This window comes from Polyodon spathula, chromosome 2, assembly GCF_017654505.1.
Source record: "Polyodon spathula isolate WHYD16114869_AA chromosome 2, ASM1765450v1, whole genome shotgun sequence".
Lineage (NCBI taxonomy): Eukaryota > Metazoa > Chordata > Actinopteri > Acipenseriformes > Polyodontidae > Polyodon > Polyodon spathula.
The window spans coordinates 56,849,391-56,993,569 of record NC_054535.1 but is presented as its reverse complement, the minus strand read 5'-3'; the positions used below and the strand labels follow the sequence as shown (position 1 = coordinate 56,993,569).

Genomic DNA, 144,179 nt, shown 5'->3' with positions numbered 1-144,179 from the left:
GTCTGCGAACAAGGCAGAAAATGTTCAGGTAGCGATGGACAGTGGATTTGTGGACTCCAAATACATTCCCGACAACTCTGTACTCTGCGGCCGACGCAAGTTTGTACAGAGCAATACCCACTCGCTTCTGCAGCGGCACAGGTATAAAGACACATATTGGTGATGGGTCCACGTCCACCCTTACAAGTTCCACCAGTTGGTCAAATGCAGCTCGGATTAGCCAAAACATTTCAATTCATTGTTCGTCAGAGAAAGACTCATGAAGCACAACCTCCTCCCACCAAAAAGTTATTTGCTTATAACTAATTAGCAAATACACACAAGTTATGTATTTAGTATATTAACTGCATTTGTGTAAGTTTCCACATTTTCTGCATAATTAATTTTAATATTTCAATAAAGTACCTGTTTGAAACCAACACATCATGAGTTATTTTTAATATATTTGTTCTACTGTTTAATTGATACATTAATGCATATTTGCAATTATTGAACACATAATCCTTTTGTTTATCACAGGTGAGGGGAACCCATGTTTCTGGAGGGCCGGTGTCCCTCCTGGTTTTTGTTCCAACTGTGCCCTTAATACCTAATTAGACCAATAATTGGTTAATAATCGGTCCAATTAAGTAATTTAGGGCACAGTTGGAACAAAAAGCAGGAGTCACACCGGCCCTCCAGGACTAGAGTTCCCAACTCCTGGTTTAGCACATTGACAGTTACGCAGTTGGCTAAGACTAATATATATGGGTGTGTGAAAGGTTATCAGTAGCCTAAGAAGCATAAGAAAAGCAGTAATGGGAATTAGTGAGTGCTGTAGGTATTTGCACACATGCTACTTCTACCATTTCTAGAACAACTAATTCTAAACAATAATAGTAATAAGTATTATTATTTTCTTCTTCTTGGCAGCATGAATCGTTTCAACTGCAAATGCTTTGCATTCTAGACAGATGGGGGTAACCTTCTCTTCTTCTTTGCCTAGCGCGTAAAACCTCATGTAAACCCCTATGCATTATTTGAACGATATCCTTTATTGCGTAGCATCTGTTTTCAGCATGTCTGGTGATATTTAAATAAACTCTCCCATTATTTTATTATTAATTAGGTTGTTTGCATTTGGATGACTAAATTCTCTCTCTAAAATAAACTCTCATGTAAACGTGGAAGCAGAACTGTCATGACCATAAAAGCGCAAGAGATCTGTTGTCACGCTTTTCAGTTTTTGTTTGTAAATTGCCCCACTGTATACCAATAGCAAAAGCTTACCTACACCTATCTACATTTCAACGTAACAGATGAAATGACTGACAGTGAAACTCCAGTAGCCTATTAAGGGACCACTGAGTTGACTGACAGCGACAGGGAATTCGATGTTTAACAAGCTTTACCGATTACAATTGAAAAGTAGCAAATCTAACTATAACTAAATGTTTTTTTTTGTTACTATTTTGTTATTGTTTTACATAATTTTTTAGTTATAGCAACTATTAAAGGATATGATTTATGTTTGTTAATAGACATTTTCGTTATCGTTACAGTTAACTAAAACACTGGTTCAAAGAGACTTTCACAAGCCATCTCCAATGTCTTCATCAACATGATTTCGTCGTAAAGATGCAGACTGCGTATTATCAAAATCTGAGGGATGAACTCCTTCAAGAAAATGAATTTCTACTTGTTGAAGATGAAGCACAATCACACCACTGGAACAACTCTCAGGTAACCATACATTCTTTTGTTTGCTATTGGCGAGACAAAGATGGGAATTCTCAGCACATATAATATGTTGCTGTGGCAGGCTGGCGAGTGGATAGAGGCCCAAAGACAGACTGCAGTTCAAAAAAATATACCTTTATTATAAATAGATACAAAAATAAAAGGGCACAAGGGCCAGAACAAAGGGATTGAAACACAAAAAGAAAGACAAAAAGCAAAATGTACAAAATAAAGGTTTCCAGGCTGGGCAATGCCTTCACTGGATTTAGAAAATTGAAAAATCACAATCAACAAAACACCAACCTGCTTCCTCAACTCCCTCCTCCCAAATGAGAAGCAGAGGCCTCCTTTTATGTCAGGTGGCTGGGCGCTGATTGATCGTTAATTAAGTTAATCATTTAATCAAATAATCAACCCCAGCCACCTGAACATAATAAACCCAGGCAGGTAGGGGAAATTAACCCCATCCCTGCCAATTTAAAAAAAGGGCAGAGCTTTGCTCTGCCACAGTTGCAGTATCGGAATGCATAACTCATGACACAGTCACTGTTTATCACTTTCAAAATTATTTTTTCAGGTTCTTGGAGAACAAATTTGGGAGGCGCCTGAGAAAAATCTGTTACTTCTTTGATGGGTGGGCAGGGCAATAGAAGAACTATAAAAATGTCCTCAACATTTGCCAGCACTTGGAAGATTTTGGCGTGGAACTTCTTTGCAACATCTCATGGCAAAGGACCCTTTGATGGTGTAGGAGGAACTATTAAACAAATGGCAACAAAATCCAGTTTGCAGCATCCATACCATGACCAGATCCAGACTCCACACCAATTGTACAGGTTTGCAAAAGACAACATTCCTGCTCTTGAAGTAAAATACTTCACGATTGCACAATGGCAAGTTGAGCAAGATTTTCTGGAACAATGTTTCCGCAAGGTAAGAACTGTGCCTGGCACACGGCATTACCACTTCTTTAAACCAGTTTCCAAAGCAAAAGTCCTACTATTAGAGTTCTCCCAGTCAACAAAACAAAGATAAGAATCAATTACAGTCAAAGAGGAGGTCCTTCCATTTGAACAAGTGAAAGGATATGTTACTGTTCAGTCTGACAGTCACTGGTGGTGTCTGCTGATCAGAACAAACGGGAGGCTGAAATTAACTTCCTGCATCCAAATGGACCAGCACGATCATTCTGTTTCCCACGCCACCCATATAAATTTATTGTAGACATGGGTGTCACAAAGACTGTTGTAGTGGGTGACGTCAGACCAGAAACAGGAACCAGGAAATAAACAACAGAGAGGTGGAGTTGGGTGAACAAAACAAAAAAAAACAAGACAAGACAAACAAAACACAGGACACGGCACTTTTGCCAAAATAAAGAGACAAACAAAGGACTATACAGACAAAACACGGTGAGCTTCTAATATTATCTATTACAATTACCTCCAATCCCATTCTCCACTCACCAAACACACAACCCCGAGTAAGTGAAAACATGCTGAAAATAGCCAGAATAAACAGCCAAACAAAACAGACTAACACTAAACAAAACACGGTGAGCAGATATTTTTCACTCCTATTATTATTACTACAATTATTATTATTACGTCTGTCTCCAATCTCGTTCTCCACTCACCGAACACACAACCCCGAGTGAGTGAAAATATGCAGCTTTTAAGCAGCTGTACCGAGACTCAATTGCTAATCAATCATTCAATTGGAGTCACGGTACAACTGCATGTGAATTAATAAAATGCAATTCTCCATGCTCATATATTACTTTTTACTTGCACGTGAAGTGCTGTGCAATCCTAGTGCCTAAATACAAATATACATTTAAAACACTTGTGTTACACAGACCCATTTATATCCTGTGTACCAATGACTATACACCAACATTAACACACAACATACAACACAAAATACACACAGGTGCGGGGCACTTTGCCACATATAATCCCCCCCCCCCCCCCCCCCCCCCCCCTTGTGCAAAGCACACATGGCTTCAATGCGGCAGGCAACCCCAGGCGGAGCGACAGGCAACCCCAGGTGATGCCAGGCAGGCATCCTTGGGCAAAGCGAGGCAGGGAGTCAGGACAAGCCGGGGTGCGGGTGTTGGCCCTCTTCTCGGCCACTGCGGCTGGGCGGTTCTTCCCTGTGCTTCCACAGCAGCCACTGCAAGGCCTGCTGAGGACCGCTAGCATCTATTCCTGGTCCTCCTGGTACAGGGAGAGGCAGCTCCTTCTTCTCTCCCCCTGATGGTGATGGAGGCAGAAGCAGCTCCAGCTCCTCTCCTCCTGATGGTGGGGGAAGTGTTACCAGCAGGCATCATCCTCTGCTGGTGGACGGGGACCCAGCAGGCATTCACCCTCTGCTAGTGAAGGTGGCGGAGGCAGAGGCAGCTCCTGCTGCTCTGCTCCTTCCGGTGGTGGTGACGGAGGCAGAGGCAGCTCCTGCTGCTCGGCTCCTGCTGATGGAGGTGGCGGAGGCATGTAGTCTCCTGGCGGCGGAGGTGGGAGCGGCCTGTAGTCTACCCTTATTACAGGGGACTGGTGCGGCTCTCCCTCACTTGCAGGGGGGACTGGTGCGGCTCTCCCTCACTTGCAGGAGACTGGTGCGGCTCTCCCTCCTGCTCTGGAGACATCGGTAGGACCTCTCCCTCTGGTGCTGGAGACAGCAGCCACGGCTCCTTTTCCTCTGGCGCTGGAGACAGCTCCTCTCCCTCTTGCTCCGGAGGCAAAACCAGCAGACATTCTTCCTCTGCTGGTGATGATGGGAGCTGCAAATCGTCTCCCTTTAGCCCAATGAGGATGCCGGTAGGCTTGGCTCCTCCCAGTTGTAATTTAACCTGCTGGGGCAGTCCCATATCGGCAGCCAAGTAATTGATCGTGTGGGTGAGCGGTTTGCTGATGTCAACGTTGTGAATAGAGCGCCCCTTGGTGGCGGTGGGGTTATGGTATGGGCAGGCATAAGCTATGGATAACAAACACAATTGCATTTTATCGATGGCAATTTGAATGCATAGAGATACCATGACGAGATCCTGAGTCCCATTGTCGTGCCATTCATCTGCCGCCATCACCTCATGTTTCAGCCTGATAATGCACGGCCCCATGTCGCAAGGATCTGTACACAATTCCTGGAAGCTGAAAATGTCCCAGTTCTTCCATGGCCTGCATACTCACCAGACATGTCACCCATTGAGCATGTTTGGGATGCTCTGGATTGACATGTACGACAGCATGTTCCAGTTCCTGCCAATATCCAGAAACTTCGCACAGCCATTGAAGAGGAGTGGGACAACATTCCACTGGCCACAATCAACAGCCTGATCAACTCTATGTGAAGGAGATGTGTTGCGCTGTATGAGGCAAATGGTGATCACACCAGATACTGACTAGTTTTCTGATCCACGCCCCTACCTTTTTTTTTAAGGTATCTGTGACAAACAGATGCATATCTGTATTCCCAGTCATGTGAAATCCATAGATTAGGGCCTAATGAATTTATTTCAATTGAATGATTTCCTTATATGAACTGTACCTCAGTAAAATCTTTGAAATTGTTGCATGTTGCGTTTGTATTTTTATTCAGTGTATTAAGTACAATAAAAATAATTGATATTTTTTGTTGGTTGCATGTTTATTTCACCCCAAATACAAAGAAAAGCACAAAAGTTTTCAAACTGAGAAACTTTTTTGCTGGGTCTCAGCAAGACACTCGATTGTAAATAAATATTTGTGTTTAATTGTATTAGATGTGTAATTGATTCACTTAGAAGATTCACCTGACACTCTGCGTTCAACTCTGCGCTGTGCCTCAACCAACGGCAGGCACAAAATGAAACTTGCAGGAAATGTAGATAAGGGTCTAGGCTACAATCTATCACAAACTGACAAAAATCCAAGGTTACGTGATTTGACCTGGGTGAGGTCAAAGGTCACAGATTCACACAACTTTTTATCTTGTTTATAATATATAATAAATAGATAGTCCTATTTGAGAGCTTTAAAATGACACCAACGCCAGCTTTCTATGTCAGTTATGGAGGAAGTTAGACGATGTAAAGGCAGGGAGGGTGTCTAAAATCAGGTCAAGCTTTGATGACCTTAATATCATGAATGGGAGGTCACTCAGGCCTACAATTCAGGTGCAATCATTTCTTCCAAAGACAATAACATGTGGAAAAGTTTATCAAAATCAGAGGAGATAAAGTGAAAAATGACCGTTTTTTGATTGATTTCATATGGAATGACCCAAAAGATAAATTATTTATGACTACATCTTGTGAACAGTTTGTTTTTTAATGTTTGCTGTCTGATAAAGTTATTTACAAGCTACCCGGTTCAATATACAATCATTTGAAGGCCAGTAGGTTCACTCTCCTAAAACTCAAACAAGTCTTATCTAACATAATTAATTATTGTTAGGCATTTTATTAAATTTCCAAACTCCAACATGCTATCACTTACAAAAAAACAAACAAAAAAAAAATGAAGTACAGATTAATAATTTATTTCTGGGGTCTCACTATCTATAAAATAGTTCTCCTTTTCTAGGCAATGCATCCCTCAGTTGCATATTGGAACCATTCACTATTTCAACAATGAAGTGTGCAGCTTTAATTACACTTGTAATTCTCACATCCTTTGCAGATTGCCATGATGTTTGGCGGCTAAAAAGAGATGCAGGTAAGAAAAGTTCCAAATATATATTTTAAACAAGAAAGAACTACTGGCTGCATTAGTACAGTACAGCAGCCTTCAACAAGTTGGCATTCCATTTAGTTACTGTATGGAATAATAGAGAAATTACTCCTACTGTACTACTTAAAGACCTTTTGGTAAAACAGCGATTCAGGGATGTGGTTATAAGACTTAATGATTTTAACATGTGTATCTGTTGTAGAGCATTTCAACAAAAAAGTAAACAGTGCAATTTTGACACTAGAGAGTTTCTATGAAGACTTTTACCTACTGTATAGCATGAATTATACTAAGACCAAGCATAATGGTTCAGCTCTTTATATGTACATTTATGCCTCCTCTAGTCTGTTTCAAAATATTTTTTCATATATATATATATATATACATATATATATATATAGATAGATAGATAGATAGATAGATAGATAGATAGATAGATAGATAGATAGATATGATATTTACTATTCATTTGTACATATATTCAGTGAGATACTAAACTGTATTTTTGTTTTCTTTATAGTACATAACCCCATATGCGACCATGTGACTGCTGTGACACCTGAAGGGTTTAAAGCCATGTAAGTGCACTGCAGTATAAATAGTGTTCTGCGTTTCCGGTTTATTCCGAATTTTACCGAGAAATTACAGGATTTTTTTTTTTTTTTTTTTTTTTTACAGGACGTCGGATTTTACTGATTTATTCCAGATTTTTGACTATTATTCAATATTTTCCTGGTACAATTTTGTAGGAAATAGCATTTTAATCAAAATATTGTGTGCTTTATTTTGACTCCGACATTGCAATAAACAGCTGTATATACTAGGATACTGCAGACGTTTAGGCATCAGATGATCAAATAACATTCAAACGTGGTTCTCAGTCACTTCACAAACACATTATCACCTGATTATGTCGGCCAATCAAAGTATGATTATTGTGGCAATTGCTGGGCGTAGTAACTACTAGCTTGATCAAAAACTATTGAAATACTTACACGAAAATATGATAATTTTACTGGATGAGGAATGGAGAGAAAACGTAAATTAGTGTATGAATATTCAAAAGAAAACAAATGTTTCGAATTATGCAAAAAGCAAAGATAGCAGAAGGCGTCAGATGACGCAGAGGACGCATATCGCTGCGAATACTGCAGGTACATGTTGGCGCTGACAAAATAACATACTGAAAAAAAGCGACACATTAAACTAAAACAAGAAAGTGAACTAATAGACAAGCAATCCATTTATCCTGCTTTTACATGCGCTTTAATAAAAAAGAAAGCATATAATGACAGTTAATGAGTTTGTCAGAGCGCTGTGCTTTGCTGAACAGCCACTGTTTATTGCAGAGAGGTATGTATTGGTGACTTCGTGCGACAGTACTGTGTGTAGTAAAAATATTTTACAGAAAATGGTGAGGCTTTAGTCATCAATTTTCTTTTTTCTTTTTTTTTTATGATTTCAAGGCTAATAAACCTGGCCTGTTTTGTGCTGATGTCATGTTCATACCTTCTGTAGATATTATTTCTGTCAACACAGCGATTGCCCAAACATTCGCACAGTTTAGCTAACTTGAGAAAAGGGAAAATGTGATTCACAGATTCTGCTTCATTCCAGGGACATTATTAATCAGAAACCAGTACTGTTATTCATCATATTCCACATTTTATGAGATTTTTTTCTCTCGATCTTTTATCGATGTTTCAATTAAAAACTATTTTTTACCGATTTTATCCCTATTCTAATATATGTAAAATAAACACTAGAAAATTCCCAAAAGATAAAAACCAAAAACGCCGAATACTAGGTATAAAGCATTTTTAGTAAGATGCTGCCAGTTTGATTATAAATTTATTAGTTAATAAATGACCTCAGTGTAAGCCTTTATGTAATAAAAAAGACTCGGTGTAAAGCTCAAGATTGTCACTACACATCAAACCCTGTACTATAGATTACTTACAGTGTATAAGAAATCAAATTATCAGTAACTATAAGCAAATAGCAGTAATGTAAGGTAAAGAAGCACACATAGTAAATAAAAAGGCAGACCAACAGATTTTGCATATTTGCATTGATGTGTTGTTTTGGTACTGTATTATGTTGTCATTTAGCACTGACAGTGTGTGACATTTACTTTATATACAGAAGGTAATTTGATAGAATTCAGTTATGTTTCCACATTTTCCTGGGGGGGATGTATCTCACAATATTAGAAGGTTTTTCCCCAGTTCTTTTGAATTTCTGCCTATAAATGTAAAATGCATTTCTGTTTCTACTCTAGGGTTTTGGTCGGATTGTCTCAAAACCTACCCAAAAGTACTTATGAAGAACTTCTTCCATTGGTTCGACAGATTGCAACTGCTGCAATTGCTTGTTGTGATGAGGGAGCAAGTGCTGATTGTTCAAAAGACGAGGTACATTAAAACCCCAATAAGAAAAATGGTTCCCAGCTTTATTAAATATCATCTAGAAACAATCTAGCAAAAAATAAATAAATGTGAAATTAACAAACTTGATGTATAACAGAACAGTACTGATGAACCAACTCTATTTCTCATTTTGGAACCCTTTTCAGCTGGTATATATTATTGTTGATTTTTTTTCTCTTTTATGATAAATATCAATTGGATTTAAACAGCATTTTAGGTAAAGTGATATTAACTATATCATGTTTGTTCTTTTACAAATAGTTAGACCTTTTCCAGAGTGCAATTTGTGCATCTGATGAAGTGACCCAGAAAAACCTTCTTGAGGATTGCTGTGTCAAGACTGGGGCTGACAGACATCACTGTTTCCTTGAACACAAAAAACATATTCCAATGGAAAGTACTGTTCACAATATTCCAGGAAAAGACACGTGCGAGGCTTATGAAAGAGACCGAGTAACAATTATGGGACAGTAAGAATTAAGTCTTATTTTCTTTTTTCATTTTTTATTAAGATTGTGTATTAACCACTGTATTAGTACATACTATTAGAGTTACACTGGTATCAATTTTCTTTGGCACATTTTTTTTTTTTAACATAACAATGGTATCAAAATGGTACAGTAACAGTACATTGGTACAGAAGTGAACACCCAACATTTAAGCCAAACTCAACATTGCACAAAAATATAGAAATAGTACAGAACAATGAAAACAAAAACAAATCTCTCTAACTAGTGTGGGCAAACCAGAGGTCTGGTGAGTCTGCCTATTGAGAGTTTTGCTCCTATGGAGAGTTCTGCTATGTGCTGCTCAAGAACCTTGCGGTTTTCAACTCATCATATAATTGTATACTAATCAGTGAAGCACAATCCTTCTGCATTTTTTTAGAACTATACATACTAATAATCATAATACTTTGATAATTTTAGTTTTATTTCCCTTTAAAAAATAGAAAATATCATCTGCAGCATTTTGAAAATGGTAAAAATGTTGTACAAATATGTGAAATCAAATGCAGTTATGACAGTGAAATGACAATCTGCTGTGGGTGCGTGGCACCATGTTTTAGTTGCTATACTTATTCAAGCTCCATATCCAGCTGTCTTTGTCTACTTTGATTCATGGCTGTATAATAAATGAAAAGTAGACAGTTCAGTCTTTCTGCTAATGTGGTCCTAGTATGCAGGACATGCAGAAAGATGAAAACAAAACAAAAAAAAAAGATTCCTTTCTTTACTCTGAACCTAAACCAATCAAGGCCGATGTACGATGTCCACTGTTTGCTGTTGAAGGTGTCTATAATGCATCATCATTAAACCAAGAGCCAACCATGCTTGGGTTTTTAGATATTTGGGCGGAAATATGGTGCCGATTTGCCAAGCATGCCATTTTACAGTGGTGCTGTAGGAGAGCGGAGTGAGCTTTACCTAGACTTTTATAATTGTATTTTGATATACAGTAAACAAAACCCTTGTTTTTTAAAAGTTACACATATGCATATATCTGTAGTACAGACTTGTGCACTGTCACAACTGCTGTGCTCATGACTAAAATCCAAGATGTCTGCCTGGTAGAAAAAGTTGCTGAATTTGGTTTGTTAAAACTAAATTTTACATGATTAAAACACCATTTTTGGGCATTGTGATTCCAGATATGTTGAAGTTAGAAACTAAATGTAATAATCTATTTTGTTTGTTTATCTAACATTTTGTGGGACTGTAACATATAAAAATCTCTAATTCTTAGTCAAAAGATTGTTCTTAGATACGCTAATATGTTCTGTCTTAGTGTTACAAAACATCTTGCAAAATCTACAAGAAAAACAATCTTCTACCTTTAAGCTGTTGTCCATACCATTTACTTTCATAGAAAAAGTAAGCTAGCACCACAGCGACAGTTTGTTGTTCTGTATTATAAATTGAAAATCCTGTTTTTCCTTTTCTCTAGTTTTATCTACCACTTTTCCAAAAAACATGTTTTGATGCAGCCTCAGGTGGTACTGGGGATTGCTAAGGGCTTTGAGGGCATACTTCAAAGTTGCTGCCATGATGATGATATAAACAAATGCTTTCTTGAAAAGGTATTCTCAGTAATTAACTATTCAAAGCAGTATAAAAATGTGTTTTTTGATATGCGTTTGATTCTGCTTGACTCTGTGTATACACAATATTTATTGTTCCTTTAAAGGGTTAAAGGTACAATTCCAAGGGAGTTTTTTCATAGTTGGTCACATAAAAACTATCAAAACACAAAAAATGCAAGCTAGTCTGTGTAAATAAGTGGACCAGTTTGTGATAATGTTCATGTTAATGAATTAGTGTGACTGGGCTACATCCTACATCCTACAACACAAGATCCTGCTCGAACAGTTACTGTATTCTGTCAAAGAGAATACCCAAGTTATTGTATCTGCATGATAATCCCTGGCTGGATATTCTTCAAACACCAGGGAATCTCCCTGTGCCTCAACCACTTATTTGTAGGGGTAACCAAGGCAATCCAGGGTGAAAAATGCTCTAAAAAATGGCTTGTCCCAATGTTTGCTCTAATCAACCAATAAACCCAGAATCCTGACTATAACAAATGTGTTTTGATGATGTGCTATTATTATCTTTTGGCATTGATAATAAACTGCAGTTTTAGTAATAGGGTTTGTCCATTGTTATTTTATTAATGTAGATGATCCAGTTAAATAGTTTTAGATTTTGTTTTTCATAACATTGAAAAATGCTGACAATTATGTTTATTTTTTTTCCACAGGGTACTGCTATGAAACATACTGTTGAAAATCGTATTTCCCAGTTGAGATCTATTTGCTTGGTTCATAACAAATATGGACTTAGGATTATAAAGGCCATGTAAGAATATATTTTAACTTTTTTTTTGTTATAGACTGCCTTTATTTGGATTGTCATACACCCATTTGGTTTTCCAAGCTATCTAAACCTGTATAAATAAATCAATAAAGCAATGTGTTTCTTGTAAACCCTTCCGGGTATTCTAATCTAATAAATCACCCAATGCATCCACGATATCGTGCCACACAGGAATTGTTGACATGAATAAGAAATGTCAGTGTTCAAATAAAGAATGTAAGTGATACATGAGCTCAAACATAGTTTGATATTCATTGTATTTATTTATTTAATATATTGATATATTTTGTTTCACATTTATGAATACATGTATGTGTTTATTCTTTTAAACTTTGGATTGAAGAGTTCGTAGTTCTACTTTAGTTCAAAACATAGTAAAAAACTGAGAACTAGCCTATCCTTCTTCACATGTTTACATTACTAACAATGTATGATGTTTTGGGTTCTGTTTTTCAGAAAAATTGTCAAGTATAGCCAGAAGTTACCACAAGCCACATTTGAAGAAGTTGCAAAAATGACAGAGCAAATTGCACATATGGTAACCACTTGCTGTAAGGGTGAAATGATCAAATGTATGAAAGAAAGGGTAGGTTCATTTTTCATGTGAAATATAACTTGCAGTGACATCACATAAATACAAGTACCCTTAAAGTATGAAGCTAACTCCGAGTAGGAGTAATGGCTTCTCTGCATAACACTACGTATGTGATTGTATATATATATATATATATATATATATATATATATATATATATATATATATATTATATATATATATAATATATATATATATATGTGTCTGTTTTTCTATGAATATGTTTATAGAAACCTGTTCAGACAGCTTAATGGCAATAACAGAAAGTATGAAGCAGTCTAACAGACTACACGAGGTAATACAGACATTCTACAAGGTTTCATTTACATTTTTTTACAGAAACAATTAGTGGATGATGTCTGCTCAAACGACGAAATCTTGTCTAGAACCAAGCACCTGGCAGATTGCTGCAAGCTTTCGATAATCGAGCGAGGGGATTGCATTGAAAAGATGGAGCCTGATGACAAACCCACGGATCTCTCAGCAAAAGCTGACAGTTTCATTAAAGACAAAGACATTTGTGAAAGATATGCCCAAAAAGGTGATCAGTTCCTGGCAAGGTAAGATTGCACACTGCTAGTAAAATGTGCACCTTATAAACATTATGCTATTAATAAACAATTACAAAGAATAACAATGTTTTAAATATTAATTATATTTCATGATTCAGTAACTATAACTTGTGATACTGTTTTCTAGTTGTTATATTTCTTATACTGTCTATAAGAAATCTAACATACATATCTATAGCATATACAGTATCATGTTCATCGCTGTTTAATATACTGTGAGTGTGAAGTTTTCTAAATTCCCCTTAAAGAATTTCAGATTTTACTATAATTACTGATGAATTTTTAAAGTTTACCACCATGTGAAAATTTTAAATATACTCTCTACTGCTTTAGTGTAGTATCTCTACTATGTGAAGTTCTGATAAGAGAAATGACAGTAAAAAACAAGGTAAAACTATTTCAATAATTTAAACGGAAGCAGTATTTTTGTTTGCCATTGTTAATATAATTAGACATTTGTGCTAATGTTATTATGGAAGTACTGTAACAGCATGGCTGCTTCTATAAAGGACCACATGTGGTCATTGTCATTTATCTTTTTGTGTTTATTATATACAAATGAAAATAACTCAGTATTTAATGAACAACTTCTACTGATCAAAAATACAGTATACTATCTAGTATGCTTGATTCAGTGCAACATAGGGTTAAGTGCAGTGGTGTTAAGTGCTGCTATTATAAGACATTATATTTATTGAGTAGCATGTGTCCCTCTCTGTCAAATAATCTAACAACTTGAATATGAAACAAAATTTTAGAACTTGAAGCTACTGCACTAACAAGTAACTATGATGTGATAGGTGTTACAGAAACTTGGTTGTCTGAGAGTGATGGGGACGAATATAATATTTGTGGGTATACACTGTATAGGAAAGACAGGCAGGACAGAAGAGGAGGAGGGGTAGCGCTATACATAAGAAACAGTCTTGAAGCCCAGGTGTTAAACCTGGACAAAGTAAATAAAGCCGAATCAATATGGGTCAGAATAACGGACAAAAATTCAAAGGGCATAATAATAGGAGCATGCTATAGACCGCCAGATTCAGACGGTGAGCAAAATAATCTGTTATACAATGACATTAGAAATGCGTGTAGCAAAGGAGAAGTCATACTAATGGGGGATTTCAACTTCCCCCATATAAAATGGGAAAACCCGGTGGGGAGCACAACGGATGAAATTGAAATGGTGGAAATGACAAGTGACTGCTTCCTAACACAATTTGTCAAGGCACCGACTAGAGGGGAGGCATGCCTTGATTTAGTCTTTTCAAATAACGAAGAACCACTAGCAAACTCAGACCACAACATGGTCTCATTTGAAGTGTTTTTTAAAACCCCAAAAGTAATGACTAAAGCTAAGGTTTACAATTTTAGAAAAGCAAACTATGAAGGTATGAAACAAAGACTAACAGAAGTAGATTGGAGTAAAATAGAGAAAACATCCACAGAAAAAGGATGGTTGTTCTTCAAAAATGTAGTACTAGAGGCGCAAAACAATTACATCCCTAAAGTAGACATATCTAAATGTAAAACTAAATTGCCAAAATGGTTTAATAGATCAATTAAAAAAAATATTCAGCGAAAAAAGACACTTTACAGAGCACTCAAAAGGGACCAAAAAGAAAGTACACAGAAAGAGTACACGGAACTGCAAACGCAAGTCAAAAAGGAAGTTAGAAAGGCCAAGAGAGAAATAGAAATGAACTTTGCTAAGGGAGCTAAAACCAATTCCAAAATGTTTTTCCAATATTACAACAGCAAGAGAACATTCAAAGAGGAGGGTAAATTTCTAAGAGATACAAATGGCAAAATCGTAGATGAAGAAAAAAAAATAGCAAATATATTAAAAGATTACTTTTCACAAGTTTTTACAAAGGAAGATACGGACAACATGCCCCACATGTCAACCAGTTCCTATCCAGTTTTAAATAATTTAGCATAACCGAGGCAGAAGTGTTAAAGGGACTAGGAGCTCTTAAAATAAACAAATCCCCTGGGCCGGATGAGATCCTGCCAATAGTACTCAAAGAAATGAAAGAAGTTATTTACAAACCGCTAACCAAGATCATGCAACAGTCTCTTGACACAGGGGTGGTACCGACAGACTGGAAAATTGCAAACGTAATACCGATCCACAAAAAGGGAAACAAAACTGAACCAGGTAACTACAGACCAGTAAGCCTGACTTCTATTATATGCAAACTTATGGAAACTATAATAAGATCCAAAATGGAAAATTACCTATATGGTAACAGGGTCCTGGGAGACAGTCAACATGGTTTTAGGAAAAGGAGATCGTGTCTAACTAACTTGCTTGATTTTTTTGAGGATGCAACATCAATAATGGATAATTGCAAAGCATATGACATGGCTTATTTAGATTTCCAGAACACTTTTGACAAAGTCCTGCACAAATGATTAATTCTCAAACTGAACGCGGTAGGGATTCAAGGAAACACATGTACATGGATTAGGGAGTGGTTAACATGTAGAAAACAGAAAGTACTGATTAGAGGAAAAACCTCAGAATGGAGTGTGGTAACCAGCGGTGTACCACAGGGATCAGTATTAGGTCCTCTGCTATTCCTAATCTACATTAATGATTTAGATTCTGGTATAGTAAGCAAACTTGTTAAATTTGCAGATGACACAAAAATAGGAGGAGTGGCAAACACTGTTGCAGCAGCAAAGGTCATTCAAAATGATCTAGACAAGACTCAGAACTGGGCAGACACATGGCAAATGACATTTAATAGAGAAAAGTGTAAGGTACTGCACGCAGGAAATAAAAATGTACATTATAAATATCATATGGGAAATACTGAAATTGGAGAAGGAATCTATGAAAAAGACCTAGGAGTTTTTGTTGACTCAGAAATGTCTTCATCTAGACAATGTGGGGAAGCTATAAAAAAGGCTAACAAGATGCTCAGATACATTGTGAAAAGTGTTGAATTTAAATCAAGGGAAATAATGTTAAAACTGTACAATGCATTAGTAAGACCTCATCTTGAATATTGTGTTCAGTTCTGGTCACCTCGCTATAAAAAAGATATTGCTGCTCTAGAAAGAGTGCAAAGAAGAGCGACCAGAATTATTCCAGGCTTAAAAGGCATGTCATATGCAGACAGGCTAAAAGAACTGAATCTGTTCAGTCTTGAACAAAGAAGACTACGCGGCGACCTAATTCAAGCATTCAAAATTCTAAAAGGTATTGACAATGTCGACCCAAGGGACTTTTTCAACCTGAAAAAAGAAACAAGGACCAGGGGTCACAAATGGAGATTAGACAAAGGGGCATTCAGAACAGAAAATAGGAGGCACTTTTTTACACAGAGAATCGTGAGGGTCTGGAATCAACTCCCCAGTAATGTTGTTGAAGCTGACACTCTGGGATCCTTCAAGAAGCTGCTTGATGAGATTCTGGGATCAATAAGCTACTAACAGCCAAACAAGCAAGATCTGCTGAATGGCCTCCTCTTGTTTGTAAACTTTCTTATGTTCTTATGTTCTTATGATTTGGTTTTTAGATTTATTTATGAGTATTCAAGAAGGCATCCAGAGTTGTCTGTTCAGGAGATTTTAAGGGTCGGCAAAGGATATGAAGCCATTCTGGACAAGTGCTGCAAAACTGAGAATCCCCCAGAATGCTACGGGGGCGTATGTCCTTAATATATATATATATATATATATATATATATATATATATATATATATATATATATATATATATCCTGTTATTATAAAGCAGTTAGATTGTAGTTACAAATCCACTGCTGCAAAGTATGAGGAATTGTGTTTCAGCCAATGAGTACAATGCATTAACATTGTACCTACAACAGCAACAACCAAGGGAGTCTTAAACTAAAAGCTGACTAAATAGAAGCAATGATATTAGATCCAACTAAGAGATTGCTTTTTAAAAAACCCTTTAACAGTTTTAAATGGGTTAATCTACCTGTAAACGCGAAGAGCCATATCTTGGATTTCAGTTTGCCATTTGATGGCTCAAGAGCCATCCCTTTGACAGCAAATATGTATCGTCGTTGAACAAAAGTATTAATTATTTATTGGTTTTGACCACCAGGAGGAGGAGCTGGCACTGACTATTAAGAAACACATTCTTCACTTTAAACAAATGTGTGCAGCCGAGAAGAAATTTGGAGAAGAAGGTTTTGAAAAGTTGTAAGTGTTATATATAAAGGTATTCTCAGCCTAATAAAATGAAAGAGATACTCCCTGTCATCTACAATTAACATGTACTTTCTTACCTGTTTAATAGCCTATATGTGTGTTTTGTAGAATTATCTCTTGTTATTTCTGCTTAGATCATCATTTGCTATGCGCAGAAACAAAAATCTCATAAGGGCTATCTGGGGTTGATAAATACATTTGGACCCAGCTCTTTGTCAACTAAATCTACAAATCCGTGCAAACAAATACACAAGAAACCAATTTTATGAACAACTATTACTGGCTGTAAAATTACCATTTCATATAATTGGCATCCAGCAGAGACATCTCTGCCATGTTGATCAGTGATAGCAAACTCCTTTTCCATACTCCTCGTGCATATGTTGAGTATGAAAACCTAGGTATAGGTAACATATATACACTCAGAAAGAGGGTGGGTGATGTTTGTTTTGATATTATTGTAATTCTGCATTTTACAGTAATTTGTTATGGTTTAACCCCTGTACCAATGTAAAAGTAAACCCAATGTGATATTTGAATCATATCCTAATTGTTTAATTATTTGTTATTTCAGAATGCTTATCCAGTATACAAAGATAATGCCCCAGGCACCTTATGAAGGGCTGATGAGAGTTGCACATAAGATTGCTAGAATTATTGACAGTTGCTGTAGTAGAGATGAAAGCCATTTAATGACATGTGCTGAAGAACTGGTAAGCATATCTCTCTCTCTCTCTCTCTCTCTCTCTCTCTCCTCTCTCTTTATATATATATATATATATAATCTGCTCTCTCGTAGATATATATATATATATATAGATAATATATATATATATATATATATATATATATATATATATATATTATATATTATTTATTTGAAACTCAAAGCTTTCTATTACTGAGTTATACATATTATCGGTCTTAAAATTAATTAAAGTCCTAAGTGTATAAAAGGGAGTTACACCCTACTGTCAAAAAGTAACAACCAGTCTTCCATGACAGTTGACCAACGCCATTGATGAGACCTGCTCAGAAACAAATCCCGCAGATATAAATGAACATATTGACCACTGCTGTAATGAATCATATTCGCAACGGAGGATCTGCATTCTTGAGATTCAGCCTGACACAACGTTTGTACCTCAACCATTCTCACCTGATATGTTCCATCTGGATCACCATATGTGTGACATGAAACCTAAAGAATTATTTGCAACCACGACTAGGTGAGAAAATTATGTTTCATCATCATACTTTTTGCTGCTAAGCTAAATGAACTCTCCTGCACCTCTTCCAACTGTGCCACAGTTGTATAATATTTGTATATTTAATTTCATAGATAGCTGCCAAATCCAATCACTTAAAGTATATGCCTAATAATGAATAAGAAAAAAATGATTTCTAAATTGTGTTGAATACATTTATACAAGTTATACTTACTCAATGGAGACTTAACAAAGACTTCTAGTCAAAATGTTTGTCACTGAATTTATCAAGCTTCTTTTAGTATTTCTATATCCCTTATCTTGGACAATCTTTGTTTTGACATTTTAATTTGTATTTCAGGCTTCTGTATGATTTGGTGAAACTGAAAACTACAATGACAAAGGAACAATTAATGGCAATCGTTGTTGAGTTCCAACTTGTGAAAGAATGTTGCGCAGATGTTGCTAAGGAACTATGCTTCAGAACTGAGGTATGCATTTAATGTCTGTGATTTTAAAATAATTAGGTTTTAAGTACTCCTGGGATTCCCTCCCCAGCCCCCCATTTCACATCATGTAGTTCAGATCATCTAATTTTTTTCTTTACTTTCAGGGAGCAAAATTGATTGAAAAAAGCAAAGGAATACTTGGCCTATAAATGGACTTAAGGTAAATAATCTAAACTCAGTTCTGCATGATTTTGTAATGTATATTTGTTTAGTGTTAGCCATAAGTATTTTTGCAAGCAGTTAGATACTTAATACCTCCACCCTTTTCAACAATGTGATTGAGGCATACATTAAGCAGCTAATGTAAGCAACACAGATGCCAAAATGAAGACAGCTGTTCCTTTATTTGAACTGTTTAAAAAAAGAAAAAAACAGCAACACACATTTACCTTTTGTTTTTCTACCAAATTTGAAATGCCCAATTTGAATGCCAACTCACTGCTGGGGACTTAATATCAATAGACAGCTTTGTTTACACTGTCAAGCCATTCGCCTCCTTTCACCCGCCAAATCTAAACAACGGATATTTTAAAGATACCGAATCTAGAACCCAGCCTGGTCAGTCTGCCTGATCAGTTGGAGTCATGATGAGGTAATGCCCAAACCCAATAATGCAATCCTTGTGGGTTTCCAACCGTGTGAGGCAACTCTGCACAACCAGGATTCAGACCTTGGAGCTCTCGGTCCCATGCCTTGACTTGCCATGCACTCCAGCACAGAAATTCATAGCAATTGAAAACATTTGAAAACATTACATCTTTATCTCAGGCTACTGAAGGACAAAGGCTACAGTAGAAAAGATAGGAGAGTGATTTTACAGTACAGTACTTGTTTTCTCCTAACCAAAGATTCAGTCTTGATATCATGTTATTTCTTTATTAGTTAATACATCTTCTTTTTTAGGTGCCACTGTTGATGACTAAAATGGAGCCAACTGTCCTGCATCTTCATTTATGTAATGGAATATATCTGTATTCAAAATCATAAGATGTAATTTACACACATTGCATTTCTGTATTGTCTCAAATGCTTTATCTTGTCATGTACTATTGTTATTGACACAGCTGTGCCGTCATGATGATCACCACCAATAATAAAAAGTAAATCAACATCAACTTTCTGTATTTGTCTCTTACTATGAAACTGTTCTACATATGGACCCAGACATTCAAAGTGATGCGCAATCCCCTTGCAAAATTTGTGCCTCGCAAAAATGTGTGCTTTTTCACAAACATTGATTGGAATACTACACGACAATGGACTGTTATTAATACCCTGCCAAGCAGCTGTCATAGGTGTACAGTACATACCAATATTCCTCAGACAAGTCTACACTTAAATGTAACCTGCACATGGAATGCAGAATCAAAGCTCAACACACATCGGTAGCATTAGTGTGACCACCCGTCCCTAATTGGCTAGGACAGTCCCGAAATGTAAAGATCAAGTCCCGGTCCCGAGCTTAATACCTCTGGGACGGCATTTGTCCTGAATTTGTAGACATAGTGCAATCTTACAGTTTAGAGCCACAGCCAAACCATAGCATATCTAATTATAGCGCATCATAGCACCACCCCTGCCGCATTATTTTGCAATGCCCAATACTCTCTCACTCACTAGTTAAAACAATAAAAATTAAAAAGTATGTATATATCCAGGCGCGCGACCAGAAATCTTTCACATGATACTGCATATCTGTTCTTTCCTGAGTTTCCCTTTTTAAAAATGAATAAATACAGCGCACTGCTATCAAGACAGAATATCAACTACAATGACAGCCAAATAGTCCACAACAACAATAAAAGATACAAGTAACCAAAAAAAAAAAAAAAAATGTAAATAGTGTCCCATTTTTGCATTGTGAAAAGGTGGTCACCCTACCCCTGAAGTTGCATGTCCATCCCTACAAATATTTAAATAAGCTACTAAATGGATAAATGAAACAATGGACTACAAGATGGTGTAGGCTATTTAATATATAACTTAAATAAAAGCGACTTGCTAACTGGATAAGTATCAACACAAAGGAGACAGACAAAATATCTCTGTAGCATCAATGTCCACTCTCTTTTACAAAAACGCGCTTTCAGCCGGTGTTCTGAGTGGCTCCGACCCGTGCTTCTTACACTATACATAAACATATTTACAGAAGTGTGGACTGTAAAACAAACCCACAATAGTGAAAACACTACACTATTCGGAAGCCCCAAAGACTGGATTCTCAGTATGGAGCCAACCAAGAACGCTGCCTGTCAATGCAATGTGCATCCCTTACTCATACTCCTGCTGAAAGCTCCTTCCAACAGAAAAAAAGTCAGCTTTGTCCTTATACCTGAGTAGAATTACCAGGTGAGTTTCATGAAAAGGAAAGGGAGCTTTTGGAGAATACAACTACAGGGATGTTTTATGGATTGAGCCTTTGGGCACTGAAGCCCTTTGCCAATGTTGCTGAGGAGAGGAATGGAAACATTCTGCACGTTGCAAACCTGTCACACTTACCACAAAACTCAGCCATTTTCATTCAAATTTGTTTTCGGAGCAATTCAAATAATTTTGTGCTTAAGTGTATGAAATTTGCGTATATGCATACATTTGTATCTCACATTTATCATTATTACAGGCATTAGCATGGCTAATAAGCTAAATATTTAAAGGGCCATCACAATCTACAGAATTCAAACAAATGTAAGCATGCTATGCTGTTTGCTGGGAAGTGAGTTTATGAGTTCTCCACTTCTGTCTCCATAATTTTGACAACTGTCACACAAATATGAATAGATGTTACCAATTCTAATTGATTTACATTTTTTGACTTTCTGGTTTTCTGTTACAGTACCATCCGTTTACTTTTTCTTTCTCAGTATTAGCCATGATCCTTCTGTCAAACCGCTATTGCTCCCTATCTGGACTGATCTGATTTTTGTAATGTGTTTTTTTGTAAGAACTGTAAGTCGCCCTGGATAAGGGCCTCTGATATAAGAAAATACATATACATTAACAACAAAAACAACAATAATAATAATAACTAGAACTGCCAGGCAGTTTTATGGCTCCCAAGCCCCAGTATCAGTACCCATCTAAGCATGTTTAGTTCTCAATATGCCAAATTTAAAATCAACAACTTCAACAGTTCCACAGAAGAAGATTTTGAATTTTTTTTTTCAAAAATGCATTAGGCAGTCATCTTGTTTAACGCTGTGACAGGCTGGCGAGTGGATTGAGGCTCAGAGACAGAGTAAAGGCAAAATAAAGTTCTTTATTAAACAAAAATAGTCAAACAAACAGGCACAAGGGCCAACAGAAAGAGGTTCAAAAATAAATAATCCAAAATGAACTTACAAGAGTAAATGGTCAAATTCCAGGTCTTCCTTTAATTCTAAACAAAAACTATTCAACATAGAAGCAAACTCCCAAACAAAAGACCACACCCCAAACAGAAAACACACCACTGCCAGCCAGGGCATCTCCCCTGGCTTTTATCCCCTGTGCTGGAGCCCAATTAATCAATAATTACTCAATTAGAGCTCCAGCCACATTCTCACATGTTTTTCTGGCAGGGAGAATTTTAACCCCCTCCCTGCCAGTTCCAAACATAGTCATATAGACGGGGAGTTCCCCGTCACAAACACACAAATGCCATTTTTGAAAATATAAGTTTTATCGGCACAAGCGCGATGGTTTTCAAGTCTGGAGTTAATCAAGTAAACCATTTTTAAACTGAAGCAGTTTTAAATATAAAAAGAAAATGTAAGAGTGGCAGCCATATTGTTTCACAACATAACCATTTTAACCTATTTGTATTCCGTTGTCACCAGAACGGTGACTACCAAGTTTGGAGTCTGTTGGTCAGAAGGTTTTCAAATAAAAGCAGTCTGCTGTTAAGGACGCGTTTTGGTGAAATTTGCTGCAGCCATTTTACTATTGAATTGTATCACAGCAACTTCTGCTTTGCAAGCAGGTTTGGATGCTGATAATATCTGCCAAGTGTCAGATCAATCCATTTAACGGTGCCAGAAAATAACATTTCGGGAGTTTTCAAGAAGAAATGCATCACACGACCATTTCGGTTTAACACCAGTTTCTTAAAAGTCAGTTGTATTGCTACAGTGTCAAGGATAACGCATGTGAAGTTTCGAGTTAGTCAAGTAAATCATTTGTCAACTGAGGCAGTTTTAAATTTCACACGTAAATGTACATCCAGCGGCCATCTTGTTTTATAAAACATCACCATTTTAACATATTTGTATTCCATTGTTACTGGGAAAATAACTACCAAGTTTGGAGTGTGTTGGTCAAACGGTGTTCAAATAGCAGCAGTTTGCTGTTAAGGGTGCATTTCATTACAGTTTGTGGCAGCCATTTCGACATTAAAATTTATCACAGCAACTTATGCTTCGAAACTTGATGCAGGTTTGGATGCTGATGATATATGTTAAGTTTCAGATCAATCGCTTCACCGGTTCCCAAGAAGAAGATTTTGAAAGGTTTTATCAAAAAATGCGTCACAGGGCCAATTGCAAGGACTCAGCAGCAAAATTCTTTCAGCGTCTGACAGCCAATGTATCCTGCTTGTTACCTGCCAAGTCAGAACCTGATCAGTCACACAGCTTTGAAGCAGCAGCAGTTTAAAGTTTTGGAAAGTAAAAAATAATAATAATAAATAAATAAATAAATAAAAAAAACTTTAACAATAACAATAGGCTGGAAGCCTAACTATTAATATTCCTGCTGGAATCATCTGTTTTTATAGCCTGTATAAAACAGGCTGAACAGGCAGTGGAATAAGAAAAGAGCACCTTTCGTACATTAACCTTACATTCAAAATGTTGACAAAATTTACTAATACATTAATCAGTCGGCTAGCTTACTACTGTAGAAGCAGTGTCTTTGATATTTAAATCTATGTGAATGCAAGGTAAGGAGGTGCAAACTGTTGCTTCGTTGATATGTCTATTAAAGGGTTCCTGCCGCATACAGGTAGTTGTTTAGCATCTGCCGGCTCGCTCTGTTACATACCAACGGCATGTACTATGATACCGTGCTGTACTCTTGATTCTGTACTTGAGTTATTCTTTCAGCACCAAGAAAGTGTGCTTGGGAAAGTGATTAGTTCCCTTTCAAGTAGGGAATATTAACCATTACAAAATGGGTGTTTCGCTTTAAGACACCCGAATTGAAAATCTCTATACAAAAGATTCCTGCCAAAGTAAAGGCGCTGCTGAGACTCGGCCCTACAACCATAAGCAGTAGTGAGCCCTACAATCATCGCCATTTTCTTTTTTCATCCGTGCTGATTACTCCTGAAACAGGTAAGTGCATTTTTCTTCTCTATTTACCTATTGTTAGCGCTTTTTAGCTTGCTACATATATAGCTGAAGAATTTCGAGCTGTTTTTCTGTTGTTATTATTTCCTATGGCTCGATAACCCGTTCCTTGTGCAGGTACTTATATACAGTACCAAAAAAAAAATCCACTTTTTAGTTTATTGCACACTATTGCACAGCATTGTTAACATGTCTGGGTTCCATGCTTGTACCACTTGCAAGGCCAAGCTGCCTGCAAAGGCCGGTCACATGGAGTGCATTGCGTGCCTCAGACCTGAACATACGCAGAAGGCTTTGACAGACATCACTTTGTGTGATATCTTTGCATCGTTCAAGAAACGTACTCTGGAGAACCGAGTAGCACATCACTCTAGGGAAAGATCCCTCACACCTGCGCAGCGCTTGGCATCACTGTACTCCACCAGTGAAGCTGGCCCCCCTTCTCGTTGTCCTGTCCAGAGAGAGGGTAGGAATCGAGTTAGAAAGAGCCTTATATCTAGCTCTACCTCTCGTTCCTCACCGTCTTCCTACAGTTACCCTTCACCTTCCCCCCTCCAAAGTGGAGGAGGATGAAAGACCACCAATCACGTTCGGTAGATCAATTAGATCCGGGAAGTGGTTTTGAGTCAGCAAGCAATCCTTGCAAAGCTGCTAAGAGTGCGCTCAGCTCCACCGTCACTGCCAGCAGAGTCACCGATCACTCAGTCTGCACCCTTGCAGACAGTGACTGATGAGATAGATGACATGCTCTCTATCGCTGTTTCAGAGGAGGTGGATGATCAGCTGGTCCTCCCATCAGATGATGCAGTCTGACATGCCTGTGGCACAGCTCTCGCTTTCGGCCAAGCTTATGCCTTTAATGTGCCTTCAAAATCGTAGAGGAAGAAGAAAAAAATAGCAAATATGTTAAATGATTACTTTTCACAAGTTTTTACAAAGGAAGATACTGACAACATGCCCCACATGTCATCCAGTTCCTATCCAGTTTTAAATAACTTTAGCATAACTGAGGCAGAAGTGTTAAAGGGACTAGGAGCTCTTAAAATAAACAAATCCCCTGGGCCGGATGAGATCCTCCCAGTAGTACTCAAAGAAATGAAAGAAGTAATTTACAAACCGCTAACCAAGATCATGCAGCAGTCTCTTGACACAGGGGTGGTACCGACAGACTGGAAAATTGCAAACGTAATACCGATCCACAAAAAGGGAAACAAAACTGAACCAGGTAACTACAGACCAGTAAGCCTGACTTCTATTATATGCAAACTTATGGAAACTATAATAAGATCCAAAATGGAAAATTACCTATATGGTAACAGGGTACTGGGAGACAGTCAACATGGTTTTAGGAAAGGGAGATCGTGCCTAACTAACTTGCTTGATTTTTTTGAGGATGCAACATCGATAATGGATAATTGCAAAGCACATGACATGGTTTATTTAGATTTCCAGAAAGCTTTTGACAAAGTCCCGCACAAAAGATTAATTCTCAAACTGAACGCAGTTGGGATTCAAGGAAACGCATGTACATGGATTAGGGAGTGGTTAACATGTAGAAAACAGAAAGTACTGATTAGAGGAAAAACCTCAGAATGGAGTGTGGTAACCAGCGGTGTACCACAGGGATCAGTATTAGGTCCTCTGCTATTCCTAATCTACATTAATGATTTAGATTCTGGTATAGTAAGCAAACTTGTTAAATTTGCAGACGACACAAAAGTAGGAGGAGTGGCAAACACTGTTGCAGCAGCAAAGGTCATTCAAAATGATCTAGACAAGATTCAGAACTGGGCAGACACATGGCAAATGACATTTAATAGAGAAAAGTGTAAGGTACTGCACGCAGGAAATAAAAATGTACATTATAAATATCATATGGGAGATATTGAAATTGGAGAAGGAATCTATGAAAAAGACCTAGGAGTTTTTGTTGACTCAGAAATGTCTTCATCTAGGCAATGTGGGGAAGCTATAAAAAAGGCTAACAAGATGCTCGGATACATTGTGAAAAGTGTTGAATTTAAATCAAGGGAAGTAATGTTAAAACTGTACAATGCACTTGTAAGACCTCATCTTGAATATTGTGTGCAGTTCTGGTCACCTCGCTATAAAAAAGATATTGCTGCTCTAGAAAGAGTGCAAAGAAGAGCGACCAGAATTATTCCGGGCTTAAAAGGCATGTCATATGCAGACAGGCTAAAAGAATTGAATCTGTTCAGTCTTGAACAAAGAAGACTACGTGGCGACCTAATTCAAGCATTCAAAATTCTAAAAGGTATTGACAGTGTCGACCCAAGGGACTTTTTCAGCCTGAAAAAAGAAACAAGGACCAGGGGTCACAAATGGAGTTTAGAAAAAGGGGCATTCAGAACAGAAAATAGGAGACACTTTTTTACACAGAGAATTGTGAGGGTCTGGAATCAACTCCCCAGTAATGTTGTTGAAGCTGACACCCTGGGATCCTTCAAGAAGCTGCTTGATGAGATTTTGGGATCAATAAGCTACTAACAACCAAACGAGCAAGATGGGCCGAATGGCCTCCTCTCGTTTGTAAACTTTCTTATGTTCTTATGTTCTAATGCAGCAGGTGACTGCAGTGTTACAGATGCCCTGGCTTGCAGCGCAGACTGTAAGGCGCTCTATTCATGATGAGCAGCCAACAGTTACCCCTGCTGCCCCTCCAGTCCACCCAGACTTCCTGTACGAGTTACAGTCCACCTGGGAATATCCGGCCATGGCTCTGGCGGTTCCCTGTTCAATGGATGCACTGTACAGGGTTTCTGGTGCTGTAGAGGTCCCCATTGCTTCACTTGTTCAGCCTGCTAACTTGTCCTTGCTTTGCGTGTCTAAACAGCTAGGGTGGGAAGCTACAACAGCATCCTTGTAGCTTATCAGGCTTACCTTATCGGGTCTATTGCTGACAACCGCAAGCCCTCGTCTCTCCAGTTAGAAGAGTTGCGCTTGATCTCAAGAAAACTGCTCCTGCTGTCCAAGCTTAGTGAACAAACTATAGGCAAGAACCTGGTAGTGTTGGTGGCTGCAAACAGACAGATTTGGGTCTCCCAGGCACAATTGCTGGATGGAGATAAGATCGCTTTGCTGGATGCTCCCGTTGCCCCTGACAACACATTTGGTCCTGCTGTAGACAAAATGCTACAACAGTCGCAGCGTGCAAGGGAATGCACCAGGGAGTTGGTGCGCCTTCTTCCAAAGTGCAAGCCTGCACCACAGTGGCACTCTATACCAAAGCTGCAGAACAGACTAGTTCCGCTTTTAAGCACCCTGTGCCAAGACAGTAAACACAGGCTGTGCCACAGGCAAAGCAACAGCTCTAGGACCACAAGCTCAGAACTCTTTCTCCAGAAGCCACCTGGACTACTGGAACCAGTGCACCACAGAACCCTGGGTTCTCAACACTGTGAAAATTGGTTATTCTCTCCAATTCCATGGCCTCAGACCGATTCTCGATCTCAGACAGGTGAACCTGTACCTGAGTCGGAGACGGTTCAAGATGCTAACTACGCAAAGGCTGTTACTGTCCATCAGGCCAGGCGATTGGTTCACCTTGGTGGACCTAAAGGATGCCTATTTCCAAATTCCAATAAAACAAATGCACAGAAAATACCTGAAGTTTGTTTTTCGGGGCCTAGCGTACCAGTGTTCTCCCTTTCGGCCTTTCTCTAGGTCCACGCATGTTCACAAAGTGCATGGAAGCTACTCTGGCCCCGTTGAGACTCAAAGGCATCAGACTCCTCAACTATCTGGACGACAGGCTGTGCAGGGTCTCCAGAACAAGAGTGGTAGCACAAAGAACTCGTCACCAGACAACTACATCAGTTAGGCCTCAATGAACAAAGTGAGGAATCAACTATTGCCCGTCCAGATAGTCACCTATCTCGGGGTGCGCTTGGACTCAGAGCTCATGTTGGTCACCCTGTCGGAGAGTAAACACCTGCCTAGAGTTGTTTTAACTCGGCAGAGCACTTCCAGTAGTGGTTTTCCAGAGGCTTCTGGGTTTGATGGCAGCAGCATCGAGCCTGGGTCTTTTACATATGCGCCCTCTGCAGCTCTGGTTCAACCGTAAGGTTCGCTAACCGGTGTTGAACTGCAACAAGCTTGTGACAGTGTCAAATCACTGTCTACAGGTGCTGTCTTGGTGGAATCAGTCGGTTCATCTATGCCTAGGTGTACCACTGGTCAGTGTCACCAGGAGAGAGGTCATCACCACAGATGTGTCCAACTCAGGTTAGGATGGAGTGTGGGAGGGCCGGGGCGTGCAAGGTGTGTGGCAACCCCCATGGGAGGGTCACCATATCAATGTTTTAGAACTGCAGGCAGTGTACCTGTCCTTGCAGGAATTTTTGGAGCAGGTTTGGGGGAGATACGTGCTCTTCTGGACAAACAACACATCTGTGGTGTTATACATAAACCACCAGGGTGGTTTACGGTGACCCAGTCTCCACTGTGTGGCCCACAAGCTTCTTCCGTGGGCACAAGTGAACCTCTTCTCAGTCCGGGCAGTCCACTGTGCTGCGGGCCTCCTCTCAAGGGGGGTCCCCAGCGGTGCAGAGTGGAGACTCCATTCCAAGGTTGTGAGCCTCATTTGGGAGAGGTTTGAGAGGGCACAGGTGGATCCCTTTGCGTCTCAAGAGTCTACATACTGTCCCCTATGGTTCTCCATAAAGAGAGACGGAGGACCTCTGGGAGTAGATGCACTGGAACACCTGTGATTTTCCACCGCTTGCCCTGCAGGAACAGAAGATCAAACAGGACCGGTCCAGGGTGCTCCTAATAGCCCCTTACTGGCGGAGGAGAGTCTGGTTCTGCTCCCTGATGCAGTTCTTGAGCGGCCAGCCATGGGAACTGCCGATGCTTTGCAACCTGCTCAGTCAGGTGAAGGACACTTTATGGCACCCTAACCCATTGAGTCTGCAGCTATTGGTGTGGCCCCTGAACGGCTGCACTTGAGCCATCTTGGTCTATCAAACAGGGTGATTGACACCCTGCAAAATGCTCATGGGTTCAAACCCATGACATGCCATATGGCAGTTATACTGCAATTTTTACAAGACCTTTTTGATGAGGGAAAATGCCCGCTACTATAAAGGTCTATCTGGCAGTCATTTCAGTGTGCCCTGTGAAAACTGACTCAGTCTTCCCAGGAGCTCACTTCCTAGTGGGGCAATTTTTGAAGGGCACCTGGCGGCTTACGGCACCTGGTGGCTTAGGCCACCGGTGTAGGATTTAGTTCCTCGCTGATGGTTAACAGTTAACTTTAAAGTGGGGTTCGGGGTCAGAAGATAGAGCTTCTCTCCTCCTATTTTCTCCTGCCTATCAAAGCCATCTGCCTATTTAAGCCACGTCACAATCTTTCTTCTCTTGCATTTTACTTTTTTGGATATGTTCTAGGAAAAAACCCTGCCACATACTCCTCAAAATATCTTATTCATTTCTCTGATGGACAGTCTATTTTTAATGCCTCCATTACTTCAAGCCAGTATTCGTTACTCCAATCATGGCTGCCGTCTCTTCAGGTTCTGGTCCCTTCTGTTTCAGTGGCTCTCCCTGGTGATCCAAAGCGGCTCCATTGCTCGCCCCAGCCCAAACAGCTCCGGCCCCGCCCCCATCTATCAGCATCCCAGAGTACAACCTGGTTATAGCATCTGCTTCAGGCTCCCAATCAGCAGCCACCACCCGACATCACGCCCTCTCCCCGTTGATCCAAAGGCAAGTAATAGAAGAAAGCCCAGTTCCACACATGAGACACATATACGCTCAGCACAACCCCGAGGTCACAGACTCTCATACACTCCACACTCTCCCGTGGTCACAGACACACATACGCTCTGCCCTGCCCCACAGTCACAGATACACACATATGCTCTGCACCGCCCCGTGGTCACAGAAACACATACGCTCTGCCCAGCCCCGCAGTCACAGACACAGATACGCTCTGCCCAGTCCCGCAGTCACAGACACAGATACGCTCTGCCCAGCCCTGCAGTCACAGACACAGATACGCTCTGCCCAGCCCTGCAGTCACAGACACAGATACGCTCTGCACCACCCAACAGTCACAGACACAGATACGCTCTGCACTGCTCCACAGTCACAGATACACATACAAACTCTGCACCGCCCCACAGTCACAGACTCATCCTATTTTTAAAGCCTTCGTTGGCCCCCTTTGTAATCTCCCTCTGTCCCATTTAGGGTGACCAGACGTCCCGATAAAATCGGGATTGTCCCGATATTAGGGGCTTTGTACTTTTCTTGTTTTGCTTTGTTGTCCATTTTTGGTATTTTATGTCCAATGCTAAAAACTAGATTTTAGCAAATCTAATTCAAAACAATGCAGTACTGACTCCTGCCTGCTACGTATGGTACAGCAGGTCCCGGTTTTTCACTCTTGCTAGCTGGTCACCCTAGTTCCATTTATATTCAAAAATCTTCATTCTGCTTCCTCCAAACCCAGAATCACTGAGGCTTGGTGTGGTGGAGTATTCCGCCCCTTTTCTACAGAAAAAGCACAGAAAATCCAAATTCAATGGCTGAGTGAGACCGATAAGAGCCGAATGAAGCCGAAAAAAATAAATAAATAAAAGGGTGTATATGATAGCCCCATGCACTACAGAGATAACACAGACATAACAAAGGAGATAGCTGCTTCTGCATCCAGTGCTCAAAGAATATCACAGACATTTACAGAGTATTTGAGATGTTATAGTAATAAAATAATGACTTGGATTATGTCTATGCCACGTCGGATGTCTGCCTCGCCTGTTTGGAGAGGAGCCATCATTGCCATCTCCAGCGCCAGAGTGAGAGGAGCCATCTCCAGCACTAGAGGGAGCAGAGCCATCGCTGTCGTCTCCAGCACCTGGTGGAGACTGCTTGCTGCTCCTACCACTGCCCAAAGATTGCCTGCCACTTCCTCCTCCACCACAATAGGAGAACAGCTTACCGCTTCCACCTCCAACACCATGGGAGGATTACCTGCTGCTGCCACCTCGACCTCCTGCTTGGCCAGGGGCTACACACCTGCTGTCGTCTCCTGAGGGTCCTCTGCTGCCATCGCTTCCCGAGGGTCCGCTGCTGCTGTCGCTTCCCGAGGGTCCGTTGCTGCCGTCACCTCCCGAGGGTCCGTTGCTGCCGTCGCATCCTGAGGGTAAGCTGTTGCTGTTGTCTCCCGAGGGTAAGCTGCTGTCACCTCTCAAGGGTCTGCTGTTGCCATCGCCTGGGGTTGCCGGAACTGCTTCGCCAAGGGTAGCCTGAACTGCTTTGCCTGGGGTTGCCGCCAGCTGGAAATACTGTTGCCAGAGCCCCACAAGGAGGAGCTGCCGGCTACGAAGAAGGGGGGAGAGGTCAGGAGACCACCTTCTCCCGCAGGACTTTCGCTGTAGGAAATTATGTAGCTAGAGCCCCACAAGAGGGAGCTGCCAGTGACAGAGAAGGGAGGGAAGGTCACGGAGACCAACCCCACAGACTTTCCATGCTTTCCATGTTCGGAGAAAGAGTGTTCGGAAAGTGGTGAACTACATTGGAGACAGGATACTTATTTGTTATTTGTTTGGCCAATGCACCTTTTTGTTTGCATAGTTTTGTGTCTGTTTGAATCTTTTATTTACTATTATATAATAAAAGAGCTGAACACTGTATATTTTATTTTTATTGCACTTGCAACCTGGCATTGGCGTCTCCTGTGGCTCTTAACGGGGTTGCCAGCTTCAGCTGTGGGTACACGCTTGGCAGTCTCCCTCTGTTCTAACTGCTTCTTGCGAAGTTCTTGTGCTAACTGTAAAATATATTCTCTCCTTGGTAAATTATTCTCGGTGCATTCTGTATAAAGATCCATGTTTATGTTTATGTTCACTAGTCCCAATGCTAATCGAAGTGCAGCTGGCAAGCAGGCACCAACCTTCAAAAGGCTGATTGAAAACAATAGACTGTCAGTCATTCACTCAGACAGAGAGTAGAGACTAATCTGATTACAGCTAAACACACTGCGGCAGCTTGGGTATACTCACCAATTTTGTAATGGCAATATTCCCTACTTGAAAGGAAATGCTGGGTTATTATCATAACCCTGGTTCCCTGAAATAGGAATATTAACCATTACCTTCGGGGTCACAGTGTTCATGGTTGCAATCTTGAAGAAAATGACGATGATTGTAGGGCTCGTTGCTGCTTATGGTTGCAGGGCAGCACCTCAGCAGCACCTCTACTTTGGCGGGAATCTTTGGTATAGAGTTTTTCAGTTCCGGTGTCTTAAAAGGAAATATCCATTTTGTAATGGCTAATATATGATAATAACCCAACGTTTTCTTTCGGGCCTAAAGAACGAACATGATTGCAGTTTCCCTTTTTATCTTTTAAACATGTATTTAAACTAGTACTGCTGCTATCACAGGTGTTATAATCATTATATAGATGTGGATGGAAGTGAGTGCTGGATTGATGTGCGCGGAGTTACGGCTTGCTTTTAAAAGCGTTATTTTGTGCCTCACAAGAACTGGTTTTGTGCGTGGTGCGTACTTTTGAACATGACAGGATCTAGCAAATTGTCGGCCACTCCCGCAAAATTGTGCTACGCATACATTATATTTGTGCACAGCGCAAACGGATTGTGGCACGCAAAAAGAGCTTTCAAATATAATACATTTTGCGCATAACGACCATTTGCGACGCACATAACATCCCATATGATATAATGGCCCATTGAAAAGCATTGGATAGCTTAAAAATAAAAGTACAGAGGTATCACATCAATGTATATGAAGGCAAATTTCCATATTGTGATACAGTACAGTGTAACATTATTTTATAAAATCCAGCAAAAAAATGAACTGCATAACACTCAACAGACTAGTTACTACTGTATTTTGAAAAAACATAAACTTTATCATTTTTTTAATGAAAAAATGGGATATACTTTTTGTTGACATAACCCTTAAGCACATTCTAATATATTAGACATTTGTAAACAAACATGTAAAATTTAAAAACCAATATATATATATATATATATATATATATAAAACTATTAAAACATTATGATATGTATTTCTTCTACATACCTGCCAAGAGCTACTTATTTTAAGACAAGGGTTTAGTTACCTTAAAGTTAAGAACATTTTAAAGAAAAAAAAAAAATATTATTATTATTTTTGAAAACTATCAATTATTCTTAAGTTTGTTCCTGAGGATTTATTTTTTTTGTTTTGAGAATAACATTGGATTTAAGATTTCTTTTTTTCTCACGAACTTTTCAAGAATACGGCCCTGTTTTTTTGATAAGCCTGTGCTAAATTACTTTCATTTGAGTTCAGGAGGTGCTGTTCAGTTCTAATTCAAATGTCTTTGGCAGGCAATTAGAGCTGAATACAGAGAGACTTATCAAAAAATAAAAAATAAAATAATATCTGAGTAATTGCATTTGAAAAATATATCAAATCATGTACATATTTTAAGTTTGGCAAGATTATTTGGATTCATATTAAATATGAAATAAATGTACAGGTTTTTAAGGACATATAAATTATATATATGGGCTGCAGTGCATCATGAGAAAATATTTAATCGAGGGGTTTATGACATCATAAACTGCAAGAGCCTTACCCTGCAAGTCATATTTGGTTTTCTAGGATGTGTTCACATTTTCTTGCTGACTGGGTGTTAAAAATGAAAAATATGTTGAGTTTGTGAGACAAACATTTTTTTGCTCAAGCTAATCTTGATTGACAGAGAAAGTCGTATTGCATGCTAACCTGAAATATTATGTTGGAGTATAGTGACTATTTATTAAAAAAATAAATAAATAAAAAAATCTTTAAAGGTTTCCAAAAATATTTTGATTTGCTATGGTAATTCATGTACCTCCATAATGATCTTTTACCTAGTTTAAAAAAAAAAAATCCAGTGCATAACAAAATGAACTTTTCATCTCATATAGAACCTGGGATTGTTTCTGCCAGAGGCAGTACGTTGTTGAAATTATACCCCCGTGAACATTTCCATATAATTTGTAGTAAATCTTCCCTTACCTTTTTTTATTATGTTTGCAATCATTATTAGTACATCTACCCAATATGCTAAGTTGCTCTTCAGTTTATGCCTGCCATCAATATATGTAACATTAGTTAGATAGATCAAAGTTTCTTTGTAGAAATAACAGCTAGCAGTACACTGTGCACTCGATGGTGCTGGTGCTTACCAATGTTAAAACAATTAGGCTGATCTATTGGCAGTTGATTTACATGTGTCTATGACAGGAATGTAGCACTAAAGAACAGCTCTTGAGCTCATAGTCAAAGCACTATAACACATTATTGGATTAATTGCAGAAAGAACTACTCGTCAAAAAACAGTGATTCTTTAATGTATCATTATTATGGATTAGTGTACTTCATCACAGCCTTGTCACAGCATCACAGTAAAATACAGTTAACCATAATTTAAGAATATAAGTTGGTGTTCATAGCTGGTTGAGGCAACCTTTCCTACAATCTCCTATTACTTCCATAATATACATATGTTGTTGGCTTTTAATGCATGTGAAGGCTGGTCTTAGCTTAATGTAAAGCCTCTATGAATGACTCAATTTAATGCCAAGTATGACCATTCTCTGTAAGTAGGTCATGACTGATTTCCTTTGACTTGGAATGGCTCACAACTCTTTTGCCTGTTATGATGTTAAATAGCATTGCCTAAAGCCATGCATCCTGACTGGGAAAGACAACTAACGATTTAGGAATTTCCTAAGGGAATGAAAATCTGGGAAACCTAACCAAACTTAAATCTGGATAAGGAACAGTGTACAAGTACAAGGATGAAAAAAAAAAAAAAAATCACATTTGCAAAATAAAGGTCACACATCATCTTAATTCAGCAGCATAAGGGTTTTTACAAGAGAAAGTTTTTATTTCTGAAGCTGTACCAAAAAGTTTCCTCCAACACACTGTAACACGGGTACATAAAGTTTTTTGTGTAACATAAAGAAACAATTCCAAACTAATTAAAGGGGAAAATAATGTTACCCCTTTAAGCCCTCTGTTCTGTGCTTTGTTGGTTCCAGGTGATTGATAACAAAGTTGATGAACCTGTGTGTCCAGGTAATGCCGGCAATGAGACTCAGATACCAGAATGCCACAGATTAAGCACTCATGCACACTTATTTACATATATAAAAACAAAACAACAAAACAAACAACCAGCCCCACCCTGTACCTTCACCATCACTATTCTAAACTAACAACTGTGATCACCCTTTCCAACATGTTTTTGCAGGGTGGAATTTAACCCCCTCCCTGCAAATCCAATATTCCACACATCACGTGCAGCAGCAGGACTCTCACTCTACCAGAACCTGTTTATTCAGTTTTTTTTTTTAATTGACAAAAAGCCTAAAGCCAGCTGAACAGCTAACTAGCTTGAAACTGGTTTAAGAGTAGGGTATCTGGCCTCTCTTCCTATCTTAAACTTAAAACAAAAAATCCTTTGTTGAAATTATTCCAGGAAGCACTGATATTTATAACCACATATAGTTGCAGAGTTTAACCCTTTACTCGACTGCTGTCTTGTTTTGTAACTAACGATTGTCTTCTGAATTTTAAAAGGACATTTCTTCCTACCATTTTCTTTTGGAATCATTATTTTTGTGGATTATTTCATTGGATTTATTGGACTGCTTTGGGACCACTAACTGGATTTTTGCTGATTGTTCTTGGTAAGATCCAACCATATTCCCTTTAATATAATTTATTTAACTAATAGCAACTAGACTATATGGTGGTGTTTTTTTGTTTTTGTAAATATTGTATATTTATTGAGCGTTGTTCCCTTACAGAAGTGCAGGTTTAATCTGTTTTGTTTTTGTGCATTTCTATAATAAGGGACAGGCTAAGAAATGAATATTTCTTGCATTGTGCTGTAAGGTAAATATTGTGTGTTGTTTTGTTTCATGGTGGTATGTGGGTTTTGGGTTAACTGTATTGCATACATCTGTGTAGATAGGTCACTGTTAGTATAGCTGTATAATACACTTGATTTCTGTTGTTATAATACAGTCTCCTTGGATTATTTATATATTTTTTCGTGCATGTAGTTTGATCATTACAACATAATACAGTAGCTAAGTGTAGACTGTGAGACAACCACTCATTAGAGATTTATAAACTTAATGACTGATGATTGGTCATACTGTTGTTATACCATTGATAAGGTATATTATATACATGTTACTACAATGTCTTTGAATTGCCAATGAACATCATTGGGTAAGGAATGATGCATGTGTATGATGGGATTTTTGCACTAACTGCATAATATTTTGATACTCTGAAACGTGATGTGGAATGGCCCTCGAAGGATGGAGTTGTTCTCCCCTGTGCTGTACAGTAAAGTACAGTAACTGCTTTCGTCATCTTAATGAACATATTTATCATGTTATTATTATTCAATAAGGAAAAAAACAAGCATACACACTGAATAAAACTCTCCACAAGGAGCATATTGTGTTAAATTGAGGAATAGTTAAAAAAAAAAAAAAAATACTGTAGTTGTTGATTACATAGAAGAATGTACAGTTTATTGATAGGTCCAAATGATGATGATTATTTCTTGCAGTCAGTGTACATCATCTTATATGAATTATCAGAAGGATGAAAATGCACCTCAAAATAGCAGTTGAGCGTCTGAAAAAAAAAGTTGAATTAGTTATACTGCAGTGCATATTTGTACTCCTTAGTCTTGTACAAAGGGCTCAGACTAAAGCAGTGAATATAAATGAGGTGTATGAGCAGAACAGGATTTATTGTTGTCAGTGGATTTACTATTCGTTTGAATTACATGTACCAGTACTTTCACATTTTGATCATTACCTTATGGCTTTGTGGAGAAAGGATGCTAGTCACAGTTTAAAAAAATTCTGTATTATTGGGTCATATACGCAACACTAAGAGTCTTTCAAGACAAGAATAAACCACAAACCTTCAAAGATGAATGTTATATAAATATCTTATGTAATTTAATTAATCAAAAACTGTTACCATGCAAATTAAGGTTCCCTTTCAATTCGAAGATAGCCACCAAACATCGTTATGGGATACACTCCCGCCTATTGGTACGTGTCACTGAGCTTCTATATCAAAGCTGGTGATAGGCCCCCTTCCCCCAGTGACGTCCTCGGTCCCGCCTTCCGAGGGTACTTAACTGTCACGCAGGGGAAGAAACACCCTCTTTCGTTCCTCACATTGGTAAGGTAAGACCTTTGTATTGCATTGAGCCCTGTCTTCTTATAAAAAGTACCATGTAAGCTACTGCTAGTTCTCCTGCACTTTGTGCTGAAAGCTGGCATCGCCGCTTTCCCAGAATCAGTAGTTTAAAAAATCGTAGCCTTTTTATTCTGTTTCTGACTATCAGCACCTGCACGCTCCGCATGTCAGGCTACTTCTTTCTGTCTGTCCGTCTTAGCACGGTAAGCATTGTTGTTAAGAATTGTGTGTGGTTTTCATCCCTTCTTACTTCGGAGAGCACTATTACTCCACGGGACCAGGCTTGCCTTGTTCCCGTTGTTGAGTTTGCCTGCGGGCAGCGGTTGGGCCTTGTTTTGATTGTAGCTGAACACATCCCCGTACTTGCGTAGAATGCTAGCAGCTCCACGGCTGCTTTCGCCAGGCTGGCCATATACTTCTCACTGAGGCTTCCCTCGTTGTTGGGTTGAGACATAAACGGGCTGTGCAGGCCTTCACCTTGGTGTAGGTTGCTCAAATCAATAGATGAGTGCTCTCCCCCATCTGTCATGTAATATTGAATTGTTTTTTATATTTTAAAAATTGTTTTTATTACTGTGTGTGTAAGTCAATTGCCTGCCACGGCTTTGGCCCTGTCCCCCGATTGCAACGCTATGTGTTGCTCAGTTTTGTGTTCACGCGGTCAGGGTAGGTAGGTAGGTAATACCGCGGTGCATAACACTCTGCCCGTGCTACTTCTGTACCACAGTGCGCACGGTGCTTATTGAGTGTAACCCGCCACGGCTTCGGCCCTATTCCCCTGTTGTACGCTATGCACTGCTCAGGTGTGAGACCACGCGGTCAGGGTAGGCACCGTGCCTAGCTGCCCCGGTGTTTTTTAATACCACTTGGTGCATCTGTGCCCGGTGCTTGGTGCACGTGGTGCTCGGTTCAAGTGGTGCATATTAGACCGGTGCTGCAGTGCCCAGTGCAAGAGACGCACACGGTGCTCGGTGCACGCGGTGTTATTATTGCATGGAACTTGATGCACGTGGTGCACGTTGTACTTGGTGCTCTTAATATGGTGCCACACTACTCCCGGTGCCCACAGTGCTTGGTGCACGTGGCACACACAGTGTTTATAGCGCAGTGGTTTATAACCCGTGGTGTTATTATTGAACAGTACTCATTGCACGTCATACTCGGTGCTCTTAACCCAGTGCCACACTACTCCCAGTGCCCACAGTGCTCGGTGCATGCGCCGCACACGGTGTTTACAGTGCAGTTGTTTCTAACTCGGTGCTATGACTGGTAGGGATGGCTTCCATACCTGCGTGGCCTGTGGGACCAATAGCCCACAGGAGAACAGGCACAGCATGTGTGCACGTGTGCCGCCTCAGCCCTAAATAGCGGCTGCGACATCTGCGCAGCTTTTCACCCCCGCGTGCTCACGAGCTGCCTGGCGTTCTTCATCCCCCGCAGTGAGCCCCTCCCACTCACACCTCCCAACACCATCACAGAGCCCCTCCGGGGAGATACCCCGTGCTTAGGTGTCCGTTTCAACCAGCAGCCGCTCCCCGTCACCTGAAAAAGTCCCGGCAGGTTCGGGATATTATGGACATAAAAGTTCAGATCGGTTGCATTATTGAGCTCTTGGAGAGGCAGGCCCCACCGGCTTTGGCCGTGGACCCCTGTGTGGCGTCCCCACCATCCCCTGAGCCGGTTACAATCTCTGTGCCGCCTTCTGACCCCTCCGGAGGAGTACAGGGTGAGTGGAACGACCGGACTCTCTGCTCAGACGAGTACGCTTTTTCCATCGGTGTGAGTCCGCGTTCCCTCCGGATATGGAGGTCGAGGCGGAGCCTGAATTCCAGGCTGATAAGGCCCCTAGTTCTGAGGCTGTTACTACTGGCAGGGTCAATGCCCGCGCATATGGGATGCACGGCGGTGTACCTACAGGTCCCCTGGAGAGCACAAACAGAGCCATGCCATTCCGTCTTTTGACCACATGACATGGCTCCCCAAGCTCAACCTTTCCCAGCGTTCCCCAATTTTATTGAGGAGGTGCGTTCCTCTTGGAACCACCCTGCTACAGCGTCGCGCAATTGAGACATAGTTCTCCTCTGGCTTCGTTGGAAGGGGCGGAGAAGCTGGGCCAGGCCGGGTTTCCCCTTGTGGATGCCACCATTGCGGCCTTGGTTAAGGCTCCGCTGGTGGGAGGTATGCCCAAGGATCCCGTGTGCCCTAACTTGCAGTGCAGGAAAACAGGGACACATGTCCATAGAGCCTATGTGGCCGGAGCCCAAAGTACCCGCCTAGCGAATACGTCCAGCATGCTCACTGCATACCCGGACAGAGTTTTGCGTGATGCCCCACTACCAGAGCAGGTGGCCACGGAACTGTGACTTCTGTCACACACGTTGCCTCAGATCTCGGGCCTGCAGGGTCAGACCCTGAGCCGGAACTTGGCGGGCCTAGTGGTCGCGCGCAGACAGCTGTGGCTGTCGCAGGCGCAGGTGCCTGATGCTGATAAGGCTGTGCTTTTGGACGCGCACATATCTCCAGGTCACACCTGGGGTCCAGCAGTGGAGGAGATCCTTCAACAGAGCCTTCGGGAACACGAGGCATCGAGGCAGATAGCGTTGCTCCCTCCCTCCGCTTCGGTGCGGGTTAGGTCGAGCCACTGGCACCTGGCGCAGCCGCGTACGGTCATCCGGACGATGCCGGTTCTCACAGCCCCTCCAGGTGACCTTAGGTGCCACCTAAAGGCCTCATCTCAGACAAGAGGCAGGACCCTCCCTCAGTGTGGTGGACATGGCCATAACCAGCCCACGCAGAAACAACCGCAACGGCGGTTTCAGGGTTTCAGAATGCTAGGGTGCATCCAACTAGGTCACTGTATGCCTGTAAGTGGAAAGGGTTTCAAAATTGGTGCTGTTTTAACGGTCATGATCCAATCTCCTGTTCCATGCCCGTCGTCTTGCAGTTTCTGCAAGATCTGCTTGAGGCTGGTAGATCATCTTCCACACTGAAGATTTACTTAGCGGCTATTTCTGCTTGTCATGCCCCCGTTGACTCTATGTCACTGGGCGCTCATTTTTTGGCTACCTGATGGCCACTCTCCCCGAATGGAGCCTTGAGATTGTACTGGAGGCTCTCACGCAGGCCCTGTTTGAGCCTATGTACTCCATCGAGTTGAAGCACCTTTCATGAAGACAGCCTTCCTGTTGGCTATCACCTCTGCAAAGTGGATTAATGAGCTGCAGGCGCTATCTGTGCATAGTTCCTGTATGTGGATTTGGGATGATGGTAGCAGAGTGTCACTGCGTGCAAACCCCGCTTTTCTCCCAAAGGTGGTTCCAGCCTTCCACGTGAATCAGTCCATGGAACTGGAGTCCTTCCATCCTCCTCCATTTGCGATGGATGAATATATAAAGTTGAACCTTCTCTGCCCAGTTCGGGCATTGAGATGTTATGTGGATAGGACAAGAGCGCTGTGTCAGTCTGACCAGCTCTTCATCTGCCATGGAACATGGACCCTGGGACACCACCTCTCCAAGCAGCGGCTGTCGCATTGGATTGCGGACACAGTCTCGACTGCGTATGATAGTGATGGCTTACCCCACCTGGGCGGATAGCCGTACATTCCACGAGAGATGTGGCTAAGTCATGGGCCCTCTTCCGAAGTGCCTCCATGGCTGAAATTTGCGATGCTGCTAGCTAGGCTACCCCACATACTTTTGCCAGGTTCTACCGCCTGAATGTGGTAGATCCCTCGTTGCCCTCTGTGGGCACTAGTGTCCTCGAGATTGCACGCTCACACCGCTGACCTTGATCAGGTAGGACTTAGCGTCCCTCATATGCTGTCATTCTTTTCTCCTTTGTGATGGCTCTGGTACATGTTTCCCATAACAATGTTTGGTGGCCATCTTCGAATTGAAAGGGAATGCTAGTTTACTTACCGTAAACCTGGTTCCCTAAAGAGAAGATGGCCACCAACCGCGAGGTCGCTTCGGTCGACATCACGGTTTCATCGCGAAAGAGGGTGTTTCTTCCCCTGCATGACGGTTAAGTACACTTGGAGGCGGGACCGAGGACATCACTGGGGGAAGGGGGCCTATCGTCAGCTTTGATAAAGGAGCTCAGTGACAGTGGCCATCTTCTCTCACATAGGTTTTTTGGTGATATGGTGGGCCATGTACATTGTATGTGGGTCCCCCAATCATTAGTTAACTGTTCAATTCCTTAAGAAAAACGTCTTTAGAAATAATTCTGTTTCCAACGGGTCTGCATAGAAACAGTATAGCTTTGTTTGGATATCGAACAAAGGTTAGGCATTGTAAATAAAAGCAGGGTTTAAGACACAGAGAAAGCCTCTCAGGACGTCACCTGAGTTGGACAAAACGTTATCCTGAAATTAATAAGAGACTTTTCGATTCTTTAAATATATATTATATAGGATATATATATTATATAGTATATATATATATATATATATTAGATATATATATATATATTTATATAGTTATGATGAATACTCTTCTTAGAACTGTCTATATGGTGAACATGGTCTGTACCAATGGAAATACAGGAATTAAACAGTAAGTTGCACAATAAAAACTTTAAAATATTTTATATCTGTTTGCAATTGTTGTGTGTACTACAAACGTAAAAATTACATTACCTTTTTTCCTAAAACACAGGACTCCAGATCAACAGCCTTAGGTTTCTTACACTTCGTCTTTCTGATTTCAACATTTAGTATGTATTTGATGGCATTAATCACCTATGAAAACAATAATAATACTTAAAAAAACACATTCCTTTGTAATCTTTGTTTAAAGTTACAAAAAGGTACATATAGTAAGTGTTCTCCTGTGCATATTATATCTTGAAAACTGTATTCATATACAGCAGTCTTTTATTACACCGTTACCTATAAACGTTCTAGAAAACACTGTGTCTGCTAGGTGCTAGAAGCAGAAAACATTGAACAAAATACTTTAGTATGGGCACAAGCTTGCAGTGCATGCTTGTTTCTTAAATTGACTATAAAACCTATTTTACCTGTGTTTCTGCAGTCTTAACATTCACAAGTTTGAAGAAATTTGGTCTGTTGTTTATCTTGTTGTATTCTGCTATGGCTGCATTGGCAACTCTTTGAATTTCTGGGCTGCTTGGATCAGCTTGAATAGGAGCCCCATAAGGATGTACCTTTGCTAAAGAGAAAAGAAATACAGCAATTCTGTTGTTACCATTGGCACGCGAATTATAATAGATGCTACTGGTGAAAGGGCAATTATGCTAATCTTTATTAATACACAACCCACTGACAAATATTTTTATGTTAGAAAAATGATTTATATGAAATAATATAACTAAATAGATTATAATTATGTGTTGGGTGACTGTTAATATATATCTATATTTATATATATATATATATATGAGGTTTTCCTACCAAGTCTGGATTGTAATACTTATATATTTGCATTATTGTATATAGATTTGGTAATTCTAATGGGACAAAAGGTCTGGAATTCAATTAAGTTTTACTTACTTATTATTTTAACTATCTGATATTGCACATATTCTTTAAAAATAAATTGTAAAGTATTGGGGAAAATCCATGACTATTTATTTTATGTCATCAACCAGTAGTTATGCTAAAGACACGATTATCTTAGTAATTTTATTATTAAATCTTGTCTTCACAAAAGTACTTTTTTGTTACATAAAAATTAAGATTCTCTCTCTCTCTCTCTCTCTCTCTCTCTCTCTCTCTCTCTCTCTCTCTCTCTCTCTATATATATATATATATATATATATATATATATATATATATATATATATATATATATAATGTAAAAAAATACATTTTAATATCAAGTAGTATTTACAGTAAGTGTAGAAATAATAACCAAACTTACCCACTTTGATGGGTTCCTCTACAACTTCTTCTATGTGTTCCTCCCCCTTTGAGATTGAAAGTACTGAAATTATTGAAAAGAGGAAAAGATACTGCCAACCAGCCATGATTCTTTGTTTTTCTGTTCCCTCTGAGGAGAATAAAATGAGTGACTAAACCCCTGGTGAGCACATGGGATTTATATTGCAGTTGTGAGGAATGTTTTACCAGGATGCTAAGTCCACGCCCACCACAAACAAGTGGAACAAGTGAGTGTTTTGTCTGCTGTTATGGTTACTGAAAGCATAAGACTGAGTGAACTGTTCTTTTTTATTGGTTTAGTTTAATTCATGTTTTATATTAAAGACAAATTATTATGTTTTTAAATGTCCCAAAAAGAATGGTTTACATATTATATTGTCATGATAATCATGTAGTTGTTCACCATGCTTCCTTGTGACCAATGTGTCCCATTATTTATCTTAACTATAGTTTTTACCATGTTTTACCACATTTACAATACATGTGATTTACCATAATTACTGTGCCTGGTCTTAACATGCTTACCTGCTCATTACTATAACACTTTGATTTGCTTTTAACATGGTTTGCCATGATATGACAGTAAAGTTGTGAAAAGAAAACCCCATGTATTGATAATTTACTTTTTTTAACCAACTTAAGGAGTCCAAAACTGGTAAACTCCGATCAGGGTAATCTAGTACTGGTCATTGCAGGAATTCCAAAGTAATGTAGATAAGGTAATGTAGTCTTGTACTAGATTCCAATAAGGTTTCTCTATGCAAATGTGTGGATAAATAATGACTATTCCATTCCATATGGCATAAACTTGTGCCTGCTGCAATAATTAGAATGCCCATTTAAAAGCAACAGTGTATTAATTTTTTGTTTCTGTTTGCATAGTATATCAACCAATTAATCTTTATTTTATATAGCACCTTCATAATGGACCACCATCCAAAGCACTTTACAAGATGCAGTAACAACAATAAAATCCATAATACTTTATATCAGAGAAATGCATAATACATTAAATACAGTGGAAAATGCATAATCCATGATATAGTAGCATAATACATGAAATAGTAGCAACACCACAGCAGCTAATAGCAAATATCAGGCGTAAATAGCATGGAAAGAAAAATAGAACAAGTGGGTCTTGAGAGTTGATTTAAAGTGAGCGACAGTGGGAGCGTCACACACCAAACATGTCAAGTTTTTTACATCTGGTAAGGATCCTGGCAGCGGCATTCTGAACTAGATGCAGTTGGTTTATGGTGCATGCCGGGAGACCACCATAAAGAGAGTTGCAGTAGTTGAGTTGAGAGGAGACAAATGCATTACAAAGTGTCTACGCATCTTTGAGGGAAAAGTAGGGACAGACTTTGGATACGTTTTGAAGATAGTACACCAAGGCTTCGTACTGTGGCGGAAGGCAGCAACAGCAGACAGTTTCCGAGGGTCAGGGCAGCTACATTGAGATTCTTAAGTTGAGTTTTAGAGCCTACTAGAAGGAGTTCAGATTTGCTGGTGTTCAGCTGAAGAAAATTGGTAGACATCCAGGCCTCGATGTCTTGAATGCAAGCCGAGAGACGGACCATGGCAGAGGGGCTTCTCAAGTCAAGTTTTAAGTAGAGCTGGGTGTTGTCAGCATGGCAGTGAAACATGAGGCTGTGTTGGTGGATGTGACCCAAAGGAAGCATGTAGATATTGAAGAGAAGTGGCCCAAGTCACCACAAGTGACTGGGTTTGTGACGACACTGTATCCAGCAGACAAAACAGACTGTATGCGACCGGATATGCAATGTCTAAAAAAATTAACAACCTTCAAAGATTATCTTCTTAGAATATCTACTCCCATAACACCAATTGTGTAAAGTGCTTTAAAAAACAAAAAACTGAATTAAAAACAGTTTTTTTTTTTTTTTTTAAATCTAAAGACTCTTTGATACAGAAGTGCCACAAAGAAAATATTTTGTATTGCATTATTATGAGTAACCCTAACCTAACCCTAACCCTCAAGTGATTGTGAGAAAGACTCAGCCAAGGCCCTAAGGCCCAATACATGTATATATATATATATATATATATATATATATATATATATATATATATATATATATATATATATATATATATATATATATATATAATAACATAAAGAAAAGATGGATTTTATAGTTCCATTACCTGTGTCTGAACCAACTCAACCATCTATTAATAAGAAACTGGTACATCTCTAACTAAACATAAAGATAAACATACAGCAGTAGACATGACGTAAGTCAACTTTTTCCAGAACCAACCAAGCAGTAATAGCAGCTGCCTCACCCAACCACTGCAATACATTATTTGCTTCATCCTGTACTGAATAAGAAAAGTGAGTCATACAGTACTTAGGAACCACTCCCTATTATATATATATATATATATATATATATATATATAGTATGGGGAGGAAGTGGGCAGGACACTAAGAATTTTCTTTTTCTGGCTGCCTATGCACAGCCACAGGTTACTGGTTACTGTAATGTTTAATGTAATTGTTTAATTGGTGTGGGGATTGTAAAATTGTTTTGTCTTATTGATTAATTGAAAAGTATGGAATGTGACCAGGTGATAATTTAATGACTGATTGTCTATTACCCCTGGTCACATCCTATAAAAGCACAAAGAATTGTTCATTTGGGGCATGTGTGTTGCTGTGTCAAGAAGGTCCAATGAATGTGCTGCTCAGCTTTGTCCCAAAGGTATTGTACTGTTTTGGTTTACTGGTAAACGTTTTAGCCATCCGGTGTTTAGTCAGACCAACTAAAAAGTTTAGTTATTGCTCGTTGGGGGAGCTAGACTGTTGTTTGCTTTCTTAAAGGACCAGTGGCCTATATTTGTAAATCTGTAAGTAAAAGCACGCCAAGGCACTGAACTGCAGTTACTGCCTCCGTCTGCTTGCTATTTATGCTACTGGCAGCCTTGACTGCCAGTCATGTTACCACATATAGTAAAAGTGGTGGGATAGTGCCTCCTTTAGATCCAGCCTGGAACTGAAGTAAAAAAAAAAAAAAAAACTACAACAAAAATGGAGCATAACTCAAGCCCTGCCAGGTTCCCTACATGATGAACTTTTTTAGTCCGCCCAGCCATAAGCAAGCTGAGCTAAGGAAGCTGTGCCTTCGTGGGCTGACAAAAGTTTTAAGGGACTGGGAGGACCGTTTACCTGCACCTAGGACTCCTTGCAGAAACCGAACAATAGTTGTTTGTATTGAAATCAGAGTTGCCTATGCCGGAACCAGAGTTGCCTACGCTGGAACCAGCAGACTGAAGCACCTTACCACAGAAAACCCTGATGTGAGTATTGTGGGGGAACTGACCCACCACTAGAGAGATTGCCCTGATGTCCTGCCATACTGGTTTGTACTGTGTGAAGAGTTTGGACATGGATGATAAGATTGCCCATACCCAAAGTCAGAGAGCTGGGAGCTGCTGGTGTGTACAGAGCCAGAGAGCTGGGAGCTGCTGCTGTCTGCAGAGTCAGAGAGCTGGGAGCCGCTGCTGTGTGCTGAGCCAGAGAGTTGGGAGCTGCTGCTGTGTGCAGAGTCAGAAAGCTGGGAGCTGCTGCTGTGTGCAGAGTCAGAGACCTGGGAGCTGCTGCTGTCTGCAGAGTCAGAGAGCTGGGAGCTGCTGCTGTGTGCAGAGTCAGAGAGCTGGGAGCTGCTGCTGTGTGCTGAGCCAGAGAGCTGGGAGCTGCTGCTGTGTGCAGAACCGAAAGGAGAAGCCCCACTTCTAGAAGACAACCAGTAGAAGACCAGGCGAACAACTGTGCCTGGTGGTGCATCAACATGGGATCTCCCCCTAAGTCCATTATTGTCCACTTTCACACTCTCTTGTGGGTTGGCTCGAGGGCGGGTTGGTCCACCTTCCAGCGCCTCCACAAAGGATGGCTGTGGCAAGGATGGCTGTAGTGGTGATGTCAGACCCGGAACAGAAACACAGTGGTGAGTGAATTGTGAATTGCCCTGGTTTATTGTAAAAATAAAAAAAGATTTAACAAGACAAAAACAAAACGGCACAGTGGCCAAAACAGACCGACAACAAACAATAACAAGTAATATGCTATTTGTAAAACCAGCATACGTAACAAGTTGTTATTTTAATTACTTTTAGTTTTTACTCTCCTTTCCACACCCATTCTCCACTCCCGACCACACAATCCCCAGTGAGTGAAACTGACTCTTTTTATGCAGCTGTACAGAGACTCGATCGCTAATCAGTCATTCAATTTGAATCTCAGTACATATGCACTTGAACTAATTGGGCTCACTGTGCTTCCATCCTAATACCGATTGTAATCTGCATATGGAGTGATTTTGCAATCCCCGTGCCTAAATACAATTATACATTTTACATCACCTGTGCTACATAACACACTCTGTGAACCAATACATACACACAACATACAACATTTAACACAAAATGCACACAGGGGCGGTGTGGCAGAGCAAAGCTCTGCCCTTTAAATTGGCAGGGATGGGGTTAACTTCCCCTACCTGCCTGGGTTTATTATGTTCAGGTGGCTGGGGTTGATTAGTTGATTAGGTTAATTAACGATCAATCAGCGCCCAGCCACCTGATATAAAAGGAGGCCTCTGCTTCTCATTTGGGGAGAAGGGAGCTGAGGAAGCAGGTTGGTGTTTGTTTTGTGGTTTTTGAATTTTCTAAATCCAGTGAAGGCATTGCCCAGCCTGGAAACTTTATTTTTGTGAGTTTTGTTTTTGCTTTATTTATGTTTGAGTATCTGTTATTTTGCCCTTGTGCACTTTATTTTTGTTTATTTATAATAAAATTGTTATTTTTTTGAACTGCAGACTGTCTCTGGGCCTCTATCCACTCGCCAGCCTGCCACATTTGGTGTCAGAAGTGGGATAGCGCCACCTAGAGGCTCAGAGCAGTATTTATTTATTTTTTTTTTTTGAAAAAAAATGGGAAAGAAGAGCAGACAGTGGAAAAGGCAGGACAAGCAGCAGCTGAAGAAATGTAAGCTGCTGCAGCCACCGCTGGAGGACCCGGCCAGCCTCTTCCCTTGGTGTTCCTGGTGCGGGAAGGAGGACCATCGTTGGCGGTCCTGCCCAGACGTGCCACCGGCAAACTGGTGTGGCCGGTGTGAGGAGGACGGCCACAACTGGGCAGGATGCCCCTACAACCAGGCCCAGGAAGAGGTGCCGTGTTCACCCCGGGCATCAGGGGCCACCCCACTACCTCCAGCACGACCACCTTCACCACCGTCCCAGGAGATCTGGGACTGGTTGATGCACCCTGAGGCAGACCTCGTCCACGATCTCCCCATAGTTATCAACACGCTGTGGCGTCGAGATGGGGAGAGGTGGGAACAGTGGGAGGAACAACACCACCCGGCCTCCTTCCCAGAGGTTGCCCTCATGGTGGTTAATTACCTGGCGGTAGACATGGGAGATGCCCCGGTCACTCCAATAAAGAGGGGTGAGCCGTCGCTCCCAGAGCCAGAGAGGGGTGAGGAGCCTCCGTCGTCCCCAGAGCCAGAGAGGGAGGAGGATCTGCCGTCGCTCCCAGAGCCAGAGAGGGAGGAGGATCTGCCGTCGCTCCCAGAGCCAGAGAGGGGTGAGGAGCCTCTGTCGTCCCCAGAGCCAGAGAGGGAGGAGGATCTGCCGTCGTCCCCAGAGCCAGAGAGGGGTGAGGAGCTGCCATCGCACCCAGAGCCAGAGAGGGAGGAGGATCTGCTGTCGTCCCCAGAGCCAGAGAGGGGTGAGGAGCCGCCGCCGCCGCTCTCAGAGCCCGAGAGGGAGGGGCCGCCGCCGCCACCAGAGGGAGCCGGGCCGCCGCCGCCGCCACCAGAGGGAGCCGGGCCGCCGCCGCCACCAGAGGGAGCCGGGCCGCCGCCGCCACCAGAGGGAGCCGGGCCGCCGCCTCCGCCACCAGAGGGAGCCGGGCCGCCGCCGCCGCCTCCGCCACCAGAGGGAGCCGGGCCGCCGCCGCCGCCGCCGCCTCCGCCACCAGAGGGAGCCGGGGCCGCCGCCGCCTCCGCCACCAGAGGGAGCCGGGGCCGCCGTCGCCGCCTCCGCCACCAGAGGGAGCCGGCCGCCGCCGCCGCCGCCTCCGCCTCCGCCACCAGAGGGAGCCGGGCCGCCGCCTCCGCCACCAGAGGGAGCCGGGGCCGCCGCCGCCGCCTCTGCCACCAGAGGGAGCCGGGCCGCCAGCCTGTCTCCCTCGCCCGTCCGGCCGCCTCCGCCACCAGAGGGAGCCGGGCCGCCGTTCCCCACCGCCTCCGCCACCAGAGGGAGCCGGCCGCCGCCGCCACCGCCTCCGCCACCAGAGGGAGCCGGGCCGCCGCCGCCGCCTCCGCCACCAGAGGGAGCCGGGGCCGCCGCCGCCGCCTCCGCCACCAGAGGGAGCCGGGCCGCCGCCGCCGCCTCCGCCACCAGAGGGAGCCGGGCCGCCGCCGCCGCCTCCGCCACCAGAGGGAGCCGGGCCGCCATCGCCGTGCTACCTTGGAGATTCGGGGCCCCCTCAACCAAAGAAGGCTTGGGGGCTCCGACATCAACCCCGCCCACCACCACCCACCATAACAGCCCACCCAAGGGACATAATTGGACTCTTGGGGGGAGGGGGGTGGGGAGGTTGGGTGGAAGGAGGGAGTTGGCCGATTGCGGCCGGTGTACGTTGTACATGGGGGGAGGTGTGTGGCAGAGCAAAGCTCTGCCCTTTAAATTGGCAGGGATGGGGTTAACTTCCCCTACCTGCCTGGGTTTATTATGTTCAGGTGGCTGGGGTTGATTAGTTGATTAGGTTAATTAACGATCAATCAGCGCCCAGCCACCTGATATAAAAGGAGGCCTCTGCTTCTCATTTGGGGAGAAGGGAGCTGAGGAAGCAGGTTGGTGTTTGTTTTGTGGTTTTTGAATTTTCTAAATCCAGTGAAGGCATTGCCCAGCCTGGAAACTTTATTTTTGTGAGTTTTGTTTTTGCTTTATTTATGTTTGAGTATTTGTTATTTTGCCCTTGTGCACTTTATTTTTGTTTATTTATAATAAAATTGTTATTTTTTTGAACTGCAGACTGTCTCTGGGCCTCTATCCACTCGCCAGCCTGCCACAGGCGGGTTTACCGTGCAACAATGTATTTATTTATTTCTTAGCAGATGCCCTTGTCCAGGGCGACTTATAATTGTTACAAAATATCACCATACAACTAAGAGCAGTTAACTTATATTGAAACTATTTGCTTACACAAGTAAAGTCCAGTATAAGCACATAGTAAGTACGATGAATGAATGAGAATGATTTCAAATAAGAGCAATTACAAAAAACATGAATACAGATACCTATAAGAGTACAAATGGCAATTGCCCACTGTTTTTGTATTTCTTTATGTTTTGCTATCTTCCAGTTCATTTCATTGTTCTTCATCCAAATTGCCACGTCTACTTACTTCTTTGGGGGTTTTCTTTGGTGGCTCAGTTTCTTCAGAGACATTCATTTCTTTGGGTAGTTGATCACTTAGTTTTATAGTTACTTACTGTAACTGTAAAAAAGATGGCTACCGATAATGTAAATTCTTTGAAGCAGCACAGTGATTTCTAGTAATGTGATGAGGCTCCAACTGTCCATATCAATATACGGACAGCTGGAACCTTGCTCGACCAATCACATTGCAATTTATTTCATATTCTGAATGCTTTGTAGATCAATGGCGTCTGAATTTTGCAGGTTTAAGAGTTTCGTTTGACAAAACCTGACAAATATTGCACTGGGGCTTTGAGGCGTCCTCGGATTCAATAAATGTAAATACCAGTGCTAGTTCCCACAACATTTCTAACAGAACTCAGTAACGCAACAGTCGCCAACTTTGTTCGATGTACATATAAAAAACACACCAGAATATGAAGACAAGATGGATGGCAAGCAATTTGAAAAATGAAAAAATGATTGGAGAGTGTACAGGATGTTACTTACCAGTTCTGGTGGTCTGTGATGTGTAAATTAAACAGGATCAGTGGCGCACAGTCAATAGGATTTATAGCATTTTGGTTAAATATGACATTGTCAAGAACAGACTATATACATTATTTCCAGAAGTAGTGTTAAGAGAATTTGTTTTTGCTATATAATCTTATGAGATATTAAACCTGGCTGAATAAACCCACATAATAAAATGAAGCTAAAATCAAGCAACAAATATAGCCTCTTTATGTTTCACATTAACTTCTATTCTTATAGGAAGATTTCATTATTTGTGCAGAAAAGCAAATTAAGCCCTGCAAGTCTGAATTACATTCACCAGATGCCCTTGAAGTTGAATGGGAAAAGAAAGGCAATGTTATGTTTTAGATTGTTCCTTCATTGGTTCTTTCATTCAGTTTGCATGCTATTCTTAAGCAAAGTTCATTCTACAGTACTCCCTTGTTTAGCTGGACATGCAGGGATTATGTTTATTCCATAATGAAGAAGTGTCCTAATTTAATGAAAACCAACCATTTTCAAAGTCCACTTTCCTTATTGTATACTGTATGCATGGTGTATGCAAGCTTACTAACTGAAGGCACTTCTGTTATGGAAGTTTAGGATTGCGTTCTTACTAAATGCAATAAAACATTTATAGCAATTATGAATTGGTAAATTTGTTGTAGCATTCTTGAGTTTCTATAGTTTATCTATAGTAAACTATAGACATGCATCCCATGTTGTCATTGCAAATGAGAATTTATTCTCAGTTGACTTACCTTGTTAATAAAGGTTTGATTGATTCATTAAGTATACAAGATGCATTAGAAATTTGTACTTCTTCTTCTTTTAATTACAGCACACCTTCACTATAACGAACCTGTTGGGGTCCAAGCCTTTTGTTCATTATATCAAGGTGTTCATTATAGCAAAAGGACAACCAAATGAACGTTAAACTGTTGGAGTAAGTTGATGAGATGAGATTGTGAATGAAAGTAACATTACATGTACCTGTTTGTTTCATGTATGCAGTATTCTGCTTTTGCTTTATCCAATTCGTTAAAGAATTAAAACGCAGTACAAAAAACAAAAGTCCCGAAGTAAAGCTAAACTTTTATTCAAAATCAATCTGACATGAATCGTTCCAAAGTGCACCAAATATTAATCCAACATGCAAGAATCCCAAACTGAGCTTTTATTCCAGATCAACCAGACATGAAAAATTTGACATGAAAGAAGTCAGATCTTCAAGTTTTTTTTTGTTTTGTTTTGTTTTGTTGTTTTTTTAATCAATTTTGCTTTGCTGTATGGTTGCTGAATAAGCCAAAAAATAATGCTTTTTGACAACCTATATTCATGACAGAGACATGCCTGTGAATTCCTTTTTTCAAATGATCAATATAGTTTCCAGCTTTGTTGCAACATTAAATGATTTTAAGATTAAGATAAGAGTGGACTTCACTGCAATGTGGCATCCCGTGCATACAGACCAGGATGTTGACAGTGTGTGTATATTGTAACACAAATCCTTAACACTTTAAGAATGAGCCTTCAGTCGACTCAGGGCCAAAGTCAATATTTATTACATGAATAAATGATCAAACACAATCTGCCACTTGCTAACTAACAATTAATAGGTCGCTGTGGGTCACGACCTATGCGCTAAAATCAATTAATCTTTTTAAAGGAATCTCGTGGGTGGAACTATTTTGTCTCTTATTTGCTTCTCCGCTTCACAACAACAAATACTCCCTCTTTAGCCCCAGTTAGTCCTGTGGTCCGTGCCTGTCGCTCACAATCTGTTCAACAAATGTAAAACAGCCCCTCCTACTCCAAGCATTCGTGCACTTCACAGAGCTTACATACTTTACAATATTATCTGTTTTTGTTTTTTTATTTGGGATCCAGGTTCGTTATACCTGAAGGATTGTTATAATGAAGGGTGTTATAGCGAGGGTGTACTGCAGTTACATTTTTGATTGATTTCCTGTTTTAATAAACCATCTATTTATATATTTCATGTGTTCAGTGGATGTAGAAATGGCTCTAGTAGGTCCAATCTATCTTTATGACCCATCCATTCTCTCAAGCCCAATGTGTGGTTTTCTGATAAGGTAGGTTTTTTTTTAACTTTATTTATTTTTATGCATATATTAAAATGCATCTAATAAGACATCAATGTGATCTGTAATGCCACATTAATCTATATTAATAAAATATTTTGGATCATCCCACTTGCTGATAGTTTTTAACTGGTGATTATATGCTTGCCATCCCTTATTGGTTTTATTCATCAAGTCGCTCATAAAAGCCAATAATCTCAAAAATGTTTACATTTTGTACAATGTTTTTTATTTCTTTTTTTTTTTTTTTTTTTTAAACCACTCCCCCTTCATTGCACCAAGATAGAGAATTCTCTGGATACCGGTTTTGCTACTATTGAGTATTTGTTTCAATACCACCCAAGTTCCACTTAACTGCATTTTGTCGTTTTAATGAAGCGAATCCTATACATGGCACAAAAAACCCGCAATTTTGGTTAAGGCCCTAGTGCTTTTTTCATGGAAATCCTCCTTTTTCTACTGTACAGTACAGTATTTCTAATAATACTTACGACAAAGAGCCACGTGTCAGTAATTTAATATAATGTAAAGTGTTTAAAACAACATCTGTTTGACTTGTGTTCGTTTTATGAGGTGATAGACAAAGGACAAGGTGAATATTTCATTAGTTTTTATGTAGAAGGTGTGGTCAAAATTAAATGTGCTACTAAGGAACCAATTAAACTACTGCCCTGTAATAACCATGCCATTAGGCTTCTGTGTTAAAAACAGTTAAAGAAGGTCTGTGTGACAGGTTTACAATGTAGTACAGTTATGTACTAAACAAAAAAGTTAAGTTGTCCATGATGTAGATACTGAATTGTTGTAATTATCTTGAAAGTAGAAGCCTTATAGGCACTCTTCATTGGTGTCCTATTTGAGATCATGCACATGTAGTTGCCTATAACTCTTAGTGGACATATTAATGAAAAGCTTGTTTACCTATCCAAAATTGTATATTTAAGACTAAAATACTTCATTTGTCATCCTTAAAATATAGAGAAACTATTTAGTTACTAATACTTACAGAATAACACCAGAGGTTCAAGACACAAACTATAAGGGAAGGTCTAGGGATTTTAAATGTTTGTAAAGAAATTATTGGTCAGATTTTTTTTTTTTCCAAAGGTAAAAGTGCAAGCATTACCATCTGTTGTGTCATCATATATATTACAAGAAATGTAATTATTATTATTTATTATTATTATTATTATTATTATTATTGCACTGGAAATGGATATATACAAATATAATTTGTTTTATATGTTAATGTTTTACAGTTGAAATTTGAGAAACAGGTTTTGTTATGCCCATACAATACTGTATCCCACTGGTAAACAAAGTTTTTTTCTTTTATTTTCCATATGGAATAGAGGAAGCATTAGCCATTACCTTTATTTTTAAGATTTACAAGAAATAATATATATTCTAGATCTTAATATCTTTTGTGTGGCCTTAATACATATACAGTATATTTCCTTGTAAGACCAGGGTGTGCTGCTGATATGCCAGTGATTTAAATCCAATTTACCAACGGGCATGAGAGTATCCCAGGTGTGGTATAGGAGTAAATGCTAGGGATTTCTGGAAATACTACCACATTTACGTTTTATCAGCTTATTTACTTACACTAATTCTTCTGGAGTTAGTTCGTGAATAAGAAGCGTGAACTATAAGTTAACATACAGCAGCTAACCTTTATTAACACCAGAATAAAAATAATGGCACTTAAAAAAATTTATAAGTAAAGTAATTTATTATTCGTTTACAAATTGTGCACCTAAAGCAGAAGAAACTTGTTTTCATAGACCCGTTGGGAAATGAAGATAAATATTGCAGAACACTTTGACAACACTATTTTTATTTTGTCTTACGTTATGTTGTTGGCTTTTGGCATTCATGTTAACTGTCCATAAAACTTTTTTTTAACCACATTTGGCTCAAGTATTAGATCTACATGGGGATATTGGGTAATTTGATGATTATATTTCAAGTTTACAAAGGAAGCCCTTTATAGGAGCTCTGTTTACTAACACTTGTAATCTATAACTATTTAGAAAATGACTGAGTGCGAACAGCCAATCAGCTTTCAGGTCTACCACATGGTAGAGCCTGCATTGACGGTATATATATATATATATATATATATATAATATATATATATATATATATATATATATATATATATATATATATATATATATATATATATATTTAATCCGGGGGATTTAGATTTGGATTGGATTTAGGTTGGGGATCTGACATCTGACAATAAAGGACATTTACCTTTTTGTTCTTTAGCCACTCCAGTGTAGCTTTGGCTGTGTGCTTTGGGTCGTTGTCATGCTGAAAGGTGAACTTCCGTCCCAGTTTCAGCTTTCTTGCAGAGGCCAGCAGGTTTTCCTCAAGGACTTCTCTGTACTTTGCTCCATTCATTTTCCCTTCTATCCTGACAAATGCCCCAGTATCTGCTGATGAGAAACATTCCCATAACATGATGCCACTACCACGCTTCACAGTATGGATGGTGTTCTTTGGGTGATGTGTTGTGTTTGGTTTGCACCAAACATAACTCTTTGCATTTAGGCCAAAAAGTTCAATTTTACTTTAGTCAGACCACAAAACTTTTTGTCACATAGCTACTGAATCTCCTCAGTGTTTTATTGCAGACTTCAAATGGGATACAAGGTGGGCTTTCTTGAGTAATGGCTTCCTTCTTGCCACCCTACCATACAGGCCAGATTTGTGGAGTGCTTGAGATATTGTTGTCACATGCACACTTTGACCAGTCTTGGCCATAAAAGCCTGTAGCTCTTGCAAAGTTGCCACTGGCCTCTTGGTAGCCTCACTGATCAGTCTCCTTCTTGCTTGGTCATCCAGTTTGGAGGGACAGTCTGATCTAGGCAGGGTCTTGGTGGTGCTATACACCTTCCACTTCTTAATAATCGTCTTGGCTGTGCTCCAAGGGATATTCAAGGCCTTTTATTTTGTTTTATACCCATCCCCTTATATGTGCCTTTCAACAACTTTGTCCCGGAGTTCTTTTGAAAGCGCCTTGGTGCTCATGGTTGATTCTTTGCTTTGAAATGCACTACCCAGCAGAGGGAACCTACTGGAACTGCTGAATTCATCCTGAAATCATGTGAATCACTACAATTTAACACAGGTGGAGGCCACTTGGTGTGTGATGTGAAGGCGACTGGTTACACCTGAGCTAATTTAAGATTGCTATTACAAGGGGGGTGGACACTTATCCAACCAAGCTATTTCAGTTTTTATTTTTAATTAATTTTCTGCAAAGTTCTAGAATATTTTTTTCACTTGGAAGTTGTGGGGTAGGATGTGTAGATAAATGAAAAAAAAATTATCTTAATGCATTTTAATTCCAGGCTATAAGGCAACAAAAGGTGAACATTTTGAAAGGGGGTGTAGACTTTCTATAGGCACTATATATAATTTTAATCACACAGTTCAAACTACATTTTGTCATTACTACATATATACTTCATATATATATATATATACGTATATAACACTACTACCTATTATTGTTCAAGTGTGTAATCACTACTTCAATGGTTAATATTTTCAGAGAATTCAGTTTCATCAAGACTATGGTATCCCATCATCAGGATGAACTTTTCACTCAAGTGAGCACAAGAATCAAGAAGATTGCTGTAGTTGTGGACCCTAATATTAACTGTATGAATTTGTAATCTTTTTTGCCTTTTTATTATTATATCATATAATTATATCATGGTCCTATTGTATGTAAGTGACTCTGTTGCTGATGCATAGTGTATAGCCTGGTCTTTAAGTTGCCTTGGATAAAGGCATCTGCTAAATGTAATAGTAGTAGTAATAATAATAATAATAATAATAATAATAATAATAATAATAATAATAATAATGCTTTTTTTTTTTTAATTTAAAGTTTGCAGAAATCGCCAGGATTCAGACCAGACAGCCAACGATTAACAATACATAAATGTCTATCCCAGAACAACTACCAAGGGAGTCAAGTAACATATCAAATAATATAATAAATAATGTATGAAAGAATTAATATGAAGTGTAGTCGAACAAGTAGATATGTTTGATTTGCGATCTCTGTGAAAAAATAATTAAAAGCATATTGTAACCCCTCCACACACAAAGTTAGTAAAGTTAATGTTTTATGGTAGATATTGTTGATTACATTGCATAGTCTATTTTAACAGTTACATAATTTGTCTTATTTCTGTATTCTCAGAAAATATTGGTTTGTAATTGTGCCGTCTCATGCTTTAATATTTCAGGGGAAATTTATTCTATCTGCATTCTTTGCACTTTCATAAAGCATACTGATCGCGAGACTAAGAACATGGTAAATTCAAGATTCATAACTAAAGAACTATGCATGTAGGGAATTATTTTTTTAAAGCATTTAATTAAGAGAAAAAAAAAAAAAAAAAAAAAAAAAAAATATATATATATATATATATATATATATATATATATATATATATATATATATGTGTGTGTATATATGTGTGTGTGTGTGTCACCAGGTGTCACACACACCTTACACACACATAAAGTTAGTATCAATTGTTTTATATGCTCTGTAAATGTACTCTACATACTTTTGGAAACAAAATATAAAGCTTCATGTTCTTTGTTCTCATACATTGCAGGAAAGCTTAAATTTTTAGTTTGGCTTAGTTGTAGTTTAAGTAAAAATTGCATATGATTTTTAGATAGATGTGTAAGAAAAAAACATTTTAAAAGTATGTTTATTTTGTTTTTACTTTCAGTGTGAAATGTGTTTGAGATGGGCCCATCTAGACTGCAAGAGGAAAACCACTACACCTGTAATAAGTGCTACTATAGTTATTTTCTTTATAAACATAGATTTCTAGTTGGCTTTTGTGTGTGTGTGTGTGTGTGTGTGTGTGTGTGTGTGTGTGTGTGTGGGTGTGGGGGGGGGGGGGGGGGGTAGTGTTGCAGCAAATGATTGAAACCTCTTTTGTTGGTGGATGCATGTGGCAAGGTGGGTAACAGTGTGCATGTGCAGGTGATCAATAAACAGACAGTTTAATGTTAATGTTTAATGGTTTGTAATCCAGTTGCCTAGTGGTGTAACAACAGTAAATAATAAACAATGTCAACAGGCAATATAACGGCATGTATTGCTCTGTTTTAAATCCACAGTTGGTTCCTAAATAATAAACAGTTCCGTTTTTATTTACCCACACATAACACGAAACACAAACACAAGTCCACAGTGAGTTCTCGAGTGCTCCTAGTGAATATACAGTCCTTAAGGGGTCTATGTACATTCCGGCCAATCGTTTTTGCATTCAGAATCGGAAATCGGAAAACCAGAAAACAACTCATTTTTTTCTATTTCGGTTTTTCATAAAAACAAAAATCAACCCGTTTTTCATTTTCCAATTTCTGAGTTTAAAATACAAAAACGGTTTCAGGCTTGTTTTCCCATTTTTCATTTTGGTTTTTTCAACAAAATATTCAAAAAAAAAGAAACAAGGACCAGGGGTCACAAATGGAGTTTAGAAAAAGGGGCATTCAGAACAGAAAATAGGAGACACTTTTTTACACAGAGAATTGTGAGGGTCTGGAATCAACTCCCCAGTAATGTTGTTGAAGCTGACACCCTGGCATCCTTCAAGAAGCTGCTTGATGAGATTTTGGGATCAATAAGCTACTAACAACCAAACGAGCAAGATGGGCCGAATGGCCTCCTCTCGTTTGTAAACTTTCTTATGTTCTTATGTTCTTAAAATTGAATAATCTGTAATACAAAAATAAATAATAAACTGTAGGGACGAAAAATGAAATCAATCAATCTCCAAGAGTCGGCGATAAAGAAGGTAATCTTTATTCAAGCAGATATCTGGAGAGACAACACTTCACTAACAGGTACACACTTAAACAATGATAGCTATACTGATATATCGGAAGAGGGACAGACCTATTCAACCGATAAAAGCATGCCAGCCCCCTTTAATGATCCTATGGCAAGCTCTGTAAGATGCTAACATTTCCTCTCTCCCTGAGGTTTGCAGCTCTTACAAAAGAAGGAACTGTGATACAGTGCGAAACTGTAAATATAATTCACACCTACCCACCTAAACCCCACTGAGGCATGAAAACACTCCATAACATTTAATATCTTAAACATGATTTAGCTTCTACAAGACCTTTAAAAAAAAAAAAAAAAAAAGGTCAGATACGGCCAGCTCTCTGTGTCCCACTGTTATGACGATGCAATAATTTCGCTCCTGTGCTTGTCGTGAAAGTGTATTGTCTGTTTATCAACATTATTTATTCATTAATTTAGCAGTTGTAACAAAGTACTGTATTACAATAAAGCTGAGGGTCTATGTTAAGTTAATATAATAATCATCCTTGTATCACTCAGGTACAGTGCATTATAATAATACTAAAAATAACAAGCCTTCACACACAAGGGGGAAAAAAAATCCAGGTACACTTCTTAATATTTATATCCGGCTTTATAAATTAACTTTATAAATTGAAATCGATTATATTAGCATAGCACATTTGTCCAGGGCGCTCACATATGTTTAGAGCTCCCCTTTCAAGGGTACCCAATTTGTTTCTCTGGGCGGGTGCATCCATAGATATAGGTATTGTGACGGCGGCTTGCCCTGGGTTCAGCGGGAAGAAAGGAGACACTGCAAAGATTTCTTTGGTGCTTGTAAGTGCCGTTTATTGCACTAGCTGTGGGCTATGGTTTGCGCTTAAAAGTGCCGTTGGTTTGAAAGCAAGTAATAAGATGGATTATAGAAGATAATCCTCACTGCCACTCTCTCAGCACACCTCACAAACAGCATGCAGGCTGCACCTTTTACAGGAGTCAGCAGGCGGGAAAGAGCAAACCTGGTTGAAACCAGGCTGCAGCAGCTACACAGACAGACGCACAACACATAATGAAAACGAATACAGTATACAACTATTAACAAAAATCCCGCCCCCAAGCAGTTCAATGCAGCACCAGAAAGTCCCACTCAGAAATCCTGCAGTGCCTGACACTACAATATCAAGGTATTGATGCAGAAAATGTCATAACACCGGGACACATTCGATACAAGTAGAGCACGCCTTAGTACTTTTAAAAAATGTTTTAAATGGTCGTTATCTTATCTCAGCTCAGTGCTATGTATAACTATGTGAAGGAGCTAACCAGATCCTTTGAGTTGAAATACAGTCTGTTTGTAAAATGGTATGATATTTGAGGGAAGCCAAAACAATTCAGGAGTAAGGATTGCCCTGTCCAAACATCACATTATCCAATTCCAGCCTATCATAAAATCATAAATAGTAAGGTAACTTATCTTTCCTTGCGTTAGATTCATTTGTATTCCTGAGCCTCCCCCAACTCCACTCATATATACCCCTTGGTATTACCTGTTATGGGGTGTCTACTGCCATGTCCAGCAGGATTTGACCCTCAAACGAAGCAGTTTTGAGGAAATGTTAATAACACGCAAACATTTCATATATATATATATATATATATATATATATATATATATATATATATATATATATATATATATATAACATGATTACATTATGTTCTGGTTTGTGGAGATCTGTACTGTACTACTGAATTAATAACATGTTTTTTATTGACCTATATGTGTCACATTTATTCCCTGAGCAAACTGTATCTTTGGCTGTCTTGCTTGTTTTTCCATACTACTCTATTGCTCTGTTCAGTGTCCATAACCTGTAACTGAACAACATGATTATCAACATAAAGTTATCTGCACTAATATAAAAATAATCTCTATGGGCTAGAGAAATAAATAATCCATATTTAAGCAGAAATGGTAATATACAGTATTGTGATGATTGTATCTGTCAATTGTTTTGTTTTTGCCTCGATCAATTTCAACACACACAAGGTGCTTCCCAGGAAAAAAAAACGATTAAAAGAAGAAATACAGGAACTCTCACTTAATGAAAAATTATATCCCTAAGTATCTCTCAGTTGTTCATATTTTATTAAGAACAAGGTAAAAAATTAAAAAAAAAAAAAAACTAAACTTAAGCTTATGTGTTTCAACATATTGTCTTCATCAGAATATTTTTAAAAAATTGAGTTCATAGAATCTACTAAATGCAGCTGATATTCATTGTCAATGAACCTTTTTGTCTAATTACATAAAATCACAGTCTAATCAATTGGTTCAATTTCCACCTGTAGAATGAAATACAAATCTATAAGATATGTTATTAGACATTTCATCATAAAACACACAATGTATTAACAATTTATACATATCAGATTGTTAATTCCATTAAAATGAAAGAAATATTCCCAATATATTACATATCCCTGAAAATGGGAATAAATAACACTACAAACAATATAAATAATTGATTAAATTTACACACACACATTTTTCACATTTAAGAGTCTCAAAGTCTGGGATTTTGATGCATTACATTGGGAATTTTTATTTGTAAGTCACACGTTCTTCTTCACAGAGTCCTCCCCAAAAAGAAAGAAAATAGTAAACAATAAAATAATAAAAATAAAAAAATTGAAATGTCATCATTTTTTAAGTATTCATCTCCCTGGGTCAATACTTGGTTGAACCATCTCTGGCAGCTATTACAGCCAGTAGTCTTTTCGGATAAGTCACCGTGATGGAGCAATATTTGTCCATTCCTCCTTGCAAAATTGCTCAAGCTGAGTCAAGTTAGTTGGGGAATGGTGATGGACAGCAATTTTGAGGTCTTGCCACAGATTTTCGATGGGATTAAGGTCAGGACTCTGTCTGAGCCACTCAGGGACATCTACTTTCTTCATTTTAAGCCACTCCAGTGTTGCTCTGGCAGTGTGCTTTGGATCATTTTCCTGTTGTCAGACAAACTTCTTCCACAGTTTGAGTTTTTTGGCAGAGGGGAGCAGGTTTTTATCCAGGATTTCTCTGTATTGTGTGCCATTCATCCTCCCATCAATCCTGACAATATTGCTAGTCCCTGCTGCTGAAAAGCATCCCCATAACATGATGCTACTACCGCCATACTTTACTGTGGGGATGGTGTTACCTGGCTGGTGTGCAGCGTTTGATTTGTGCCACACATACTGCTTAGTGTTCAGGCCAACAAATTCCACTTTAGCCATGTAGGAAAACAAGATATCCTGCCACATAACTGCAGTATCTTCTAGGTGATGTTTTCCAAACTCTTTGCGGGCAAGGATATGTTTTTTTTTTTCAGCCAGGGCTTCTTTCTTGCCACTCTCCCATAAAGGCCCTTTTTGTGGAATGCCTTGGAGATTGTTGATACATGAACATCATTATCCATCACAGCCACTGACTTCTGTAACTCATTCAGAGTCACAGTTGGCTTCACAGTAGCTTCCCTAAGAAGTGCCCTTCTTGTCCGGCAACTAAATTTAGAGGGGCGGCCTGATCTAGGCAGTGTGGTGGTAGTTTCGTATTTTTCCCATTTCTGTACAATGGACTGTACTGAGCTCCAAGGTATGTTCAATGACTTTGAAATGGTTTTCTACCCTTCCCCAGACTTGTGCTTCTCTATAATCACATCCCTGACTTACTTAGAATGTTTTTTCATCTTCATTTTGATTCTTTCTTTTGAAAGTCTCTACTATCCTGTTGGACCATACAGAGAGAGCGGTATTTATCCTCACAGATTAATTTAATGTGTGCTTTGCACAAGGGGGGTATATGTGACAAAGTTCCCCGCCCCTGTGTGTATTTTGTGTTGTATGTTGTGTGTTAATGTTAGTGTATAGTCATTGGTACATGGGATATAAACAGGTCTGTGTAACACAAGTCTTTAAAATGTATATTTATATTTAGGCACGAGGATTGCACAGCACTTCACGTGCAAGTAAAAAGTAATAATATGTGAGCACAGGGAATTGCACTTTATTAATTCACGTGCAGTTAAAAGCTTAAAAGCTGCATGTTTTCACTCACTCGGGGTTGTGTGTTCGGTGAGTGGAGAACGAGATTGGAGATGGAGGTAATAATAATAATTGTAGTAATAATAACAGTAGTGAAAAATATCTGCTCACCGTGTTTTGTTTAGTGTTAGTCCATTGTGTTTGGCTGTTTATTTTGGCTACCGTGCCGTGTCCTGTGTTTTTGTTTGTCTTACAGCCATTTATTTTCTGACTGTCTGTTTATTTGTTAAATGCTGATCGAGACCATTTGCTCAGCTCAACCAAACTCCATCACCTCTCTCTGTTTATTTCCTGGTTGCTGTTTCTGGTCTGACGTCCCCCACTCCCGCCGTCTTTGTGACAGGGCCGAATACTTTTTCAAGGACCTTATATATATATATATATATATATATATATATATATATATATATATATACAGCTCTGGAAAAAATTAAGAGACCACTACAAAATTATCAGTTTCTCTGGTTTTACTATTTATAGGTATGTGTTTGGGTAAAATGAACATTTTTGTTTTATTCTATAAACTACTGACAACATTTCTCCCAAATTCTAAATAAAAATATTGTCATTTAGAGCATTTACTTGCAGAAAATGACAACTGGTCAAAATAACAAAAAAGATGCAGTGTTGTCAGACCTCGAATAACGCAAAGAAAATAAGTTCAGATTCATTTTTAAACAACACAATACTAATGTTTTAACTTAGGAAGAGTTCAGAAATAAATATTTGGTGGAATAACCCTGATTTTCAAGCACAGCTTTCATGTGTCTTGGCTTACTCTCCACCAGTCTTTCACATTGATGTTAGGTGACTTTATGCCACTCCTGGCGCAAAGATTCAAGCAGCTTGGCTTTGTTTGATGGCTTGATCTGGTGGTCCTCCATCCACACCTTGATTGACCTGGCTGTGTGGCATGGAGCATTGTCCTGCTGGAAAAACCAATCCTCAGAGTTGGGGAACATTGTCAGAGCAAAAGGAAGCAAGTTTTCTTCCAGGACAACCTTGTACTTGGCTTGATTCATGCATCCTTTCACAAAGACAAATCTGCCCGATTCCAGCCTTGCTGAAGCACCCCCAGATGAGTCCAATTTTCAGCTTTGCCCAACACCTGGTCATCTAATGGTTAGACGGAGACCTGGAGAGGCCTACAAGCCACAGTGTCTCACACCCACTGTGAAATGTGGTGGAGGATTGGTGATGATCTGGGGGTGCTTCAGCAAGGGTGGAATCGGGCAGATTTGGCATGAATCAAGCCATGTACAAGGTTGTCCTGGAAAAAAAATTGCTTTCCTTCTGCTCTGACAATGTTCCCCAACTCTGAGGATTGGTTTTTCCAGCAGGACAATGCTCCATGCCACACAGCCAGGTCAATCAAGGTGTGGATGGAGGACCACCAGATCAAGACCCTGTCATGGCCAGCCCAATCTTCAGACCTGAACCCCATTGAAAACCTCTGGAATGTGATCAAGAGGAAGATGGATGGTCACAAGCCATCAAACAAAGCCGAGCTGCTTGAATTTTTGCGCCAGGAGTGGCATAAAGTCACCCAACATCAATGTGAAAGACTGGTGGAGAGCATGCCAAGACACATGAAAGCTGTGCTTGAAAATCAGGGTTATTCCACCAAATATTGATTTCTGAACTCTTCCTAAGTTAAAACATTAGTATTGTGTTGTTTAAAAATGAATATGAACTTATTTTCTTTGCATTATTCGAGGTCTGACAACACTGCATCTTTTTTGTTATTTTGACCAGTTGTCATTTTCTACAAATAAATGCTCTAAATGACAATATTTTTATTTGGAATTTGGGAGAAATGTTGTCAGTAGTTTATAGAATAAAACAAAAATGTTCATTTTACCCAAACACATACCTATAAATAGTAAAACCAGAGAAACTGATAATTTTGTATATATATATATATATATTTATATATATATATATATATATATATATATATATATATATATATATATACACACACACACACACACACACACACACACACACACACACACACACACACACACACACACATACAGAGTGTGCAAGTCTGTTGTGAGCTTTACATTTCTCATCTCAGAGAGCTACATTTTTCCTGACTGTAGGGCGACCTCTTTTGCCCATACTGACTATTAAATAAATGATCCCGTAATGTCTAGAGTTCTGCAGTATACAGATTTGCTGGGAATGAAAGATCATGGCATTTAGGGTGGATTTATTTATTTATTTTTTATCCTTTTTCTTTAAAAGTTTTGTCCAACTTTGATAATGTAACAGATGAACACTTGGGACTGTAAAATGTTTTTTGGTTACGGTGTAACCAAGCGTTTGCTCGTTAAGCTTTAATAGGTCATTTTAAGAACAATAAAGTGAGAAAAATACAGAAATTTATCTATAAAATATAGGTGAAACCATTACTGTTCAGGGTGGTGACTGTACAGGCCACTTGAGGGTACAAAACAAACAGTGCTGAAATAATAATTACATAGCTAGTTTAATAGTGACAGTTAGTTTCATGGGTTAGGTTTAGGGTTAGAGGCAGAGGTTATGTTTAGTGTTAGGTTTAGGCATAGAGTTTAGGTTTAGGGTTAGGGGTAGAGGTTATGTTTAATATTAGGTTTAGGCATAGAGTTTAGGTTTAGGGTTAGGGGTAGAGGTTAGGAGTAGAGGTTATGTTTAGTGTTAGGTTTAGGCGTAGAGTTTAGGTTTAGGGTTAGGTTTAGGGTTATTGCTTGATGTTAGGTTTCGAAGTTTGGGTAGAGGTTTGGTTTAGGATTGGGTTTATAGGTAGGGATAGAGGGTAGGTTGATGGGTTAGGTTTAAGTTTGAACAGACACCAAATCCAAGTTGTGTTGTTGTTATTATTATTATTGATGTTTTATTTTTGTTTTATATTTTAACTGCCTGTTTTGTCACAACTTGTAAGATAAAAATGTTTATACGCCATGCTTAGGGGATGAGTAATGATTACATTAGTTTTATTGATTGTGAGAGTAATGATTAGGAATGAAGCCAGCATAACCAATTTGTGAGCTAGTTTTTCCCCTAGTGCCGGTGTGCTGTGTTTTATTAATTTTTAGAAAGGGAAACAGTGATGCAATTTAATTGCAGTTTTCTAATGTGATATTGTAGGTGCAGGAAAGAGCAGAAATGCAGCTCTCTGATAGGCTGAAACACTTTACAGCATGGTGATGCAGAATCATTATCAGCATGAGATAGGATGTTGTTGTGGTTCAGTTGTGCAAACCATATGAAAGATATTGTGTGTGTGTGTGTGTGTGTGTGTGTGTGTGTGTGTGTGTATATATATATATATATATATATATATATAACACGGCAGGGAGGGGTTTAATATCCTCCCTGCCAAAAACATGTGCATATGCACGTTTTTGTTTACTGTTGGTTAATTGTTATTGCCAGTTGGCAATTATTGTAAATTAGAGCCAACTGGCAGGTATATAGTCAGCAGCCAGTCTACTTCATTTTGTCTACTAAGTTTTGTGTTTAAGCTGTGTGGCTATTTTTATGTTGCAGGTAAACGATGTAACCGTCCTGCGAGCTAGTCAGGAACCTGCAACGTATGTTTAGTCAGTGCTCATATGAGCTAGGTGTTTATTTTCATTTATTTAATTTTTGTTATTGTGTATTAAATTAGCGCGCAAGCGCTTAAAAATCCATTTAAAGTGTGGGTCTTGGGGTATATAATGGTCAGCACTATGAATGACCGTGTCACTGACTATTTATATATATATATATATATATATATATATATATATATGTATATATATATATATATATATATATAATGTGTATGCAATAAGGCCCGGCTGGGCGTCCGTATACGTCAAATAGTAGTTTATGATGTCACATAAACCCTAGATGGAATTATCTTCCAGTAAATCACTGAAGCCCATCTATTATACACTGAACAAAAATATAAACGCAACATGTAAAGTGTTGGTCCCATGTTTCATGAGCTGAAATAAAAGATCCCAGAAATTTTCCATACGCACAAAAAGGTTATTTCTCTCAAATTTTGTGCACAAATTTGTTTACATCCCTGTTAGTGAGCATTTCTTCTTTGCCAGATAATCCATCCACCAGACAGGTGTGGCATATCAAGAAGCTGACTAAGCAGCATGATCATTACACAGGTGCACCTCTAAAATGTGCAGTTTTGTCACACTACACAATGCCACAGATATCTCAAATTTTGAGGGAGTGTGCAATTAGCATGCTGACTGCAGGAATGTCCACCAGAGCTGTTGCCAGAGAATTGAATGTTCATTTCTCTACCATAAGCCACCTCCAACGTTGTTTTAGAGAATTTAGCAGTACGTCTAACTGGCCTCAGAACCGCAGACCACGTGTAACCACGCCAGCCCAGGACCTCTACGTCTGGTTTCTTCACCTGCGGTTGTCTGAGACCAGCCACTCGGACAGCTGATGAAACTGTGGGTTTGCACAACTGAACAATTTCTGCACAAACTGTCAGAAACCATCTCAGGGAAGCTCATCTGCGTGCTCGTCATCCTCACTAGAATCTTGACCTGACTGCAGTTCAGCGTCGTAACCGACTTCAGTGGGCAAATGCTCACCTTTGATGGCCAGTAGCACGCTGGAGAAGTGTGCTCTTCAGGGATGAATCCCGGTCTCAACTGTACCGGACAGGTAGCAGACAGCGTGTATGGCGTCATGTGGGCGAGCGGTTTGCTGAAGGATAGACTGCTCAGGTGTAGTTATGGTATGGGCAGGCATAAGCTATGGACATCGAACACAACTGCATTTTATCAATGGCACTTTGAATGCACAGAGATACCGTGACGAGATCCTGAGGTCCATTGTTGTGCCATTCATCTGCCACCATCACCTCATGTTTCAGCCTGATAATGCACGGCCCCATGTCGCAAGGATCTGTACACAATTCCTGGAAGCTGAAAATGTCCCAGTTCTTCCATGGCCTGCACACTCACCAGACATGTCACCCATTGAGCATTTTTGGGGTGCTCTGTCATCGACGTGTACGACAGCATGTTCCAGTTACCGCCAATATCCAACAACTTTGCGCAGCCATTGAAAAGGAGTGGGACAACATTCCACAGGCCACAATCAACAGCCTGATCAACTCTATGCGAAGGAGATGTGTCACGCTGCATGAGGGAAATGGTGGTCACACCAGATACTGACTAGTATTCTCATCCAAGCCCCTACCTTTTTTTTAAGATATATGTGACCAACAGATGCATATCTGTATTCCCAGTCCTGTGAAATCCATAGATTAGGGCCTAATGAAATTATTTCAATTGACTGATTTCCTTATACGAACTATAACTCAGTAAAATCTTTGAAATTATTGCATGTTGTGTTTATATTTTTGTTCAGTGTATATATCAGCCTATAAATTTCTGGGTCGGTCTTGGACATGAATGTTTTTTTTGATCGGTTCAGGAGTCAGAATCTTTTGCTGACTTCTGGTGGGAGTTGGTTACTGTCACAATATGATCCACCCATTTAAAAGGCATATTTTAATTTATCACTGGATGTATAGAAACTGCCTGCACAGTATTATGTTTTTGGAAGCCACAGTGGACTGGATTTATCAAGGATTTTCAACCCAAATGCAATCTTTTGTAAAAGGAAATAAACATGTTTATGTTGCAAAACTAGTAATAAACACCATTGGAGTCCTATTATCACCCGAGTTACAGTTCCATTTTAATTTGAACAAAAAATGGTGCAAACTGCATTTTGACATAAATACTTCGACCAGGCCCTCTATACAGTACTTTATAACTACAATTCAAAATACATTCTAAATAGCCATTTCTTTTTTTCACCAAAATACAAAAGACAAAAAACTGTAATATTTTGTCCAGATTTAGTAAGTTTAGTGCCAAATTATAGTTAAGAACAGTATTTACCAAAACAAACAAACAAAAAAAAAAAAGATTTAGACAAAATATCAGCATGCTCAAAAAACTGCACAAAATAATACCCAAAACAGGTCGAGTCAACACCTTGTTGGTTTACAATAATAAAAAAATAAAGATCTAAAAGTGGTTCACCCTTTGCAGTCCATTTATTCAGCGCTTGTCAGACGCATCAGGTCCAATTTATTTTCACACAAGATGTTTATTTTACACACGCTGTTTTAATTTTTTTCAGAGTAAAACAGGTTTAAAGGGTACTGAATCGCAAAAGGACACTTAGTACTGTATCTCCAGTCAAGTTTCACCCCTTGTTCATTGTATTTTTCATATATCTCTTTATAGACATGCATACTGATAAATCCTCTCTATCACCAAACTCCTCAATAATGCGATCCAAGTCATTATTTTATTACTATAACATCAAATAAAAGCTCTGTAAATATCCGTGATATTCATTGAGAGCTGGATGCAGAAGCAGCAATTTCTTTTGTTATGTCCGTGTTATCTCTGTAATGCATGGGGCAATGAGATACAGCCTATTTTTTGGTCTCATTTGGCCATTGAAAGGTTTTCTCAGCTTTTTCTGGAGAAAAAACGACTAGAGACTTGTGCTTTACGTCTTTCTGATGATGTTGGACAGGGTCCGACATCGGGCTGGAAAGGGTTAAAATTTGTTTTAATCTTTACATTTTCTATTGATCAATTAATCTATGATTGACTAATCACACCTGTTTGCTAGTTGACAATTACAAGTAATACAAAGTATTAACATAATGCTATTTACTCCAAATATTTCATAATATATAATTTACTTACATTTGACAGTTTGAAAATATTTGCAACTAAGATGATATGATAAACTTGTAGTAGTGATGTGAAAGTAAATTGCAGATGAACAAATATTGCAAGTCTTTTTTTTCTTCATTCTGAGAAATTCTGAAATACTGGGAATACCTTCCAGTTGACCTTTTGCCAAGGTCTTTAGAAGTAGCAAACATATATAATATTACCAAGATACTCAAGTCCGCCATGGGAACTTCCACCATGCTGCACACAAAGGGTTATGGGATACACGAGCTGCTTTGAGATGATTTTGCTGATGTTAAAAGATATAAAAAATACTTTTTGCCTTTTTATTGAGAGTCAATTGAGTGGTGATGGATTGAGCTGCCCAGGGTGTTTTTCTGTTGAGAGTCAATGGAGTGGTGATGGATTGAGCTGCACAGGGTGTCTTTTGTTTTTCTATTGAGAGTCAATGGAGTGGTGATGGATTGAGCTGCCCAGGGTGCTTTTCTATTGAGAGAAAATGGAGTGGTGATGGATTGAGCTGCCCAGGGTGTTTTTCAATTGAGAGACAATGGAGTGGTGATGGATTGAGCTGCCCAGGGTGCTTTTCTATTGAGAGAAAATGGAGTGGTGATGGATTGAGCTGCCCAGGGTGTTTTTCAATTGAGAGTCAATGGAGTGGTGATGGATTGAGTGTTTTTCTATTGAGAGTCAATGGAGTGGTGATGGATTGAGCTGCCCAGGGTGCTTTTCTATTGAGAGAAAATGGAGTGGTGATGGATTGAGCTGCCCAGGGTGTTTTTATTGAGAGTCAATGGAGTGGTGATGGATTGAGCTACACAGTGTGTCTTTTGTTTTTCTATTGAGAGTCAATGGAGTGGTGATGGATTGAGCTGCCCAGCGTGTCTTTTATTTTTCTATTGAGAGTCAATTGAGTGGTGATGGATTGAGCTGCCCAGGGTGTTTTTCAATTTGAGTGGTGATGGATTGAGCTGTCTATTGAGAGAAAATGGAGTGGTGATGGATTTGCCCAGGGTGTTTTTCTATTGAGAGTCAATGGAGTGGTGATGGATTGAGCTGCCCAGCGTGTCTTTTATTTTTCTATTGAGAGTCAATTGAGTGGTGATGGATTGAGCTGTCTAGGGTGTCTTGACTAAAAGCATAACCTGTATTAATGATGATTAAAAAAATGCACTTTTCTAAATGCAGTACCAGAAAAGGTGCATGCATAGAAAGCAGAGACTTGAGCTTTCCACAACAGATGCAATTATAAAACACGGATTCATTGGATTTAAGGCGGTATTAGGCATCAGTTTTGCATTTTATATATATATATATATTTTTTGTTTTTTATTTATCACATTGTATTTATATAATTTACTACTATAACTTCTCCGTGAATATATATAAAAAAATACATGAATAAAACAAAGACCCTTATTAACGGATTTCCGTTTTGCAATGGAATCAATCAAGCTAATTACTTAATTATTTTATATATTTCATGACAGATATATTAAAAATTTAAACTACGTTTGCATTAGTACAGCAACAATACTGCTTATTACCATACTACTGGTGTAAATACATCCAAACATTTTTAGACAACACTAGAAAACCTGTGATCTTGACTGAGCATGCATGGATGAAGGACATTTTTCTTATCAATTACGTTATCATTCACCAGGTTCATTAAACACTGCGCCCTCAGTAGACTCATTAGAAAATAGCCCTGCAGCTTGCTTTATATCCCATGATCCCCTGAATGCTGTGTAATGGAAGTAAAGGCAGAGTTGAGTTTCTTGGTAATATAGAACCCTCCGCCAGTGTACAAGATATATTTTTTGTGCCTTTCAGGTAGCATTTTTGAAACACTGAAAAAGGTGAATTACTGAATCAGCAATCCTTTTTGTTTTAGAGTGTGTTGACCATATTGTGATCATATTCTTTTTTGTAATAACAGCTATTTTGTAAGTTGAGATGATCTCTTTCTTTTATACAGTTGTTTCAGTCTTTGGCATATTTTTTGAACAGATTTGTTGTGTGATGTTTCTCTTGTGCTGTTTGTACCTGTAAAAAAAAAAAAAAAAAAAACAAAAAAAAAACATACTGTGAAATAATAATTACCAATAATTAAATAAATAATTTTTTAGGTAACTCTATTTTGACTGTCATAAGTAAGTATTTAATTAATATGCAATTCATAATTTGCTGAAGTTTAGCTACATCTTAATAAACTGTCAATAGATATGCCGTGCATGTGCATATCTATTATCAGACTTCCATTTGAGCTCCTGTGTCATATTTATGTTGAGTATGTTTTTAAGGCTTGGCATTTTCCTGCTCCAGTTAAAAAAAAAAGATGAAGACTGGTATGTAGCGTTACTGATATTATTCTATAAGCTATCCACACAACCTAAATAATATGTATTTAAACCACATAATTCCCGTTTACAGTCACGTTCTCAAATTGTGATGATCTCGTAAATAGGGTATAAGCAGCTTTACATACCCATCTTTGTGTGTCTTGTCATTGGACGATTTGAACTAAATTAGCTTATATTTACATACCGGTAACTTAACATTTTAAACTTACTTTGTAACAATCCTTTGAATCTCCCGGTTTTCTTCGTCCTTTAACTTATCAAGAATGATTTTCAAAAGGGGCATTTCCAATTGAAGATACTGAGCCACCTGAAGAGAAAAAGAAATGTTCACGGACAGCAGACATTCACCAAACAAAGATACTGATTACGCATTTGAAACTGTAGTAGGAAAAAAAAAAAAACAATGAGTAATATATTTGAATTAAAAAAATCTTTCTAAGGAGACTTCTATAGAAGGAGATATTCTGTCCAAGAAGAATGTTTATTATCAGCCTGGATTCTCTGTTTGGAGGCAACCGAAGGACATGTAACGCTTTCACACTACTGGGCTGGCCCAGGGCCACCTCAGATTTTGGTCAGCAACCCCATTCATATTAGTGGCTTAAGCCGCCTTTGTGACTGAAAAGCTGGCCTAAAATATGACAAATTGCTTGTTTTTTATTTATTTATTTTTTATGGAATGATAGCCTGCATTCAGAATGGAAGAGCTACCAGAATATACAGTAATCAATGATTTGTAGCAGAAGTTTCTTATTATGAATATATATATATTTTTATAATGCAGCACAGTAGCAATTGTATGGTATATATAAATAAAAAACATATTATTGACCATTTTGACTTAATGTTATGGTGTGTAACGGGATGACGGTCCAAGCTTACCCCCCACCCACAATCACATTAGCAAAGTCACCCAACATTATTGATCATTATTGAGATCCGCAATCCTGCAGTTTTTATATTTATCGCTTAGTTACTAAATGACAGGAAGAAAAAGTCAACCTGAACGTTAACCCTCTAGATTTTTTAAATGAATTTCTTATTTTTTCTAATTAAAGTTGTATGACATAGAAATAAGTAACATTTAATATTGATCCACTGCCGTCTTGGCTAGCAGAGTATTCAGCTTCTATTTACCTTTCGAGTGCATGGGAGTATGGGAGTGTCTACTAAGCTATGCAACCACATTGGTCATGTGATACAAAAGGCCACTCCTAGTCTGCTTTGCATTCATGCATATGTAAGACCTGGGCTGCCTTTTCTTTTTCGGAGTGTTCACATATGAGAAAAAGCGGTCCTGAGGCGGCCCTGGGCAGTCTTATATCGCAAGTGTGAATGGGGTCTCTGTCTCTACTTCAAAGCTCTCACAAAAGACACTATTTAAAACTATTATTGATAAAATAGAGGTGATGAAGATTCTTATCATAGCAGATGGTAGCTTAAGATGACCTGCTGTGGTAGATCGGAGCCATCAAGTAAACAACACACATCTCAACTATCCTGAACATAAAATGTGCAAGTCTGTGCTGACATAGTCTTAAAAATGCAGAAACCACCATCATGTAATTCGCTAGGGCCATGAACATGTCTTTAATCAAAAAAGCACTATTACATATTTAGCATGTAAAGAGCGGAAATTTCTTCAAGAGACTGTAACAGAGTTATATCCTTTTAAAAATTGTAACTCCTAAACAAACATTTGTCTTCCAGGGAGGGGGCGGGGAAAGAAACTATTAAGATACAAAGCCAGCTGATCATTAAAACATGTAAATTGTGACGTGAACCAAAAGTGAGTCATAAAACAATCCCCACACTTCAAATGGACCAATTATAGTGGCATGTAAACTACACTGCTGTTATTCATTGGAAGTTAAGTTTTACTTGTGTGATTGGCTTGTTCAGAAACTGCTTTTGGTTAGACATACAAACCATTAAGACGAATCACCACTGTGTGTCCTGTTGTGATCCCCGAAGTTACAAAAGACACTATTTTGGAATGCTGAAATGCTACTTGTAAGCTACTTAAATCCCAGCATTCAAGCAAAAAATTTCCATTACTAAAAATCCCTACTAATGCTAATTAATGATGTAACAGCCTTGGATTGAAAAATATATTTTTTTGTGATCACCTAAAAGTTAACTACATAACTATCGAATCGTCGCTGAGGGAGGACATCACACTTATTTTTCTTCCAAATTCTAGAAACAACGACAATTACTGGATTATTTGATTTCTCCTCACTAAAACTGCTGCTCAAATCTACACAATAAAAAGGATGGTATGTTTGATATATACAATCATGTAATGTTTGGTACAAGTGTTGAAGTTTTGCTCTTAATTTTTTTTCATATTTTGTAATGTCTAATAAATAATACTTTTAATATTAAGTAGTCTGTTTTCTTTTCTTTATCTAGGCATATATTACATTACAGGGGTGGCCAAAATTCCTGACCTTACAAGCCGCATACTAAAATTTTCATATGGCCGCGAGTTGCAAGACACATACTGTAAAACATGAAATTTTTGGAAGAGAGACATTTTAAATACAAGCATTGTTTTAAACATTTTTTAATACCCTCAAACATTATAATGGAATCTTGCACTTATACTGTGCAGTACAACAGTTTTTATCGCTTGATCACAGCAAAATACACAAGAACAAGGGAGAACATTGCAGAGCCTTGCAGTTTCTGTTTAATTTTTATTGTACTGTTTATACTGTATGTATTATGCACTTTAAATAAAATGTATTCAGTTATTATGAAGCAAAATATGATAACTGCCTTGATTTCACCAAAAAACACCACATAAAAAGACTCCCTTGAAGAACTGAATGTCCAGAAAAAAAAAAAAGTTTTTCACTTCTGCGTGCAAGAAATAATTTTGAGAGCTTTGTAGATGACAAATGTCCTGTATTTATTTTGAAAGATATTACAGTACCTGCTCACGACAAGATGTAAGATATGTAAATATAATATAATTTTTAGACCTGCAATACATCATTCAAACATATAACACTCCAATTTTATAAAAAGATTCATTCATCTGAATAAGAATGTTTGGCATAAGTGATATTCCATGCCCAGGACTCTTCATTTTCATTTTTTAGTTTTGATCACGTGACGTCCCTTTTTTTGAGCCCACTCCATTCAATTAAACTCTTGGAAAGGTGTTGACTGTGAAACGAGTTCACTTTAGTTTTGTCTCCTGTAACTTGATTGAAACTATGATTCTGTTTCATTGATAACCTAAAAAAAACCCCAGCTCCTTATTTTTATTTCAAACTGAACGCAAACAGTGAATTAAGTTAAATTGATTTAATTAAATCATAATGAAGAGGAAACTATTGTTTGCAAAACATTTTTGCAACAATTCATAAAGATTTTAAATCCAGGAAAAGCAATTGAGCTGAACTCGCTTTTTGTGCTCAGTTTGAATAAAAAATAAGGAGCTGCCTTTTTTTTACATTATCAATTAAACAGACTCATAGGGTTGTTTTCTGATCACAGCGTGAATGCAAGTGCATGCTCTGTATGTGCTTGCCCCAGAGTCTGTGGCGCATATATGGAGCAAAGACATAATAAAAATAACACTGCGCTGAAATGGTATTCTGAAGACACGTCTTACACTGTTATAGAGTGCGTGCCCCATCGCCACTGATCAGCATAAATTTCGGGGCGTGGTATCATTAATATATTCACCAAAGCGATTCTGATGACAGTACAGTGGGGTCCCAAATAGACACCAGGTTTATTTAGTGGCGCAATCAGGAACTTTAGGAATTGAACACACCATAAAAAGCAAAGTAGTCCTAAGTAGCAACTGAGTGCGCTTGAACTGACATAGAAAGAGGAAATCAAAGAAAGAAAAGTAAAAAAATCATTAGACAAATACCATTAAAAAATATACTGTAACTCGGTTAACTTTCTTGTTTGCTGTTCACATGACAACAATGTTTTAATCAGCCTATCACTGTGTCTGTACTGGCTTTTCTGTGACCTGTACTGTACAGTAGGAGGTGGGACAAAGTCATTGTTATTTTGATTTAAGTTGGTAAAATCTAGTTTTCAGCATTGGAGGTAAAATACCAAAAATGGACGACAAAGCAAAAAATGCAAAGTATATTTCGACTGAGGATTGTGTCAAGAAATTTCCCAAAGAAACTTTACAAGCAGATGAAGGTTTTGCACCTCTTGTAGTGTGACTAGAGAAAATACGATCGATTGCTATTTACATTCAGAATCACACATTAAACGGAAGGCTACTGCAAAGGCTGCTAAACAGAAAGTAAAACAAACAACAGCTTTCAGAAAACAAACTGGAAAGTCAGAACAGACAAAAAAAAGGAATCCTGTGTGGGCTGTTAAATCAGTACTACAGGTACAATCTAGCACAGCCACCTCACTTCAAACTACCTACTGTTTACTTTTTATAGCCTTTCTATATATGTTCTTGATTAAAGAATGCCAGATACCCTTGAGGGTAACCACGTTTTGAGACTGTTTCTAATTGATTTCCACAAGTCTACACCAGACAGAGAATGTCGGCAGCAACTGCTTGGGGATGTTGCATGCTTGCCTTTAACAATTGACAGTACTCCACTTTTGTAAGGAATGTCTGTGAAAATCCTAATTTTATTCCATAACCTACCTGAGGAAAATATGTAAATTCACCAAAATTTCAGTAGACCCCTAATATGGGTGAAATTCTTACTATTACTATAATTTCATCCATTGAGAGGAAGGGTGTGTCAGATATGTAATATTATTTCCATTAATGCATTACAAAAGAAACAAAAGGATTATTGAAACAAAAAGTATGGTACATAAAAAAATTTTAGTACAGCGTACAATTAACAGAAGGTGCTGAAAAAATAATGCAAGTAATGTAAAGCTCATTGAACAGCTCATTGGTTGTTATGGGGAATATTTTTCACTGTGCATTGTGTTATGGACTGTTTAGATCCCTAGACAAACTTTATTCACAGTATAGACAGGATTAGTAAAGGTAAACATGAGGGATCTACCACATTATTTTATGTGTTATGTGACACATTTAATCGAAGCCCCTGGAAATTATCAGCTATTATCAGCAGGAGTTTCCATTTTTCCCATAATATGACTTCTCATTGCTTCTAAATCTGTTTGCTCAGTCATTGCTTCAACTCAATAATTTATGCTTACAAATCTGAAAAATGTAAGCTCTGTGATGTGGTTTACTAAAAACAAATTACGGTATTGAACAACTGTTATGTTGGCAAAAGGATAACAACGCAAATAAATCAAATAATACAAAATATCATACTTACATCATTGCTTACTTCTTGCTCATCCCTGTCCATTAAAAATATTTGTGTAATAGTTCCTGAAGGTCCCTGTAGAAGTCTTTCCCACAAGGGAAAATCCGATTCTTTTAGTTTCCTTTTTTCTGTGGGATAATTTTTGTTTATATATATTTCTTTACTTTTTAATGACATTTATATAATACATTAATTGTGTAATACTTTATATGTATGTTATATCTAAAGTGGATCAGAAAGCCTAGTCTTATACTGTATGTTCATTTAAACCTTCATCAATGTAATGTCACAAGAGTAAATGCTTGTCTGCTTTACTTGGTTTTCGTTTACTGTAAGTTCTACATTGTTTTTCAAGTTATGGATGAATTGGGGTTAATTGACATTTTTAGAGCCCTGAAATCTTTTCGTCTTCGGCTTGGAGTTGTCTTGCAAATGACCCCATCACAATGCAGAAACAATAAACAAACTGGAGGGTGTGACACGGATAGCTTTGTGGTGACATCAGTCCAGAATGCAGGAAGAAACCAAACACAGTACATTTATTTAAACAACAAAAATATAAATAAAAATGTTTTGTTTTTTGTTTTTTGTTTTTACTTTTGTTTTTTTCTCCACTCTCGCTCTTGTTCCTCCTCTGAAAACCCACCCAGAGTGCTGAGAGCTGCAGGCTTTTGTTTACTATGGCAGACGAGTTAACTATCAATTATCTCATTAGCCACAATATGCAAGTTTTTTTTTTTTTTATTTCCACACTGGCAGAGGACGAGTTGCCTAATCTTGCCTCTGCCAGAAACAACAACAAAAAAAAAAAAAAAACACACAGCTACACCGTCATACATATTTACAAATAAATAAATAATAACACAAACACAAACAATAAACTGTACAGGGGCAGAGGAGAACCCAGTTCTAAAATAAATAAATAAATACATGTACAGGGCTCCTTGTCCTTTGCGAAAGCGGCAGGGGCTCCTCCCCCTGTCTGCGAAGGTGGCATGGGCTCCTCCCCTTCTGGCTGCAGTGGGGGGACCAGCAGGCATGGTCCCTCTGCTGGTGGAGATGAGCACAGCAGGTCTGCTGTGGGTGGTGGAGGCGGAACCAGTAGGCACTCTCCCTCTGCTATGGCTGGAGGTGGTCTTCCCACCTCCCCCTCTTCTCTGCAGGCAGTGGAGGCAGGAGCAGCAGGTAGTCTCCCTCATGCAGTGGAGGCCAGGAGCATCAGGTAGTATCCCTCTGTCTCTGGAGAGTGGTGCAGCTCTCCCTCTCACTGGAGACTGGTGTGGCACTCCCTCGGTCACTAGAGATTGGTGTAGCTCTCCCTTGGTCACTGGAGACTTGGCTTCCCTTTCTTGGGCTCTGACATGTGGGCTTCCGCTTCTTGGGATGTGGACACTCTTCCTCCCTTCTCTTGGGCTGTGGATGTTCCAGCTCTCCCCTCTTGGGCTGTGGATGCTCGGCCTCCCCCCTCTTGGGTACTGGATGCTCGGGCTCCTCCCACTCCATATCCATGTGTGTATCTGTGTCCCAGTCGGCTTTTGGGCAGCTATCCTCCTTATGCCCATAGCACATGCAGAAGGAGAATTGTGGGACATTGTGGGGCATACCTGGGTCAATGCCTCCAAGGCCTCCATCAGCCAAGGATGCCCTCTGCTGATCCCTTTGTGCTGGATTTCTGGCATCAGCTGTATAAAATCCAGGAGGATATCCAGGTTGCTGTTTCCCAGTAAGTGTCTCCCCTCCGTTCTCAGCCATAGGGGGTGCTGGGTTCCCTTGGCCAGCCCTGATACCTTTCCATTCCTCTCTGGAGAGGTGTCCCTTTCCGATCTGAACAGGACCTCTTCTGTAGTGCCTCACCTCTGTGAAGTCCAGGCACCATGAACCTTCCTCCATCCTCAACAGAAAAACAATTTTTCAAAAATGGCCTGGGTCTGTGGAAGAACTATATCCCACGCTGGACACCATGTGTGACAGGATAGCTGAGTGATGACGTCCCCAGACCAGACAGCTGACAGAGACACACAGGCAGGTACTAGGGGTGAAAACACTGCTCACAGAGCGAAATAAAATATTTAAACAAAAACTAATTTTGAACACAAATACCCAAACAAATACTGTGCTGGTCTGCCCAGCACGAGTAGCAACTGTTTTCTTTTATTTTTACTTCATTTCCGCTTGCTCTCTCACTCATTTTCCTCCTTCCAAACACCCACCCCGAACACAGAAGAGCTGCAGGTTTTTATACCTGTGACCATCTCGAATTAGCACAAAATTATTCAATTCAGAGATGGTCACATTCTACACAAGTTCACACGGATGGGACTTTCAACCCCATCCAGGCTGCCAAACAACAACAAATAAAAGAACATTGTATTTTTAAATAAACACAAAATACATTTTAAATCATAACACAACAACACCTGTTCTAAAACCAAAACAATACAGCATTTACAACACATTCACCCATGCCAAACAAACACAACACATTTAAATTACATTTAATTTACATGCCTTGCCCCCTCTAATTATGTGAAGGGCTTTTCTTCTGTCCTCTCACACTACCACATTAACTTTTTTTAAATTTCGAAATAGTTTTACACATTTGGGGCTATTTCGAGAATAATTCAAATTAAGATCTGTAATTCAAAGTAGTCTCACTTTGACATGAAGGGATGTTCTGATCTGGTGTCGGATCTTCTTCAGATCGGCTTTGGGTAAAGTGTCTGCATTGCGATGGGGTCATTTGCAAGATAAAGTTAGGCTATTATCATAACGGATCCATGACATTCAGTCTGCAGAACCTTGTAAATCTATGGGGCATAGCCCATTGCTGCATTGCAAATGTCTGTGACAGATGCACCCTGGATTAAAGCCCACAAAGTTGCCATGCCCCTGGTGGAATGGAGAGTGAGCTTTTCTGGAGGGGGCAAGTTGGCCAACTCATAGACAGTCCTGACTGTGTCTGTTATCCACTTGGACAGCCTTTGTTTAACAGGGCTTGACCATGGGACTTCGCCCCATAACAGACAAACTGTTTGGACTGCCTCCAAGTTTGTCCTGTCAACTTAATACTGGAAAGGAGGTGGATGGAAAGCCTCCAATTCCACAGACTGGTTGACATGAAATGCCGAAAAAGCAGGATTAGTATGAAGTGTAACCATTGTCCTAGCTTCTGCAAAAATTAAACAGGCTTTCGAAATAGAAATTGCCTGAATCTGCGCACCCCTTTGTGGTGGTGACTGTGAGTAAGAAAGCCACTTTGAGCAATACAAATTTCAACTCACCTGAATGCAAAGGCTCAGATGGAGGCTTTATGAATGCATCAAGCACCATGTTAAGCCTCCCGTAAGAAACAATATTCTCCTTTTAAGAAATGAGTTCGGGGGAGACTGAGTGAATTTTTTCATAGTAAGCTGAATGGCTGCCAGATAGATCTTTATTGTAGAGGGGGATATCCCCTCATCAACAGGTCCTGTAAAAATTGCAGTAGAAATGCCATGGAACAAGTTGTGGGGTCGAACCCATGAGGCAGACATCACGTCTAAGACGCTCCACTTGTATCCATACTGGGAACGTATGGATGGCTCTGGCATTTTTTTAAGGTGTCAATAACCCTATTGGACAGACCCAGATGGCTCAAATGTGCCTGGGAAAGCCAAAGCTGCCTGTGCGTGGCTACAAACGCAGCCATGCTCGCTCAGTTTAGACAGATGGTGCATGTTTTGGTTAACCAGACGCAGCTCATCCAGCTGTAGTAGTGATGGCTGTGGTTGTCAGAGAGGGAGCGCAGCAAATGTGACTGGCAGGCTACCAGAATGTTGTTAAAGTTGCCCAGCCGTGCGGCAAATGTACCGGCTGAATAGGCACGTGTAAGGATCACCGCTTGTTGGGGCATATAACGTCCTCGGACAGGAGTGTTAAATTAGGTGCCTGTACCAACGCAGCAATAGAAGCCACTGGTGGAACTGGGCCAGGCCCAGCTCCACATTGTGCACCCCATATAGGGTGTCCATAGACCAGGAAATAGCCAGGCAGGAAGAGCATCTGCTGCACAGGCAGGCTGGCCTGCCATGCGTCACAGGGATAAAACCGAGGCATTATGCAAACAGCAAGCAATGTACAGTAAGAATGTGCAGTCGCTGCCTCATGTCTTAAAGACAGCATCTGGGCTGTCAGCAAGGCCTGCTTGGTACAAGACTGGGGATGTTAACACAGGTTGGTAGTAAGTCGGAACTGGGACGGTGCCGGGTCGGTATGATATGGCACTGTCAGTATGGTTCGCTACTGAGTTTTGAACCAGAGCGGTACTGGGATGGTAACCAGTCAACTGAAAGCATTCTGAGCAGGAGCACAGATAAAAGTAACAAGTACTCATCTGTCTATGGCTCTTCCCATCAGGTTTTAGTCCTCTGAAAGGAAAAACGATGCTGTGATCTGTGCAGGCAGTCCTTATATGCCTTCGGGGGCGGGCATGACTGCGTCACGGGCACTGCATGCAGCTTTGATATCATTTATTCAGTTTTGTGGTCTTTAGCAAACACCCATACGGTAATGGTTACATTTTGTACTTGATTGGGAACCCCAAGTCGAACACAAAAAGATTTTGGGGTTCTAAAAATGTCAATTAACCCCAGTCCTAACATATACACTATACTATATATACTATATATCACTTACCCCCACTTGCATGAATGCAATAAAGAGCAAATTCATGGTGATCATTTTCCACCTGTTGAAAGGATACAAATAAATAAAAAGCTTTAATAATTTACACTAATTTTAAAAGCAGCCTATAAGAAAAGTGAGGGTTAAGGTTCTGTAAACATGTATCTCTGAAATGATTGACTGATAGTGAATATGTTTTCTAAGGAGGTACTGTATATTAATCAAACTGGAGGAAAAATTAACAAACAACAGCACCCAGTTGTTATTTATTTTCCTTTTTTAAATATTTTTTAATTATATATCATTATGAATATATGTTACCTTAAATTTTTGAAGAAGTTGAGCTATAACCTCTTGTGTCGTCATTTTAGTGTTTATCCTTACATTGGTCACAGACCCAAATATTGGCGTAAAGACAGAGGTCTAAAAAGAAAAAAGTTATCACAGTTTATTACATTTGAAAACCAATGGGATACCATGTGTTTATTAATTCATGATTACACATGTATAATAAACTATTGCCATTAAAGTCATATACTAACATTGCACTGTGACGATGTACCTTGTGTGTATTTTATTTTATATTATTTTGTATTGTCTATTAATTGTTATGATTTAAAAGGTATTATTTGGGTTATGCAGCATGGGTGATTTAACGCAGATAAATGCCATTTAGCCACTTTTAATTTGACAATATAGCATTACCCACTTCTTATATAAGTGATATAGAGTTTACTCACTTCTGCTCTCCTGTGATATACATATTATGGGTTAAAGACAATATATTTTAACAGTGATATTTGAATAGTCTGTGTTGCATTACTAGGCGTGAGACTGACAGCTGAGAGCTCCAAGTTAGAACTGTGGCGTGAGTGTGGGTGGGGGGGGCACTGGACTGAATGTTGTTTGCATGTGTGTGACTTTTCTGTGATTGGTTGTTTATGTTCTGTTAATGTTCTGTTGTTAGGCTCAATGGACTTGCAGGGCGGTGCTAGTAGCCTTCATCCTAGCCTGCGAAAGGATGCTTAAAGAACTGTTCACGTGAAGCGCACCGTCGGTTCTGTGACTTTTCACTTGAACAGCAACTGAAAGAGTAAAAGACTCTATTGGGGGCTCTGGCTGGCTGAGGGCCAGTAACAATGTATAGTGTATATCTGTTTAATCTGTTCAACTACACCAAATAAGGCAGTTTAAACACTTTTTTATTTACCACTACACCACTGGTCACATGTATAAAAAACGGGGTTGGGGTTGTTCAGAGGAGGAACGAGACAAGTAAGAACTGAAATACTTAAATTAAACAATTGCTACTCCTGCTGACTTTAAACCAGCATGAGACTTGTTCACTGTGTGCATTTGTCTGTTTGTTTTGGCCACCGTGCCTTTTTGTGTGAAAAATGTTTTGTTTTGTTTAAATATTTCATTTACAATAAATATGTGTACCAGTGCTTCACCAACACTTGTCCGTATTTCTGACTTATTTCTGGTCTGACGTCACCCACAAGACATCTTTGTGACATGCACACATACAGTACATCTAGACAGCTGCATAGACAGCATACTATATATTTAGCCTATTTCTGTAAAAAAAAAAAAAAAAAAACTAAAATACCTACCAAACCTACCTTTTTATGATATTTGCAATTATTCTCAGCAATTTCTTAGTGTACATATAGTATTGAGAAGAGCAGGAATTAAGGAAATGCATGATGGCTATTTAAATTCTACATGCTGTTATAGTGTAACTACTGCAGCTATGGAGCACCTTTAACTATTATCATTATTAGAATCAAAATCACATTTTATGGGTAACTGTCTGTATACAAACACTCACACAACTAGTAAATGGAAGACTCTTTTGAGAAAGTGCAATTCAAACAGTGACTAACCTTATAGTTATAAAAATGACCATTGATTGAACACCTGTGCTGGTGAGCTCTCTGTCTTTCCACAGCTGTTTTAGATTTCACTCTTTTCTTCACAAGGGAAGCATCACTCATGGTTCGGTACAGGACAGGTGACTCTTCAACTAGATCTTTAACTCTGCATGGTTTCAGTGTCCCACTGTCATAATCTAAAGAGTATTACAAAATAAATAAATACACAGCCACCAGTGGGATTCCAAAAGACTTCATAATTGTACATTTAAATGTGTTTCAAATGTCTTTAATATATAATCATAGAATTCTGTTATGCATATGGATGAGGATCTTGGGGAGGGTGCCTGCTTATAGGGTCCTATTTTGGGGAAAAATGCAACAAAATATTTAGGAAAGGAACAATTGTAAAGTTTGTAATAAAGAATAGTATGCAGGAAGAGCAGTTAATATATAGTTTCTAGTAGTTATTTTCTACTTTTATATGTGGCAGTAAAATAATATTTCAGGGGTAGTTTTGGCGCAGTGATGCAAACCAGCTCCAGACCCAAATGCTGATGCACCACTCACGGTGGCTCCCCTACCAAGGTGTAGTACGACCACTTGCCTTGTTATTGTGCTTATAAAATGTCTCATTGGCAGGGTTTCCAAGGAAAAATTAAAATAAGTGTCACCTTTTTCTTGTGATATTTACCCAATTAATATTAAAATCCCTGAGGGTATATTTAAATGTTTCTGTCTGAGTTCCAATTTACAGCTTTCTTAAACTGGGTTTCTGCTAATTTTTAGGTTATGTTGAAGAACTGCAAGTGAAGCTTGTCTCATTTGGCCTCCAAAAAAGTTTTAAAAAAAAGCACAGGAAACAAAACACAGCGACATAAAGTTACACAAACAGATTTTTTTCTTTCTTTTTCATGTTTTTGTTATTTGAAAAAAAAACTTGCTCAATGAATTAGGTTTAAGAGATTTTACTTCAACTCTGTAGCAGGTCGCTCAAGCCTGGTGCAGCTGGTAGCCCGCAACGATACAAGAGACTAATTCCCAACTAAGCTTAATACATTTTGGGGTACAAACATGACTTTTTTTTTGTCCTTGGTAGGTACCCATGATATATGCTACTGAAGGCCAGTGTACAATGAATTGCATCTTATTGCTGAGGGACAGAAAAGTCTAGGCTTAAAGCAATTAGCTATGACCGAGCACGAAGATAACAAAATTGTAAAACTTGAAAAAATATCTTTCTGTGCTTTGCAAAGGGCTTTGTTATTTATGTATTTATTTATTGCAAATGGATTCATTTTTTAAATGTGTAGTAGCTTCAGTATTTTTTTATAAGCTTGCTTACAAAAAAAAAACCTAAACTATAAAGCACTATCCTTTTATGAGTCAAATGGCGATCATTTGTAACGTTGAATAAATGGGTGTCACACAAACAAAATACTGAATGAAGAGGTCTCTCAAGCCCTTGTACTTTATGCTATTTTTTCCTATCTGGTCAAAGAGGTGTCAAGGCTAATTCCTCATAGTCTTTAGTTATAGTAGAAATTTGCGCAAGTTTACATTACAAACGGGATCTTCACTTCTAAAGCCTCGTGAGCATAAGGTACGGCTTTCAGACATGTTTCCATGCAAAAAAACATGTGCTTCTTTTTAGTGTGAGAAGGCGATTTACCCACCCTTTTAAGCCGTACTTTGGCTTGGCCACACACTTCCTATAGTGTGAGGAATGTGTGTGGTATGTGCATTGTACATCACATTCTCACGACAATAGAAACACCGCCATTGTTACTTTAAAATGAAGTGTGATTTTTTTTACATTGTGTGATGAGACTTCCAAACATGTTTTGAAATCATTTTCAGCCAATCAGAGCACTTTGTTAACGTACTTAATTGCTATGAACAGGACAACATACAAAGAAACCTTTGAGAAACTGTGTTGTGGATTCCACTCACTTGGCTTTGGTAATTACCTCTGTTATCCTTAGTGTCTTCAGCAGCAGTTTCTTGTTTGGTTTCTTCCATTTCATCTATATGGTAAAGATCATCAAACTCTCCCCATCGTGTCATTCCTCTGAAAGATGATTTAATTTGAACCTTAAGAGTATGGATGTATACTACAGAATTAAGTCATAAGAGAGGCTTCTTTACAAATCGTTAATTTTTTGTGGAAGGTGACACTTGCTACAGTCAGACATGGTGCCAGCAGACATCATGAGAACTTCCTCTCATACTTCTGTGACCTCATCTCAGTACAGACTTGCCACAACCTACATTAAATTAGAAAATCAATTATTTTCCCCTTTACCCCCCCCCCCCCCCCCGCAGTTATTTCCTCTATGTCAACAGAACATATACACATACATCTCTAATTCTATTTATGTCAGAAACTAGGTTCCTCATTGACCAAGATACTTCGAACTCCTTTAAATATTGGTGAGATACTGTAACAAAAATATATGCACACCTGGGTGGTGATTAGGCCCGAGGCAGACCTAAGTGTGTGTATTTATTTGGCCCTGAAGCTTTTTTGTTTGTTTAATAAACTGTGGCTTCTGTCTCTCAGGGATGAAATTCTCAACAAAAAAGTGCAGGTACTCATGCCTAGTTGGGTGTAAACATAAAAAAATGAGCCAATTTGAGTGCCAATGAATAACTACTTCTGAAACGTATAGATATCGGTACATGATTAATCTTTAAATAGCTTAAAAATAATTAATATAATATGAACAATTCTCCATAAACAAAGAAGCTGAAAATACCCTCTGCATGTATCACTCAGTCACGTACTGTAATATAACACAAGTTAAACCTTAAATGCTTAGTATTAATACATATTACACTATACAGTAACTGCTGTAGAGGGAGAGTTTTGCTGCAAGATATCCTAAAAAAGAGGTGATATTATAAGAATAAACCTGTGCTATAAACAAATAATACATACAAGGTCTTAGTCAAACAATGCACAATAGGGGTTGAATTTTGTAATTTAACAGGCACTACTATAAAAAAATTATGTACTTGACTTGACCAAAAAATTATGTACTTTTAACCACCTGGTAATTTAAAGGTATCATATTAATAATTTTGACCACAGTTCAGGCGAAGTCTCCGTGAGAGGCACTTACGTCTTTGACGTCCCGTGAATGGGCAACTTACCTATATTGACCTTGACCCATACTATGTTATTATCGAAACCTAATCAATGTAATTAAGGACCACATAAAATAATATTTTATTAAAATTATTTTATTTAGTAAATGATACATTCTGACATGCATTTCTCTGTTGTTTTTCTGTATATTAACTACTGCAGGGAAAAAAAATTGCTTTTGAAAAATGCTTCTCAAAAGCCAACTTTCAAGAGAAAATGTGATGAAAGTGTTACTACGCATATTTGTACCTCTTCAATTGATTTTTCATCATGGTGTTGATCATCATCGCTGTATATAAAAGGTATTTTTTAAAAACTTGTAGTAAAGCAGCATGCCAATGCTTAAGTAACACTCTAGCACTCTAACATTATGAATCAGCATAAAAATTTTCAAAATGGCACCGTTTAGCTTATTTTTAGAAAGGAGAACAGTGGGTGCCGTTTATGCTGATACAATCTTCAACATTGGATAAAGTTTTACAATAACGAATTTACCCTTTTAATGCTTTCGATATACAAATGAAATTGTTTTTTAAAGTTTACATTACAATACACAAGTAGTGTATATGTTTACAAAAATTCGTTAAATTACCAAATAGCTTCATATTACTCATCCTAAAGATTACAAATTTAACTAGGTTTAATTTAATATTTACGGTTATAACAGCGTGTCCACCATTTCTATTTGCAATGGTCGATCTGACGTATAATTATTTTATGACATTGACTAAAACAAAGATATTTGCCTTACCAGTAAGTTCGATACGGAGGGTCTTAGACTTCTGGTCATTACCAACTGGTATGAAGAGTTTAATTTAACATGACAAAACTTAACTTAGCTAGCGTGGACACAAGCATGATTTTAACTTGTATCTGCATGGGATTAATAACATAAAAAAATTCAGTTACTTTGTTTATTCAATGAACAACCATCTTTTACTTTCCATTTCTTAACGAATTAGTAGTTGATATCAGGGGAGGGTACCAGCACATTATTTGTACAACATTATTTACCAATCATATGAATCCAGAGGTGGATAAGACTGACTGACTGGTTTAATAATGATTGGCAGCAAAGCTGCCAAATAACATCTCCTTGTGATGCTGTTTCCAAGAACTAAGGTAAATAGATCAGGCATTGCCACTGGTTCATTTCGAGAATATTTTAATGATTGTTTAGATTCTGTGAAGAGACTGTTTTATAACAGAATGCTAGGGGACGGAATGGATGAAATGCACGAGTGTTGGATGAAAAGCAGATAAAATAAATCTGACAGAATACCGGCGAATTTCACCCCTGGAGTCTCTCATTCCTGCCGGTAACATCTTGGGCCTCAGTGTCATTCTGCCACTACCTCATTTACTCTTTTGTGTCTACTGTTGGCAGTTGCTGTAGAACTTACCAGTTCTTTTTTTTAATTTTAATTTTTTTTGACTTGGACTACTGTCATCACTGTAAATGTTGGTGCTGTAGCAGCTATCATGTGATGCTGTTTAACCAATCAGAGGTTGTTATTTAAGCCGTTGTGTGTGTATATATATATATATATATATATATATATATATATATATATATATATATATATATATATATATATAATTAGGAACAGTTGTCCTTGCAGGTTTGAAGCTGCAAAAGTAAGGAACTAACTACAATTCCAATCATAATTCTAATTCTTCCAATGTACCTGCAAGCTCTGCGGCACATAAAGCTACAGAAAATGAATATTTTGGTATATGGTAGCATGGAATGTATGAGGTGTGATCACATAATGAATCAATTAGAATCTACACTGTCCAGAGATCATGTCGAGAAATTGTGTAAAAAGATGACATAAATATTATAAAAAATATTTGCAGCAGAAAACGTGATGTTTGTAAGAGAAGTGCAAGAAAACAGAGGGTGCCACATAAGGTGCATACATACCAACTGAGGGCAGAAATTTCGAATAGCAAAATATTTGAATATACCAAGAAAATAGTTTCGAATACCCAAATACACAACCTCCAATTACTCATAACTAAGGCCCTGTGAAAATCGCCGAAGTTTTCTTTAAAATTTACGGCAGTGTCACAGGTAAAGTGTCGTATTTCGTGGAATGTGCACAGAACTATTTTATAAATTTGGAGAACTATAGAGATAAATGCACTGACATCATCAAAATCAACGTCAAAGTTATTCAAGCACTTTACAATAGCTTGTGAAACAGTGTTGTAATTAACAGCCTGTACGTAAAGTGCATCTGCAAGGACAGCTTTCAGTGATAACGACAACTTTAGGTAAGTATTCATGTCTCAGCTGGGCTGATGAAGGAATAAGTCCATCATTTGCTACACTCAGTCTGAAGAATTTATGTAACTTTTGGTTGTCCAATTTTTCAAGAGGGATATTTGCGCAAACAAACACGTCAGGTCAACATTTAATGTGTTTCGTGCTTCACGGTTTTCAGTGGACTGAAAACTCCTGCTGGATCCTGCTTTACGTGATCTACTGCAGACACATTTTTAGCCTTTTTAGAGACATACATTTTCTTGTTTACAGTGTGTAGTATTTTAATGTCCCGCCTAGATTACATATTGTCACGAAATAATCACTGCATAGCACCATGTGCATGGCGAATAGTACACGCAGGCACAGAGCAGATCTGTACAGTTTCGTTAATGTGATTTATTTTTAATTTTTTATATGAAATACAAATAGTAATTATGAAATGTATTTCTATTTCTTAAGACTATTGTAAAGATCACGGTATTGGGCTAATTTCACGATTTCCGTGCAGCCTGTGAAATCATGATTTACACAGGGCCTTACTCAACAGTGACAGGTCCTTAGGACATATTAGCAAAAAGCACATATAGAGATGTGTAGACAAATACATCAACAGTAACAGCAAAGAAACATCTACGCATCTAATGTATTCAAAGTAAAAAATGATTTAAACTAGAAATAAGAACTCACAGCAGAGGGGTTTTTAACAAGAAAACTCAGAACTTTATAAAAAGGACCTTCAACACTATCAATTGCATTTTACTAACAAAGCACAATAAAATATGTTTGCTCATAAACATTTATGTTATACTATATAACATAAAATGAGATGTACTGTACCCGGACTTGCTGATTCCATAATTTAAAAGATTCCAGATTCAAGCCGATATCAGTAGGATACCAATAACAGCAGAATTCCAACAACAAAGGCTTAACATCACCTGAGTAGTTTGCAGTCAAAATCCAAAATAAAGTAAACTTTTCAGCCAGAGACGCATCACATGGCCGACCACTGTGCACAGTAAAAGATGCAATGCTTGTTTATTTTTTTTGCCACATTCTGTTTTCTTGCAAAGCATTTTAGATGATTGAGCCTTTAGCTCGTTGATTTACAATACAAAATATTTGTGCTGCAGAGATTTCCTTTCAATTCCAATGACAACCATTACCGAATGCAAAGAGCCTCTCTGACCATCGATCTCTGAGCATATATACAAAAGCTGCCCTATCAGGGCCCTGCTGTGAGGGGGAAGTCCCGCCCACCTCCTGCTGAATTTTCTCTTTCATCTCTCTGAGATAGGTCGTAAATTGCTTCTGCGTTTGCATTCCGAATTTGGCTGATTTATTTGGTTCTCTAAATAAATTATAAAAAATCCACGGTATCACGCTTTCAAGCGTTAGTAACACTGCTCTCGTTAAAATTCCCACATCAGTTTTCTGGCTAGAGCTGGTTTCGACCCCTCTTCAGGGATTAGCGAGCGGCCATTACTTTCACACCATGTATGAGAGCTGTTCTGGTGCTGTAAGGAGACCCAGCGGGCTTCGCTTGCCCTCGGCGACCACGCCGATTGAATCGGCTGCATACCTCGGCACCAACCGCGGTTTTCCCACTGACCTGCGAGGCTGAGAGAAACAGCACCCACCCGGCCCCAGTTGAGCCAGAGCCGGCGTGAACAACTTTGCCGCCGCCTACAGCTCGGCCCCGACTGTGCCTACTATCGGCACCGGCCTTGAAACAGGGCCTCCCGGCACCAACTGTTCGGCACCGACAGCGCGTTCTCTCGACGCCGATCCCGACACCGATCAGCTGGACACCTGGGACCATCATCCGAGCTGTCTACAGCCCGGCATCAACCGCGCTATACAGCGGCACCAACCTCGGTGCCAATTGACTCAGCACTGACCTCGCGGCACCAATCACGCTCTCTTCGACATCGATCCCGGCAACGACTGAATCGGCACGGGTGAATTGGTTAAAAAACGTGTCTGCAGGCTGCTCATTCAGCACAGTAGTTTAAAAAAAAAACAACAACTCCGAACATGTCAGTGCAGTTAACTGAACCAGCGGGCTTCCACCAGTGTGACCGGTGCTCAGCTAAGCTGCCCAGGCAGGATGACACAGATCCTGCACCTGGACTGCTCTCCCTGTCGGAAGTTCTCAAGGATCCACAGCAGAGTCTCTCTCCTTGAGCCATGGGAGAATGAGACTGATGGTCCAAGAGCCTCTGCATAGGTCGTCCAGGACCCCCCCGCTACAGTAACCAGAGAACTCTCCCGCACAACCGGGTACCCCTCCCCTTCTCCACCACCGGTACAGAGGCACAGGCACCTCTTAGGGGAGGTGAGATGGACACCACTGAGGCGGTACCACTCAAGGGGACACTCACCAGGGTCAGACAGTAGCTGCGCAGGTACCGCTCCCCTTCCCCAGGGGACAAGAGGTCACCATGCAGGCATCGCTCCTCTTTACCACGCAGGCACAGACGTTCTCCATCGCTGTCGCCTTGGAGGCGGCCAGGCTCAGCCGAGCGGGCTTCGCTGAGCTGGCAGAGACTGTGAGGGCTCAGCAAACTATGCTGGAGACCCTATTAAAATCCCAGGGCAGGCTGCCCCCTACCACCGGGCAGCCCCAGCCCCCACAGTCTCGTTCCCCATCCCCTCTGTCTGGACCACCTAGCCAAGGCCAACTGTCCTTTACGGCATCCAAGTCGGACGTGTCGGACCCAGCCACCTCCATCGGGCAGGCCACAGTGGGGAGCACCCTGCTGCTCTTGCCACACGTGTCCCAAAGGGAGGAGTTCCAGGCGTTAATGCAGCGGGCAGCTGCAGCCACGAATGTCCCATGGCCGGTGGAACAGGAGGGAAAGGGGAGCCGCTTCCTCCAACAGAGAGGGCATCCACAGCACACCCTCCTCTTATGCCAGGACTTCCTGGATTTGGTGCGCTCCCTCAGGGGCAACCCAGTGTCTGCACCCTCAGCCTCCAGAACAGCGGAGTCTCTGCTGCACACTGCAGGTGGCCAAGAAGCGGGCCTAGACACATTCCCCACCATCGGGGATACGGTCCTGGTGCTGGCACAAGATTCTACCTTCACCAAGGGGGATAAGGACCTAACATGCCTGTTAAGGCCCTGCAGAACAACGGACGCAATGCTAAAAAAGGCATTCGCATCGGCAGCGCGTCAGTGCCAGCAACAAACGTCATGGCCATACTGGTGCTCTACCAGAGCCAGTTGGCAGAGAGGCTGCAGGACAGAGCCACGGAGACAGACACAGGGGAGCTCCAGGCAGTGGCTAAGGCAATGACTGACCTAATAGGGGAGTTAGCTCAGGCATCAGGGAGGTTGCTGGCGGCGATGGTGGCCACTTGCCGGGATTTTTGGCTGATGAAAGCTAAGGTTGTAGAGACCGAGAAAGTGGCACTGCTGGATGCCCCCATTACACCGGGGCAGACTTTCGGGGCGACCATTTGTGTGAGCTTTGAGAGTTCCCACAAGGCCAAGGAGGTCGCCTCAAAGTTCTCGCGCCTTCCAGCTTACAGTCAGTGCCCAAGGTGACATGCACAGCCTGCTGGGGTAAAAGGGTCTGAACATCGCTCTCCACCCCAGAGTAGACAATCAGGCAGAGGCAGAGGACCACCGCAGACCTGGGGTAACCGGTTCTCCGGCTGGAGACCGAGGCTGGAGCCTAAGAAATATCCGTCCCCTCTCAAGCCCAAGGGAGACCACCCCTGAGGGGCCCCGGCTGCCACCAAACCCCAAGGCAAAGAGTACAAATTCTGCGTGCTGCCATTTGGTCTTTAGCTGGCGCTGCACATTTTCAAAGTGCATGGATGCAGCACTGGCTCCACTCAGGCTGCGGGGTATTCAGGTCCTAAACTATCTAGATAATTGGTTGGTTTGCGCACATTCCAAAGCACGCGCAGAGGCACACACAAAAGATCATTGTGTCATAGATCATGTGGTGAAGTTAGGGCTCTAAATACATCAGCAGAAGAGCAACTTCGTACCGTCTCAGTCCACAGTGTTCCTGGGGATCAAACTGAACTCTGTGAGCATGCTTGCCTCACTGTCGGAAAACAGGATTTGGTCATTGGAGACCACACTCTCCCTATTCAGAGAGGACGCTCTCCTACAGGTCAACCTATATCAAAGGTTGTTGGAGCTGATGGCAGCCGCCTCGAGAATCTTTCCTCTAGGGCTGCTGAGAATGCGCCTGCTTCAAGCCTGGGTGAATACGCTCAAGGTGCACCCAGTCCGAGATTGGTACCGGCTGGTGCGAGTGTCCAGACAATGCCGAAAGACACTGGAGTGGTGGCTCCGTTCCGGCAATCTGCACCTTGGATCTCCCCTTGGATCTCCCCTTGGATCTCCCCTCGGATCCCCTCACAGAAGGGACATGATCATTACAGATGCCTCCAGTCTGGGCTGGGGAGCAGTCTGGAACGGGAGAGGAATAAGAAGTCAGTGGAAGGGACATTGGCAGTGAGCGCACATAAATGCGCAAGAGCAGCAAGCAGTGAGCCTGGCATTATCACATTTTCGCCTGCAATTAGCGCACAAACATGTACTGGTCCGGACTGACAACACCACAGTGGTAGCCTACATAAATCACCAAGGCAGCCTGTGCTCCCCGGGCCTTCACCACGCAGCGCACAGACTGCTGTCTTGGAGGCACAGAAACTTGTGTTCCATCAGGGCAATTAACCTCTCCGGTGTGGACAACAAGGCAGCAGACCTCCTGTTCAGAGGAGCTCCAGAAAGCTCGGAGTGGAGGCTGCACCCTCAAGTGGTGAAACAGATTTGGGACAGGTTTTGACCGGCACGAGTCAACCTCTTTGCCACAGCTGAGTCCACTCATTGCCACCTATGGTTCTCCATGGAGAGAGATGGGGGCCCCCTGGGAGTAGACGCATAGATTAATACCCCTGACAGGCCGAGACGCCCCTGGTTTGCTCTCCTCTCTGACATGTTGTCAGATCAGCCGTGGCAGCTCCCGCTGCGCAAGGACCTCCTGAACCAAGTGGAGGGGCTAACCACAACAGTTATTTTGCAAAATTATTCCCGATTCGAGACTGAAGTTAGTTGCTTATTTCCGATTCGAGGCTGAAGTTAGTTACTTATTCGCAGTTACTTACTGTATATTGAATATTAGCTCACATTCTAAGGGTGAAATCACATTGATAGCCTGGTTGTGCCACTCAAGTATGGCACCATTCTAAAGCTTGAGCATTTCTCTTCAAAATAAAGTAGTTGCAGAGCTTTACAAGAAGGCATTTTATTCAAAACCTTTATTTTAACTATGTGAGAAGTGCATATTTTTTGTGTTAAAAATAAAGTGGTGCAAGCGCCATTGCACCGTGTCTGCAGTATTACCTGTTTGTGTCTTCCTTCATTCTGGCCTGATGTTACAGCTCAGCCACTTTCTGTCACACATGTTTTTTAACTCAAAATAATCTAGACATATGTTAATATCTCTATAAAAATATAGCTGAAATTGCCAAAAAATACATTTAAAAATCATGATAGTAATGATAAAATGTACATCCGTTCCCTTTCAGTTAGAAGACGCCCACCAAAACATTACTTATGGGAAATGCCTTCCTATCGGTAGGTAATCACTGAGCTCTTTATATCAGAGCTGCCGATAGGCCCCTTCCTGGGGTGCTGTCCTCAGTCCCGCCTACTGAGGGATAAAACAGTCAGCCCACGGAAGCCACGTTCTCGTTGTGCTTCTCAAGACGGTAATATAAGACCTCTGTGTTTAAACTGAGCGTATTTCAAAAAGAGCTTTTCTGAGTTGACTACAGTTTCCCTGCATTCATGCTGAAAGCTGAATTTCCACTTTCATGAAATCAGCGGCTCTAAATCAAAGCCTCTTTTTTCTCCTTTCTTCAGCAGCCTGCAAAATAACAATCATAATCAATCCCATGTTACTCTGAGAATGTTTTTACAATTTTAGGCAAAATGAATATTGGAAAATGCAAGGTCCTAATAAGTCAACATTAAGAAGGAGGACATATGCAAGCATCAAATGTTTGCTTAACATATGACTGACTGCAATGAGCAAGAAGTGAGCACTGAATGTACAGGTCCTTTATTGATAGAATCTGACTATGAGATTACACTGACAACTACAACAACAGTGAAGATACACAACACTTTGTGTCTGATGACATTCTTGATGAGTGGCCTCTAGACTACATAGTTTCTGTACTTGAGACAGACTCAGAGGACGAGTTAGAAAATGACCACATTTCATTGTCAGATAGCTTGACCAACTGGGCTTTTCAGTATGGTATAACATTGGTTGCTTTGACCTCACTGTTGAGCATTCTTAGAATTCACCATCCAAATCTTCCTAAGGATGCAAGGAGTTTGCTAAAGACACAAAGATCTGTAGTTGTTCATGAAAAAGCTGGTGGACAGTACTACTACTTTGGAATTCTTGGAACTTTCAAGGAAGTTTTAAGTGAATTTATACAGTCTATCCTTGCAGGAAAATGTTTTGGCTTACAAATAAACATTGACGGTTTGCCATTGTTCAAAAGCTCCTTCAAGCAGTTCTGACCTATTTTAGGACTACTTTTAGGGTTTAAAATGAAGGTACCAGTTGTGATTGGCCTGTTCTGTGGAAAAAAGAAACCCAGCTCTAGTGCAGAGTTTTTCAAGGAATGTGCTCTTGACCTGCAAAAACTTAAGCAGGGATTTGTATTTCAAGGGAAAAAATTAAGTTTGAAGTTGTGTTCTGTTGTGTGTGATACCCGTGCAAAATCCTTTACAAAGAACACAAAAAGTCACAATGGGTATCATCATGGCTGTGATAAGTGTACCCAAACTGGACATATATAAAGCATCGTATGATGTTTCCCAGCTGATTTTGATATTGTCCTCATATACTATATGATCGCTGGCTGTTCTTTTCATAGAATACACTTTACTGACAGCTGCTCTCATAATATTATAACAATAAATCTGAAAAAAATTATGTATTAACAGGACAACACTAAAATAAAGACTATTTATTTGAATAACTTTGAATAAGTCAAAAATGCTAAAATACAGTTGCTTTTCTTTTTTCTTTTCTCTTCAGGCAAAACAACCTACCCACAACAACCTAACCTTTGACATAATTTCCTTTCATGGATGTAACAGTTGAGTTTAACAACATTTGCATAGTGGGGCAGGAACTTGGTTATGGGTCATTCCATGCCAACTCAACCAAAGCTGTTGCCCATCCATCTTCGATTTTGCTAGAAAAATTCACCTGGGGGTTTTCTGACACGTTGTGTTCAGAAATGCTAGTCATTAATTTGTGTGGATTGATTCTAAATGTTAGTAGTGCTGGAAGAACCTTAGGAACCAGTCTTCCATAGGTGCGCATTATACTTAGAAAATTTTGACATAATGTTAACGAATATAAATAACTACACAAGTATAAAAATGACAATAAATCATAAATAAAGTCTACTTTTTCAATGAAAATGTATATACAAGTTTCAATAGTAAACAAACTGTTGTACTGAACATGTTTAATCTATTGAACATATACTGTAGGTTGGTGGTTTTAATTATTATATAACTGGCGCTGGACTATATCTTTAAGAACGTCAATTGACAGTGTAGGTGGGGCTGCCATACCTCTGCTCCTGCACATGCTTGACAGAAGGTCAATATTTAAAGTGCCTTAGAGATGGTTTGTTCACTAATATGTAACTGGAGACTGTGAAGTTGCACATTTACTTCAAAATAACTGCATAGTTTTTGCTTCACATAATAAACATGACATCTTTTTGTGTGTTAATGTTTTAAAACCCATTTTAACAATAACAATATTGTATTGTTATTGTTTTCTACAACCAGGGATATTTTGTATTTGGTTTAATTTCTTTCGGTTTTCTTTTTGTACACCTAGTTGTAGATTATTTATAAATAAAGTATAAATAAATATAAATTAGTACCTCTGATCTGTACTATTTTAACATGATCATTTTTTTTTATTTTAAAAGCAAGTTTGCATTTCTACAGGATTTCATAACAGAGGTCCATATTTCTAAAAATAAATAAAACAAATATTTTGGAAAAAGTAAATGCGAACACACACACACACACACACACACACACACACACACACACACACACACACAGACTTTTATTTTTAATCAGGTGATGTCCCTTTAAACAAATTGAGCTGATTCTGTTTCTAAATAAACTCAGAAAAAAAGCCGTTAATTACAAAATAATCTTTGCTTTTACCTTCATCACTTGCCTAAGCCTAATTCTAATCCCCTTGTATTTCAAACAGAGCTAACAAATAATGTGAATTGTTCATCCCCGATCCTACTTTTAACTCTCATTAAAATTTTTGCAGTCGCCTAATTTAATGTTGTGCTTGTGTTATTTTCCCCACTAGTTTAACAGAGATGTCCTAACAGATTATTTTTTTAAGCATAAAAATGAATACCCAGCGCGGTGCACACTGATAGCAAGTCCTGTAGACAGTAGCTTTGAGTATTTTGGCAAGCATTCTGGGATATTGGAGGATACTCAAAAAATGTAGCTCCACACTTCTGACAAACCGCACTACTTAATGCGATCTAATACAGAATGATAGGTTGCGGATGCAACTCCGGTTCCCTGAATGAGAAAATAACCATCAAGGTATGGGATATTGCCGTCAGGCAGTAGGATTGCCTGAGCTTTATAGCAAAGCTGCCGATAGACCTCTGCGTGAGCTGACGTGTAAGCCTGTCCCCCTGGGAGCTTACTATACGCAGCACGCGGAGACTCTCTTCCTCTTTTGCTCAAGGCTTCTGGAGCGACCTCGCGACTTGATGGTTATTTTCTCTTTCAGGGAACCAGGGTTGCATCTGCAACCTATCGTTCCCTTTCAAGTCGAAAATAACCATCAAGGTATGGGAACAGTGTACCCAAGCCGTCGCGAGGGAGGATTCTCAGCAGTAGGACAGACTTATGTGGAGCTGCACCTTAGCGTCTATGATCACAATGACACCTGTCCTAAGATGGAGTAGTAAACACCATATTGGCATCCTGAGGTGCCATAGAGTGCAGTACAGATGCACCAAATAGTGGAGCAGAGGAATCCAGTATGTTTAAATCGGTAAAACCTCATAAAAGTATGCGATGTAGCCCAACTGGCTGCCGCGCAAATGTCAGACACCAGCACCCCTCTAAAGAGGGCCCAGGATGTTGCCATACCCCTAGTGGAATGCGCCTTCAACTGCCCTGGTGGTGGAAGGCCTGCAGACTCATAAGCTAATTTAATAGCATCCACTATCCAATGGGAAAGGCGTTGTTTATACAACGGCTGACCCAAGGTCTTAGAACCATGGCATATGAACAGTTGTTCTCTTTGCCTCACAGTCGTTGTGCGGTCAGTATAACATCACAATGCCGGCACCGGGCAGAGCATGTGTAACTGTTCTTCCTCTGGGGAAGAAAAGGGAGGAGGATGGAACGCCATCAACTCGACTGGCTGGTTCATGTGAAATGGGGATATGACCTTTTGTAAAAAGGCTGGATTTGGATGCATGGAGACCTTAGAACCGTCTCCTGAGAAACGAGTACATGATGGATGCACTGACAGTGCATGTAACTCGCTGACGCGTTTGGCTGACACCGCTGACAGCAGAAACACAGTTTTAATAGAAATGAGCTTCATATCCACAGTGCGGAGAGGCTCGAATGGTGCCTTGGTAAGGGCTTCTAGCACCACGTCAATGCTCCATGATGGTAAACTGGTCATTCTCGGAGGTCGCAAACGTCTTGCACCCTTGAGGAACTGTGATGCCAGAAAATGGCAACCTGGTGATAACCCGTCAATGCGTACATGGCAAGCTGATATTGTGGCTAAATACAATAAGTGTAGAGGGAGATTACCCTTCATCAAACAGTTTCTGTAGAAACTGTAATATCACTGCCATTGGACAAGATATTGGGTCATGGCCCCCTGCCAGACACCAATCCTGGAACAACTGCCACTTGTACGTATACTGCGACCTAGTAGAGGGCGCGCTAGCACTCTGAATGGTTGAAATCACTGCCGTCGAGAGCCCTAGGGCTGACAGGCGCTCCCGTTCAGGGGCCAAGCTCATAGCTGCATGAGCTTGGGGTTTGGATGCCAAAGTGGTCCTTCGACCTGGGATAATAGGTCTGCTCGCAGGGGAAGCTCCTGCGGCTGACCATGTAGCAACTGCACCAAGCTCGGAAACCATATCCTCCAAGGCCACTGAGGAACGACCAGGATCACTGTCGCTCGTTCTACCTTGACCTTCTCTAAGAAGGCGTGGAGCATCGGAATCGGTGGAAATGCATATAGGAGCCCTGGCGGCCATACGTGAGCCAGTGCATCGACTCCTAGGGGGCTGTCGAGGTCCCTCACCAAGAACCATAGTGGGCAAATGCGTGGTCTCTCGCGAAGCAAAGAGATCTACTTGCGCTATGCCGAACCATTCTCAGATGCGTTCTTTCACCTGGGGTGGAGACGCCATTCGCCTGCAAGAGGGCCTCCTCTGGATGAACTGCGCGCAGAGAGGTCAAACGTGGCTGTGCCCATAGCAGCAGCCGTGCTATCATCCGGTGAAGGCGAGGGGACTGTAGGCCACCCTGGCGGTTGATACACGCCACAACCGTGGTGTTGTCTGACCGCACCAACACGTGCTTGCCTAGAAGTACTGGCAAGAAGTGCTGAAGGGCAAGGTCCACTGCTCTGAGTTCCACAGCATTGATGTGGGCTGACCTTCAGGGTCCTGACCACACTCCATGGATCCCTGAGCCATTCCAGACTGCTCCCCAACCTTGGTTGGAAGCGTCGGTGGTGACAACCTCCCTTCGGAAGATGGAACCCAAGAGCACGCCCTGGCGGACGTTCAACGGAACTTTCCACCAGCGCAGTGCCTTCCAGCAGGTTCGGGATACCGTCAACCTGTGGTGTTTGTCTCTCCGCAGATGCAACACAAAGGCATTGAACCAGGCCTGTAGAGGTCTCTGGTGTAATAAGCCCAAGGGAAGGGCTTGCGAGGCAGCATTCATCAACCCAAGCATGCACTGGCACAGCTCCATGCTGACTGTTTCTCTCAACCTGAATAGGGAGAGACACCGCTCCAGGGAGGCAACTCTTTGTGTCGACAGGGTCGCTTCCATGGACACTGAGTCCAGATGCAGACCCAAAAATTTGGTCTGTTGGCTTGGCATAAGGCAGCTCTTTTCTGAATTGATCTTCAGACCTAGCCACTGAAGATGGTCTGTAACCATCAATGTGTGCTGTGCCAACTGCTCCTTTGACTGCGCGCAGACGAACCAGTTGTCCAGATAGTTCAGCCGTCAGACGCCCTGAGTCTGTAAGGGTGCTAGAATAGCGTCCGTACACTTCGAAAAGGTTCGAGGAGCTAGTAACAGGCCGAACGGGAGGACACAAAACTCGTACACCCTGCTCTGAAATGCGAAACGCAGATACTTCCTGTGACCTGGGCAGATGGGAACGTGAAAGTACGCATCTGTCAGGTCCACGGTGGTGAACCAGTCACTGTGCCGGACAGACAGGATGACATGCCTGTGTGTAAGCATCCTGAACGATAACACCCGCAGGTATTTGTTCAGTACTCGCAGATCTAAAATAGGGCGGAACCCGCTGTCCTTCTTGGGCACCAGGAAGCATTTGGAATAGAAGCCCTGGTCGAACAGAGCAGGGTCTACTTGTTCAATGGCACGCTTTCTGAGCAATGCCTGTATTTCCACATTCAGAGCTGAGGATTGAACCAAGTCCTTCACTGCAGTTACTACCACTGAAGGGGGGAGGCTTTAACCGGAACTGAAGGGTGTACCCGGTGGATATTGTCTTGCGCACCCAGATGTCGTCGGTGCATTGTTGCCAGAGCTGGAGCTGTGGGACAGTGTAGGGTGGGTTAACAGCTGCCTGAAGATTTCAGGGCTGTTTTGGTGCTCCGGGAGGTCCTTCACCAGCGACGCCTGGTAGACTGAAAGGAGGCTGGCCACTTTGGACGATCTAACTGCCTCTGTAGCCACTGAATATCCCTTCTTTAAATGAAACTCCGTGGTCCTGCACTGTCTGTTAGGACATGCAGGGTCTTTAGTTAGGCCCGAGAGCATAGGTGTCTTAACTAGGGCCGCGAAGACAACATCGACTGGTGGGAAGGACGCCAGCCCCACCTCACTCATTCCCTGCATGGCAAACGCGGAAGACTTCTGTGAAGTTGCTGGTGAAGAAGCTGGGGCCCTCCAGGTGGATTGCACCTCCTTAATAAAATCAGAGAAGGCTGGGAGCGTCCTGGGCTGTGGAGACCGCACAGACGGCGACTCAAATAGTGACCGCCGAGGTAATTCTACGACTGGGCACTCAATCCCTAGGTGGCGAGTTGCTTGCTCCACTATTGACCACAAGGGATCATTAGTGTCCAGCACCTCCAACTCAGTGTCTTGCTCAGAGTTGTGAGAGGTTAGTTCAGCTTTCACACTGTCCTCCTCAATGAGAGGCTCCCCTTCTGAAGTATCCCTGGAGATGGCATGTACGTCCCAAACCCCTTGGTGTTGTTGGGCGATTGGGACGGGCAGAGCCGGTTGGTTGGCTGTCGGCCCGACCTCTGCGTCAGTGGCCTGTAGTACCATCTTTGTCAATGACATGAGCAGCGATTGCTGGCCCATCATTATGTCCATAAACTGGGACATCTTAGACGTCGAGGCGCTGAGCGCTACACTGAAAACACTGAAGCGCGTGTACTGAGTGTGAAGATGCTATGCACTAGACGCCGAAGCGTCAGCTGACTCGTAGAGCAGAGACGCTAAGTGCTAGTACCGTGTCTAGTCAAAAGACAATGGTGTTGTGCTATACTTACTTGTTTGGTAAGAGGCAACTGAAAGTGTCGTTGGTGGTAGTCTCCCTAATGTGTTGTATGGGAAAAAAATAACTTTCTTTTTTTTTTTTTTTTTGTTGAGTAACTGCAGCCGCACTAAGTGCAGATATTCGTAGTGTAACTACCGAAAACAGCAACCACGCGGTGAGATGTTTACAATCCGCGGGTGGTAATTTTAGGAGCGGCTGCTAGTAGCAGGCTGAAATCCGGGTCTGGTGGAAGCGAGACCGAGGCTGCAAAAATTGCGTGGCCTTACAGATGTGCAACGTGTCCTCTGAATTCTATTCTGTACCTGGGGAAGAATAGACAATACAAAAACCCAACAAAAAATATATATAACAAAAATATATATAATAATATGAAATAATATGAAGGAAGATGGAGGGCCAACGTGGAAAGAACGCAATGCTGAAGCAAAGCGTGAAAGTGAAAAAAGAATATATATATATATAATGCTCAAAAGAGCGAACACTGAAATAAACTCAGAGAAGGGGCGGTAGCCAGCTTCTCAAGCTCAAGGCTGTCAAGTACAATCAGTGGAAGTAAATGTCTCAGAGAGAACTTACCAGCTCAAAGTCCTACAAAGGCTTAAGGCAAAAGAGGAAGAGAGTTTCCGCGCGGTGCGTATAGTAAGCTCCCAGGGGGGCGGGCTTACATGTCAGCTCGCGCAGAGGCCTATCGGCAGCTTTGCTATAAAGCTCAGCCAATCCTACTCCCTGACGGCAATATCCCATACCTTGATGGTTATTTTCGACTTGAAAGGGAACCCAGACTTGAGACTACCCCCTGAGGTGGGCTCGAGTCCGGTTCTCGAGAACGGTATTAAACGCTGTGTGGTTTGGACGCTAACCGTATTTAGCATTTTAAGCTAGTTTAAAGGCATAGTGTGGACAGGGCCAATGTATTCAATTTCCTGCCATTAATGCTAACTTGAAAACTTTACTGTGGGAGAAATAAAGGTTATGAATTTATTTATCAAACATACTTTGATAATGGAGCATAGGTGCTAACCCATGGGGCTGAAGGGGCATGTTCCCTCCCACTTTGAATATGGGTGGGTCAAACTATAGATTTTGCCCCCCTCACTTTTTTCGTTCATTATTTTTGTATTATACCTTGTTGTGTTTGGCATTGGTTTGCTTTAAAATCTTTAAAAGAAAATATAAACATGGAAAAGTATTCAGAGGATGGGCCACATTTGTAAACAATCACATTAAATTCTTCCTACACTCATGAACACGTTAGTTTGACCCAAGGTCTGCACCGTGGCTAACGTTAGCTGACAGTAAGAAAAAATGTCGTTAAGTGAATGTGAACTTGGCAGGCGGTCAGGAGAGACGACTGCACTAAATAGTAATATTTAAATATAGGCATATATTTTTTTATTTATTACTCATAACGATATCTGAAGGAAGAAAGAGTATAAGACCATTATTAAAAGAAAAAAGGTAACGAAGAGAGAGTATCAGTCCAATATTAAAAATTTAATAATGTTGGGTTTTAGAATAAAAAATAGTGTAATGTTGCCATCGGGCCATGAACAAGTTAAATTCCCACCAAAATCTTTTATTTTTAACTTGGATTAAACAGTAGTAAATATATCAAAAAGTGACATTTTACAATAACTCACACCTGATTATACTTTAGTGAAAACATCAGCTACAATGTGTACTTGCTAATAATTTAAACTCCCATTCATTTAATAATAAACATTTAGGTCTGTTATGTCCCTGAATGAGTAAAAGATGTAGAAATAAATGTGATTCAAATGTATAAATCATGTGTTTTTCTCAATATATTTAGTTTATATTTTCCAAGCATTAATGATATATTTGACATATTGTTTGTGTTTGTTTAGCACTTCCCTTTAATAAGCTGCATGTTTGAATTATAGGTTCTGTACAACATTGTGTAGGTATGCCACTGGAACTGGGTCTGCCATTTGGTGCTATTTATGTTTGTACTCAATAAATGATCATTTAGTAAATCTTCTATATTTTATATTGAAACACCTGCCCATTTTGTGGGTTTACTATTACAAAAACTGTAACTTGAAAAAGATTGAACAGTATAAATGAGGTTTAGTAGAGAGAAAAAAAAAAAAAAAAAAAGCCTTGCTATGCTCTACAACTATTAAACAAAGTTAGGCATCCCTGTAATGAAGTACTGTTTTAAATCGACTAATGGGTTACAGGATTTAGGTTTTCTTTAGAAGCAGGTAAGGCAATTACCCATTTGAGAAGTTTTGAATAATTACTTCAATAGAATTCCCCTTATGTGTACTGTGCCTGTACCACGCATCACGAGTTACATACAAGTAAATATGCCTTGTAAAACTTCCTCATATGTGACACTGTGTCATTATCTAGTTTAATAATAAAATGAAGTGAAACAAGAGAAGAATAAAAAGGTGTGTTTATAAGAAACATCTAAACTTGGTGCTGTTTATATGCAAAAAATATCAAACAGCCTTGACCTATGTCATTTGATAAGTAGTACTGTTCGTTTCATTTTTGTGTTTTTAATGTTGTCTGCAATCTCTCCCAACAACCGATGATGGTTGCACAAAAAACTGAAGACAATAACACAAGCAGGTATTGTCTACAGCACATTCTGGTTACTATAGTATGTGTAGAAGTAAAGTTTTTTTTTTTTTTAAAAGGTTTGGTTGTAGATCTATGTTATCTCTGCTCTAATTTCACTTTTCATTCTCAAGGTGATTTACATTGATGTAGATAATGGCACAGCACAGTACTATTTATATAAGAGAAACTTGAAAGTTGAAAAGTCACTCCATATATTGACAAAGCATAATGTCACCAGAACATTGATGCAAATAATAACCTTGTAATTCGCTGCAGCCCATCCAATATTCTTTAAACTGGCTCTCTAACAGATATATTTTAAGCATTCATATCCACAACAGAACATACCTTTTTCCACCCGGCTCGGGCGACCGAAGGGTTGCATAAGAAAGCACCTGTTTTTCATCCTGAATTTTTAATCTAATGGGCTGGTGTACACCCCAAGATATATTCAGCACTCCCTCTACAACAATTTGTCCTTCATCCTGAAGGATAAAAATAAGAAAAAAAGATAGTTTTACTATTTCAATGGTGATAAAATGTTAAAATATTTCACAGGAATTGAGAAATATGGGACTAAGCGGCAGTGCGAAACAGTGATGTGAAAAAATAAAATAAAAACTTATTTGTGTTTGTTTTTCACATGTAGATTAACTACTATGACTAATAATAACTTACAATTACAGATAGTATTTGAAAAATGTCAGTAAACACTTCAGAAAAATAGACTTAAAGTAAGCCTATTAAAAACAAAATCTAAAAGTAACATATTTAAGATATTTCTTTACAACTTGATTTTATAAATGCAATGTTATGGTACTTTTTAAAAATGACCATATTGAATGTAATTTTCAGATACTTTGCACATTTCCAATATATGTGTCTTATTTTTAATTTTTTTTCTGTTAAGGACTGGTTTATAAAGGAACCACAAAGTAATATGTGCAATTCTTGCTCATTTTATTCATTAGAAAAAAAAACATATGGAATTAAATTTTAAAAGCAGTAGACCTTGCAGTTAACATACTATTTTTTTTTATTTTTTTATTGCCGTGCTAAATACCTGTCAGCGTTAAACAATTTAAAGGAGAAATACAAAAAAAAAGTGGCAAAGCGTAAAGAATGTTGCAAACTCAGCTTCATTCTCTGTAGGACTGCACATCGATTCCAGAAGACAACGTGCCGGATTCAACGTGCCGGTGTGTGACCAAGAACTGCGTCCATTAAATCATAATATTTAATTTTTTTGCGGTCTGACCCGCTTTTATTGTTATGATTTATTAATTTTTTTATAATTCTGTTTTAGTTTTTTTAGTTTTTTACAACACTGTTTCGTGCTGCAGTTTAGTTTCATATTTCTCAATTCCTGTGAAATCTTTTGGTAGACTTTATCATTTCAGACAGTAGGAGTTAACCCTGCCCCCAGCCTTGCTCACCACCGAGTGAGCCAGTGCCAGATAACTTCGAAGGCCAGAGTTTCACAGTTCTGGATCGGCTCGGCTCAACAAAATGACCTTATGCATCTGGAACACCTAACCCAGAAACATTAAACATAGCTCCTTCCTTGGATTTGCAGTTCTGTCTCGTGTCAATTCTTTGTATCATTTTCATTTAACCAATGTTGTTCTCTGTATAAACATTACTGTCTGACACAGTTGCCATTACTAGCTTAGTAAATAACCTCACCGACAGTTAGGTGTTCCAACCTAAAAACAATGTCAGTTATTTACAGGTAATGACCGTTGCAGAGGATATTACAGTAATTCTGTTGTAATCCCTTTTTGTGTGGGAAGACGTGTTTTGTAGGCTATATTTTGGACTGGCTTGCTTAGGCTGATGAAATCTATGTTACCTTTTAAAGTGAGTTTCTGGAGGGCATCTACCTGTGGGATAAAGACCACTCTACTTGAAACTTGATTGACTTTAAGGTACAATATGTATCTATTTGAGTTGACAGATACAATATCCCCTTACAGGAAAAACCAACTATTGGTTGTCATAGGACTACTAACTACCAGCTGTTAATTTTAATTATACTCACCTCATGAAATGAGAGCTGTAAATGTGTGTTCTCCTTTAAATAGCAGTTGTATGTTTCCAATAAAGACAGGAACTGAGCTCTGTAAGACATTAGAAAAAAGGTATTGTTTTAACACTGATTAAAAAAAAAAAAAAAAAAAAAAAAAAACATTTATAAAATGTATGTTTTTCAAAAAGTATGCTGATAGTCATTGCATTTTTGTGTTTATGTAACTGCCAGAGGTTGCGTGCAAGCCAACTACCTCACAGTCCCGAAGTGACCATGGTATGTACGAAGGATTAAGGTATATTTGTTTCTGGAGGTTACAATGACCACAATGTTTCCACTTGTTACTATTTTACATTCACAAGGTGTTTCCCCAGCTGTGTGGAATGCAGAGTTACTTGGCAATTGTATAAACAAAAGACATCAAACAGGATTGTGCTAAAACTTGAACCAAAATTGAACATTCTTAGGCATTGTGAATACTGATCATTTACCACAAAACAATGTTTAACTATACCAAGCATGCCATAGACATATATGGAGTTGTTGCCTGTCTGTCACACTTGTAAGGTTAAACTACATGATGTTAACTGAAACAATCCATCACCTGCATGTGGCTGCAGTTAAGTACTCTTAATAACTTTGTGTCAATTAAATATGACTGTATACTATATATTGCATGGTGAAAGTTCTATTATTAAAACCATAAAGTTACAGAACAAAACACTGACATTTGTTTAATCTTACAGAGAGTAGTTAACTGTTACCATAATACAAGACCTTTCATAACCTGATTTGGTTCTTGCTATTTTGACTGAGCCTGCTAGACCTGTGGGCTCACATGACCTTTAATACACTGAGTCAATACGGTTTGGTTTGAGCAAAGAAGTTACAGAAGATTAAAAAAGGCCTGTACAAGGTCCACATAGAATACTTTAGTATTTAAGCATGTTGTGTAAGATATACTGCATGTACATGTACTCTAAGCACCTATTTCATATAAAAAGGTATTTTTTCAGATGACAGTAATGGCCTTCAGGTAATATGGATGGACATTTATTTTTGTGTAGCCATTTTATTTATCTAAAGTATAAATAGAGAACTAATCAAGAGAGGTAACCACTTATCTTGTAAAGACATATATAGTGTATATGTATGTGGGTTCCACAAACAGCCTGGCTGTTTTAGCACAAAAGAAAGCACGTTGATCTCTGCACCTGTAGACTGGGGTTCGATCCTCATTCAGTTATCATATATTAGGTTAAGGATGCCAACGTACCTTCAAAGCAGTTGATGTCTGATGAGTATATTGTTGCAGGTAAAAAATAAATATATAAAAGACTGAAGACTGCACATTTAGCAACAGTTCCCTGGCAAAAAACAAAGTGTACTCTAGAAAAGATTCAACCTTACTAAAGAGATATGAAGAATGTGCAGCTATCTTGGCTGTTTGCTATTGACATATTGACTATAGTAGTGTGATATTTGCTGCAATTATCATCCTATTCATTGGACATTTATCAAACCCTTTCTGTTTCCCCATATGCCTAATGGTTGATGGACAACATTTTAAACCATTTGTGAATAAAAGATTGTTTTTTTTTTCTGTTTGACCTAAGGTTCCAAACTTTACAACCCCAATAAGCTCAATAGAAACATTATTTTCCATAAATAAATGGTCAGCTTGAAGGAAAACAACATGATACAAGCATCTCACCAGCCCAGTTGAGTTTCACTTGTTTCAAAGGGAAAAACAGGGATCAAAGAAGAATGAATAGTGAACAATGTGGTTCTGCCTTGGTGGCACAAAAATAGCCAACATGTTGAAAAGAAGATTTTCCTTTAAACACAGCAGTTTACCTTCTTTTGGAACTATTGTTTTGGCAACACATTTATTATTTTTTGTTTTTGTTTTCAGATGACATATTTTGGTAGACTGTTTATTATATGTTAACAAAAATTATTTTAAATACAGAAAATAATTTTGAATGACATTTTTTCATGTTTTCAGTGCTACTTAGTATTATTATTGAGATTATTATTATAACTATTAATTTGTTAATATAATTAATTTAATATGCACTTTTTTGCAACTTTTGGGAGAATTATACAGAGGTTGTGTGTTTAGGGTACTCATTCAAAAACTGGGGACAGTGGTACACTGATCTTGTCTGTCTGTCACACTATACAGGTGACACAATAATGTTAGGTTACTTACCGTAACTCTGGTTCCCTGAAAGAGAAGATGACCACCAAAACATGTATGTGATATGTTTGCCTATTGGTAGGTGTTTTCTAAGCTCTATACCACAGCTGACACCCTTGGCCCCGCCGACCGAGGGTTTAAAACCATCATTCCATAGAAGCCATTTCTCTTTTTGCATCGAACCTGTGAGGGCGAACGATGTGACCTTGAGGTTGGTGGCCATCTTCTCTTTCAGGGAACTAGGGTACGGTAAGTAACCTAACGTTCCATTTCAATTCGAAGATGACCACTAAAACATTACGTATGGGAAATGTATACCAGAGCCGTCGCGAGGGAGAAGGAACAGCAGAATTCATCAGAACTGCTTAACCCTAGGTTAGCAGCGCTAGCGTGCAACCACAAGGACCCTCATGCCTATTAAAGGCAAAGAAGGATCTACCACATTCAAGTGGTAGAACCTGGAGAATGTATGTGGTGCTGTATTATATATATTGGACAGTGAGGCCCCTCTGAAGAGGGCTCAAGATGTAGCCAACCCTCTAGTAAAGTGCGCAGCTACTCTCCCAGGTGGGGGTAAGCCAGCACCATCATACGCAGTCGAGACTGTGTCTGCAATCCAATGCGACAGTCGCTGCTGTCCTAGGGTCTGTATACCATAATAGACAAAGAGCTGGTCAGTATGACGCAAAGCTTTTGTCCTATCAATCAATCAATCAATCTTTCTTTTACATAGCACCTTTCATAGTGGACCACCATCACAAAGCGCTTTACAAGATGCAGTAACAACAGGAAAATCCATAAACCGATCCATGTAACACCTCAATGCCCGCACCGGGCAGAGGGAATTCAATCTGCTATCCTCTTTCGAAGAAAACGGAGGTGAACGAGAAGACTCCAATTCAACAGACCGATTCATGTGGATGGCTGTGATCACCGTGGAGAGGAAAGCTGCCATTGTCCCTAATACACATACAGGCGCTGTGCACCGACAGTACCTGCAGCTCAGTTAAGAGGAAGGTTGTCTTCATAGACAGATGCTTTAACTCTATGGAGTGTATAGGATCAAACGAGACTTTCGTGAGAGCCTCCAGTACAACATCAAGGCTCCATTCGGGGAAAACGTCCCTCCAGGGAGGGCATAACCGTCGAGCAGCTTTCAGAAAGCTGGTTGCAAAAAAATGTGCACCTGGAGATACTGAATCTACGAGGGCAAGGCATGCAGAGATAACCGCTAAATACACCTTCATTGTGGAAGGTCACCTACCAGTATTGAGCAGTTCTTGTAGAAACTACAAGATAACCGGTATGGGGCAAGTAACTGGGTCATGACTTCTAATCAGATACCAATTTTGAAAATACTTCCACTTATAGGCATACAGCGACCTAGTGGAGTCTGCCCTAGCACTCCACAAAGTACCCACAACCATGTCTGATAGCCTTAGGGCTGTCCAGCGCTCTCGTTCAGGGACCAGACCCATAATTGGAACCTGCCCTGTTCTGGATGCCAGAGAGTGCCTCTCGCTTGATTAAGGAGATCCAGGCGAAGTGGAATCTCCCAGGGCTAGCCTTGTATGAGCTGGCATAGGGTCGAGAACCAGATTCTCCTGGACCACTGAGGGGCCACTAGGAGAACTGCCACTTTCTCTAACTGGACCTTCTCCAAGAAGGCCAGGAGCAACGGTACTGGGGGGAACGCGTAAAGGAGCATTCTTTGATACTTGTGGGCTAGGGCACCACAGGGGGCAATGTGTTGTCTCTGCCGAGGCAAAGAGATCGGCCCGCGCCTTCCCAAACCGTTGCCAAATGCACTTCACCACCTGCGAGTGGAGTCGCCACTTGGACGGATACACACCCTTCCTGTACAAGAGGTCTGCTGTCCAGTTCGCCACTCCGGGAAGATGCGTCGCCCATAGGGACAGCAGGTTCTGTTGCGCCCAAGTCAGGAACCAGAAGGCGATGTGATGCAACCACCGGGACCAGAGGCCACCCTGGTGGTTGACTAACGCCATCACTGATGGGTTGTCCGTTCAGACCAGCATGTGTTTTCTGTGCAACACAGCCTGCAGCTCCAACATATTTATGTGCAGGGCTATCCAACAGCCAGACCAGGTGAAGCGGACTCCTCTGCCTTCCAAGACCGCCCCCCCCAACCCAAGTTGGCAGCGTCCATCATCACCACTTGTTGAGATAACACCACCTCACGCCCTCACACAAGTGAGAGGGCATCCTCCTCCATCGCAGGGCTGTGGAGCACGTGTGAGGCACTGTCACCCAACGGTGTCTGTCATGCTTGGAATGTAAACGGAACATATTGAGCCACACTTGGAGTGGATGCATGTGTAATAGACCCAGCTCGATGGCTTATACAGCTGCGGCCATCAGACCCAACAGTTTTTAGAACCGCACCAAGGGGACCTTCCATCCCTGTTGGAACAGGGAGAGGCAACCCTGAACAGCTGCTATTCTGTCATCCGACAAGTATGCGCACATCGTACTGGAGTCCAACCGGAGCCCCAAATACATTGTGCACTGCACCGGTATAAGCCGTCTCTTCACATCGTTGATGGTAAGGCCCAGCCTCGCGAGATGCTGAGTCACAATCATTGTGTGGGCCACTGCTCCCTCTTGCGACTGAGTGCAAATCAGCCAGTCATCAAGATAGTTGAGTACTCTGATCCCCTGCAACCACAAGGGGCCAGTATAGCTTCCACGCACTTTGAAAATGTACAAGGAGGTAGGGAGAGGCCGAATTGCAGCACAGAGGACTAGTAAACACTTCCCTGAAAGGCAAAGGGCAGGTACTTCCTGTGCTGTGGAAGAATGGGAAAATACGCATCCCGTAAATCCACAATAATAAATGAATCGCCAGGCTGGACAGACTGGAGAATTTGGAACCTCCTCTCCTTCAAGGACTTGTTGAGGAATCTCAGGTCTAGGATGGGGCAAAAGCCGCCGTCCCTCTTGTGTACCAGAAAATATCTCGAGTAGAACCCCTCCCCGTGGGAGGTGGGGTCTGCGAGATGAATGGCTCACTTGCATAGCAAATCGGCCCCTTTCTTCTGGAGTACCGAGACCTGAAGAGGGTCCGACATCGATATATGCGTGACTCCTCGGAAGGGGGGAGGTCCCAAGCAGAACTGCATGGCATAACCGTTGTGCATGGTAGCGAGCACCCAGGTGTCCGAGGTTCAAGCGCACCAGTATTGCAGCTGTTTTGTGGTGAAAGCATGGATCTGAGACTGCAAGCCTTCAGGCACTCTGAGGTGATTGCCTAGGGTGACAGCACTGGAATTGCCTCCTGGAACGCTGTTGCGTGGACACACCACACCCTGTTTTCCTTGTGCTCTGCGGAGAGACTCGGTTGCCCATCTCCTCTGTGCCCTGTAGGCGATGCCTCAGGTCACCCAGTGGGCAGGTGGGCACCCAGATAGTCCTTGTGAAGATTCGCATCTGGCGGGCCTGCCAATGGCTCGAACTACCCCACACCGAAACACGGGGAGGGGGCAGCTTGGCCACCTGCCAAGATGGGAGCGCTATAAAATCTCCTGCGCAGCCAGGCTGAATGTATGTCCCGGGGATATCGGCATGTCCAGCAATGCCACCTTAACTGCGTTGGGCACACTTGCCTGTGAGCCACCACCAGGCTTGCCAGGCTCTGGCTTAGGGCTTGCCCTTGAAGACTGGAGAGCAGGAGCAGTGTATTTGAAAGGAGGAGAAGCTCAGTGGCCACCAGCTCTGGGACCGAGGTCCCTGTGAGCACGCCATCCAAGTATGCAGTCAGGATACCCGCCCTATTAGCCAGACAGGTCACCTGCGCTTCTGCTGCATAGGCCCTTTTCAAATGTATCTCCATAACTCTGCACTGAGGGTTCGGGCACATAGGGTCCCTAGGCAATCCACCCACCAGAGGGGCCTTAACCAAGGTCGCAATGGTGGAGTCATCCGGGGGAAATCCTGTGGGCTCAGCTTCTCCACGTGAAGAAAGCCGAACAGCTTGCTTCAACACACTCGGCGCTGAAGCAGGTCAATCCCAAGAGGAGCGCACCTCCTCCTCCATAAAATCAGGGAACGGTGGGAAGGTCTGCATTGTGGGAGCCACTGCCTGTGTCCAAAACACAGACCAGCAAGGCTTTGCCTGTGTTGCCTAGGGGATCTGCCAAAAGTTTGCAGCGCACCCCATCAGTGCCGACATGGAGCTGGACAATGGTGGCAGACTAGTCTCCGAGGCAACCTCCCAGCTAGGTTCTGCCACCGCCAATGGTGCCGGCTCCTCTCCTTCCTCCATCTCCGTGCGGAAGGTCCTCACCCCAGGAGGCTGCTAAGGATAGAATGTCCTCCTCCACGATCAAGGGCTGAGGCTCTGGCTCGGCCTGGGCTCCCATGGGAGACCCAAGAGCCGAAGTTGGTGTGGGTGGTAGGGGGCCGGGCCCTCTACTGGTGCCGCATTAGCTTGCTGCCTCGACAGTAGCTCAAGAACCTGGGCCATCTGTGCCTTAAAGTCCTTAATGTCCCTCGCCTACTTTGAGTTCTTCACCCTTCTAGTCTGGGGAGAGGGGGAACGACTATAGGGTGTCGACACAGAAGCCTGAGTGCAGGGGATCTCCTGCGAGGGACTCTCCGAAAGTTGGAGGAGCAGGGGTGAGGCCCCGAGAGTGGCTAAAGGCTCCACTGTGGGAAATGGAGCATTTATCCTCATAGACAAATTGAGCCTGTTGTGTCAGTGGCATGTTGGACCCCAAGGCACTGCATGCAGAGCGAGTGCCTATGATTAAGTGGCATGTTCACTTTGCAGTTGTGCAGGTGTGGAACCACGGGATGCTCGTCATGGCTGGTCACATACATCAAGCATACCAAGTAACATATGCACCGAGTTGTAACGCACTGTTTGTACCAAGCTCTGTGCACACTAATTACACCGCCTTGCACCAAGTAACGCATGCACCGGAGTGCTATGCGCAACGAGTGCACTGAGCAATATGCACCCCAAGCGCACAAAGTGCACCGAGCACTGTGCAGACTGAGCAACGCATACACCGACTGCACCAAGCACTGGGTACCCTTCTAACCAGGGCACTATGCGCACCAAGGGCACTGAGCAGTGTGCACAACGAGCACACTGGGGTAACGTATTCACCTAGGCGCTTTTTGCAACAAGCGCACTAAACACAGAGTGCACTGAGGCACTGAAGTACCAAGGGCTGAGTGTGCACCGAGGTACCAAAGCACCCAAGGGCAGCTGAAGCAGCAGTGCCTACCCTAACCGCATGTAGTCACATGCCTGGTCAGCATGCAACGTGTACCAAGGGACACACATGCCGAGGACGTGGTGGGTGAATCTGTGAACGGAGTACATGTCACAAAGACGGCTGTAGTGGGTGACGTCAGACCAGAAACCAGGAAATAAACAACAGAGAGGTGGATTTTTGGGGAAGCTGAGTGCTTGCTTGCGCTCAGCATTTAATGAAAGAACAGAACAGTAAATAAAAAGGCTGTAACAAACAAAAACACAGGACACGGCACTCGTAGCCAAAACAAAAAGACAAACAAAACGGACTATACAGACAAAACACGGTGAGCTTCTAGTTTAACTATTATTACTATTATTATTACAATTACCTCCATCTCCAATCCCATTCTCCACTCACCAAACACACAACCCTGAGTGAGTGAAAACATGCTGCTTTTATGCAGTTGTACCGAGACTTGATTGCATTCAATTAGAGTCGCGGTACAAATGCACATGAATTAATAAAGTGCAATTCCCCGTGCTCACATATGATTACATTTTACTTGCACGTGAAGTGCTGTGCAATGCTCGTGCCTAAATACAAATATACAATTTAAACACTGTGTTACAGAGACCCGTTTATATCCCTTGTACCAATGACTACATACCAACATTAACACATAACATAGAACACAAAATACACACAAGGGCGGGCACTTTAAGTACAATACACAATAAGAAACAATAATAGTGGGAACACACTGCTCTTGTTGTTGTTCGATTTTTTCTGAAGGTCAAACGCACCGAGATGGGTGGGCAGAAGCAGTCGGCGCGGTCTACTCTACTGCGAGGCTATTAAAAATACAGCCCAGTGGAGGACAAGGCCTGCTGTTTTTTTTTTGTTTGTTTTAGTTTTTTTAGATATAGCACAACACAGGCAAGTGGGAGTACCGCATGTTCACTGCAGATGTGCCAGCAAGGTATTTCGTCAACAACAAGTATATATTTTGTATATATTTAAAATACTAACAGCAGCCAGCAGAGTCGCTCAACAGCAAGGGTAAGGTGAAACTAGCCCCGTTGGAGAACATGCTCCCAAGTGAAGGTTGGAAAAGACAACAACACTTTCTCCTTTAAATCAATACTGCACAGGCAGTCAACTCAGTACCACAGATATAAAGCAGCAGCCTGCAATGCAAGCGTGGAAAGGTTGCTGAGGAAAGATAGAAAGGAAAAGGCTTAATCAGGAGTCAGTGATTCTGTGAAAGAGACAAGCGAGCTTTCAGCCTGAAAGGCAAGGGAACTGCAGTAGACTCAAATACCCACACCCTTCTTGAGGCAAAAAGAGAAATGGCTTCCGTGGAATGATGGTTTTAACCCCTCGGTAGGTGGGACCGAAGGTGTCATCCCAGGAAGGAGCCTATCGGCAGCTCTGATATAGAGAGCTCAGAAAATACCTACCACTAGGAAGCATATACCATACATATTGTTTTGGTGGTCGTCTTCAAATTAAAAGGGAACTAGAGGTGGAAATTATATGAATACCAACACTTCTCTGATAGTCATAGTTATCTTTACAATTATGATAATGATTTTTTGACCTTGGTTTATTTCAAACTTAATATTATCCAGCATTGAGGGTTTGCGGGGTTGCAAATATTTTGTTTAAATCAGAACAAATGTAAATGGAGTTACTGTACCTTGTAATGGACTTTTTTTCTCCAATGAGGACAGCTGAGCTACTTGAATTCATTGTAAAGCTATGCAATTTATCCAAACAGTAAAAAACCCTATTGAAAAAAGAAAATGGGATTGGTTAGTTATTTTGTTGGTAACTTGAAAATAGATTATCACCCCCCCACACACACACACACACACACACACACATATATTAGGACTGGTCCGATTTGTCAACTAAAGAGTTGATTGGAGATTATTTTCTTTTTTTTTACAATGTAATTGTGCAGCATTTTATTTTTCTACATAAAATTAAATCAACCAATAGATGATCTGCATTTTCTCCACTTCAGTCCAATCATAATTCTGGTATAGTAAGCAAACTTGTTAAATTTGCAGACGACACAAAAGTAGGAGGAGTGGCAAACACTGTTGCAGCAGCAAAGGTCATTCAAAATGATCTAGACAAGATTCAGAACTGGGCAGATACATGGCAAATGACATTTAATAGAGAAAAGTGTAAGGTACTGCACGCAGGAAATAAAAATGTACATTATAAATATCATATGGGAGATATTGAAATTGGAGAAGGAATCTATGAAAAAGACCTAGGAGTTTTTGTTGACTCAGAAATGTCTTCATCTAGGCAATGTGGGGAAGCTATAAAAAAGGCTAACAAGATACTCGGATACATTGTGAAAAGTGTTGAATTTAAATCAAGGGAAGTAATGTTAAAACTGTACAATGCACTTGTAAGACCTCATCTTGAATATTGTGTGCAGTTCTGGTCACCTCGCTATAAAAAAGATATTGCTGCTCTAGAAAGAGTGCAAAGAAGAGCGACCAGAATTATTCCGGGCTTAAAAGGCATGTCATATGCAGACAGGCTAAAAGAATTGAATCTGTTCAGTCTTGAACAAAGAAGACTACGTGGCGACCTAATTCAAGCATTCAAAATTCTAAAAGGTATTGACAGTGTCGACGCAAGGGACTTTTTCAGCTTGAAAAAAGAAACAAGGACCAGGGGTCACAAATGGAGTTTAGAAAAAGGGGCATTCAGAACAGAAAATAGGAGACACTTTTTTACACAGAGAATTGTGAGGGTCTGGAATCAACTCCCCAGTAATGTTGTTGAAGCTGACACCCTGGGATCCTTCAAGAAGCTGCTTGATGAGATTTTGGGATCAATAAGCTACTAACAACCAAACGAGCAAGATGGGCCGAATGGCCTCCTCTCGTTTGTAAACTTTCTTATGTTCTTATGTTCTTATGTTCATAAGTGAGCGGAAGCAGGACATATACAGTTGAATGTCTTTCGTAGGTTTAACCAAAGAGAGAGTCAAAGATCTGCCCCTTGTTATAGAGGTGTCCAATAATTAGTGAGCAGAGGCGGGACATAACTATGCTAGGGTAGGGTGTAAGAATTGTTGAATTTCATGTGATATAGCTTATTATAGAGACCATTATTGAGAATTATATTGAGAACTTCAAAGTAATATTTCAAACTGCTTTTTACAAATTAAAAGAAAATGACCCCATTATGGCTCCAGCCATATTCCCACAGGTTTATTTAAGGTGGGATCTTGATAATTGTCTTTGTCAATACTGAGTAGTGGTTTAGAGTAACTTTCAGCTGTCACTCTGTCTGTTTGCTCAGGAAGTCCCCACCCTGCTTCAAGCTACGTTAACATTCCTACCAAAATGTTGGTTTCATGTTGAACCAGCCCGTAAAAAATTATTGCAGATCTATTTAGCTTAATCAAGATGTATTCCAGCAAAATTGTGTTCTCGGTTGTTTTGTCAAAAATTTCCATTAGCATTTTATATAATTGAAAACAATAAATATCTATGTTAATGTTTTTGAAACTAAATCGTTTTTGATTTTGAACACCAATTAAGCCCAAAGGTAGGTCTACTTAAATTGGTTTCTTGTTATTTTACCTAATACAAAAATACCATACGGAATATCTGTATTCCACTTAATGTTATGATAATACCTTGTCAAAAGTAGTAAACATAAACAGTGTAGATAACAGAACAAGTTTATCAACTGAATTTTTTGTGATTCACCCTTTCACGAAATGGGAAATTCCCTCAATGCCATCAAGAAGAATCTTAGAATTAGTATGAAACAGTCATTGCAGATAATAAACTGGACAAACTGGGATAACAGATACCCCCTACAGAACCAATAAATCAAGTTACTAGTGTAGCCATTCTTTAGCACAGTTTATTGATACTATCAGAATAAAGTGGTCAGTCTGTCTGTCTCATTGTCTGTCTGTATGGCACACAAGCATTTGTACATATATCTAGGGAATAGTCCAATTGTGACACAATTTGCTGAGGACCTACTTTTTTATTTATTTATTTTTTTCCAGTCCTTTAGTCTGGACTGAACAAACATCAACAAATACTTTTTACAGTTTGTTGTTTAAACAGTAATACTGTAATTAAAAAGAACATTTATATATGCTGCATATAATTAAATTGTTTGCATACAATCACTGTACGAAATAACACTTCACATACAGATAACTGAAACTTTACCATATAAATCAGATCACACCCTGTTAAACAGAAGAATGTGTTTCCTGAGGGCAAGGAAATCTGCATTCAGGGGGGTTCACAGTGTAGCTGTATCCCACCCATCATTCATTTGACAGCTATTTTTTAAAAGAATTCATGCAAAAACAGAGGGATCCTGATAATTGTCTTTGTCCGTGTCTGTCTGCTTATGAGTATGAGATATGCAGTAGTTTCCTGACATTTGTGGTAATGACATTTTAAAATAAGTTTTAGAGTCATTTATTTACTAAATGCTAAAAAAATTGCATCTAATTTATTTTTTCCTCTTTTGTAAAGTGTACTTTTTTTTTTTACCTTACATAAAGTAGCAATTGCTCAAAAACATTCGGAATCAGACAGTTTGTGTTATCCTATACAATCATGTGAATCTGGCTTACATTTGAGGCAGAGGCATAACTGTTTGAATAAAAAGTGGTAATAAAGCCTGCTTTGTCCCTGCTGCCCATTATCTTGTTTATATATTTAACGACCAGATTGTGTTGGTTTGCTCTGGTTAATGATTATTATAAGAACATCTGGCTATAAAAACTGTTATTACAAAAAAAATATCAACAAGTAAAAAGCTTGGTTTAGACAAGCAGATGTTTATTGGATTTCAAAGTCCTTTCAGCCAACCAGAGTATTGCACAGCATAGTGGCAACCAATCAGAAAAAGAAAAACACCAAAAACACTAGTAATTAACTGTGCCAAATAACAAAACAAACTGAAATTATATTTGCCAATCAATATAGACAAACTAAAATAGTACACCATTAAAAATAGTTTTTGTATTCAATTTTTGTGTAACCCAAGGAGTGAAAATACTGAGATCTTTCATTTAAACTTGGACCCTCTTTTTAAAAATCTGTACATGTTGTTACAAATCCACTTGTTTGGTTATGCACAAATTATACCTACGAAGGGTAAACTAGTAGCCTATTATTTGATACAAAATGAATTTAAGCGGACACAGGAGAAAACATGTTTGGGAAAAACAGATTCTAAGGTTTTTTTTTTTTTTTTTTTTTTTTTACAATAACTATTGCAAAGGTCATCTATACAACCCCACAAATATGTAAAAAGCACTGCCTTTTCCTTATTTATATTGGTTATATACAATATAGCTCCCTTTACTAATGTCATTTAAGCAAACACAATGCTGTTGCTCTAAGTTGTAACTAAACTATGTGCAGTAAATCTTTTTACTTTTAGCTGCTTCTTTATCTTGAGATAGGCACAGGCAGAAAACCAGGAACCAAATTAATCATGTCAAAAGTTAATTCTGGCACAATTGCCTTTTAAATAGTTAGCAATAGATCCAGTATGGGTTTGACAACTACAAAATGAGATTTAATTTTTTACCATTTCAACATAATTTTTTCTTCAAAGACTAATGTCTTCACACAAAGTAATGCATACATTTATAGTGTATACTGTAATTGGTGATGTCTGTAATACCTGCCTTGTTTAGGAATGTTTTTTATCAAGCCAGAACATGAACTGAAGTGCCGAGTACCTTTAACATTCTTGCCAAACCAACCAAATTGTAAAAACAAAACTAATTCAGAATTTATGAAGAATGTAAGCACAGAAAATTACTCTATTTAAATGTGACAAAAGGAATTTCTGTATAGAACTAAACTATATTTTCTGCCATTTTGCTTGAGATACAAGTTTTCTCAGGTAAGCCTGAATAGTTAAACCAAAATTGTTGTTAGGCAACAGTAAAACATGTTGACTTTGACGCATACTATATTTTGCAAATTACCAGAATTTGAGATGACCACATTTAAAATCTCTTAACCATTGGTCTATAATTGGATATCACATGTTAAATGGTAGGTTTAATTCTGGAAATACACAAAAAAACCTCAAAGCATCCAGTAAATATGTGGCCCAGGGCTAAGCTTCTTTATATACTGTAGCTATGCATTACCAGGCCTTAGCTGCACGACCCACTACGTATGTGTGTTATATATATATATATATATATATTATATATATATATATATATATATATATACATATGTGAAAAAAGATATCAAACAGATACATTCTTTGTACTCTTTTATTAAAAGGTTTAAATTGCTGCACTCCACAAGCAGGACTATTCCACCTTTACTTCAGGAAATACACATATACTTGAAGTTATGCTTCTTACAGTTGTCTTGACACCCAAATCCCCCAAATCATTTTCATTAAAAGAACTGTCCCCTGAATCATCCCTAACTTGTCTTTTTTGTCAGGGCCAGGAATCTGTAATAGAAAAAAAAATAAAAATAGAGTAACACTTAGCACAGTTTCCACTTACCTTTCTGAATCGAAGGCACAGAATTCCTTAGATCACATAATTCTTTCTGTGACCATTGAAAAAACATGACAAAGATCACACTATCAGATAGTCAGTTTTAACTGTAGCACATGCTCAGATAAAAGTTAATTATTAGTGGGTAAGACACAGACAATGTTGTGAAGTAGGTGGTGGAAACCTGAGACTATCTACCTTGCCTCAGTGCATGTTGGGAGTGTTTGCTTTGCTGCTAAGTTCACCCAGTATGAACACACCCAGAATCAAGCACTTTCATAATGCAGATGAAACAGGTAAATTTAACTGTTTCACTGATTTACTTTGAAACTATTCAGTTGCTGCTTGTAAATAATATGGACAAAAGGTCTGAAGATGAAACAAGCAACCCATTGTGTTTTTTTTTTTTGTGTGTGTTTTATTTTAACTTTGGTTTTAAGTGTATTGAAAGTCTTTGAATTGAACCTCGGGGACAGGGGAGTTGCACACTCAGGTACTGATATTATTGACCCTTATGGAACAAACATATTTTTAATATGTGGTAGAAAAGTATGATCCTTATATTTTTCATATATAAAAATTGGCCCCTTTCTTATATATTTAAAATATATAGGATATATTTAAAATATATTTTAGTCTGTAATCCATATATTTATTTTATATGGATTACAGAGTCTGATTACTTTATATAATTTATAATATATATATATATATATATATATATATATATATATATATATATATATATTTTTTTTTTTTTTTTTCCATAAGGGGACATACCTCTTTTAGCAGGAGTGCACATCGGTTGCTCCCTTTTTCAATATGCAAGGTTGCCAAATTGCCGAATATTAAAGCAAAAATCTAAGATGCCACATACTATTTTTGTTTTAATACTAACAATAGTGCCGTTTTAGCTAAACGAACTTTAGACTTAAAATTGCATTATTGTTATCTTGGCAATTGATGTGCACTCCTGATAAAAGGGGTATATCAATAATACCAATACCTGTGTTATACCATCTGGAACCTGTCTATTATGGAAACTGGCTTGATATGTAAGTCCTGTCTAAGCAAGACACTTAACCTCCTTGTGCTCCGTCTTTCAGGTGAGAAGTTATTGTAAGTGACTCTGCAGCTGATGCATAGTTTACACACCATAGTCTATGTGTACACAGTGGAACCTATGTTTTCACCTTGGATTTTAAATAACAATAATAATAATAATAATAATAATAATAATAATAATAATAATAATAATAATACTAATAATAATAATAATAAATATGCAGGGTCTCGTGGGTATGGTAAATCTGAATCAAAATAAGTTTACATAATGGAGAAATTTAAATGAATACTGTGCTTGAATTAAAGGTTATACCTGCACTGTACTCCTACTGTGTGTACTTGTAGCACAGTGCTAAGGCTGTCCGATGCACTGTGTCACCACTGGGATCAGTGTGCAGAGAATGAAGTGATAGAACTTTTTATTTAAGCAAAAATGTTCATGCAGAGGTACAGTTTTCCAGTGCCAAGTCACTTAAATCAGATAAATAGGCGACTGCCTCTTTAACTGCTAAGAGCACTTTGTGGTGTAAAAAACACAACCCAAAAACTAAACTTTATAGGAGAACTTCCATTTCCCCCAACCTTCTCTTACTATAATGGTTGGTTGAAAACAAAACAAAGACACAGTTTTAACTGACAATCAAATTGTGGCGACAGTTTAACAAAACTCTCACACACACACATTTTTTCATACCCCAGTTCCCTGCTAGTCTGCCCTGTAATGACAATGGGCTTTCCTTCTATACAAGGTGAGTGAAATTATTTAATTTATCACCATCCTTGACCTTTCCAAGATGGTGTCCATGGACACTGACTTATCCGTGTTACCTCTATAGAAGTCTGTGCTGAAACAAAAGATCAACCCATCAACCTAAATCCCAGGATCCTAAAGTCTTAAGTATTTGGTTTGGGATATACAGCTTCATAAAGTCATCAAGTTTTGCTTCATAAAGTCATTGGAAACCTGCTGAATAATGTTATGTAACACTGCATTACATACCACTTTGTAGTTTTCCATATACTTAAAGAAAAACTGACAAAAATGTGACATTTTGAAATCTAGCATGAAATACAGTACTACTATTATGGTTTCCGATAAACTTTTGCTATACAATTTTACAATTTCTTTGACTGCATGATGTTAAATAAAATATCCAAATTATGTTCACATAGATTTTTTTTTTTTTTTTTTTATGTCTCAATTCAGAAATGAAAAAACTTTTGGCCATAGCTGTACATATTTTTATTGAAATCAGGTATCACATTTTCGTCGCCGCTCTCCAAAATAAATAAATAAATAAATAAAAATCGAAAGATCTACAGGCATTTGTTATACAGCTTTTTTTACGTTCTTGAGACTACTCATTATTATTCTAAAATGTAAAAGCAATCTAGCCTATAGCACACACACAACAACAAAAAGGACTTGTATACTACTATATGCTTCTCAATACCTAAATGTCTGGGTGAGATGCTTCAATGAACACATTATAAAATACATGTTTTATTCCCTTTTGTTGTTTTCAGGCTCCTAATGTGAGTGTTTGTGCAGTTCCAGTCCCTTCTTTTATTTCAGATTTGTTAAAATTGTAACTTCAGTTCCCTCCCACAAAGTAAAACATCCCCATGTTTTAGCTCTTCTTCCATTTTGTAGCAATTTAAATTTCAGGAATTGTTTGCTTTAATGCTGCATAAGAAAAACCCCAAACTGGAAGCCACACAATTTTCTGAGTTTCTCAGAATGCGCATTTGCCTTAGCTTTAGATTTAATCTACAGTACACCTCAGTGAAAATCTACTTTTTTGGGGAAAACAGACTACAACAGTAGCAACCATTTACATATGGGAAGAAAAAAGTTATATTTAACTGTGGTTGTTTTCAGGGTTGACATTCTGAACACAGAAGGTCAGGTACTCAAATGCGTAGCCATTTGGAGCAGGCCTGTGGTTCAGTTTTTTTTCCCCTACATGTAGACATTTCAAGAAAATGTGAGTGCTAAAGAATAAATACTTCTAAAATGTATAGATAACATATATAACCAATTCACCATAAAGTTGAAAATACTGAAAGCTTTGTACCGTCTGCATGTATCACTTAGTCATGTACTGTAATATAACACTTAGAGAGTTAGTAGCGGGGTTCTGAAAAATATAGCATTACCCGTCCCATTTTACCAGTCTACAGAAAACGTGGAATTCCCTTTCAATTCGAATGACAACCATTATCAAATGGGAAAGAGCCTCTCTGACCATTAATCTCTGAGCAAATATACAAAAGCTGCCCGATCAGGGCCCTGCTGTGAGGGGGAAGTCCCTCTTTCGAAAACAGAGGTCAGTTGGGGACATGACCTCAAAGGGTAATGGCTGTCATTCTCTTTTCAGGGAACCAGGGTTATGGTAATAACCTAACGTTCCCTTTCAATTCTATTGACAACCATTACCGAATGGGAAAGCTGTACCAAAGCTGCCGTGGCTCCAGATTACCAACAGTACAGCCCCATGGTAGTAGCAACAGAGCCCACATGAGTCTCTCTGACCGTCAATCTCTGAGCAAATATACAAAAGCTGCCCTATCAGGGCCCTGCTATAAGGGGGAAGTCCCTCCCACCTCCTGCTGAAGAGGGATGTCCTCACAGTAGCACATTGCCATTTTCTCTCTCATATCTCTGAGACAGGTTGTAAATTGCTTCTGCATTTGCGTTCCAAATTTGGCTGTTTATTTGGTTCTCCAAATAAATAAAAAATAAAATAAAATCACGGTATCATGCTTTCGAGCATCAGTAACATTGCTCTCGCTAATAGTCCCACGTCAGTTTCTTGCTAGAGCTGGTTTCGACCCCTCTTCAGGGATTAGCGAGCAGCCATTACTCTCACTATACGAGGCTTCGTGTAGCTGATACACCGTGTGAGAGTTGTTTAGGTGTGGTAAGGAGACCTCGCGGGCTCACGGCATTGCCCTCTGCGTCAATTTAATCAGTCTTCAAACCGAGAAAAAAACAAAAACAAAAAAGTTTGGGCCTGGTGCACCTCTCAAGCCTCGGACTATCCTAGCACGGCTGCGCTTGCCCTCGGCGACAACGCCGATTGAATCGGCTGCTTACCTCGGCACTGACCGTGGTTTTCCCACGACTGTGAGGCTGAGAGAAACAGCGCCCACCCAGCTCCGGTTGACCCAGTCGGCGTGAACATCTTCGGCGCCGCCTACAGCTCGGCCCCGACTGTGCATACCATCAGCACTGGCCTTGGAACAGGTCCACCCGGCACCTACTGTACGGCACCAACAGTACGGCACCGACAGCGCGTTCTCTCGATGCCGATCACGACACTGATCAACTCGGCACCTGGGACCATCTTCGGAGCCGTCTACAGCCCGGCACCGACCACGCTACACAGCCGACCTCGGCGCCGATTGACTTAGCTTCGCCCACTTGGCACTGACAGCACATTTCTCGGCGCCGATCCCGGCACCAAGTGATTCGGCACCTGGAAATATCTTCGAGGCTGTCTACAACCCTGCACCAACTGCACTACACGTCGTCATCGACCTCAGCACCAATCGACTTGACACCGACACTGCGGCACTGACCATGCACATCTCGACGCCGACCTCGGCACCGACAGATCTCGCATCGACACAGAACCCGGCAAAGACTGATTAGGCATTGGTGAATCGTTTAAAAAAAAAAAAAACGCATCTGCAGTCAGTTTTGACAACAACAACTGCAAATATGTTGGTGCAGTCAACTGGTTCAGTGGGCTTCCACCAGTGTGATCGGTGCTCAGCCAAGCTGCCCAGGCAGGATGAACAAAGATCCTTCGCCAGGTGTCTCAGGCAAGAACACGCGGCCAAGGCACTGGCTGGTGAGCTGGACTGCTCTCTCTGTCGGAAGTTGTCAAGAAGAAAAAAGAAACGGAGAGCAGCCCTATCCCCAGCAGAGTCAGGCCAGGGGAGAATGAGATCAGTGGTCCAAGAGCTTCCGCAGAGGTCGTCCAGGACCCCCCTTGCTACAGTGACCAGGGAACTCTCCCACACAACTGGATCATCCTCCCCTTCTCCACCACTGGTACAGAGGCGCACGCACCTCTCAGGGGAGGCGAGATGGTCACCGCCGAGGCGGTACCACTCAAGGAGACGCTCACCAGGGGACAGACGGTTGCCGCGCAGGTACCGCTCCCCTTCCCCAGGGGACAGGAGGTCACCATGCAGGCATCGCTCCCCTTTACCACGCAGGAACAGACGTTCTCCATCTCTGTCGCCTTGGAGGCAGCCAGGCTCGGCAGAGCGGCGCTTTGCCAAGCTGGTGGAGACTGTGAGGGCTACCACCAGGCAGTCCCAGCCCCCACAGTCTCGTTCCCCGTCCCCTCTGCCTGGACCACCTAGCCCAGACAAGCTGTCCTTCACGGCGTCCAGCTCGGACATGTCGGAACTAGCCACCTCCGTCAGGCAGGCCACAATAGGGAGCACCCTGCCGCCTTTGCCACACGTTTCCCAGAGGGAGGAGTTCGAGCAGCTGCAGCCAGGGATGTCCCATGGCCGGCAGAACAGGAGGGAAAAGGGAATGGCTTCCTCCAGCACAGAGGGCATCCACAGCACGCTCTCCCCTTACGCCAGGACTTCCTAGATTGGGTGTGCTCCTCCTGGAACAATTCAGCGTCTGCACCCTCATCCTCCAGAACAGCAGAGTCTCTGCTGCAAACTGCAGGAGCCCAAGAAGCAGGCCTAGGTGCATTCCCCACCATCGGGGACACGGTCCTGGTGCTGGTACAAGGTTCCACCTTCACCAAGGGGGATAAGGACCCAACATGCCCGTCAAAGAACAATGCATAACAATGGAAGCAATGCTAAAAAAGGCATATCCGTTGGCAGCGCTGTCCGTGCGAGTAGCAAATGCCATGGCCATACTGGTGCTCTACCAGAGTCAGTTGGAGAAGAGGCTGCAGGACAGAGCCACGGAGGCAGACATAGGGGAGCTCCAGGCAGTGGCAAAGGCGATGACTGACCTAATAGGCAAGTTAGGTCAGGCATCAGGGAGGTCGCTGGTGGCGATGGTTGCCGCTCGCCGGCATTTGTGGCTGACACAAGCTAAGGTCGTAGAGACCGAGAAGGTGGCGCTGCAGGATGTCCCCATTACAACGGGGCAGACTTTCGGGGCGACCATTGATGTGAGCCTTGAGAGGTCCCACAAGGCCACTGAGGTCACCTCAAAGTTCTCGCGCCTTCCAGCTTAAAGTCAGCGTCCAAGGTGGCATACAAAGCCTGCTGGGGTAAAAGGTTCTGAACATCGCCCTCCACCCCAGAGTAAACAACCAAGCAGAGGCAGAGGCAGAGGAAGGGCCAGCAGCATTGGACCACCGCAGGCCAGGGGTAACCGGTTCTCCAGTTGGAGACCGAGGCTGGGGAAAAAGAAAGATCCGCCCTCTCCCAAGCCCAAGGGAGACTGCCCCTGAGGGGCCCCGGCTGCCACCAATCCCCCCCCCCCCCAAACAACCGGACTGACCAGCGGCAACGACCCATGGCAAGGCTGCACCCAGGACTCCTAGGTGCTATCAACTATGAGACACGGATACGCACTACAATTCCGCATAGGTCCGCCACCCTTCAAGGGTGTGCTCCTCACCACCGTCGAACCAGCGAGGGCGATTCTCCTTTAACAGGAGATCACCAATCTGCAAAGGAAGAATGCTGTATGCTTGGTAAATCCAAACGATGGCCTCAGTGATCTTTACTCCAGGTACTTCCTGGTGCCCAAAAGGGATGGCAGTTTCAGACCAATTATGGACCTCAGGGTCCTCAACTTGTTCCTCAAGTTCAAAATGTTAACAGCACAGCATATCCTCCAGCTGTCCAACTCGGTGACTGGTTCACAATGATCGACCTGCAAGACGCATATTTCACGTCCCTATCCATCCCACGCACAGAAAATATCTGCGCTTCGCCTTTCAAGACAACACGTACAAATTCTGCATCCTGCCATTTGGCCTCTCGCTGGCACCCCGCACTTTTTCAAAGTGCATGGATGCAGCACTGGCTCCACTCAGGCTGTGGTGTATTCGGATCCTAAACTATCTGGACGATTGTTTGGTTTGCGCGCAGTCAAAAGCAAGCACAGAGGCGCACACAAAAGATCATGTGTCACAGATCATGTGGTGAAGTTAGGGCTCTCAACATATCAACAGAAGAGCAACTTTGTACCATCTCAGTCCACAGTGTTCCTGGGGATCAAACTGAATTCTTTGAGCATGCTTGCCTCACTGTCGGAAGGCAGGATTTGTTCGTTGGAGACCACTCTCCCTATTCTGAGAGAACGCTCTCCTACAGGTCAAACTATATCAAAGGTTGTTGGGGCTGATGGCAGCCACCTCGAGAATCCTTCCATTTGGGCTGCTGAGAATGCGCCCACTTCAAGCCTGGGTGAATACGCTCAAGGTGCACCCGGTCCGAGATTGGTACCGGCTGGTGCGTGTCCAGACAATGCCAGAAGACACAGGAGTGGTGGCTCCGTCCCAGCAATCTGCGCCTCGGATCTCCCCTCGGATCCCCTCACAGAAGGGAAGTGATCACTACAGACGCCCCCAGTCTGGGCTGGGGAGCGGTCTGGAACGGGAGAGGAATAAGAAGTCAGTGGAAGGGACATTGGCAGCATGTGCACATAAATGCGCAAGAGCTGCAAGCAGTGAGCCTGGCGTTATTACATTTTTGCCAGCAATTTGTGCACAAACATGTGCTGGTCCGGATGGACAACACCACAGTGGTAGCCTACATAAACCACAAAGGCGGCCTGCGCTCACCGGGCCTTCACCACGCAGCGCACAGACTCCTGTCCTGGATGCACAGAAACTTGTGTTCCATCAGGGCAGTTCACCTCCCCAGTTTGGACAACAAGGCAGCAGACCTCCTGTCCAGAGGAGCTCCAGACAGCTTGGAGTGGAGGCTGCATCCTCAAGTGGTGGAACAGATTTGGAAGAGGTTTCGACCAGCACGAGTCTACCTCTTTGCCCCATATGGTTCTCCATGGAGAGAGACGGAAGTCCCTTGGGAGTAGACGCGCTATCTCACCTCTGGCCACAGGGGCTCTTGTATATGTTCCCCCCACTACGATTAATACCCCTGACACTAGAGAAGATCAGTGTGGAGAGAGCACAGGTTCTGCTTGTTACACCCAGATGGCCGAGATGCCCCTGGTTTGCTCTCCTCTCCGACATGTTGTTGGATCAGCAAGCTGCAAGGACCTCCTGAGCCAAGCAGAGGGGCTATTATGGCACCTGAACCCAGCCCAGCTCCAACTCTGGGTCTGGCCATTGAACGGAGCCGTCTATTCAGACGAGGTTTGCCAGATGAACTAGTAAAAACAGTACTGTCTGCTAGGATGCCGGGCACTAGAGCCCAGTACTCATATAAATGGAAAGTTTTCCAAGTCAGGTGCATTGCCGGAGGTCACGACCCGGTGACTTGCCAGATTGAGACAATATTAACCTTCTTACAACACCTGTTTGACACAGGAAAATCAGCGTCCACTTTGGTATACCTGGCAGCAATATCAGTGTGCCATGACAAAACTGACTCGGTGTCCCATGGGGCACATTTCTTGGCAGTGCAATTTCTTAAAGGAGCTCGGACGCTTCGTCCTCCCATGAAAAGTATGGTCCCCAAGTGGGATCTAGAACTGGTTCTGCGGGCCCTTATGGGTTCCCCATTTGAGCCCATGGCATCAGCAGAACTGCGCCCTGTTTCATTAAAAGTGACATTTTTAATAGCCTTTATGTCTGCCAGACGAGTAAGTGAGCTTCATGCGCTGTCCATTGATGACACATGTATGGCTTTCACTGGAAGTGACTCGTGGGTAACATTAAGAACAAATCCATCCTTTTTGCCAAAGATGGTATCCTCATTCCATATTAACCAATCAGTGGTTTTGGAAACTTTCAGACCTTCTCCGCATGAGTCAGAGGAGGACCGTAGACAACACATGCTATGCCCAGTGCGGGCTCTGCACTGTTATTTGGATAGGACGGCGTCCTGGAGACTGTCTAACCAGTTGTTTGTCTACTAGGGGTCCCGCTCTAGAGGTCAGGCCCAATCGAAGCAACATCTAGCACACTGGGTGACAGATGCGATACGCGTGGTGTATGAACAGACAGACTCCTTGTTAGCGGGGGACATTACGGCCCATTCTACCAGGGGCTAGGCAACTTTGTGGGCTTTCCTTCATGGCAACTCCTTAGATGAGTTATGCAATGCTGCTACATGAACAGGTAGTCCGACATTTGAGCTCTATTGCCATGGGGCTGTGCTGTTGGTAATCTGGAGCCACGACAGCTTTGGTACAGCTTTCCCATTCAGTAATGGTTGTCATTTGAATTGAAAGGGACCGTTAGGTTATTACCATAACCCTGGTTCCCTGAAATGAGAGTGACAACCATTACCCTTTGAGGTCGTGTCCTCAGTTGACCTCTGTTTTCGAAAGAAAATGGCGATGTGCTACTGGGAGGACTGCCCTCTTCAGCAGGAGGTGGGAGGGACTTCCCCCTCACAGCAGGGCCCTGATAGGGCAGCTTTTATATATTTGCTCAGAGACTGACGGTCAAAGAGGCTCTTCCATTCGGTAATGGTTGTCATTCTCTTTTCAGGGAACCAGGGTTATGGTAATAACCTAATGTTATATTTTGTAATGGTATGTGTTCTATTAAATGGGGTAAAAGGAACTAACCTTCCCCTGTTAGGTTTAGTGTATTGTCAAAGTTAGAGAAGAACTGTGTTAGTTACCCTTACCAAAATATAGACCTTCTGGCAAACTGTAGTGGCAAGTTTCCTGAAAGTTTGCTGCAAACTTAAGGTGAATACTTACTTACCATAAGGTCGCTTTTCACATGCAAATTAGATGTTCTGGAAAACAGTTGTGGTGATCTTGTGGCAAATATTTACGGTGTAGTGATAGCAAACTTCTGGTGAACTATTGTGAATATTGTGAGAACGGCCATTGTGAATATTGTGAGAACGGCCATTGTGAATATTGTAAGAATGGCCATTGTGAATATTGTGAGAACTGCCATTGTGAATATTGTGAGAACGGCCATTGTGAATATTGTGAGAACGGCCATTGTGAATATTGTGATTTGCTTTTTTTGTAGAGATGCAGTAGAAATATATGAAGCATTAAAAAACCTAACATGTATTTTTAAATCTGTTTTCTGAAAAAATATATATATATATAAAAAGAATGTATACACACCAGCTTTGGATTAATGTTTTGATAATTCAGCTCACGTATTTAAACAGTGGAACACAATAACGTTAACAGTATCTTCACTGCCTAATGTTTTTACTTAAATATTCTTATAATAATGTTAAACACTCTCATTACATATTTTAATCATAGAGTCACAGCGAACATAGAAACTATTTTATTATACTACAGGGTGTGTTTTGCTGCCAAACAAAACTGCATTTCACCCACAAAATACTCATTTTGTCCACAAAATGCATATTTAGTCCACAAAATTATGTATTTCATCCATAAAATGCACATTTCGTCCATAACATTAGCAGTTTGTGTTTTATTTTAAATGATTTGTGGGAGAAAAGATAAAGCATAATTTGCTTTTTGTGGACAAAATGTAAAATGCCAATTCTTTTTTGTGGACAAAATTAATTAAAAAAAAAAAACAAATGTAAATCGGCCAAATCATTTTGTCCACATAAAGCAAAAGCATTTTTGCCTTTTGTGGACACAATGAAATCCATGTTTTTTTACATTTTGTGCAGTTGGTTTCCCTTTTGTGCACAAATATGTGCATTTTGTGCACTAAAGGTCCTTTTGTGGACAAAATGATGCATGACACAAACGGCGCCCCATACTCTTGCAAACTGCTCGAGACCTCGTAGCTCGCGGAATCTGTTCGAATTGATGCTCAAATTTTGATGCACTGCGACCTCCTTCTAACAGTAAAAATGACTACGCGACCCCACTGCCCTGTGTTACTGCAGACTAGTTAGTATTGATAAGTAAAACATGCATTGCAAGACAATATCAACAAAACGAATGTACAACCATTGGTTATTGTTAATTAATAATACAATCGCAAGATTTTTGTAAAGCCAACAGTAAAAAAATAGACCAGCTTTCTATGACCAAGCCTTCTTGATCACGAGTCTGAAACCTGCTTTTCTATCCACTATCACCCCTATATATAAAGTAAATGGCACTCTTCCCGGGTGTCATAATTCAAATTAATTACATGCTACCTTCTGTTACTCAGAGCTGTCCCCTTAATTGTATTAATTTTTGTTCCATGAAATGCATGTTTTCATATTGTGTTTATTAGTAGTCGTAATAGCAGTCATGATTATACATATAATTACAGTAGTAGCATGTGCTGAAAATGACATTACTGAGACGTAAGTAGTATACTATTGGTAGGGCACATTAAAACAAAACAAAAACATATAAAATAATTCACCTAGGTCTTTTCAATTTATAATCCAATTTAATCTGAGAATTGTGCATTCTAATGAATTCGAATGGGTTTTATACTGCTCTGTTGTAAAATACAAACATAGTTAAAAACAAAGAAAAAAAAAAAAGATCACAGCATGGTTGCTTTAATATACCTATAATATTGTACTAAATAATATGGGCATGATCTAATTTGTGCCAATTTGCTTTGCTCCACCTTTTGTTTGGCAAAGTGTTTGTCACTAATGGCAATCCATTTTTCTGGCAAACTTCTGGCAAAGTGTTTGCCATTAGTGGCAATCGATCTGTTGGTTGCCAGAGGTTTGCTTTAAAGTTAGCCACTACTGGCAAATGACTGCAAACCTCTGGCGACATTTTGTGGTTAACTGTTTAGTTTGCTGCAAGCTTTCCGCAAACTATACACTTTTGTAAAAGTAGTGCTTCAAGAGAGCTAGGTATTTTGTATTGTATTTTTGTTTTGTTTGTTTGAAACCTTTGTTGGTGATTTCAAGAGCTAGAAGCTAAATTTGGACTTATTATAAAAGTATGCAGATGCGCTGAACTGCCGTTTGTGAGTCTAAAGACTTATTTTATCACCACACTGGAAATCAGTGATAAAGTGCTGTGCCATCCAGACACTAGAGGCAATATATCATACCTTGATATAAATGATCAACCTCAAGTAATTATACACCTGGCAAAAGTGACAAGTAATGAGAGAAGCTCCCGTTTTGTAATTGTTTCAGCCACAAGGTATGCTTCCCTAAAAGTGTGAATACACTAGAATTTCTCTTGGGGTAAGGAAACTTGCATTTGATGCTGTCAAGAACTAGACTCAAAAACTGTAATGTTCTTTAGAAAGTTTTTTAAATTAATGTTTTGCTTTAATATTAACAGCAAACTTTGTACTTTGGATTTAATCTGAAAATATCAGGCTATTTAAAAACCACTTTCACTTGCCCTTATGTGAACGTGTTTGTGGCAAAGTGTTTTGCAGTGCGCAGGTGTAGAGGTGATGCAATGCTCAAACAAATGACAAACAACAAAGTTCACAGTCCAAACAATCCTTTTATTCGTTTGGCGACCATAAAAAATAATAACTGACATTACACAGCAATGTGTACTGCACAGTTAACGATCACAAATCCAGACTAGAGATGAAACCATTAAATTTCCACAATACGAATAGTTGCGAGCCCACGCTTTCACAATACACCGATTATCACAATAGTAGTGGTTGTTTTTCAATTACTTTAACTGAATAAAAAGAAAAAAAGAAAAAAGTTATGACTTTTTTCCTCTGTGGGATATGGTCTGCAACACAAGGAAGCTATAGACTTTAAAAAAGAGCAAGATTCTAGCAAGAATGAAAACAATTACTAGCACACAGGTGGAAGAAAAATAATCTTAATGAAATGGTCCTTATTATCATTTAATAGCTGCAAAACATGATACCTCTATTTAAGTGTATTTCTTTCAATATATTTAAAGTACTTGCTTTACACACATACTGCTAACTATTCGCAGTTCTTTTTCAAATAGTCTGCTAAATAAATAAATTAGTTTGTAAAATACAATCTGTAAGTATGGAATAAAACAGTATTATGCATATTCTTATTTTGTCATTATTTAATTTATAATTTAAGAAAACACATTTCAATACCGTTATCAATTTTGTCCGAGGTAGCCTGTTTTTCTGGTGGCATAATAACCTATAACGTGTACATTTTAATGAACGTATTGAAATAATATACTGATAATTGAGGGTGGAACAGAGGACAGTATTGGGAGGGTACCAGCACTGGAAAATAAACATTTGCAACAAGCCTAGCAAGTTTAACATACTTCAGGAGTGTTACTAGAATATGTATTCCAAACAGATTACAGTACTTTGGAATGTAAACTATAGAAACTAGACACGAGTTTACGAAAAACTTTGGATTGGATATCCGCTAATAGCTGATACTTAGCAAAATTACGTTTAACATCACTGATCATTTATTTATTTATTTTTAATTTTATTGAATATTGTTAAACATTCATTATATAACATTTCATTTTCAAACTCCAAAGCAGTGCAAGCTATATACAGTAAGTTTTTTTTTCAATGTGCACAATTTACTTACAGGCTGTTTGCCAGGAATACAAGCCTGTCGTCCTGCTCTGGATGCAACGTGTCATGTTTTGGATTTTTTGTGTTTTTTTTGGGGGGGGGGTTTGCACATTGAATACACAGAGGGGAGTACTTACAAGGAATTTTCAAAACTGATTCGCTGGTAGGATGGGACCAGAAAATCAGATGCTAGTTAACACGAGCAGGAAAACAAGAGCACGCCCACTGTTTGTCTGGTAGAAATACTGTAATAGCAAGGTAGGGCGTTAGTAGCAGCAGCACTAGTAGTACACACCAATGATTTTACCCTTATTTGGAGAGAAAAGTGTCTGTTCTGCTTCCAGTCACGTTTAGTGAGTGAGTATGTGACTATCGTTTTCTACAATTATTGAATAATTTAAAAAGATTATCATGAATATTCGTAATCACCATATATCATACTATCAAAAAATCATGCAAGGTATACGTGCAAGTGGTGAAATTCAATTAATAGTGAACAATAGTACAGTGTTGTCTGGGTTTGGTGCTAGCCTTTAGCGACAGCCCCCGTGTTAACTGTCTAACAATGACAATTAGAATGACAAACAAACAAACAAAAAACACTCATGATCCCTCAGCGGTTCTTTCACAACCATAACAAAGGAACAGTTTGCTTTGCCACATCCCCTTTGGTACTTTCTGCCATGCCCCCTTGATTAGAGAGTGCAATTGCTTTTCCTCCAATCCACGATTGTCACATCACCACCCGTCTGGGGCAATGACTTGGTGTACTGTGGCTCCGCCCCCCTAACCAAAATTCATTCTTTCTCTGTCACATGGATATAATCATGTTTGGAGACATTCAAGGCATGTGTCCAGGAAAGAGTATTCTCTCAGTATAGAACATTCTTCAAACATTATTCCATCAGTGTTAGTCTTGTACTGTCAGTGACGGGCAGCTGAAAGAGTTATAGGCTGCAGTTGTGTATCAGTGATGTGGTTCTTGGAACACATCTGCCACAAAAAATGGGTCTTTGTGAACTTAATGACAAATAGATGACACTTTTTAAACTGTACAGGCAGACTATTGTATGAGATTGCTTCCAATATAAATTGATAGCAAATATAAATGGTATTTCTTATAATTAATTAGTATTTTCCTTACCAGAGCTTATTAATAGAGAAAAAACATACAGTATGAACACAAATTGTAATACTGCACAAGGCTGCCATCTTTAGCAACCGCTGCTTTATAGATAGTATACATGGTCAATACTAAAAGGATTAGAAAAAAAAGAAATTATAAACATTTAAAGATATATTTGTAATTACATTTAAAATTGCCTATAGGCACTGGTCAGCTGCACACAACTAAAATTAGCTTTTTTTAGAATGTTTCTTTTATTTCTGGTTTCACTACTTTAAACAACGGTACAGTAGAAGCAACACCTCCAGCTACACATTCCATAGATACCAATGGCAATGTACAATTGCAAATGTCAGGTATGTGTGGAGAAAATAAACAAAGTAAATTGGAGTTTCTTTCAATAGAGTTAAAGCACTTGATAAATTACTGTATATTCTTATTAAGGGCATTCTTTAGCCCCAGTTATTCGTGGGATATATTAATTCATCTGTCTGTTCCATTTGCAGCTATGTCATACTTTCTGTACATTTTTACATATCTAGAGGTGCCAAAGAACAAATACAATATTCAAAAACTGCCACAAAAAATGGCATTACTGAATATGTTACCTAATATCATTATTAGGTTCCTTTATTGTTTTTTGGGTTTTTTGGGGGTTTTTTTTAGCAAGTTGCTAAGATGATTTTTTTTTTAGGGACCACCTGCAGTTGCAAATAAAAAAAATGGCACACTGCTAAAAGAAAATAAAAAAGGTCAAAGTGCGTGACAATTTAGAGGCCCATAATGTCACAATAATCTGTGCATGTGGCAATGTTGCCCCGCCCCTGAGTGTATTTCTGTGTTGTATGTTGCGTGTAGTGTGTTAATGTTGGTGTATTGTAGTTGGTACACGGGACATAATATGAGTTATGCACACAAGTGTTTCAAATGTATATTTGTATTTAGGCACGAGGATTGCACAGCACTTCACATGCAGGTAAAATGTAATAATATGTGAGCACGGGAAATTGCACTTAATTAATTCACGTGCAGTTGTACCGAGACTCCAACTGAATGATTGATTAGCAATCGAGGCTTGGTACAGCTGGATAAAAGCAGCATGTTTTCACTCACTCGGGGTTGTGTGTTCGGTGAGTGGAGAACGAGTGAGAGAGAAGGAGAGTTATATTTAAAAATAACAACTGCTATTTCGTGCTGGAAGCACAAGCACAATAATTGTTTTCTGTTCGTTCTCTTCGTTTGTTTGGTGTTAGTCTGTGGCAGAGCAAAGCTCTGCCCTAAATTGGCAGGGATGGGGTTAACTTCCCCTGCCTGCCTGGGTTTATTATGTTCAGGTGGCTGGGGTTGATTAGTTGATTAGGTTGATTAACGATCAATCAGCGCCCAGCCACCTGATATAAAAGGAGGCCTCTGCTTCTCATTTGGAGAAGGGAGCTGAGGAAGCAGGTTGGTGTTTGTTTTGTGGTTTTTTTTGAATTTTCTAAATCCAGTGAAGGCATTGCCCAGCCTGGAAACTTTATTTTTGTGAGTTTTGTTTTTGCTTTATTTGTGTTTGAGTATCTGTTATTTTGCCCTTGTGCACTTTATTTTTGTTTATTTATAATAAAATAGTTATTTTTTTGAACTGCAGTCTGTCTCTGGGCCTCTATCCACTCGCCAGCCTGCCACATAGTCTATTTTGTTCAACCTGTTTGTTTTGTCCAGTGTTTTGTCTTGTACAACCGTTTATTTTCTGCATGTTAAATAAATACACACAACAGCGCATTTCATTCACCTCACAATGCCGTGTATTCTCTTTTGGTCTGATGTCACCACTCAGCTAGTTGTGTCACAGTGCATCACAGAGCAAATCAAGTGGACCATGTTTGAGTTCCTTTCTGATTTATTTCACATTTAACACCAAACAGGTTTCTTTTGAATTTTTGCATGCCAGTTTCTGTCTGCAATTTTTTAAAATGTCCTGGAATGCTGATCTAATTCCTGGCAGAAAACAATTTACCATGAACTCATCTTTTGTTTTTAACACACTGTGGGACTGTTGTAAGGATAAATGCAGTATAAACAATTGCGACAGCAAAATCCAGATTACCTTGTTTATCCAAAGTTATAGAGCAAATATCAGTAATAACATTGCTTTGCAAGTTTGAAAGGATATTATAACAGCCATTGACAATAGTGCTGCTATTGTTATAGATCTAGCAAAGGCATTTGATATTGTCGATCACTCAATTCTTTTGAAAAGGTTGGGTGATATCGGCTTAGTGAAGATTCCCTTAGGTTTCATAATTACTTTCCTGATCAGGTCCAGTGTGTTAAATCAGATACATTTGTCTCTCAGTTTCTTGTAGTTACAAAGGGAGTTCCACGAGGTTCTATTTTGGGTCCAACTCTTTTTTCGATTTATTTACACAATGTGGTTCAGGTCATAGGTAGTTCCTCGACCCACCGTTATGCAGGTGACACAAATCTTTACTCAGTAAGTTCTTCCGTGTCTTCAGTTGTGTCTGATCTGTAACTTGGTTTTGACAGTGTTCAGCAGGCTTTTTCTGATCTGCGTCTTCTGCTGAACACTAATAAAAGTAAATTTATGATGTTTAATAAAAAAAAAAAAAAAAAAAATGGCAGTGGACTGTAACGGTGACCACAAGATTTTAACTCTCAATAAGATTGAATTTGAGCAAATCTCAACTTACAAATACTTGGGTATTTGGTTAGACAGTGCATTATCTTTTAATAAACATATTGATACTATACAAGCTAAAGTCAAATCTAGACTTGGGTTTCTATATCGTAACAAGTCTTGTTTTAATCATTCTACTAAGTACACCCTAGTTCAAATGTCCATCCTTCCCACTTTTGATTATGGCAACGTAATTTACTAAACGGCTTCTAAAAAGGCTCTTGGGAGGCTTGATGTCCTATATCATTCCGCTATAATATTTGTGACTGGTGTTCCTTATCACACTCACCACTGTGATCTTTACTCCCTTCTTAACTGGCCTTCTATATATATGAGACGTCTGACTCACTGGTATTTGTTAATTTACAGAACTTTGCTTGCTAAAACTCCTATTTATTTGCAGAAATTACTTAAAATCGCTTTCTCATTTTATAATTTACGTTCCAATGAATTGATTAAATTGGTGCCGTCTAGGGTTGCTACAGCTTTTGGTCGCAACTCATCTCGGTTAGCTGCAGCCAGCGACTGGAATGTGTTGCAACTTAGGTTAAAGTTACATAGCTTTCTTTCCGTGGAAGCCTTTAGCCGTAGGTTAAAATCTTTGCTGACTGATATTTGTGCTTGGTAATTGTGTGATTTTATAAAATTATAAAATGTTTATGTGAATTTATGTTTGTATTTTTTCTTTTTCTTACTGCTGTAGTGTGAACCTCTTGGCCAGGCTGTTATTGTAAATGAGAATTTGTTCTCAACTGACTCATCTGGCTAAATAAAGGTTAAATAGATGAATAAATAAAATATAATTTAAATTGATAAGTGATGGCAAAGTGCTAATTTGATTGTGGGTGCAGAACGGCAGGTGAAAACCTTTCTTTATATACACTGCATTTTTTGTGGCCGCTAAAGTCCCACGTTGCGGCCGCTAAACACGGTTTGCGCATTGCAAAATAGCACAATATGGGTGTTTTTCAGACCCAGATTACTTTGCACGTATACTAACATCAGCCCCTAAATGTTTTCAAATAAAAAAAATAAAAACCTCTCTCATGAACATGGTACATATTTTTGGATATTTATCCCAAAAGGCTATTTCATCAACAATTGAATGCAATGGTTACATCTTAATCTGCAACTAATTTGTACTTTGTATTATGTAAGGAAGGTTCTTCTCTATATGAAAATCTAAAGGTACTGTATACGAGGAGCTAGATTCATAAAGCTTTAACTGGTACAATTAATTTTACTGTCTCTAATAACATACCAATGTGTGGCAAAGTGGCTTGCAGTGCGCAGGTGTAGAGGTGATATGGTACTAAAGTATGACAAACATGTAAATTCATGGTCCAAACAATGTTTTATTTAATCCTGTTTATAATCCAGGTCGTTATGACTGCAAATGATAATCCCAGGCAATACATAGCAATGTGATGAGGCTTCTGAAAGTAATACAGCTGTAAAAAGAAAAAGGCATGTGACAGGGAATAAATCTGCCAGAATAAAATGACCAGAAAAGTGGAGTTTGGATGGACCCACAGCCAGAACAACATATGGGAAAGGTTTGGTGGTGGCACACGTACTCTTCAAGTGGATAGCGATGCTGATAAAGATGCCTTATTGCAAATTGCAAAAGATCTGTATTTCCCAAATGGTACATCCCCCCAAGGAAATCTAGAAGATGTTAACATTGAACTTTGTGATTATTAAAGAACACCACTACCAGAGCAGATGAATGCGAATGAGATATATGAAAACATACAAATGGGTTGTGTCAAATTGTACTTATCAACAAAGGACAGATCAGTAAAAACTAAAAGCCAACCACAAACAAAAAAAAATGCCACAAAGCAATGCAGAGTTCTTCAACCATTCCAGTAGTGTGGCGAGAAGATGATCTAAATTCGCCTAGCACAGCAGCCAGAGCATGAGCTAAATTCGCCCAGGACAATATCACATCAGCCAGAGTACAAGCTAAATTCACCCAGAACAACATCACAGCGACCAGAGAACAATTCAGATTTTCCCAGCACAGCAGTACAGCAGCCAGAGAACAATTCAGATTGTCCCAGCACAGCGGCCAGAGAACAGTTCAGATTTTCCCAGCACAGCGGCCAGAGAACAGTTCAGATTTTCCCAGTACAGCAGAACAGTGACCAGAAGATGAGCTAAATTCACCCAGCACTCAAGCAGTATGCCCAGGGTATCTTACTGCACGTGATGATGACTCAAGCGATGACACAATTCAGTTTGGAAAACGTGATGACATTCATGTTTCGTGTATACTAGATGATACTTTACCATTCGATGCATCTGTTCCAGTCAATTTGGTTCATGAAACAGTTGCTTTTGCTGAAGACCAAATCCTCATTTCTGATGCAAACATCCAGCAGGACTTATCTGAGTCTGAAATCCTCAAGGAGCATCTCTTCTCAACACACCATCACATGAACAGGAACAGCACCCAACAATCTTTACAAGCCAGTCAACACAAGCTGCTTGTGTCTGATGCCCAAAATGAACTATCCACATCTACTGTTGAGCCATAGTCTGTTTTCCCAGTCTTTCTGCAACAGCCACTCGTCGATGAATCCAAGGTATATTATGCCACTACCTGAGTACACAGGGTAAATTTATAGAAGGAAATGATAGCTATATTCAAGGCTGATGATATCATTCAAATGCCTGTTAAAGTTGTATTTGTAGATGAAGCAGGGTGTCTCGGAGGCATTTACAGAATTTTGGAATTCTTTCTTTTGTACATCAGCAGATGGTGAAGATGTATGTGTGCCTGAGTATGTATGTCAGCCGTGAGTGGTCAGTTGTCTGATGATGACAAGGAGGTTTTTGAAGATATCCTTGACCAGGAGGGTTGCCATTCAATTCCGCAAATGGAGCAGGTGAGACTTGTAGTCTTGTAGATGGCCCACAAATGCCTGATTCAAAAGAGTAGCTATGCTCTTGAAGCAATGCATTATATAGTGAAAGAGGAGTTCTGTAACAAATTCCTGAATGTGAACACCATCAAGACCATGCATAGTGAATTGAAACCAACACCAAAGAAAGTCTGCAACCTCCTCCTAGCACTGCCAAAAACTAGGGGACAGAACCAAGCCTTCAGATTCCTTATCCAGTTCATCCAAGCCCAGCATAATGATGGATTAGCAAAATTACTGCAGTTTCTCACAGCCTCAAGAGTCATCTCTGTGTCAAAAAGTGTTGTGGAATTTTGACATTCTAATGGACTAGACAGACGACCAGTGGCACATACATGTGGACCAACATTAGAACTTCCCTCTATCTACGATTCGTATCGTGACTTTAGAAATGAATGGGAAGCTGTTCTGTCCTCAGGTTATTTAAGCATGGATATAGAGTAATTATTGAAGTGTTGGTGTACTTCACCTACAGTTGTTGTCAAATGTTTATATACCCCAAATTTCCATGCCTTCCAACTTTTTTTTTTTTTTTACCCAATTTGTCTTCACCAATTTTCCATGGGGTACAATTGGGAATACCCAATTGTACCCCATTAAGCACGGCTCACCACTGCAACCCTCTGCGCCAATCCAGGGGGGATGAAGACGTACTACACGCGTCCTCCAAGACGTGCGCCGTCAGCCATCTTACTTTTTTTCACACAACGAGCTCAGAACCAAAGCAGGGAAACCAATACCGCCTATTGGAGGACTGGCGCCGGTCTCCCCGCCCCCAGCCTCAAGCTCTCAGGCACCTGGTCAGCCACAGAGGGGTGCTGAAGCATGGTGCGCAGAGGAATCTAATGCCGACTCCCCCCTCCCAACCCTGGCCAGCGCCCGGCCAATTATGTGCCACCCCTGTGCTTTTAAAAATGTTTATCAGTGATGGCATGCCAATATCCAACCAGCAATGTGACATTGACTTTGTATTACTGATGCTAACTTGTGAAGGTATTTATTTTGTTGTGTTGGAAGTCTACATGTATTGGAATGTGAACTGCTATTGTAAATTGTTGTAGTTGTACTTCATCCAATTTTAAAAAGTTAATGTCAGCGTTAATTGTGTATACATTAAACACATTGAAATGTATGACATTGTACTTTGTATATCTTTTTCTTTGTTTATTTTAATACTGTTTCCATTAGTCTAATGCACACAACTTTTGACGATGATGTTATTTTAAGTGTCAATACCATACTGTGATGGATACCATAACAATGATAAATATACACTTAGGGTTTCTAAACCAAGTTTTGGAGAGCCTCAGGGTGTTTTTGATCCCATGCAAGGTTTCATTTTGACCAATTGCTTTCTTAATTATTTTAAATCATCAATTAGGGTGGAGGTGGGTTGGGGGTGTAAGAAAGACATGCAGTATTATTTGTTTATAACATCCATCTGGCTATCTTATGGCTCAAACATGAGCTGTTGTAATACAGCATCATTTACATTAATAACACTCACAAATAGCATGCAAAATAATATTAATATAATCTTACTGAAATAATCTTAATGTGTTGATAATCTTAAGATGGGCTGCAGGCCCCTGGGCTTGCAGAGCTTAAAATAGCCGATGGCTTTGAAGACTTGTGTATCACAGGAAGACTGTGTTTATTACTTTGTCTCATCCTTCCTGAAAAGGCAAGGACTAGTTAATTAATAAGGCATTACAGTACACTTACAGTTGTGTGTGGATATAATTTCTCAAAAACACATATAATTCAATAGCTTCACCGGGATTTGTGGGTGGGTCCAAGTTGTTCTCACCCATTATGAAGCAGGATAATTCAAACACTGTTTCGTCACAGGGGTATGGTCCCTTGGGAAGCCACTCCTCTCTACAGGCACAAAGCTGCTGGATAGTGATTGCTTTTGAATAATTTCTGGCTGTATACAGATGTGGAAGGTTGTGCATCAGGACTGGGCGACCATCAGGTGCAACTGCATTTCTAGTTGGTCAAATCCTGTGAATGTTCCACAGATTAACTAATTGCAGCAATTCATAAACAAAAAACACCTTACTAAAATGGAAGTTATTTTTGATACAAACAAAATATTGCATTTGAATATGTTCACCATAGTGATAGATTTTAACACAAAATGCACACAGTGCATTGATAATGAATCCACTTAAAAAAGTATTATTTATTTATTTATTTATTTATTTATTTATTTGTTTGTTTTAATTTACAGTGTTTGACAGCAAATCCCTTGATTTAAATGTTTATTAAAAAAAAAAAAAAAAAAAAAAAATCCAGAACTGTGCATGTTGTCTTCTCAAAAAAGCCCTCCAACTTTCTAGGAGTGGATTCTGGTTACGAGAACCATAAAGGTAACAGTTTCTTGCAAATTCATCTGTATGGTCATATCTAAGAAATCGTTGCATCTGTTCAGCGCAACTATTCTCAGTGCCTAAGTCAGATTGTATCGTGCCAGGCAGCCCATTTGGGATTCTACTGCATCAGTGAAGTAGCCTGCTATTACTTTTGGATTGCTGTTTGTGGAATATGCATGCATCCATATGATCTGTCATGAAAATCCATCAATTGCTCCAGTTATGCATATCCCATATGGCTTTAGTTTATC

At 40.2% G+C, this 144,179-nt stretch overlaps 3 protein-coding genes across 3 annotated transcripts; 1 reads left to right on the top strand and 2 right to left on the bottom strand.

Moving 5' to 3' along the window:
- Window positions 1-6,275: 6,275 nt before the first annotated feature.
- On the top strand, window positions 6,276-19,923 carry LOC121298603 (albumin 1-like). Its single transcript, XM_041225732.1, has 15 exons — window positions 6,276-6,410; window positions 6,946-7,003; window positions 8,707-8,839; window positions 9,116-9,324; window positions 10,802-10,934; window positions 11,615-11,712; window positions 12,187-12,316; window positions 12,665-12,885; window positions 16,428-16,559; window positions 16,984-17,082; window positions 17,666-17,804; window positions 18,097-18,320; window positions 18,661-18,790; window positions 18,913-18,968; window positions 19,712-19,923. The coding sequence occupies exons 1-14, from the start codon at window positions 6,326-6,328 to the stop codon at window positions 18,955-18,957; spliced, it is 1,836 nt and encodes a 611-aa protein (XP_041081666.1). The 5' UTR covers window positions 6,276-6,325; the 3' UTR covers window positions 18,958-18,968; window positions 19,712-19,923.
- A 15,107-nt stretch (window positions 19,924-35,030) lies between these two features.
- si:busm1-57f23.1 (uncharacterized protein LOC368621 homolog) lies at window positions 35,031-43,455 on the bottom strand. The gene is made up of 4 exons (XM_041225723.1): window positions 43,292-43,455; window positions 42,429-42,580; window positions 42,046-42,147; window positions 35,031-36,824 (listed from the first exon to the last, which is right to left on the bottom strand). Exons 1-4 carry the CDS (start codon window positions 43,395-43,397, stop codon window positions 36,744-36,746), a joined length of 441 nt encoding a protein of 146 aa, XP_041081657.1. The 5' UTR covers window positions 43,398-43,455; the 3' UTR covers window positions 35,031-36,743.
- A 27,633-nt stretch (window positions 43,456-71,088) lies between these two features.
- On the bottom strand, window positions 71,089-121,368 carry rassf6 (Ras association domain family member 6). The gene is made up of 11 exons (XM_041225713.1): window positions 121,190-121,368; window positions 116,333-116,422; window positions 107,215-107,293; window positions 105,522-105,658; window positions 86,251-86,351; window positions 84,293-84,477; window positions 82,725-82,826; window positions 82,416-82,467; window positions 77,751-77,869; window positions 72,651-72,748; window positions 71,089-72,124 (listed from the first exon to the last, which is right to left on the bottom strand). The coding sequence occupies exons 2-11, from the start codon at window positions 116,383-116,385 to the stop codon at window positions 72,049-72,051; spliced, it is 1,002 nt and encodes a 333-aa protein (XP_041081647.1). The 5' UTR covers window positions 116,386-116,422; window positions 121,190-121,368; the 3' UTR covers window positions 71,089-72,048.
- Between the last annotated feature and the right edge of the window lie 22,811 nt (window positions 121,369-144,179).

Coding starts and splice junctions, on each gene's coding strand:
- LOC121298603 (XM_041225732.1), top strand. CDS start 6,326: ATGAAGTGTGCAGCTTTAATTACACTTGTAATTCTCACATCCTTTGCA. Junction 10,935..11,614: donor ACAAATGCTTTCTTGAAAAG/GTATTCTCAGTA, acceptor TTTTTTCCACAG/GGTACTGCTATGAAACATAC. Junction 16,560..16,983: donor CCAGAATGCTACGGGGGCGT/ATGTCCTTAATA, acceptor TTTTGACCACCA/GGAGGAGGAGCTGGCACTGA.
- si:busm1-57f23.1 (XM_041225723.1), bottom strand. CDS start 43,397: ATGGCTGGTTGGCAGTATCTTTTCCTCTTTTCAATAATTTCAGTACTT. Junction 42,148..42,428: donor TTAAGACTGCAGAAACACAG/GTAAAATAGGTT, acceptor TTGTTTTCATAG/GTGATTAATGCCATCAAATA. Junction 36,825..42,045: donor CCTGTGTTTTAGGAAAAAAG/GTAATGTAATTT, acceptor TTTTTTTTTCAG/ACGCTCAACTGCTATTTTGA.
- rassf6 (XM_041225713.1), bottom strand. CDS start 116,385: ATGAATTCAAGTAGCTCAGCTGTCCTCATTGGAGAAAAAAAGTCCATT. Junction 82,827..84,292: donor GTCATTTTTATAACTATAAG/GTTAGTCACTGT, acceptor TTTTCTTTTTAG/ACCTCTGTCTTTACGCCAAT. Junction 77,870..82,415: donor TTGCATTCATGCAAGTGGGG/GTAAGTGATATA, acceptor ATTATCCCACAG/AAAAAAGGAAACTAAAAGAA.